This window comes from Oncorhynchus mykiss, chromosome 18 (genome assembly GCF_057628025.1).
Source record: "Oncorhynchus mykiss isolate SJ-2025 chromosome 18, ASM5762802v1, whole genome shotgun sequence".
Lineage (NCBI taxonomy): Eukaryota > Metazoa > Chordata > Actinopteri > Salmoniformes > Salmonidae > Oncorhynchus > Oncorhynchus mykiss.
The window spans coordinates 11,929,560-12,062,965 of NC_143039.1; the positions used below are offsets into that span (position 1 = coordinate 11,929,560).

At 44.4% G+C, this 133,406-nt stretch overlaps 5 protein-coding genes and 1 pseudogene across 9 annotated transcripts in view; 2 read left to right on the plus strand and 4 right to left on the minus strand.

Annotated features, from left to right (window-relative positions):
- The first annotated feature begins 46,661 nt into the window (after positions 1-46,661).
- On the plus strand, positions 46,662-104,433 carry nkpd1 (NTPase, KAP family P-loop domain containing 1). Of its 2 annotated transcripts, XM_090207031.1 has the most exons (14): positions 46,662-46,742; positions 89,772-89,806; positions 90,659-90,730; positions 94,360-94,488; positions 95,586-95,860; positions 96,716-96,880; positions 97,255-97,530; positions 98,000-98,215; positions 101,459-101,572; positions 101,700-102,122; positions 102,314-102,448; positions 102,536-102,637; positions 102,740-102,934; positions 103,297-104,433. In XM_090207031.1, exons 3-14 carry the CDS (start codon positions 90,718-90,720, stop codon positions 103,582-103,584), a joined length of 2,331 nt encoding a protein of 776 aa, XP_090063157.1. In that variant the 5' UTR covers positions 46,662-46,742; positions 89,772-89,806; positions 90,659-90,717; the 3' UTR covers positions 103,585-104,433. The 2 variants fall into 2 exon arrangements, with proteins under 2 accessions (XP_090063157.1, XP_090063156.1); XM_090207030.1 differs by lacking the exon at positions 46,662-46,742 and having other exon boundaries at positions 89,622-89,806.
- LOC110528793 (uncharacterized) lies at positions 47,889-120,056 on the minus strand. Of its 3 annotated transcripts, none has more exons than XM_090207086.1 (3): positions 119,973-120,056; positions 52,240-52,488; positions 47,889-50,173 (listed from the first exon to the last, which is right to left on the minus strand). In XM_090207086.1, exons 2-3 carry the CDS (start codon positions 52,340-52,342, stop codon positions 48,738-48,740), a joined length of 1,539 nt encoding a protein of 512 aa, XP_090063212.1. In that variant the 5' UTR covers positions 52,343-52,488; positions 119,973-120,056; the 3' UTR covers positions 47,889-48,737. The 3 variants fall into 3 exon arrangements, with proteins under 3 accessions (XP_090063212.1, XP_090063211.1, XP_090063213.1); XM_090207085.1 differs by lacking the exon at positions 119,973-120,056 and adding an exon at positions 70,769-70,870; XM_090207087.1 differs by lacking the exon at positions 119,973-120,056 and adding an exon at positions 57,355-57,437.
- On the minus strand, positions 61,081-67,280 carry LOC110528889 (uncharacterized). Its single transcript, XM_090209463.1, is given in 4 exon segments — positions 61,081-62,633; positions 64,732-64,885; positions 64,887-64,964; positions 67,275-67,280. Coding segments are annotated over 4 exon segments (1,422 nt in total). The 3' UTR covers positions 61,081-61,449.
- On the minus strand, positions 73,903-80,395 carry LOC149975376 (uncharacterized). Its single transcript, XM_090207120.1, has 3 exons — positions 80,266-80,395; positions 78,342-78,593; positions 73,903-77,528 (listed from the first exon to the last, which is right to left on the minus strand). The coding sequence occupies exons 1-3, from the start codon at positions 80,291-80,293 to the stop codon at positions 76,597-76,599; spliced, it is 1,212 nt and encodes a 403-aa protein (XP_090063246.1). The 5' UTR covers positions 80,294-80,395; the 3' UTR covers positions 73,903-76,596.
- On the minus strand, positions 111,328-120,073 carry LOC110528792 (uncharacterized). The gene is made up of 3 exons (XM_090207121.1): positions 119,973-120,073; positions 116,146-116,394; positions 111,328-113,881 (listed from the first exon to the last, which is right to left on the minus strand). Exons 2-3 carry the CDS (start codon positions 116,348-116,350, stop codon positions 112,887-112,889), a joined length of 1,200 nt encoding a protein of 399 aa, XP_090063247.1. The 5' UTR covers positions 116,351-116,394; positions 119,973-120,073; the 3' UTR covers positions 111,328-112,886.
- Positions 120,074-127,975: 7,902 nt separating this feature from the next.
- LOC149975377 (uncharacterized) overlaps positions 127,976-133,406 on the plus strand; it is a 10,704-nt pseudogene continuing 5,273 nt past the window's right edge. The window contains exons 1-2 of the transcript XR_016488248.1: positions 127,976-128,081; positions 129,053-129,285. The product of XR_016488248.1 is annotated as an uncharacterized LOC149975377 (transcript). The remainder of the gene's footprint in view (positions 128,082-129,052; positions 129,286-133,406) is intronic.

Consider the following 133,406-nt stretch of genomic DNA (forward strand, 5'->3'; position numbering starts at 1 on the left):
CACTCTGACTGTGATGTGTGGTTGTCCCACCCAGCTATCTGAATACGAATGCAGTCTCACTCTGACTGTGATGTGTGGTTGTCCCACCCAGCTATCTGAATACGAATGCAGTCTCACTCTGACTGTGATGTGTGGTTGTCCCACCCAGCTATCTGAATACGAATGCAGTCTCACTCTGACTGTGATGTGTGGTTGTCCCACCCAGCTATCTGAATACGAATGCAGTCTCACTCTGACTGTGATGTGTGGTTGTCCCACCCAGCTATCTGAATACGAATGCAGTCTCACTCTGACTGTGATGTGTGGTTGTCCCACCTAGCTATCTGAATACGAATGCAGTCTCACTCTGACTGTGACATGTGGTTGTCCCACCCAGCTATCTGAATACGAATGCAGTCTCACTCTGACTGTGACATGTGGTTGTCCCACCCAGCTATCTGAATACGAATGCAGTCTCACTCTGACTGTGATGTGTGGTTGTCCCACCCAGCTATCTGAATACGAATGCAGTCTCACTCTGACTGTGATGTGTGGTTGTCCCACCTAGCTATCTGAATACGAATGCAGTCTCACTCTGACTGTGACATGTGGTTGTCCCACCCAGCTATCTGAATACGAATGCAGTCTCACTCTGACTGTGACGTGTGGTTGTCCCACCCAGCTATCTGAATACGAATGCAGTCTCACTCTGACTGTGATGTGTGGTTGTCCCACCCAGCTATCTGAATACGAATGCAGTCTCACTCTGACTGTGATGTGTGGTTGTCCCACCCAGCTATCTGAATACGAATGCAGTCTCACTCTGACTGTGATGTGTGGTTGTCCCACCCAGCTATCTGAATACGAATGCAGTCTCACTCTGACTGTGATGTGTGGTTGTCCCACCCAGCTATCTGAATACGAATGCAGTCTCACTCTGACTGTGATGTGTGGTTGTCCCACCCAGCTATCTGAATACGAATGCAGTCTCACTCTGACTGTGATGTGTGGTTGTCCCACCCAGCTATCTGAATACGAATGCAGTCTCACTCTGACTGTGATATGTGGTTGTCCCACCCAGCTATCTGAATACGAATGCAGTCTCACTCTGACTGTGATGTGTGGTTGTCCCACCCAGCTATCTGAATACGAATGCAGTCTCACTCTGACTGTGATATGTGGTTGTCCCACCTAGCTATCTGAATACGAATGCAGTCTCACTCTGACTGTGATATGTGGTTGTCCCACCCAGCTATCTGAATACGAATGCAGTCTCACTCTGACTGTGATATGTGGTTGTCCCACCCAGCTATCTGAATACGAATGCAGTCTCACTCTGACTGTGATGTGTGGTTGTCCCACCCAGCTATCTGAATACGAATGCAGTCTCACTCTGACTGTGATGTGTGGTTGTCCCACCCAGCTATCTGAATACGAATGCAGTCTCACTCTGACTGTGATATGTGGTTGTCCCACCCAGCTATCTGAATACGAATGCAGTCTCACTCTGACTGTGATGTGTGGTTGTCCCACCCAGCTATCTGAATACGAATGCAGTCTCACTCTGACTGTGATGTGTGGTTGTCCCACCCAGCTATCTGAATACGAATGCAGTCTCACTCTGACTGTGATATGTGGTTGTCCCACCTAGCTATCTGAATACGAATGCAGTCTCACTCTGACTGTGATGTGTGGTTGTCCCACCTAGCTATCTGAATACGAATGCAGTCTCACTCTGACTGTGATGTGTGGTTGTCCCACCCAGCTATCTGAATACGAATGCAGTCTCACTCTGACTGTGATATGTGGTTGTCCCACCCAGCTATCTGAATACGAATGCAGTCTCACTCTGACTGTGACATGTGGTTGTCCCACCCAGCTATCTGAATACGAATGCAGTCTCACTCTGACTGTGACATGTGGTTGTCCCACCCAGCTATCTGAATACGAATGCAGTCTCACTCTGACTGTGATGTGTGGTTGTCCCACCCAGCTATCTGAATACGAATGCAGTCTCACTCTGACTGTGATGTGTGGTTGTCCCACCCAGCTATCTGAATACGAATGCAGTCTCACTCTGACTGTGATGTGTGGTTGTCCCACCCAGCTATCTGAATACGAATGCAGTCTCACTCTGACTGTGATGTGTGGTTGTCCCACCCAGCTATCTGAATACGAATGCAGTCTCACTCTGACTGTGATGTGTGGTTGTCCCACCCAGCTATCTGAATACGAATGCAGTCTCACTCTGACTGTGATATGTGGTTGTCCCACCCAGCTATCTGAATACGAATGCAGTCTCACTCTGACTGTGATGTGTGGTTGTCCCACCCAGCTATCTGAATACGAATGCAGTCTCACTCTGACTGTGATATGTGGTTGTCCCACCTAGCTAAATGAATACGAATGCAGTCTCACTCTGACTGTGATATGTGGTTGTCCCACCCAGCTATCTGAATACGAATGCAGTCTCACTCTGACTGTGATATGTGGTTGTCCCACCCAGCTATCTGAATACGAATGCAGTCTCACTCTGACTGTGATGTGTGGTTGTCCCACCCAGCTATCTGAATACGAATGCAGTCTCACTCTGACTGTGATGTGTGGTTGTCCCACCCAGCTATCTGAATACGAATGCAGTCTCACTCTGACTGTGATATGTGGTTGTCCCACCCAGCTATCTGAATACGAATGCAGTCTCACTCTGACTGTGATGTGTGGTTGTCCCACCCAGCTATCTGAATACGAATGCAGTCTCACTCTGACTGTGATGTGTGGTTGTCCCACCCAGCTATCTGAATACGAATGCAGTCTCACTCTGACTGTGATATGTGGTTGTCCCACCCAGCTATCTGAATACGAATGCAGTCTCACTCTGACTGTGATGTGTGGTTGTCCCACCCAGCTATCTGAATACGAATGCAGTCTCACTCTGACTGTGATATGTGGTTGTCCCACCTAGCTATCTGAATACGAATGCAGTCTCACTCTGACTGTGATGTGTGGTTGTCCCACCTAGCTATCTGAATACGAATGCAGTCTCACTCTGACTGTGATGTGTGGTTGTCCCACCCAGCTATCTGAATACGAATGCAGTCTCACTCTGACTGTGATATGTGGTTGTCCCACCCAGCTATCTGAATACGAATGCAGTCTCACTCTGACTGTGATGTGTGGTTGTCCCACCCAGCTATCTGAACACGAATGCAGTAACTGTGAATCTCTCTGGATAAGAGCATCTGCTAAATCATTACAATGTCAAATGTAAAAATGTCTGTAACAACAGACTTTAGTTCCTGTATATAGTTTTGGATCGGAGATGCTTAATGTGAGTCTGGAAGGAGAGTTTACAGTCTAACCAGACACCTAGGTATTTGTCCGCATGTTCTAAGTCAGAACAGTCCGGAGTAGTGATGCTGGATGGGCGGGTGGGTGCGGGCAGCGATCGGTTGAAGAGCATGCATTTAGTTTTACTTGCATTTAAGAGCAGTTGGAGGCTACGGAAGGAGAGTTGTATGGCATTGAAGGGCGTCTGGAGGGTTGTTAACACAGTGTCCAAAGAAGGGCCAGAAGTATACAGGATGGTGTCGTCTGCATAGAGGTGGATCAGAGAATCACCAGCAGCATGAGCGACATCATTGATGTATAGAGGCTGCCAGAGGTCCGGACAACAGGCCCTCCTCCGATTTGACACACTGAACTCTGTCTGAGAAGTAGTTGGTGAACCAGGCAAGGCCGTCATTTGAGAAACCAAAACTGTTGAATCTGCCGATAAGAATGTGGTGATTGACGGAGTGGAAAGCCTTGGCCAGGTCAATGAAGACGGCTGCAGGTATTGTCTGTTATCGATGGCGGTTATGATGTCATTTAGAACCTTGAGCGTGGCTGAGGTGCACCCGTGACCAGCTCTGAAACCAGATTGCATAGCGGAGAAGGTACGGTGAGATTCAAAATGGTCGGTAATCTGTTTGATAACTTGGCTTTCGAAGACCTTAGAAAGACAGGGTAGGATAGATATAGGTCTGTAGCAGTTTGGGTCTAGACTGTCATCCCCTTTGAAGAGGGGGATGACCGCGGCAGCTTTCCAATCTTTGGGAATCTCAGACGATACGAAAGAGAGGTTGAACAGACTAGTAAGGGGGTTGCAACAATTTCGGCTGATAATTTTAGAAAGAGAGGGTCCAGATTGTCTAGCCCGGCTGATTTGTAGGGGTCCAGATTTTGCAGCTCTTTCAGAACATCAGCTGACTGGATTTGGGTGAAGGAGAAATGGGAGGCTTGGGCCAGTTGCTGTGGGGGGTGCAGGGCTGTTGACAGGGGTAGGGGTAGCCAGGTGGAAAGCATGGCCAGCCATAGAAAAATGCTTATTGAAATTCTCAATTATAGTGGATTTATCGGTGGTGACAGTGTTTCCTAACCTCAGTGCAGTGGGCAGCTGGGAGGAGGTGCTCTTATTCTCCATGGACTTTACAGTGTCCCAGAACCTTTTGGAGTTTGTGCTACAGCATACCAATTTCTGTTTGAAAAAGCTTGCTTCTGCTTTCCTAACTGCCTGTGTATATTTGTTCCTAACTTCCCTGAAAAGTTGCATATCACGGGGGCTATTCGATGCTAATGCAGAACGCCACAGGATGTTTTTGTGTTGGTCAAGGGCAGTCAGGTCTAGAGTGAAGCAAGGGCTATATCTGTTCCTGGTTCTAAATCTTTTGAATGGGGCTTATTTAAGATGGTGAGGAAAGCACGGTTTATCTGGCCATATGAGGTAGACTAAACTGTAACAACAGTCTTTAGTTGCTGTCTATCTGGCCATATGAAGTAGACTAAACTGTAACAACAGTCTTTAGTTGCTGTCTATCTGGCCATGTGAAGTAGACTAAACTGTAACAACAGTCTTTAGTTGCTGTCTATCTGGCCATATGAAGTAGACTAAACTGTAACAACAGTCTTTAGTTGCTGTCTATCTGGCCATGTGAAGTAGACTAAACTGTAACAACAGTCTTTAGTTGCTGTCTATCTGGCCATATGTGGTAGACTAAACTGTAACAACAGTCTTTAGTTGCTGTCTATCTGGCCATGTGTGGTAGACTAAACTGTAACAACAGTCTTTAGTTGCTGTCTATCTGGCCATGTGTGGTAGACTAAACTGTAACAACAGTCTTTAGTTGCTGTCTATCTGGCCATATGAAGTAGACTAAACTGTAACAACAGTCTTTAGTTGCTGTCTATCTGGCCATATGAAGTAGACTAAACTGTAACAACAGTCTTTAGTTGCTGTCTATCTGGCCATATGAGGTAGACTAAACTGTAACAACAGTCTTTAGTTGCTGTCTATCTGGCCATATGAAGTAGACTAAACTGTAACAACAGTCTTTAGTTGCTGTCTATCTGGCCATATGAAGTAGACTAAACTGTAACAACAGTCTTTAGTTGCTGTCTATCTGGCCATATGAAGTAGACTAAACTGCCAGCGAAGGAGGGTATCAGTCAGTGTGTATTAGAAACATCTTCCTCATCGTCACGTCGGATTTCAATCTCCTTAGACTGAACCCTGCGAGTTAGATGTTACCCACAATTCCTCCTGGCGGGCGATGAAAATCCAAACGTGTGTGACACCACATTGACAAACTGTGACAGAGAGAATCACACAACATTGTGTGTTGTCTCCAGTCCTTCTCTTCTGTCATCTGACTATTAACCAGAAAGACCCAGGGTTATCTCAGTGTGTCGCAGCAATCAACTCCTCTCCTCCTTATCTCTTCCTCCTCTCCTCAGCCTCTCATCCTCCTCCTCTCCTCTTCCTCTCCTCTTCCTCTCCTCAGCCTCTCCTCTTCCTCCTCTCCTCTTCCTCTCCTCAGCCTCTCCTCTTCCTTCTCTCCTCTCCTCCGCCTCTCCTCCCCTTGCTCTCCTCAGCCTCTCATCCTCCTCCTCTCCTCTTCCTCTCCTCAGCCTCTCCTCTTCCTCCTCTCCTCCTCCTCTCCTCCTCCTCTCCTCAGCCTCTCCTCCTCCTCTCCTCCTTTCTTCCTCCTCACCCCTCCTCTCCTCACCCCTCCTCACCCCTCCTCTCCTCACCCCTCCTAACTCCTCCTCTCCTCACCCCTCCTCTCCTCACCCCTCCTCACTCCTCCTCTCCTCACCCCTCCTCACTCCTCCTCTCCTCACCCCGCCTCACTCCTCCTCTCCTCACCCCTCCTCACTCCTCCTCTCCTCACCCCTCCTCATTCCTCCTCTCCTCACTCCTCCTCTCCTCACCCCGCCTCACCCTGCCTCACTCCTCCTCTCCTCACCCCGCCTCACTCCTCCTCTCCTCACCCCGCCTCACCCCGCCTCACTCCTCCTCTCCTCACTCCTCCTCTCCTCACCCCACCCTCAGGTTTGAACACAAAGCTCTACTTTACCCCTCACAAAGGCAACACTTCAGAGAGCGGGGGAGGATGAGGGAGGATCAAATAAGATCGACAGCAGGGTGTCGGGGTGGTGAGGTACACTTTGTGACACTCCACGCTCCCTTTCTCCCTCTCTCCTCTCGGTATTCATTCTCTCTTTTTATGTCTCGGTTCCCCCCCAGCCACTGGCACGCAGCTCGCTGGAATTTTAATTTGGACAAATGAAGTGGAATTACAGCTCAAATAGAACAGCCCGCTCGGACCAAAGTCGAGATTTAAATCAGTATGATATCAGTGTCATCGGGTTGAACAAGATGAGTCATGTTGTACTAATGTAACCTACGGTATACTATACCACCATACCGATGCTGTTGGAAAGTATGTGCTGCTAATCTACAGTATTTCAACACCAGAGAATTGTGTTACCAGAGGCTGTGTCCCAAATGGAACCATACTATCTATGCAGTCCACTACCTGTTGGTAAAAAGTAGTGCACTATTTAGGGACTAGTGTTCTGTTTGGGACACACACAGAGATAGCGCGCTGACATGTTTTACAACAGGCTATCATTGGGCATAGTGATCCACACAGCCAGTTCTAGTCTATTAAAACTTTCTCTGAGCCGATGCTGATCAGGGGAGAGTTATTCAACTGATACCTGAAGCTGATCAGGGGAGAGTTATTAGACTGATACCTGAAGCTGATCAGGGGAGAGTTATTCAACTGATACCTGAAGCTGATCAGGGGAGAGTTTTTAGACTGATTCCTGAAGCTGATCATGGGAGAGTTATTCAACTGATACCTGAAGCTGATCAGGGGAGAGTTATTCAACTGATACCTGAAGCTGATCAGGGGAGAGTTATTAGACTGATACCTGAAGCTGATCAGGGGAGAGTTATTCAACTGATACCTGAAGCTGATCAGGGGAGAGTTTTTAGACTGATTCCTGAAGCTGATCATGGGAGAGTTATTCAACTGATACCTGAAGTTGATCAGGGGAGAGTTTTTAGACTGATTCCTGAAGCTGATCAGGGGAGAGTTATTAGACTGATACCTGAAGCTGATCAGGGGAGAGTTATTAGACTGATTCCTGAAGCTGATCAGGGGAGAGTTATTAGACTGATACCTGAAGCTGATCAGGGGAGAGTTATTAGACTGATTCCTGAAGCTGATCAGGGGAGAGTTATTAGACTGATTCCTGAAGCTGATCAGGGGAGAGTTATTAGACTGATACCTGAAGCTGATCAGGAGAGTTATTCAACTGATACCTGAAGCTAATCAGGGGAGAGTTATTAGACTGATACCTGAAGCTGATCAGGGGAGAGTTATTAGACTGATTCCTGAAGCTGATCAGGGGAGAGTTATTAGACTGATACCTGAAGCTGATCAGGGGAGAGTTATTAGACTGATACCTGAAGCTGATCAGGAGAGTTATTAAACTGATACCTGAAGCTGATCAGGGGAGAGTTATTAGACTGATACCTGAAGCTGATCAGGAGAGAGTTATTAAACTGACACCTGAAGCTGATCGGGGGAGAGTTATTAGACTGACACCTGAAGCTGATCAGGGGAGAGTTATTAGACTGATACCTGAAGCTGATCAGGGGAGAGTTATTAGACTGATACCTGAAGCTGATCAGGAGAGTTATTAAACTGATACCTGAAGCTGATCAGGGGAGAGTTATTAGACTGACACCTGAAGCTGATCAGGAGAGTTATTAAACTGATACCTGAAGCTGATCAGGAGAGTTATTAAACTGATACCTGAAGCTGATCAGGAGAGTTATTAAACTGATACCTGAAGCTGATCAGGGGAGAGTTATTAGACTGACACCTGAAGCTGATCAGGAGAGTTATTAAACTGATACCTGAAGCTGATCAGGGGAGAGTTATTAGACTGACACCTGAAGCTGATCAGGAGAGTTATTAAACTGATACCTGAAGCTGATCAGGAGAGTTATTAAACTGATACCTGAAGCTGATCAGGGGAGTTATTAGACTGATACCTGAAGTTGATCAGGGGAGAGTTATTAAACTGATACCTGAAGCTGATCAGGGGACAGTTATTAGACTGATACCTGAAGCTGATCAGGGGAGAGTTATTAGACTGATACCTGAAGCTGATCAGGGGAGGTATTAGACTCATACCTGAAGCTGATCAAGGGAGAGTTATTAAACTGATACCTGAAGCTGATCAGGGGAGAGTTATTAAACTGACACCTGAAGCTGATCAGGGGAGTTATTAAACTGACACCTGAAGCTGATCAGGGGAGAGTTATTAAACTGTGGTGAAATAGACAGTAGGGAGTGTGGTGGACCGCTCTTCATTAGGGGAGGTTGTTGGTAAACCACAAGGCCACAGACTGACGCATGGGTCTAACCTGCAACCACTCTAATGATGTGGTATCTCTGTTTACACACTGTGGCCTGCAGTGCACAGGCCCATGTCCTACTCTGAGTAATAGACCTCTGGCACTGGTCTATTGTGCCCTCCTAACACAGTCTACTGCCTGTTTCTGTAGACTGGACAACTACTGTCCTAACCTGTAGACTGGACTACTGTTGTCCTAACCTGTAGACTGGACTACTGCTGTCCTAACCTGTAGACTGAACTACTACTGTCCTAACCTGTAGACTGGACTACTGCTGTCCTAACCTGTAGACTGGACAACTACTGTCCTAACCTGTAGACTGGACTACTGTTGTCCTAACCTGTAGACTGGACTACTGCTGTCCTAACCTGTAGACTGGACTACTGTTGTCCTACCTTGTAGCTGTAGACTGGATTACTGCTGTCCTAACCTGTAGACTGGACTACTGCTGTCCTAACCTGTAGATGTAGACTGGACTACTGCTGTCCTAACCTGTAGACTGGACTACTGCTGTCCTAACCTGTAGACTGGACTACTGCTGTCCTAACCTGTAGATGTAGACTGGACTACTGCTGTCCTAACCTGTAGACTGGACTACTGCTGTCCTAACCTGTAGACTGGACAACTGCTGTCCTAACCTGTAGATTGGACTACTGCTGTCCTAACCTGTAGATGTAGACTGGACCACTGCTGTCCTAACCTGTAGATGTAGACTGGACCACTGCTGTCCTAACCTGTAGATGTAGACAGGACTACTGCTGTCCTAACCTGTAGACTGGACTACTGCTGTCCTAACCTGTAGATGTAGACTGGACCACTGCTGTCCTAACCTGTAGACTGGACAACTACTGTCCTAACATGTAGACTGGACAACTACTGTCCTAACATGTAGACTGGACTACTGCTGTCCTAACCTGTAGACTGGACTACTGCTGTCCTAACCTGTAGACTGGACTACTGCTGTCCTAACCCGTAGATGTAGACTGGACTACTGCTGTCCTAACCTGTAGATGTAGACTGGACTACTGCTGTCCTAACCTGTAGACTGGACCACTGCTGTCCTACCTTGTAGCTGTAGACTGGACTACTGCTGTCCTAACCTGAAGACTGGACAACTGCTGTCCTAACCTGTAGATGTAGACTGGACCACTGCTGTCCTAACCTGTAGACTGGACTACTGCTGTCCTAACCTGTAGATGTAGACTGGACCACTGCTGTCTTAACCTGTAGACTGGACTACTGCTGTCCTAACCTGTAGACTGGAAGACTGCTGTCCTAACCTGTAGACTGGACTACTACTGTCCTAACCTGCAGACTGGACCACTGCTGTCCTACCTTGTAGCTGTAGACTGGACTACTGCTGTCCTAACCTGTAGACTGGACTACTGCTGTCCTACCTTGTAGCTGTAGACTGGACTACTGCTGTCCTAACCTGTAGACTGGACTACTGCTGTCCTAACCTGTAGATGTAGACTGGACTACTGCTGTCCTATCCTGTAGACTGGACCACTGCTGTCCTATCCTGTAGACTGGACTACTGCTGTCCTAACCTGTAGACTGGACTACTACTGTCCTAACCTGTAGACTGGACCACTGCTGTCCTACCTTGTAGCTGTAGACTGGATTACTGCTGCCCTAACCTGTAGACTGGACTACTGCTGTCCTAACCTGTAGCTGTAGACTGGATTACTGCTGCCCTATCCTGTAGACTGGACTACTGCTGTCCTATCCTTTAGTCTGGACTACTGCTATCATAACCTGTAGACTGGATTACTGCTGTCCTAACCTGTAGACTGGATTACTGCTGTCCTAACCTGTAGACTGGATTACTGCTGTCCTAACCTGTAGACTGGACAACTGCTGTCCTAACCTGTAGACTGGACAACTGCTGTCCTAACCTGTAGACTGGACTACTGCTGTCCTAACCTGTAGACTGGACTACTGCTGTCCTAACCTATAGACTGGACAACTGCTGTCCTAACCTGTAGACTGGACCACTGCTGTCCTAACCTGTAGACTGGACCACTGCTGTCCTACCTTGTAGCTGTAGACTGGATTACTGCTGTCCTAACCTGTAGACTGGATTACTGCTGTCCTGACCTGTAGACTGAATTACTGCTGTCCTAACCTGTAGACTGGACTACTGCTGTCCTAACCTGTAGACTGGATTACTGCTGTCCTAACCTGTAGACTGGACTACTGCTGTCCTAACCTGTAGACTGGACTACTGCTGTCCTAACCTGTAGACTGGATTACTGCTGTCCTAACCTGTAGACTGGACTACTGCTGTCCTAACCTGTAGACTGGATTACTGCTGTCCTAACCTGTAGACTGGATTACTGCTGTCCTAACCTGTAGACTGGACTACTGCTGTCCTAACCTGTAGACTGGATTACTGCTGTCCCAACCTGTAGACTGGATTACTGCTGTCCTAACCTGTAGACTGGACCACTGCTGTCCTACCTTGTAGCTGTAGACTGGATTACTGCTGTCCTAACCTGTAGACTGGACCACTGCTGTCCTACCTTGTAGCTGTAGACTGGATTACTGCTGTCCTGACCTGTAGACTGGACTACTGCTATCCTACCTTGTAGCTGTGGACTGGGCAACTATTCTCTCACCATAGTCCAGTCAAAATAATCTCCTCTCTTACTTCCTCCCCTGCAGGTTTGTCCCGGGGGAAATTAATGTGCACCTCCCTTAAGTGACATGAGCCAATAGGGAATAGGGTGCCATTTGACCTGAGCCAATAGGGAATAGGGTGCCATTTGACCTGAGCCAATAGGGAATAGGGTGCCATTTGACCTGAGCCAATAGGGAATAGGGTGCCAATAGGGAATAGGGTGCCATTTGACCTGAGCCAATAGGGAATAGGGTGCCATTTGGGACTCAGATAAACTCTATTGTTTGGTAAAATGTTAGTTTTGGAGAAGGATCCAGCTTCAGCGACAGAATGATCACGTCAACGTTTCTCCACAACATTTGTCCGTCCCACTAGCAGCCTGTCTCACAGAATCCTACACAATTTCCTTTGATTTTTTTCGACGGCTGTGTGATTAAAGGCCTAATCAGTTGTGATTGATGACAATATCTCCTGGTGATTAAAAAGGCCGCCCCTGACAGGCGCTGGTGGTGTTTTAGGGAGCGCGAGGTAGACTCATGATGAACCCCGGTAATGGGTTTATTTTCAAAAAGCTACCCACCCTTCGTTGATTTACAGGTTGGAAAATAATTTAATATGCTTGTCAAGTAATGTTGTTGTAATAAGCCATCTAAAACAATTTATTGGATGTTCTCACACTATAATTCATGACAGCCACGCATGTTTTATGGCCAATCAATCAACAGGCTAGCTCCCTCCAACACCACTGGCCTAGGTACTGAGATGGAGCAGTAGCAGCTGTGGAGGAACAGGACCCACGACCACCACTACTACTGTGGAGGAACATGACCAACAACCACCACTACTACTGTGGAGGAACAGGACCAACAACCACCACTACTACTGTGGAGGAACAGGACCCACAACCACCACTACTACTGTGGAGGAACAGGACCAACAACCACCACTACTACTGTGGAGGAACAGGACCAACAACCACCACTACTACTGTGGAGGAACAGGACCCACAACCACCACTACTACTGTGGAGGAACATGACCAACAACCACCACTACTACTGTGGAGGAACATGACCAACAACCACCACTACTACTGTGGAGGAACAGGACCAACAACCACCACTACTACTGTGGAGGAACAGGACCCACAACCACCACTACTACTGTGGAGGAACAGGACCAACAACCACCACTACTACTGTGGAGGAACATGACCAACAACCACCACTACTACTGTGGAGGAACATGACCAACAACCACCACTACTACTGTGGAGGAACAGGACCCAGAACCACCACTACTACTGTGGAGGAACAGGACCCACAACCACCACTACTACTGTGGATGAACAGGACCCAGAACCACCACTATTACTGTGGAGGAACAGGACCCTCAACCACCACTACTACTGTGGAAGAACAGGACCAACAACCACCACTACTACTGTGGATGAACAAGACCCTCAACCACCACTACTACTGTGGAGGAACAGGACCCACAACCACCCATACTACTGTGGAGGAACAGGACCCACAACCACCACTACTACTGTGGAGGAACAGGACCCACAACCACCACTACTACTGTGGAAGAACAGGACCCTCAACCACCACTACTACTGTGGAGGAACAGTTTATGGAATAATGTCTGATTCCTCTCTCCTTGGTGTTAGTTAAATCACACTTCCTGGAGAGTGTGTGAGAGAGAGAGAGAGAGAGAGAGACAGAGTGTGTGTGTGTGTGTGTGTGTGTGTGTGTGTGTGTGTGTGTGTGTGTGTGTGTGTGTGTTTTTGTGTGTGTGTGTGTGTGTCTGAGCCTTCATGTATGTTCTATGTGAGGCGTCTGTACTGATGGGTTTTAATCCTCCACTTGGACACTATCCAGTCCAGCTGTCCACATCTCCCCTGAATTGTTCTGGAGGATTAGGTGTTTGTTTGTGTGTGTAGTGTTTATGTGTGTGTGTGTGTGTGTCCACCATCACAGGGACTCAGGCTCACACAGCTAATCCAGACAGTTATTTAATTAATGCTTGATAGTTCTCCTCTACACTGGTCTCTCCGCTTCTCTCTTCCTCTCCTCTTCTCTCCCTTCTCTTTTCCCCTCCTCTTCTCTCCTTCCTCTCTTCCCCTCCTCCCCTCTCATCCCATCTTCTATTTAGGTAGACTACTACAGAGTGAAATGGGGACCAAATATTAGCTTCTAAGAAAGAAAGAAAGAAAGAAAGAGACAGAAAGAGAGAGAGATAGAGAGAGAGAGAGAGAGACAGAGAGAGAGACAGAGAGAGAGAGAGAGATGAGAGAGAGATGAGAAAGAGAGAGATGACAGAGAGAGAGAGAGAGAGAGATAGAGAAAGAGAGAGATAGAGAAAGAGAGAGAGACAGAGAGAGAGAGAGAGAGAGACAGAGAGAGAGAGAGAGAGAGATGAGAGAGAGAGATGAGAAAGAGAGAGGTGAGAGAGAGAGAGAAAGAGAGAGATAGAGAGAGAGAGAGAGACAGAGAGAGAGATGAGAGATAGAGAGATGAGAGAGAGAGATGAGAAAGAGAGAGAGAGAGAGATGAGAGAGAGAGATGAGAACGAGAGAGAGAGAGAGAGAGAGATGAGAAAGAGAGAGAGAGATGAGAAAAAGAGAGAGAGAGAGAGAGATGAGAGAGAGAGAGAGATGAGAAAGAGAGAGAGAGAGAGATATGAGAAAGAGAGAGAGAGAGAAAGAGAGAGAGAGATGAGAGAGAGAGAGATGACAAAAAGAGAGAGAGAGAGAGATGAGAGAGAGAGATGAGAACGAGAGAGAGAGAGAGAGAGAGATGAGAAAGAGAGAGAGAGATGAGAAAAAGAGAGAGAGAGAGAGAGATGAGAGAGAGAGAGAGATGAGAAAGAGAGAGAGAGAGAGATATGAGAAAGAGAGAGAGAGAGAAAGAGAGAGAGAGATGAGAGAGAGAGAGATGACAAAAAGAGAGAGAGAGAGAGAGAGAGACAGAGAGAGAGAGACAGAGACAGAGACAGAGACAGAGAGAGAGATGAGAAATAGAGAGAGAGAGAGAGAGAGAGAGAGATGAGAAAGAGCTCCAGGTGATTAGCAGCGAGTCCCTTTGCCCGCCATGCTGTCATGACGTTATTAGACAAAATACAGTCGTCTTCTTAATTGGCACCCTTTTCCCTTCATAGTGCACTACTTTAGACCAGGGCCCATAGTGCACTATATAGGGAATAAGGTGCCATTTGGGACGCACTCACCGTGCCCTTTATTAAGTGGGGAGATGGCAGAAAGGCAGAGAGGCCAGAGAAGATAGAGAGCCCAAAGAGGCTAAAGAGGCAAGAGAGGCTAAAAACGCTACAAAGGCCAGAGAGGCTAGAGCTTAAAGAGGCTAGAGAGGCTAGAGTCTAGAGAGGATAGAGATTAAAGAGGCTAGAGTCTAGAGAGGATAGAGATTAAAGAGGCTAGAATCTAGAGAGGATAGAGATTAAAGAGGATAGAGAGACTAGAGAGCCCAGAGAGCCTAGAGAGGCCAGAGAGCCCAGAGAGGCTAGAGAGCCCAGAGAGGCTAGAGAGCCTAGAGAGCCCAGAAAGGCTAGAGAGCCCAGGGGCTAGAGAGCCCAGGGGCTAGAGAGCCCAGAGAGCCCAGAGAGGCTAGAGAGCCCAGAGAGGCTAGAGAGCCCAGAGAGGCTAGAGAGCCCAGAGAGCCCAGTGAGGCCAGAGAGCCCAGGGGCTAGAGAGCCCAGAGAGCCCAGAGAGGCTAGAGATCCCAGAGAGCCCAGAGACCCCAGAGACCCCAGAGAGCTTTGTTGCCATGGCGCCGACAGAGATGTCCGCCTCGCTTCGTGTTCCTAGGAAACTATGCAGTTTTTTGTTTTTTTACGTGTTATTTCTTACATTGGTACCCCAGGTCATCTTAGGTTTCATTACATACAGTTGAGAAGAACTACTGAATATAAGATCAGCGTCAACTCACCATCAGTACAACCAAGAATATGATTTTCGTGAAGTGGATCCTGTGTTCTGCCTTTCAACCAGGACAACGGAATGGATCCCAGCCGGCGACCCAAAAAAACGACTCCGTAAAAGAGGGAAACGAGGCGGTCTTCTGGTCAGACTCCGGAGGCGGGCACATCGTGCACCACTCCCTAGCATTCTTCTCGCCAATGTCCAGTCTCTTGACAACAAGGTTGATGAAATCCGAGCAAGGGTAGCATTCCAGAGGGACATCAGAGACTGTAACGTTCTTTGCTTCACGGAAACATGGCTCACTGGAGAGACGCTATCGGAGGCGGTGCAGCCAGCGGGTTTCTCTACGCATCGCGCCGACAGAAACAAACATCTTTCTGGTAAGAAGAGGGGCGGGGGCGTATGCCTTATGGCTAACGAGACGTGGTGTGATCACAGAAACATACAGGAACTCAAATCCTTCTGTTCACCTGATTTAGAATTCCTCACAATCAAATGTCGACCGCATTATCTACCAAGAGAATTCTCTTCGATTATAATCACAGCCGTATATATTCCCCCCAAAGCAGACACATCGATGGCTCTGAACAAACTTTATTTGACTCTTTGCAAACTGGAATCCATACATCCTGAGGCTGCATTCATTGTAGCTGGGGATTTTAACAAGGCTAATCTGAAAACAAGACTCCCTAAATTGTATCAGCATATCGATTGCGCAACCAGGGCTGGAAAAACCTTGGATCACTGTTATTCTAACTTCCGCGACGCATATAAGGCCCTGCCCCGCCCTCCTTTCGGAAAAGCTGACCACGACTCCATTTTGCTGATCCCTGCCTACAGACAGAAACTAAAACAAGAAGCTCCCACGCTGAGGTCTGTCCAACGCTGGTCCGACCAAGCTGATTCCACACTCCAAGACTGCTTCCATCACGTGGACTGGGATATGTTTCGTATTAAGTCAGATAACAACATTGACGAATATGCTGATTCGGTGTGCGAGTTCATTAGAACGTGCGTTGAAGATGTCGTTCCCATAGCAACGATTAAAACATTCCCTAACCAGAAACCGTGGATTGATGGCAGCATTCGCGTGAAACTGAAAGCGCGAACCACTACTTTTAATCAGGGCAAGGTGACTGGTAACATGACCGAATACAAACAGTGCAGCTATTCCCTCCGCAAGGCTATCAAACAAGCTAAGCGTCAGTATAGAGACAAAGTAGAATCTCAAATCAACGGCTCAGACACAAGAGGTATGTGGCAGGGTCTACAGTCAATCACGGACTACAAGAAGAAAACCAGCCCAGTCACGGACCAGGATGTCTTGCTCCCAGGCAGACTAAATCACTTTTTTGCCCACTTTGAGGACAATACAGAGCCACTGTCACGGCCTGCAACGAAAACATGCGGACTCTCCTTCACTGCAGCCGAGGTGAGTAAAACATTTAAACGTGTTAACCCTCGCAAGGCTGCAGGCCCAGACGGCATCCCCAGCCGCGCCCTCAGAGCATGCGCATGGACTTCCTGACGGGCCGCCCCCAGGTGGTGAGGGTAGGCAACAACATCTCCACCCCGCTGATCCTCAACACTGGGGCCCCACAAGGGTGCGTTCTGAGCCCTCTCCTGTACTCCCTGTTCACCCACGACTGCGTGGCCACGCACGCCTCCAACTCAATCATCAAGTTTGCGGACGACACAACAGTGGTAGGCTTGATTACCAACAACGACGAGACGGCCTACAGGGAGGAGGTGAGGGCCCTCGGAGTGTGGTGTCAGGAAAATAACCTCACACTCAACGTCAACAAAACTAAGGAGATGATTGTGGACTTCAGGAAACAGCAGAGGGAACACCCCCCTATCCACATCGATGGAACAGTAGTGGAGAGGGTAGCAAGTTTTAAGTTCCTCGGCATACACATCACAGACAAATTGAATTGGTCCACTCACACAGACAGCATCGTGAAGAAGGCGCAGCAGCGCCTCTTCAACCTCAGGAGGCTGAAGAAATTAGGCTTGTCACCAAAAGCACTCACAAACTTCTACAGATGCACAATCGAGAGCATCCTGGCGGGCTGTATCACCGCCTGGTACGGCAACTGCTCCGCCCACAACCGTAAGGCTCTCCAGAGGGTAGTGAGGTCTGCACAACGCATCACCGGGGGCAAACTACCTGCCCTCCAGGACACCTACAACACCCGATGTTACAGGAAGGCCATAAAGATCATCAAGGACAACAACCACCCGAGCCACTGCCTGTTCACCCCGCTATCATCCAGAAGGAGAGACTGAAAAACAGCTTCTATCTCAAGGCCATCAGACGGTTAAACAGCCACCACTAACATTGAGTGGCTGCTGCCAACACACTGACTCAACTCCAGCCACTTTAATAATGGGAATTGATGGGAAATGATGTAAAATATATCACTAGCCACTTTAAACAATGCTACCTAATGTAATGTTTACATACCCTACATTATTCATCTCATATGTATACGTATATACTGTACTCTATATCATCTACTGCATCTTTATGTAATACATGTATCACTAGCCACTTTAAACTATGCCACTTTGTTTACATACTCATCTCATATGTATATACTGTACTCGATACCATCTACTGTATCTTGCCTATGCTGCTCTGTACCATCACTCATTCATATGTCTTTATGTACATATTCTTTATCCCCTTACACTGTGTATAAGACAGTAGTTTTGGAATTGTTAGTTAGATTACTTGTTGGTTATTACTGCATTGTCGGAACTAGAAGCACAAGCATTTCGCTACACTCGCATTAACATCTGCTAACCATGTGTATGTGACAAATAAAATTTGATTTGATTTAGAGCCCAGAGAGGCTAGAGAGCACAGAGAGCCCAGAGGCTAGAGAGCCCAGAGAGGCTAGAGAGCACAGAGAGCCCAGAGGCTAGAGAGCCCAGAGAGCCCAGAGAGGCTTGAGAGCCCAGAGAGGCTAGAGAGCCCAGAGAGGCTAGAGAGCCCAGAGAGGCTAGAGAGCCTAGAGAGGCTAGAGAGCCCAGAGAGGCTAGAGAGGCTAGAGAGCCCAGAGAGCCCAGAGAGCCCAGAGAGGCTAGAGAGCCCAGAGAGGCTTGAGAGCCCAGAGAGGCTAGAGAGCCCAGAGAGGCTAGAGAGGCTAGAGAGCCCAGAGAGCCCAGAGAGCCCAGAGAGGCTAGAGAGCCCAGAGAGCCCAGAGAGGCTAGAGACCCCAGAGAGCCCAGAGGCTAGAGAGCCCAGAGAGCCCAGAGAGGCTTGAGAGCCCAGAGAGCCCAGAGAGGCTAGAGAGGCCAGAGAGGCTAGATAGCCCAGAGAGGCTAGAGAGCCCAGAGAGGCTCTCTGTCTCAGGTGATGCCCCTCCTCATCTCACACATGGAAATGCTTACTGACTGCTTGATCACTTATTCCTTCCTAACTTTGACAATTATTTGAACATCTGACTGTGACAGTACAGGTAGTTAAGATAATCACCTCCTGTGAACTGGGACAACACACCATTAATATCAGATGTCTTTCATAGCGCCAGCGACGGTCTCGTATGCCTCAGTAGCCATGCTCCTCTGAATGGCAGTGTGAAAGGACATGAGATGAGAGGAGGGTTGGAAGCTGGATAAAAGCCAGTGATTCTCTCCTGAATTACAGTCAATTCCATCCGGACTAGTCTAGGACCCATTATCCTCTGCTAGCTGCTCAGGATCAGTTCCAAATGACAGCCTGTTCCCTTCCTAGTACACTAGTATCCACAGGGGCTCTGGTTAGACGTAGTGCACTATAAAGGGAATAGGGTGCCATCTGGGCCGTAACATTGCTCAGACTGCTCCTCATACGTAGTAAACAGAGGACTAATACGATATTACACAGCGTGCATTTTTGAAAAGTGTCACATCTCCCCTTAACAACGTATCGATTCTGTCTCCACAATTTAGTGCCGCCTCTCTTCCCTCCCTTTCCCATCGGCCTCCAGCTCCGTCCCAGTGGATTAGCAATAACCCTGGCCTCACACACTCAAGCACACAGACACAGACACACACACACTCCACTCCATGACTAATAGTCTGACCACAGAGATAAATGACTTTTTAAGTAACAGAGAATTGCTCCGTTTTCAATTCACTGAACGAGTAGCTTCCCCTCTTTTCTCTCCATCAGTCTTTTCTCTCTTCTCCCCTTTCTCTCCCTTTCACCTTGTCTTTTTTCTTCCTCTCTCTCTCTCTCCTCTCTCTTCATCATGTCTCTCTTTCTCTCTCTCGCTCTCTTTCTTTCTCTCCCCCCTCTCCACTCTCTACTCTCCCCCACTCCTGTGCAACAAGTTGAGGTGTGCGGTTCCTAGCCATGTGACAAGGAGGAGAGGAGAGAGGAGGGATGACAAGGAAGAGAGGAGAGAGGAGGGATGACAAGGAGGAGAGGAGAGAGGGGAGGGGGTGACAAGGAGGAGAGGAGAGAGGGGAGGGGGTGACAAGGAGGAGAGGAGAGAGGAGGGATGACAAGGGGGAAAGGAGAGAGGAGGGATGACAAGGAGGAGAGGATAGAGGGATCTGTGGCTTCAACAATGGTGGAATTATGCAAATTAATCCAAACACAGCGACAATAGATTAGTATAAATCCTCTCACAGCTGACGGAAAGAGAGAGAGAGAGAGAGAGACAGAGAGAGACAGAGAGAGACAGAGAGAGAGAGAGACAGAGAGAGACAGAGAGAGAGAGAGAGAGAGAGAGAGACAGAGACAGAGAGAGAGAGACAGAGAGAGAGAGAGAGAGAGAGACAGAGACAGAGAGAGAGAGACAGAGACAGACAGAGAGAGAGAGAGAGACAGAGAGAGACAGAGAGAGAGAGAGAGAGAGAGAGAGACAGAGAGAGACAGAGAGAGAGAGAGAGACAGAGAGAGACAGAGAGAGAGAGAGAGAGAGAGAGAGAGAGAGACAGAGACAGAGAGAGAGAGACAGAGACAGACAGAGAGAGAGAGAGAGAGAGACAGAGAGAGACAGAGAGAGAGAGAGAGAGAGAGAGAGAGAGACAGAGAGAGACAGAGAGAGAGAGAGACAGACAGACAGACAGAGAGAGAGAGAGAGAGAGAAATATATAGAGAGAGAGATGCTTCAAAGAACTATGTATAAGAGTCACTTTAAATGAATCACTTTCACAAATCAGATCCTATTCAGACAGACGCTTCACATCCGCCTACTCTCTCCTCTCCACTGTATTCTCTGTTGTATCACTCATACACACACACAGCCACACACACAATGCTATGTTATTTAACGGTAAACCCGCTGAACATGTACGGTGCCATGAAGAAGTATTTGTCCCCTTTTCTGTTTGTCTCTACATTTGCATATTTTTGATATTGAATGTTATCAGATGAAGGGAACCGGAGTTTACAAATAACAACCAAAAACAATACATTCTTATTTTATTAATTAAATTAACAAAGTTATGCAACACCCAATTCCCCTGTGTAAAAAAAGTAGTTGCCCCCCTTACACTCAATAACTGGCTGTGCCACCATTAGCTGCAATGACTACAACCAAACACTTCCTGTAGCTGTTGATCAGTCTCTCACATGGCTGGGGAGGACTTCTGGCCCACACTTCCTGTAGCTGTTGATCAGTCTCTCACATGGCTGGGGAGGACTTCTGGCCCACACTTCCTGTAGCTGTTGATCAGTCTCTCACATGGCTGTGGAGGACTTCTGGCCCACTCTTCCTGTAGTTGTTGATCAGTCTCTCACATGGCTGTGGAGGACTTCTGGCCCACTCTTCCTGTAGTTGTTGATCAGTCTCTCACATGGCTGTGGAGGACTTCTGGCCCACTCTTCCTGTAGTTGTTGATCAGTCTCTCACATGGCTGTGGAGGACTTCTGGCCCACTCTTCCTGTAGTTGTTGATCAGTCTCTCACATGGCTTTGGAGGACTTCAGGCCCACACTTCCTGTAGTTGTTGATCAGTCTCTCACATGGCTGTGGAGGACTTCTGGCCCACTCTTCCTGTAGCTGTTGATCAGTCTCTCACATCGCTGTGGAGGACTTCTGGCCCACTCTTCCTGTAGCTGTTGATCAGTCTCTCACATCGCTGTGGAGGAATTATTCTCTTCCATGCAGAACTGCTTTAACTCAGAGGGGTTTTCAAGCATGAAATGTTCCTTATTAGTCCTGCCACAACATCTCAAATGGGATTAGGTCTGAACTTTGGCTAGGACATTCCAAAACTTCAAATTTGTTACTTTTTTATCAATTTTCATGCAGACTTGGTTGTGTGTTTTGGATCATTGTCTTGCTGCATGACCCAGCTGCACTTCAGATTCAGCTCCCAGACAGATGGCCTGACATTCTCCTGTATAATTCTCTGTAGCAGAACAGAATTCGTGGTTCTTTCCTTCTATTCAGGCAAGTCGTCAAGGTCCTGAGGCAGCAAAGCATCCACAAACCATCTCACTACCACCACCACCATGCTTGACCGTTGGTATACGGTTCTTACTGTAGAATGCGGTGTTAGGTTTTCACCAGACATAATGGAACCCGTCTCATCCAGAAAGTTGACTCAAGTTTTCCCAAAAAGCACATGAAAGCACATGGATGATCATCAAGACTCTTGGAAGGATGTTCTATGGACAGCTGAGTCAAAAGTATAACATTTTGGATGACACGGGTCCCATTATGTCTGGTGAAAACCAAACACTGCATTCCACAGTAACCTTATACCAACGGTCAAGCATGGCGGTGGTAGTGTGGTGGTTTGGGGATGCCATGCTGCCTCAGGACGTGGATGAAGCATGGCGGTGGAAGCGTGATGGTTGGGGATGCCATGCTGCCTCAGGACTTGGATGAAGCATGGCAGTGGTTGTGTGATGTTTTGGGGATGCCATGCTGCCTCGGGACCTGGATGAAGCATGGCGGTGGTAGTATGGTGGTTTGGGGATGCCATGCTGCCTTCGGACCTGGATGAAGCATGGCGGTGGTAGTATGGTGGTTTGGGGATGCCATGCTGCCTTCGGACCTGGATGAAGCATGGCGGTGGTAGTGTGATGTTTGGGGATGCCATGCTGCCTCAGGACCTGGATGAAGCATGGCGGTGGTTGTGTGATGTTTTGGGGATGCCATGCTGCCTCAGAACCTGGATGAAGCATGGTGGTGGTAGTGTGGTGGTTTGGGGATGCCATGCTGCCTCGGGACCTGGATGAAGCATGGCGGTGGTAGTGTGATGTTTGGGGATGCCATGCTGCCTCAGGACCTGCCTGAATAGGGTTAAAAATATGTTTTCTCTGGTTGTAGTCTGGATGTAGCTCTTCTTCTTCAAAGGAAATGGATCACCTGAGACCTTTGATAACAGGCATCCCAAATGGCACCCGGTTCCCTTTATAGTGCACTACTTTAGACCAGAGCCCTATGGCACCCTATTCTCTATTTGGTGCACTAGTTTTGATCAAAGCCATTTGGACATGAACCAGGTCTAGTATAATATGGTGCATTATGCTGGACCCGAGATGTCTCTGTTCATGATGTAAAAAAACAAATGAGATTAGTCCGTCCTCTGATTTAATAAAAGGGTTCCTGGTTGCTATCACACTGTGAGATGAGATGGTGTGATGTGACTGTAAAGTAGATGGTACAATTATATGGAAGGAGAGGGAGAAGAGAGAGAGAGAAGATAGAGGGAGAGAGAAAGAGAGGAAGAGAGAGAAAGAGAGGAAGAGTGATGGAGAATATGGAGAGAGAGAGACAGAGAGAGAGAGAGAGAGAGAGAGGGGTGGGGGGTGCTTTGTATGTACACCTGACCACCCTGCTTCTCCTCTCCCCTCGTCTCCTCTCCCCTCTCCCCTCTTCTCCTCTCCCCTCTTCTCCTCTCCCCTCTCCTCTCTTCTCCTCTCCCCTCTTCTCCCCTCTTCTCCTCTCCCCTCCTCTCCCCTCTTCTCCTCTCCCGGGGTGATAATGCTCAAATTGCAGCCCTGCCTAATAACAACCTTGAGGCTCTTGAAATGTAGTTATTTTATCGCTGTAAGAGGAAAGCTTTCATCATATTTACCCCCACCCTGTCACCCCCACCACCCCCGAGGTATCTGATATTGACAATAAAACAGGACAGGTGGGGGAAGGGTGAGATTTAGTGATCGCGCTCCAACTCAGGCTTTCATTAAGACCTTCACCACCAGAGCCTGAAAACCTTCAGGCTCTAACAGGACCAATCACAGACTAGGCTTTGTAATGTGGACCAATCACAGACTAGGCTCTTTAATGTGGACCAATCACAGACTAGGCTCTTTAATGTGGACCAATCACAGACTAGGCTCTTTAATGTGGACCAATCACAGACTAGGCTCTTTAATGTGGACCATATCACAGACTAGGCTCTTTAATGTGGACCATATCACAGACTAGGCTCTTTAATGTGGACAATATCACAGACTAGTCTCTTTAATGTGGACCAATCACAGACTAGGCTCTAACAGGACCATATCACAGACTAGGCTCTTTAATGTGGACGAATCACAGAGTGGCTCTTTAATTTGGACCAATCACAGAGTGGCAATTTAACTGCAGAGCTTTAGATGTGTTTACTCAGCTTCACTACGGGGTGGGGGTGGAGAGACATGACAATATGACATCACTCATACTATGGGGGGTGGAGAGACATGACAATATGACATCACTCATACTATGGGGGGTGGAGACACATGACAATATGACATCACTCATACTATGGGGGGTGGAGACACAGGCTCTAACAGGACCAATCACAGACTAGGCTTTGTAATGTGGACCAATCACAGACTAGGCTCTTTAATGTGGACCAATCACAGACTAGGCTCTTTAATGTGGACCATATCACAGACTAGGCTCTTTAATGTGGACCATATCACAGACTAGGCTCTTTAATGTGGACAATATCACAGACTAGTCTCTTTAATGTGGACCAATCACAGACTAGGCTCTAACAGGACCATATCACAGACTAGGCTCTTTAATGTGGACGAATCACAGAGTGGCTCTTTAATTTGGACCAATCACAGAGTGGCAATTTAACTGCAGAGCTTTAGATGTGTTAACTCAGCTTCACTACGGGGTGGGGGTGGAGAGACATGACAATATGACATCACTCATACTATGGGGGGTGGAGAGACATGACAATATGACATCACTCATACTATGGGGGGTGGAGACACATGACAATATGACATCACTCATACTATGGGGGGTGGAGACACATGACAATATGACATCACTCATACTATGGGGGGTGGAGACACATGACAATATGACATCACTCATACTATGGGGGGTGGAGACACATGACAATATGAAATCACTCATACTATGGGGGGGTGGAGACACATGACAATATGACATCACTCATACTATGGGGGGGTGGAGACACATGACAATATGACATCACTCATACTATGGGGGGTGGAGACACATGACAATATGACATCACTCATACTATGAGGGGTGGAGACACATGACAATATGACATCACTCATACTATGGGGGGTGGAGACACATGACAATATGACATCACTCATACTATGGGGGGGTGAAGAGAGACACATGACAACATGACATCACTCATACTATGGGGGGTGAAGACACATGACAATATGACATCACTCATACTATGAGGGGTGGAGACACATGACAATATGACATCACTCATACTATGGGGGGTGGAGACACATGACAATATGACATCACTCATACTATGGGGGGTGGAGACACATGACAACATGACATCACTCATACTATGGGGGGTGGAGACACATGACAAAATGACATCACTCATACTATGGGGGGGTGGAGACACATGACAATATGACGTCACTCATACTATGGGGGGTGGAGACACATGACAATATGACATCACTCATTCTATGGGGGGTGGAGACACATGACAACATGACATCACTCATACTATGGGGGGGTGAAGAGAGACACATGACAATATGACATCACTCATACTATGGGGGGTGGAGACACATGACAACATGACATCACTCATACTATGGGGGGGTGAAGAGAGACACATGACAATATGACATCACTCATACTATGGGGGGTGGAGACACATGACAATATGACATCACTCATACTATGGGGGGTGGAGACACATGACATCACTCATACTATGGGGGGTGGAGACACATGACAATATGACATCACTCATACTATGGGGGGTGGAGACACATGACAATATGACATCACTCATACTATGGGGGGTGGAGACACATGACAATATGACATCACTCATACTATGGGGGGTGGAGACACATGACAATATGACATCACTCATACTATGGGGGGGTGAAGAGAGACACATGACAATATGACATCACTCATACTATGGGGGGGTGAAGAGAGGCACATGACAATATGACATCACTCATACTATGGGGGGTGAAGAGAGACACATGACAATATGACATCACTCATACTATGGGGGTGAAGAGAGACACATTACAATATGACATCACTCATACTATGGGGGTGAAGAGAGACACATGACAATATGACATCACTCATACTATGGGGGGGTGAAGAGAGGCACATGACAATATGACATCACTCATACAATGGGGGGGTGAAGAGAGACACATGACAATATGACATCACTCATACTATGGGGGGGTGAAGAGAGGCACATGACAATATGACATCACTCATACTATGGGGGGGTGAAGAGAGACACATGACAATATGACATCACTCATACTATGGGGGGGTGAAGAGAGACACATGACAATATGACATCACTCATACTATGGGGGGGTGAAGAGAGGCACATGACAATATGACATCACTCATACTATGGGGGGGTGAAGAGAGACACATGACAATATGACATCACTCATACTATGGGGGGGTGAAGAGAGGCACATGACAATATGACATCACTAATACTATGGGGGGGGTAAAGAGAAACACATGACAATATGACATCACTCATACTATGGGGGGGTGAAGAGAGACACATGACAATATGACATCACTCATACTATGGGGGGGTGAAGAAAGGCACATGACAATATGACATCACTCATACTATGGGGGGGGTAAAGAGAAACACATGACAATATGACATCACTCATACTATGGGGGGTGAAGAGAGGCACATGACAATATGACATCACTCATACTATGGGGGTGAAGAGAGACACATTACGATATGACATCACTCATACTATGGGGGTGAAGAGAGACACATGACAATATGACATCACTCATACTATGGGGGGGTGAAGAGAGGCACATGACAATATGACATCACTCATACAATGGGGGGGTGAAGAGAGACACATGACAATATGACATCACTCATACTATGGGGGGGTGAAGAGAGGCACATGACAATATGACATCACTCATACTATGGGGGGGTGAAGAGAGACACATGACAATATGACATCACTCATACTATGGGGGGGTGAAGAGAGACACATGACAATATGACATCACTCATACTTTGGGGGGTGAAGAGAGACACATGACAATATGACATCACTCATACTATGGGGGGGTGAAGAGAGGCACATGACAATATGACATCACTCATACTATGGGGGGGTGAAGAGAGACACATGACAATATGACATCACTCATACTATGGGGGGGTGAAGAGAGGCACATGACAATATGACATCACTAATACTATGGGGGGGGTAAAGAGAAACACATGACAATATGACATCACTCATACTATGGGGGGGTGAAGAGAGACACATGACAATATGACATCACTCATACTATGGGGGGGTGAAGAGAGGCACATGACAATATGACATCACTCATACTATGGGGGGGTAAAGAGAAACACATGACAATATGACATCACTCATACTATGGGGGGTGAAGAGAGGCACATGACAATATGACATCACTCATACTATGGGGGGGTGAAGAGAGGCACATGACAATATGACATCACTCATACTATGGGGGGGTGAAGAGAGGCACATGACAATATGACATCACTCATACTATGGGGGGGTGAAGAGAGGCACATGACAATATGACATCACTTATACTATGGGGGGTGAAGAGAGACACATGACAATATGACATCACTCATACTATGGGGGGTGAAGAGAGACACATGACAATATGACATCACTCATACTATGGGGGGTGAAGAGAGACACATGACAATATGACATCACTCATACTATGGGGGGTGAAGAGAGACACATGACAATATGACATCACTCAAACTATGGGGGTGAAGAGAGACACATGACAATATGACATCACTCATACTCTGGGGGGTGAAGAGAGACACATGACAATATGACATCACTCATACTATGGGGGGGTGAAGAGAGACACATGACAACGTGACATCACTCATACTATGGGGGGTGGAGACACATGACAATATGACATCACTCATACTATGGTGGTGAAGAGAGACACATGACAATATGACATCACTCATACTATGGGGGTGAAGAGAGACACATGACAATATGACATCACTCATACTACGGGGGTGAAGAGAGACACATGACAATATGACATCACTCATACTATGGGGGTGAAGAGAGACACATGACAATATGACATCACTCATACTACGGGGGTGAAGAGAGGCACATGACAATATGACATCACTCATACTACGGGGGTGAAGAGAGACACATGACAATATGACATCACTCATACTACGGGGGTGAAGAGAGACACATGACAATATGACATCACTCATACTACGGGGGTGAAGAGAGGCACATGACAATATGACATCACTCATACTATGGGGGGGTGAAGAGAGACACATGACAATATGACATCACTCATACTATGGGGGGTGAAGAGAGAGACATGACAATATGACATCACTCATACTATGGGGGGGTGAAGAGAGACACATGACAATATGACATCACTCATACTATGGGGGGGGTGAAGAGAGACACATGACAATATGACATCACTCATACTATGGGGGTGAAGAGAGACACATGACAATATGACATCACTCATACTATGGGGGTGAAGAGAGACACATGACAATATGACATCACTCATACTATGGGGGGGGGGGGTGAAGAGAGACACATGACAATATGACATCACTCATACTATGGGGGTGAAGAGAGACACATGACAATATGACATCACTCATACTATGGGGGGGGGGAGGGGTGAAGAGAGACACATGACAATATGACATCACTCATACTATGGGGGTGAAGAGAGAGACATGACAATATGACATCACTCATACTATTGGGGGGGGTGAAGAGAGACACATGACAATATGACATCACTCATACTATGGGGGTGAAGAGAGACACATGACAATATGACATCACTCATACTATGGGGGTGAAGAGAGACACATGACAATATGACATCACTCATACTATGGGGGGGGGGGTGAAGAGAGACACATGACAATATGACATCACTCATACTATGGGGGTGAAGAGAGACACATGACAATATGACATCACTCATACTATGGGGGTGAAGAGAGACACATGACAATATGACATCACTCATACTATGGGGGGGGGGTGAAGAGAGACACATGACAATATGACATCACTCATACTATGGGGGTGAAGAGAGACACATGACAATATGACATCACTCATACTATGGGGGGGGGAGGGGTGAAGAGAGACACATGACAATATGACATCACTCATACTATGGGGGTGAAGAGAGAGACATGACAATATGACATCACTCATACTATGGGGGGGGGGTGAAGAGAGACACATGACAATATGACATCACTCATACTATGGGGGTGAAGAGAGACACATGACAATATGACATCACTCATACTATGGGGGTGAAGAGAGACACATGACAATATGACATCACTCATACTATGGGGGGGTGAAGAGAGACACATGACAATATGACATCACTCATACTATGGGGGGTGAAGAGAGACACATGACAATATGACATCACTCATACTATGGGGGGGTGAAGAGAGGCACATGACAATATGACATCACTCATACAATGGGGGGGTGAAGAGAGACACATGACAATATGACATCACTCATACTATGGGGGGGTGAAGAGAGGCACATGACAATATGAAATCACTCATACTATGGGGGGGTGAAGAGAGACACATGACAATATGACATCACTCATACTATGGGGGGGTGAAGAGAGACACATGACAATATGACATCACTCATACTATGGGGGGGTGAAGAGAGACACATGACAATATGACATCACTCATACTATGGGGGGTGAAGAGAGACACATGACAATATGACATCACTCATACTATGGGGGGGTGAAGAGAGGCACATGACAATATGACATCACTCATACTATGGGGGGGTGAAGAGAGACACATGACAATATGACATCACTCATACTATGGGGGGGTGAAGAGAGGCACATGACAATATGACATCACTAATACTATGGGGGGGGTAAAGAGAAACACATGACAATATGACATCACTCATACTATGGGGGGGTGAAGAGAGACACATGACAATATGACATCACTCATACTATGGGGGGGTGAAGAGAGGCACATGACAATATGACATCACTCATACTATGGGGGGGGGTAAAGAGAAACACATGACAATATGACATCACTCATACTATGGGGGGTGAAGAGAGGCACATGACAATATGACATCACTCATACTATGGGGGGGTGAAGAGAGGCACATGACAATATGACATCACTCATACTATGGGGGGGTGAAGAGAGGCACATGACAATATGACATCACTCATACTATGGGGGGGTGAAGAGAGGCACATGACAATATGACATCACTCATACTATGGGGGGTGAAGAGAGACACATGACAATATGACATCACTCATACTACGGGGGGTGAAGAGAGACACATGACAATATGACATCACTCATACTATGGGGGGTGAAGAGAGACACATGACAATATGACATCACTCATACTATGGGGGGTGAAGAGAGACACATGACAATATGACATCACTCAAACTATGGGGGGTGAAGAGAGACACATGACAATATGACATCACTCATACTCTGGGGGGTGAAGAGAGACACATGACAATATGACATCACTCATACTATGGGGGGGTGAAGAGAGACACATGACAACGTGACATCACTCATACTATGGGGGGTGGAGACACATGACAATATGACATCACTCATACTATGGTGGTGAAGAGAGACACATGACAATATGACATCACTCATACTATGGGGGTGAAGAGAGACACATGACAATATGACATCACTCATACTACGGGGGTGAAGAGAGACACATGACAATATGACATCACTCATACTATGGGGGTGAAGAGAGACACATGACAATATGACATCACTCATACTACGGGGGTGAAGAGAGGCACATGACAATATGACATCACTCATACTACGGGGGTGAAGAGAGACACATGACAATATGACATCACTCATACTACGGGGGTGAAGAGAGACACATGACAATATGACATCACTCATACAACGGGGGTGAAGAGAGACACATGACAATATGACATCACTCATACTATGGGGGTGAAGAGAGGCACATGACAATATGACATCACTCATACTATGGGGGGGTGAAGAGAGACACATGACAATATGACATCACTCATACTATGGGGGGTGAAGAGAGAGACATGACAATATGACATCACTCATACTATGGGGGGGTGAAGAGAGACACATGACAATATGACATCACTCATACTATGGGGGGGGGGGTGAAGAGAGACACATGACAATATGACATCACTCATACTATGGGGGTGAAGAGAGACACATGACAATATGACATCACTCATACTATGAGGGGGGGGGGGGGGGGTGAAGAGAGACACATGACAATATGACATCACTCATACTATGGGGGTGAAGAGAGACACATGACAATATGACATCACTCATACTATGGGGGGGGTGAAGAGAGACACATGACAATATGACATCACTCATACTATGGGGGTGAAGAGAGACACATGACAATATGACATCACTCATACTATGGGGGGGGGAGGGGTGAAGAGAGACACATGACAATATGACATCACTCATACTATGGGGGTGAAGAGAGAGACATGACAATATGACATCACTCATACTATGGGGGTGAAGAGAGACACATGACAATATGACATCACTCATACTATGGGGGGGGGGTGAAGAGAGACACATGACAATATGACATCACTCATACTATGGGGGGGTGAAGAGAGACACATGACAATATGACATCACTCATACTATGGGGGTGAAGAGAGACACATGACAATATGACATCACTCATACTATGGGGGGGGGGGTGAAGAGAGACACATGACAATATGACATCACTCATACTATGGGGGTGAAGAGAGACACATGACAATATGACATCACTCATACTATGGGGGGGGTGAAGAGAGACACATGACAATATGACATCACTCATACTATGAGGGGGTGAAGAGAGACACATGACAATATGACATCACTCAAACTATGGGGGGTGAAGAGAGCCATGACAATATGACATCACTCATACTATGGGGGGTGAAGAGAGACACATGACAACGTGACATCACTCATACTATGGGGGGGTGAAGAGAGACACATGACAATATGACATCACTCATACTATGGGGGGGTGAAGAGAGACACATGACAATATGACATCACTCATTCTATGGGGGTGAAGAGAGACACATTACAATATGACATCACTCATACTATGAGGGGGTGAAGAGAGACACATGACAATATGACATCACTCATACTATGGGGGGTGAAGAGAGACACATGACAATATGACATCACTCATACTATGGGGGTGAAGAGAGACACATTACAATATGACATCACTCATACTATGGGGGTGAAGAGAGACACATGACAATATGACATCACTCATACTATGAGGGGGTGAAGAGAGACACATGACATCACTCATACTATGGGGGGTGAAGAGAGACACATGACATCACTCATACTATGGGGGGTGAAGAGAGACACATGACAATATGACATCACTCATACTATGGGGGTGAAGAGAGACACATGACAATATGACATCACTTATAATATGAGGGGGTGAAGAGAGACACATGACATCACTCATACTATGGGGGTGAAGAGAGACACATGACAATATGACATCACTCATACTATGAGGGGGTGAAGAGAGACACATGACATCACTCATACTATGGGGGGTGAAGAGAGACACATCACATCACTCATACTATGGGGGGTGAAGAGAGACACATGACAATATGACATCACTCATACTATGAGGGGGTGAAGAGAGACACCTGACATCACTCATACTATGGGGGGTGAGAAGAGACACATGACAATATGACATCACTCATACAATGATGGGGTGAAGATAGACATGACAATATGACATCACTCATACTATGGGGGGGTGAAGAGAGACACATGACAACATGACATCACTCATACTATGAGGGGGTGAAGAGAGACACATGACAATATGACATCACTCATACTATGGGGGGGGGGGTGAAGAGAGACACATGACAACATGACATCACTCATACTATGGGGGGTGAAGAGAGACACATGACAATATGACATCACTCATACTATGGGGGGGTGAAGAGAGACACATGACAACATGACATCACTCATACTATGGGGGGTGAAGAGAGACACATGACAATATGACATCACTCATACTATGGGGGTGAAGAGAGACACATGACAATATGACATCACTCATACTATGGGGGTGAAGAGAGACACATGACAATATGACATCACTCATTCTATGGGGGTGAAGAGAGACACATGACAACATGACATCACTCATACTATGGGGGGTGAAAAGAGACACATGACAATATGACATCACTCATACTATGAGGGGGTGAATAGAGACACATGACAATATGACATCACTCATAATATGGGGGGTGAAGAGAGAGACACATGACATCACTCATACTATGGGGGGTAAAGAGAGAGACACATGACATCACTCAAACTATGGGGGGTGAAGAGAGACACATGACAATATGACATCACTCATAATATGGGGGGTGAAGAGAGAGACACATGACATCACTCATACTATGGGGGGTAAAGAGAGAGACACATGACATCACTCAAACTATGGGGGGGTGAAGAGAGACACATGACAATATGACATCACTCATACTGTGGGGGGTGAAGAGAGACACATGACAACGTGACATCCCTCATACTATGGGGGGTGAAGAGAGACACATGACAATATGACATCACTCATACTATGGGGGTGAAGAGAGACACATGACAATATGACATCACTCATACTATGGGGGGTGAAGAGAGAGACATGACAATATGACATCACTCATAATATGGGGGGTGAAGAGAGACACATGACATCACTCATACTATGGGGGGTAAAGAGAGAGACACATGACAACATGACATCACTCATACTATGGGGGTGAAGAGAGACACATGACAATATGACATCACTCATACTATGGGGGGGGGGTGAAGAGAGACACATGACAATATGACATCACTCATACTATGGGGGGTGAAGAGAGACACATGACAATATGACATCACTCATTCTATAGGGGGTGAAGAGAGACACATGACAATATGACATCACTCATACTATGGGGGTGAAGAGAGACACATGACAATATGACATCACTCATACTATGGGGGTGAAGAGAGACACATGACAATATGACATCACTCATACTATGAGGGGGTGAAGAGAGACACATGACATCACTCATACTATGGGGGGTGAAGAGAGACACATGACAATATGACATCACTCATACTATGAGGGGGTGAAGAGAGACACATGACAATATGACATCACTCATACTATGGGGGGGTGAAGAGAGACACATGACAACATGACATCACTCATACTATGGGGGGGGTGAAGAGAGACACATGACACAGCAATCATCTCTCCTCTGAACAACAGAACACAGTGTATAACCCACAGCTATTAGCCTCCTCTCTCAGCAATCATCTCTCCTCTGAACAACAGAACACACTGTATATCCCACAGCTATTAGCCTCCTCTCTCAGCAATCATCTCTCCTCTGAACAACAGAACACACTGTATATCCCACAGCTATTAGCCTCCTCTCTCAGCAATCATCTCTCCTCTGAACAACAGAACACACTGTATATCCCACAGCTATTAGCCTCCTCTCTCAGCAATCATCTCTCCTCTGAACAACAGAACACACTGTATATCCCACAGCTATTAGCCTCCTCTCTCAGCAATCATCTCTCCTCTGAACAACAGAACACACTGTATATCCCACAGCTATTAGCCTCCTCTCTCAGCAATCATCTCTCCTCTGAACAACAGAACACACTGTATATCCCACAGCTATTAGCCTCCTCTCTCAGCAATCATCTCTCCTCTGAACAACAGAACACACTGTATATCCCACAGCTATTAGCCTCCTCTCTCAGCAATCATCTCCCTCTGAGAACAACCAACACAGTGTATAACCCACAGCGATCAGCCTTCTCTCTCAGCAATCATCTCTCCTCTGAGAACAACCAACACAGTGTGTAACCCACAGCTATCAGCCTTCTCTCTCAGCAATCATCTCTCCTCTGAACAACAGAAGACTGGCTTTCATAGCTGGAGAAGGAGTCTAATGGGACACAGCTGTATCCTGACAAGGGGGCGGGGTCAGCTCCAATTAGCCATGGAGTCGACCAATCAGCAGCTCGGGGGATTTCAAGAAGCCATCCTGAAACACACACGTAACAAACCACAACACAGAAATTGGGGAGCGTAACAACGTGTAAAACAACACATTACACTGCACCTATCATACTACTATGACTGACCCTGTAAAACAACACCTATCATACTACTATGACCCTGTACAACAGCACCTATCATACTACTATGTCTGACCCTGTAAAACAACACCTATCATACTACTATGACTGACCCTGTAAAACAACACCTATCATACTACTATGACTGACCCTGTAAAACAACACCTATCATACTACTATGACTGACCCTGTACAACAACACCTATCATACTACTAAGACTGACCCTGTAAAACAACACCTATCATACTACTATGACTGACCCTGTAAAACAACACCTATCATACTACTATGACTGACCCTGTAAAACAACACCTATCATACTACTATGACTGACCCTGTAAAACAACACCTATCACACTACTATGACTGACCCTGTAAAACAACACCTATCATGCTACTATGACTGACCCTGTAAAACAACACCTATCATGCTACTATGGCTGACCCTGTAAAACAACACCTATCATACTACTAGGACTGACCCTGTAAAACAACACCTATCACACTACTATGACTGACCCTGTAAAACAACACCTATCATGCTACTATGGCTGACCCTGTAAAACAACACCTATCATACTACTAGGACTGACCCTGTAAAACAACACCTATCATGCTACTATGGCTGACCCTGTAAAACAACACCTATCATACTACTAGGACTGACCCTGTAAAACAACACCTATCACACTACTATGACTGACCCTGTAAAACAACACCTATCATGCTACTATGGCTGACCCTGTAAAACAACACCTATCATACTACTAGGACTGACCCTGTAAAACAACACCTATCATGCTACTATGGCTGACCCTGTAAAACAACACCTATCATACTACTAGGACTGACCCTGTAAAACAACACCTATCATACTACTATGACTGACCCTGTAAAACAACACCTATCATACTACTATGACTGACCCTGTAAAACAACACCTATCATACTACTATGACTGACCCTGTACAACAACACTTATCACACTACTAGGACTGACCCTGTAAAACAACACCTATCATACTACTATGACTGACCCTGTAAAACAACACCTATCATACTACTATGACTGACTCTGTAAAACAACACATATGTGTCAATCACAAACATACAGTGTCTATACTACATGCTACCATGACTAGGTTTGGCTTTCTCCCTGCTGTCTGTTTCTCCCTGCTGTCTCCCTGCTCTCTGTTGTCTCTCAGAACATCAGAGAAACTAGCTGTGGCCATGGTGACTGTGTGTTGCCAGCTCTGTTATATATGAATGACTCTAGCGCCACCTGGTGATATAAAATATTACATGAATGACTCTAGCGCCACCTGGTGATGTAATATTTTATATGAATGACTCTAGCGCCACCTGGTGATGTAATATTTTATATGAATGACTCTAGCACCACCTGGTGATGTAATATTTTATATGAATGACTCTAGCGCCACCTGGTGATGTAATATTTTATATGAATGACTCTAGCGCCACCTGGTGATGTAATATTTTATATAAATGACTCTAGCGCCACCTGGTGATGTAATATTTTATATAAATGACTCTAGCACCACCTGGTGATGTAATATTTTATATAAATGACTCTAGCACCACCTGGTGATGTAATATTTTATATGAATGACTCTAGCACCACCTGTTATTACATGCGCTATAGACTCAAAGGGGAAGCAAGCGATCATCTGGGCAGTGTCCCAATAGCACCCTATTCCTTATATAGTGCACAACTCTTGATCAGGGCCCATAGTCTGATAGACTTCACTATTTGTCTTAACCAGGGCCCATAGTCTGATAGACTTCACTATTTGTCTTAACCAGGGCCCATAGTCTGATATACTTCACGACTTGTTTTAACCAGGGCCCATAGTCTGATATACTTCACGACTTGACCAGGAGCCCTCCCCCTCCTAGGCCCCTGTTCTGTGGAGCCCTCCTCCTCCCCCTCCTCCTAGCCCCCTGTCCTATGTAGCCTTCCTCCTCCTGGCCCCCTGTTCTGTGAAGCCCCCCCCCCCCCCTCCTCCCCTCCTCCTAGCCCCCTGTTCTGTGGAGTCTTCCTCCTCCTCGTCCTAGCCCCCTGTTCTGTGGAGTCCTCCTCCTCCTCCTAGCCCCCTGTTCTGTGAAGCCCCCCTCCTCCTCTTCCTAGCCCCATGTTCTGTGGAATCCTCCTCCTCTTCCTAGCCCCCTGTTCTGTGGAGTCCTACTCCTCTTCCTAGCCCCCTGTTCTGTGGAGCCCTCCTCCTCTTCCTAGCCCCCTGTTCTGTGGAACCCTCCTCCTCTTCCTAGCCTCCTGTTCTGTTAAGCCCCCCCCCCCCCTCCCCTCCTAGGCCACTGTTCTGTGGAGTCCTCCTCCTCCTAGCCCTCTGTTGTAACTTTAATGTGTTACAGAGTTAATGTTTAAGTTTATTATATGAGCTGTATCTAAAGATATTTCTTTAGATTTATTTGCATATGTAATTGTATTGGGTTGTGTTGAATTACGCTTTTTGACTGCAAGTCCCAGAATGCCTTGCGAGAGGAATGAGTGATAACGCGCCAATTATGTGCAGGTGCTGGAGATTGTGGCTGACATTCCGATAGCATCTTACCTGCATTGCTCTGTACCAAAACAATTGTTGTTAAATGTAACGTAAACAAGTATTCTTACTAAAATAAGCTTTCGTATCAAACCCGACGTCCCGAGTCATTACTAAGAAGTTAGTTAATCTAAAAGTTGGTGCCGAAACCCGGGATATGAGCTGCGACGAAGAAGTGGCTGAAATGGCTGAGGAGGAACGTCGGCATGAAGCAGAAAGAATGAGACGAAAGCGGGGTACCATTCGAGGCGCAACAACGCGGATTTTGAATCAGATTGACGTGGAAATATCCCAGTCAAATCCGGATACCGATCACTTGAGTACATTGTTGGAATTGCTATCCGCTAAGGAGGACAGTTTGTTTGAGCTCGATCGTGGAATTGAACAGTTAACGCCATTGGACGGATTGGAGGCAGAGATTGCATGCACGGAGGATTACAATGAACGCATTATCATGCTGAAGAGCCGTGCACAAAGAGTGATAACGAAGAAACAGGACGTCAATCCACTACCAGCCCGGGTGAGTGAAGCTAACTCAAACATATCACAGAGACAATCAGTAAGGCTACCGAAGTTGATTATTGAGAAATTCTATGGAGATGTCAGTATGTGGCAGGAGTTTTGGAGCCAATATGAGACTGCTATTCACAACAATGATTCACTGTGTAAAAAAGAGAAGTTTACCTATCTGAAAACATATCTCACTGGACCAGCTGCAAAGGCAGTAGCAGGACTGATGTTAACAGACAGTAACTATGATAATGCAATCGCTCTACTCAAGAGCAGATTTGGAAGGAAAGATCTTGTGATTAGTGCTCATATGTCAAAGCTGCTGAATCTCACACCTGTGAAGAAATCCTCTGATCTAAATGCATTGAGGCAGCTATATGATGAATGTGAAATTCAGATTAGGAGCTTGGAATCACTGGGTGTAATGTCAGAAACCTATGGAAGCCTACTATTCCCAATCTTACTGCAGATGATTCCAGAGGACATAGCTCTTGACTATAGTCGTCAGAGGGGAGTAGATGATGAATGGAAAGTGTCTGAGATCATCAGTTTCCTACAGAAAGAGGTTCAGAGCAGGGAGAGAGCGCTACAAATGACAAGATCATACAACCAACAGAAAGAGAGCAAACCATGGAACAAGTCATGCTTCTCCAATGAAATGAAAACAAAAAGACCCAACATGCCCTCTGCTGCAGCACTGCATACAACCAGCCAGAAGGAACAACAAACGTGTCTATTTTGTGACAGTGCAGACCACAAATCAGAAAACTGCACTGACTACAATATTGCTACACGCAAAGAGAAACTAAAGAACATGGGAAGATGCTTTGTATGTTTAGGACAGAGACACATAGCAAAATTCTGTAAAGTCAAAGATGTGTCATGTGCAACATGTGGAAGCAGACATCACATTGCGGTTTGTACCAGTAAGAGGAGGGAGGTGCAACCCCCTACTGTTTCTGTAGATGCTGTTGTTTCCTCAGTTATTCCCCATTCAGTGAAGATGAAACCAGATGGACAGAACACTGTGTTGCTACAAACGGCAAAGGCATGGGTAGAAGGCCCATCGGGCAGGAAGATAGCTCGTTGCTTACTAGATGGAGGCAGTCAGAGAAGCTTCATACATTAAAACTTTGTGAAGGGCTTGAAGCTACCAGTAATCAGACAGGAGGCACTCACTCTTCACACGTTTGGCTCCTCTGCCCCAGCAACGTCCCAACGCAACACAGTGAAAGTCATCTTGGAGAATGTCTGGGACAAACAGCAGAGAATAGAGATAGAGGCAATTGAAACCCCACAAGTGTGCACAGCTGTGATGAAGGTTCCTGGTGAACGGATTCAGCATGAGCTCAGTAAAAGGGGACTGCAGCTCGCAGACTTTCCAGGAGATGACAATGATCCTGAACTCTCTGTCCTGATAGGAGCAGACTACTACTGGCAGATAGTATCAGGCAGAGTGGAGCGACTGACGGAGACGCTAGTTGCTTTAGAGAGCACCTTTGGATGGTCGGTGCAGGGACCCGTGTCCATGTCAAGTGTCGCCGAGGCAACTTGCATGTTCATCCCACTTGATGAAGACACACTAGTCTCCAAGCAACTGCATGCATTCTGGGAGCTTGAGTCTCTGGGTATTCTAAGCGAGAAAACACAGAACTCAGAGGAAACCGAGGCTCTACAAAGGTTTGAGGAAACAACCACCTTCAAAGATGGGCGATACCATGTGGAGTTGCCATGGAAACGAGAAATGCCAGAACCCCAAGACAACTATAGAATCGCCAAGAAACGGTTTGAATGTCTGAAGAAAAGGCTGAAGAAGGATGTGACGTTGTACAGCAGATACAATGAAGTAGTAGAAGACTACTTACAACAAGATATGGCAGAGGACGTGCCCAAGGACAACGCATCAAGTGCAGACAACGTAAAATACTACTTACCTCACCATGCAGTACTCCGAGAAGATAAGGTGACAACAAAACTGAGAGTGGTGTTTGATGCCTCGTCCCATGAAGATGGCTGTCCATCTCTCAATGACTGTCTACTCACAGGACCGAACCTGAATCCGGATCTGCTCAGCGTTCTGATAAAGTTCAGACTACATGAGATTGCATTCATGGCAGACATCAAGAAAGCTTTCCTGCAGATATCCCTAGCAGAGAGAGACAGAGACGCCGTGAGATTTCTATGGCTCACTGGCCCACCAAGGGGAGAAAATGAAGAGGAGCTGCGTGTGCTGAGGATGAAAAGAGTGGTATTTGGAGCTTCCCCAAGTCCATTTTTGCTGGCAGCTACAATCAGGAAGCACCTGAAACAATATGAAACAGAACAACCAGAAGTTGTAGAGATACTGAGAGAGTCACTCTACGTAGATGACTTCATTGCAAGTTCACGCAATGTTGAAGAGGCTTACCTTGTGACAACAACTGCAAAGCGAATGCTGTCGAATGCAGGCATGGACCTCTGCAAATGGATGACCAATTCTCCTGAATTGAAAACAAAATGGGAGGAGAGTACGACAACTGACCACCCGTTGACGTTAAACACAAGGAGTAGTGCTGAAGGTTTTAGGTTTAGTATGGAGATTAACAGATGACTTTGACCTCAGGCCGCTACTGAGCATTCTAAAGCAAAAGGAAAACACAAAGAGAAGTGTTCTGCAGTCGTCTGCACGTATCTTCGACCCTCTTGGTTTCTTAACTCCCTTCACCATCAGGATCGAGTGCATGTTCCAGGAAATGTGGGAGAGGGGACTCAGCTGGGACGAAGAATTACCACCTGATCTGACACGAGAATGGCAACAGTGGTGTTCAGAACTACCCCAGTTACACCAGCTCACCATACCAAGGTGGTACAGAACAGACATGCGGCCACAGAATAACCACACCCTGAAACTACACGTGTTCTGTGATGCAAGTGAAAGGGCTTACAGTGCAGTAGCTTACTTGCAAGGTGAGTCACAAGACAGGGAAACAACAAGTCTAGTCGCATCCAAGTCCAGGGTAGCCCCACTTAAGAAAATGACGCTGCCACGCCTGGAGCTCATGGGAGCTGTGATTGGAGCGAGACTAGCAAACAACTTGACCACACTGAAAATGGAAGAAAAACAGATTAACATGTGGACAGACTCGATGATCGTGCTGCATTGGATTTGCAGCTCAGCTCAGAAATGGAAACAGTTGGTTGCGAACAGAGTGACGGAGATCCAGTCCTTGACCAATCCAGAGTCATGGTCACATATTGAAGGGACAACTAATCCAGCTGACCTCCCTACAAGAGGACAAACTGTTAGAAACTTGACACAGAGCGAGCTATGGTGGAATGGACCCAGAATTCTGACATCACCCAATCAGTCCGAAGAGACTGATGATAACAAGGTTCCGGATGAGGTGAATATAGAACTCAAGTCCAGTTGCCAGGCTACTGTACAACTCGCAGCAAACAGCACAGACAGCACTGAACCTGTGTTGGAGCTTGAAAGGTACAGCAAACTGAAAAGAGTGTTCAGAGTCACCGCCTGGATAAAGAGATTCATAGCCAATGCTCGTACAACCATAAAGATGCCAGGTGAACTGACTGCTGACGAACTGTTCGATGCAGAAAAGTACTGGATTAAGGTAACACAACAACAGAGTTTCGGACAGGAGATCAAACTACTGCAGGCAGGAAAAAGCCTAAACAATGACTATAAAATCAGAGAACTGAAACCTTTCCTGGACGAACACGAACTACTCAGTGTAGGAGGAAGACTGCAACAGTCCAACTTCACATTCAGAGAGCAGCACCCATGGGTTCTGCCCAATAAGTACAGATACTCAGAAATGCTGATACAGTACCAACATGAGAAGGTGATGCATTCTGGAGCAAGTGACACTCAGCACCCAACGTTACACAAGCGGGAAATGACACGCAGATGGAAGTACAGGCAGAGACTTGTGACCAGTTTCTGGAACAGTTGGCGAAGGGACTACTTGCTGGATCTAAAGTCAGCACACCGCTGTGACACACCACAGCCCACCCCACTGAAAGCGGGTGACGTTGTACTCATTGGAGAAGATAACCTACCCAGACAAACCTGGAAACTAGGAAAGATTTGAGGAACTGTTTCCTGGCCGAGATGGCTTAGTTAGATCATGTTCAGTTCGTACTGCTTCAGGGACTTTGTTGAGGAGACCTATTCAGTTGATATACTGCCTAGAGATCTAGATGAACACAATTGTTCATCGGGGGGGAGGATGTTGTAACTTTAATGTGTTACAGAGTTAATGTTTAAGTTTATTATTTGAGCTGTATCTAAAGATATTTCTTTAGATTTATTTGCATATGTAATTGTATTGGGTTGTGTTGAATTACGCTTTTTGACTGCAAGTCCCAGAATGCCTTGCGAGAGGAATGAGTGATAACGCGCCAATTATGTGCAGGTGCTGGTGATTGTGGCTGACATTCCGATAGCATCTTACCTGCATTGCTCTGTACCAAAACAATTGTTGTTAAATGTAACGTAAACAAGTATTCTTACTAAAATAAGCTTTCGTATCAAACCCGACGTCCCGAGTCATTACTAAGAAGTTAGTTAATCTAAAACCCTCTGTTCTGTGGAGCCCTCCTCCTCCTAGCCCCCTATTCTGTGGAGTCCTCCTCCTAGCCCCCTGTTCTGTGGAGCCCTCCTCCTCCTAGCCCCCTGTTCTGTGGAGCCCCCCTCCTCCTAGCCCCTTGTTCTGTGGAGCCCTCCTCCTCCTAGCCCCCTGTTCTGTGGAGCCCTCCTCCTCCTAGCCCCCTGTTCTGTGGAGCCCTCCTCCTCCTAGCCCCCTGTTCTGTGGAGCCCTCCTCCTCTTCCTAGCCTCCTGTTCTGTGAAGCCCTCCCCGTCCTAGCCTCCTGTTCTGTGGAACCCTCCTCCTCTTCCTAGCCTCCTGTTCTGTGAAGCCCTCCCCCTCCTAGCCCCCTGTTCTGTGGAGTCCTCCTCCTCCTAGCCCCCTGTTCTGTGGAGTCCTCCTCCTAGCCCACTGTTCTGTGGAGTCCTCCTCCTAGCCCACTGTTCTGTGGAGCCCTCCTCCTCCTAGCCCACTGTTCTGTGGAGTCCTCCTCCTAGCCCACTGTTCTGTGGAGCCCTCCTCCTCCTAGCCCCCTGTTCTGTGGAGCCCTCCTCCTCCTAGCCCCCTGTTCTGTGGAGCCCTCCTCCTCCTAGCCCCCTGTTCTGTGGAGCCCTCCTCCTCCTAGCCCCCTGTTCTGTGGAGTCCTCCTCCTCCTAGCCCCCTGTTCTGTGGAGCCCTCCCCATCCTCTTCCTAGCCCCCTGTTCTATGGAGCCCTCCTCCTCCTAGCCCATAGATGGTGCTAAACCCATACAATTCTACAGAGCTGCTGAGACAACATGAAGGCCTACCACTATATCACATTTAGTTACTTTCTAGAGACATGGTTTCACGAGCCAACGCAAACTATGTTGTGTTTCGGAGGACGCATGTCTTTCGACCTTTGTCTCTCCCGAGCCCGTACGGGAGTTGTAACGATGGGACAAGATAGTAATTACTAACAATTGGATACTACGAAATTGGGGAGAAAAGGGAGGTAAAATGTATTTTTTGAAATAAAATAAAACTGCACGCAGACATAAAATGGTTATTCATCTGACTGTGGGCAAGTAGATAATGGGCTTAAACTGTCAAAATCAAACTATCTCTGCATAGCTAGCATTAGCTGATCAATGTAACCTGTTGGTGGCTAATTGACTGGCAAGTAACGTTAGCATGTTTTCTATGCTAACTTTAGCTAGCTATATAACTTATACAGTTGAAGTCGGAAGTTTACAAACATTTAGGTTGGAGTCATTAAAACTCGTTTTTCAACCACACTACACATTTCTTGCTAACAAACTATAGTTTTGGCAAGTCGGTTAGGACATCTACTTTGTGCATGACACAAGTAATTTTTCCAACAATTATTTACAGACAGATTATTTCACTTATAATTCACTGTATCACAATTCCAGTGGGTCAGAAGTTACATACACTAAGTTGACTGTGCCTTTAAACAGCTTGGACAATTCCAGAAAATGATGTCATGGCTTTAGAAGCTCCTGATAGGCTAATTGACATCATTTGAGTCAATTGGGGGTGTACCTGTGGATGTATTTCAAGGCCTACCTTTAAACTCAGTGCCTCTATGCTTGACATCACAGGAAAATCCAAAAAAATCAGCCAGGACTTCATAAAAAAATTGTAGACCTCCACAAGTCTGGTTCATCCTTGGGAGCAATTTCCAAATGCCTGAAGGTACCACGTTCATCTGTACAAACAATAGTACGCAAGTATAAACACCATGGGACCACGCAGCTGTCATACCGCTCAGGAAGGAGACGCGTTCTGTCTCCTAGAGAAGAACGTACTTTGGTGCAAAAAGTGCAAATCAATCCCAGAACAACAGCAAAGGACCTTGTGAAGATGCTGGAGGAAACAGGTACAAAAGTATCTAGATCCACAGTCAAACAAGTTCTATATCGACATATACCAGCAACAGTGTGTGAAAACCTTGTAAAGACTTACAGAAAACGTTTGGCCTCTGTCATTGCCAACAAAGGGTATATAACAAAGTATTGAGAAACTTTTGTTATTGACCAAATACTTATTTTCACCATAATTTGCAAATAAATTCATTAAAAATCCTACAATGTGATTTTCTGGATTTATTTTTCTAATTTTGTCTGTCATAGTTGAAGTGTACCTATGATGAAAATTACAGGCCTCTCTCATCTTTTTAAGTGGGAGAACTTGCACAATTGGTGGCTGACTAAATACTTTTTTGCCTCACTGTATATCCACAGTCAAATAAGTTCTATATCGACATAACCTGAAAGGCCGCTCAGCAAGGAAGAAGCCATTGCTCCAAAACCGCCATAAAAAAGCCAGACTAGGTTTGAAACTGCACATGGGGACAAAGATCGTACTTTTTGGAGAAATGTCCTCTGGTCTGATGAAACAAAAATAGAACTGTTTGGCCATAATGACCATCGTTATGTTTGGAGGGAAAAGGGGGAGGTCTGCAAGCCGAAGAACACCGTCCCAACCGTGAAGCATGGGGGTGGCAGCATCATATTGTGGTAGGGCTTTGCTGCAGGAGGGACTGGTGCACTTCACAAAATAGATGGCATCATGAGAATAGAAAATGATGTGGAGATATTGAAGCAACATCTCAAGACATCAGTCAGGAAGTTAAAGCTTGGTCGCAAATGGGTCTTCCAAATGGACAATGACCCCAAGCATACTTCCAGTAGTGGCAAAATGGCTTAAGGACAACAAAGTCAAGGTCATCACAAAGCCTCAATCCTATAGAAAATGTGTGGGCAGAACTGAAAAAGCGTGTGAGCAAGGAGGCCTACAAACCTGACTCAGTTACACCAGCTCTGTTGGGAGGAATGGGCCAAAATTCACCCAACTTATTTGTGGGAAGCTTGTGGAAGGCTACCCAAAACGTTTGACCCAAGTTAAACAGTTTAAAGGCAATGCTACCAAATACTAATTGAGTGTATGTAAACTGACCCACTGGGAATGTGATGAAAGAAATAAAACCTGAAATAAATCATTCTCTACTATTATTCTGACATTTCACATTCTTAAAATAAAGTGGTTATCCTAACTGACCTAAAACAGGGAATTTTTACTAGGATTAAATGTCAGGAATTGTGAAAAACTGAGTTTAAATGTATTTGGCTAAGGTGTATGTAAACTCCGACTTCAACTGTATATATCTGAAGTACAATATAAAATGCAACACGTAACAATTTCTAAGACTTTACTGAGTTACATTTCATACAAGGAAATCAGTCAATTTAAGCCCCAACCTGTGGATTTCACTGGGCAGGGATGCAGCCATGGGTGGGCCTTGGAGGGCATAGGCCCACCCACTTGGGAGCCAGGCCCATCCAATCAGAATGAGTTTTCCCCCACAAAAAGGCTTTATTACAGACAGAAATACTCGTCAGCCCCCCGATGATCTCGCAGGTGAAGAAGCCTGATGTGGAGGTCATGGGCTGGTGTGGTTACACATGGTTTGTAGTTATGAGGCTGGTTGGACAAACTGCCCCCCCAAAAAATGACATTGGAGGCAGCTGATGGTAGCTCTGATGGACATTCTTGCAGTCAGCATGTCAACTGCACGTTCCCGCAAACCTTGAGACATATGTGGCATTGTGTTGTGACAAATCTGCACATTTTAATAAAGTGGCGTTTTATTGTCCAAAGCACAAGGTGCACCTGTGTAATGATCATGCTGTTTAATCAGCTTCTTGATATGCCACACCTGTGGATGGATTATCATGGCAAAGGAGAAACGCTCATTAACAGGGACGTAAACACATTTGCCCACAACATTTGAGAGAAATAAGCTTTTTGTGTATTTGGAACATTTCTGGGATTTCTTTAAATTTCAGCTCCTGAAACATGGGACCAAAACTTTACATGTGGCGTTTTATATTTTTGTACAGTGTAGTGAGACAACCTGAACCTGTCAGTCAATAATGGGTTGCTACAATCAACATCCGCTACAACAGTTAATGACAACAGGTAAGTGACTTCCATCCCGAGTGGTGCAGCGGTCTAAGACACTGCATCTCAGTGCAAGAGGTGTCACTGCAGTACCTGGTTCGAATCCATGCTGCATCACATCCGGCTGTGATTGGGAGTCCCATAAGTCTCGACATGTCCTGGGGCAATGGAGAGCGGGAAATAGCTGTCTATCAAAATGTTTTTACAGGCACCTGAAAGCTGGCCAGGCAACAGGAGAGCGCCCCATCTGTCCACCACTAAACTTTGTAGCGGCTGCTAAAAAAAGGCAAGAGAAAAATATATTTTATTTTAAATGTATTCAGACATCTAATGTACAGGATTTCCCATGTTTTATTTCACCTTTAAGTGTTCGGTTTCCCGCACAAACGCCAGTATGCATTCTAAAAACGGTGGAAAAGGCAACAAATGACAAGAACACAACTGATGGCAGTTGCTAACTACTGTAGCTAACTAGCCTTCTGTAGCTAACTAGCCTTCTGTAGCTAACTAGCCTTCTGTAGCTAACTAGCCTTCTGTAGCTAACTAGCCTTCTGTAGCTAACTAGCCTTCTGTAGCTAACTAGCCTTCTGTAGCTAGCAAGCAATGCTAAAAGAGATTGCAAACGGGTTAGCATAACTAGCCAAACAAAAAAAAAAAAAATCCCCCTAAATATTAGCTAATTGACTAGTATTCATGAGGCCAGCAAACAAATTCCTCACATACTAGGAACGTATTTCCTCCAACGTTACACTGAAAAAGGAGCTTCTCGGTCACAAAACAAGTTTTCTGGAGACTTGTGGGAGTGCTGATGACGTCGCTCACTGTGTGCGCTTTTGGTAGCCGGATTGCACCCAGACTGAGGAGAAATCCACACACAATTGTCGTGACTTTACTTTCATTAATCTGATGACTGTTATGTATCTAAAATCAACTAACTCTGTTTGTTACCCGATTAAATTAATCATGTAACAATGAACTAATTAGGAATTTGGGGCACCATGAGAGCATCTCCCGAATTAAACTAAAAAAATATATATATATATCGCATCCATAAAACAGTCAACGTATTAATCATAACCTCGTCTCATATCATCATTCTGAACCGTCGTAACCTCCTGCATCTGCAAAAACCCCAGCCTTACTTATGATTCAGTAGTACACAAATTGATTTAAATATTTATTTACTAGCTAACTAAATGATAACACAGGATAAACACACACACTTAATACATGAGAAAAGGTCCCTAGCGGACTGACACAATATAGTGTTTTTTTTGTTTTTTTTTTACAAAGGTCCCTAGCGGACTGACACAATATAGTGTTTGTTTTTTTACAAAAGGAGAGAGAGAAAAATGACACTCATCATTGATACATTTTAGAAACATTTTAGAAACTATTCTCACAGTAATCATATACTTTGCAGACGAGAAGAAATCATGAATGTATTTACGTGTGAATGCCTTCGTTCGCTGGTTATCTGTCGGAACCAGACCTTCTTAGGAAGGGTGTGCGGCCTTTCCATTTGTAAGGTTCTGATTGTCCAAAAGGGTTTCCTCTAAAATGAGTTCCGGCACCTATTTCAGTCCAAGTCAAGCAATGAGATTAAAATCACCTATTTCAGTCCAAGTCAAGCAATGAGATTAAAATCACCTATTTCAGTCCAAGTCAAGCAATGAGATTAAAATCACCTATTTCAGTCCAAGTCAAGCAATGAGATTAAAATCACCTATTTCAGTCCAAGTCAAGCAATGAGATTAAAATCACCTATTTCAGTCCAAGTCAAGCAATGAGATTAAAATCACCTATTTCAGTCCAAGTCAAGCAATGAGATTAAAATCACCTATTTCAGTCCAAGTCAAGCAATGAGATTAAAATCACCTATTTCAGTCCAAGTCAAGCAATGAGATTAAAATCACCTATTTCAGTCCAAGTCAAGCAATGAGATTAAAATCACCTATTTCAGTCCAAGTAAAGCAATGAAATTAAAAATCACTCCATCACCTAATTTTAATCTTAGCTGGTCTGAGAGAACTGATGAGTCTTCTCTCCTTTATGTATACGTCGGTGTGTTTTTAAGTTGCTCTGTTGAGAGAAACTCTTCCCACAGACAGAGCAGTAGTAAGGCTTCTCTCCTGTGTGAATACGTTGATGTGTTTTTAAATGGTTCTGTTGAGAGAACCTCTTCCCACAGTCAGAGCAGATGTAAGGCTTTTCTCCAGTGTGTGTTCTCAGATGAATTTTTAGATCAAATGATGTTGTGAAGCATTTTCCACAGTCACAGCAGGAGTAAGGCTTCTCTCCTGTGTGTAGACGTTGGTGTTTCTTGAAGCTGCTCTGTTGAGAAAAACTATTCCCACAGTCAGAGCAGATGTAAGGCTTTTCTCCAGTGTGTGTTCTCTGGTGAACTTTTAGATCAGATGATGTTGTGAAGCATTTTCCACAGTCAGAGCAGGAGTAAGGCTTCTCTCCTGTGTGTAGACGTTGGTGTTTCTTGAAGCTGCTCTGTTGATAGAAACTCTTCCCACAGTCAGAGCAGACATAAGGCTTTTCTCCAGTGTGTGTTCTCTGATGAACTTTTAGATCATATGATGTTGTGAAGCATTTTCTACAGTCAGAGCAGGAGTGTGCCTTCTTTTCTATGTGAAGACGTTCATGTGATTTTAAATGGTTCCGTTGGGAGAAACTCTTCCCACAGTTGGAGCAGTGGTAAGGCTTCTTTCCTGTATGTATACGTTCATGCGATTTTAAGGTAGCCAATCGGGAGAAACTCTTCTCACAGTCAGAACAGGAGTACGGCTTCTCTCCGGTATGTATACGTTGGTGTGCTTTAAAGCTACCCTGGTGGGAGAAACTCTTCCTACAGTCAGAGCAGTAGTAAGGCTTAATTCCTGTATGTATACGTTTATGCAATTTTAGGGTACCCAATCGGGAGAAGTTCTTTCCACAGTCAGAGCAGGAGTACGGCTTCTCTCCTGTATGTATACGTTGGTGTGCTTTTAAGCTACCCTGGTGGGAGAAACTCTTCCCACAGTCAGAGCAGATGTAAGGCTTCTCTCCAGTGTGTGTTCTCATATGAACTGTTAGCTCAGATGAGGTTGTGAAGCATTTTCCACAGTCACAGCAGGAGTAAGGCTTCTCTCCTGTGTGTAGACGTTGGTGTTTTTTTAGGTTGGTCTGTTGAGAGAAACTCTTCCCACAGTACGAGCAGGAGTACGGTTTCTCTTCTGTGTGCACTCTCTGATGAACTGTCAGAGCCTTTGATGTTGTGAATCTCTCCCCAGAGTCAATACAGGAATACAGATTCTCTCCCGTGTGGATTTTTACGTGTATTTTTAGCTTTGATAAACCTGGGAACATCTCCTCACAATGTGGACAGTGGTGAGACCTCTCAGCTCTGTGATCTTCCGGCTGTTGCTCTCTGGATGTAGAGAACGTCTCAACATGGTCTCCTGTGTGAACGACATCAGAAGAACCAGTCAGTTGGTGTGATATACAGTACCAGTCCAAAGTTTGGACACACCTACTCCTTCAACTGGTTTTTCTTTAACTATTTACTACTTTGTAATACCAAAAGTGTGCAAAGTTGTCATCAAGGCAAAGGGTGGCTACTTTGAATACAAAATATATTTTGATTTTGTTTAACACTATTTTGGTTACTACATGATTCCATATGTGTTATTTCATAGTCTTGATGTCTTCACTATTATTCTACAATGTAGAAAATAGCAGAAATAAAGAAAAACACTTGAATGAGTAGGTGTTGTCAGGATTCACCTAGGGGGGTCATGATTTGGGGCTGTACAAATATTTGATGTATTAGAATAATTGATTATGCTTGTGTTATATTAATAGAAGGGGAGGGGTTAAAAGACCCCTCCCTCCTTACATTTATAGGGTTTTATACTACGGATTAACAATATATATTCATTGTAGAGGTTTAGTATTGTTCTAAAGTTGTATTTTAGTTCTCCCTCTCTTTCTGCCTCATTATAAAGAGGCCCCTCTTAGAAATGTGTGACTGGGCCTCCCGGGTGGCGCAGTGGTTAAGGGCGCTGTACTGCAGCGCCAGCTGTGCCATCAGAGTTCCTGGGTTCGCGCCCAGGCTCTGTCGTAACCGGCCGCGACCGGGAGGTCCGTGGGGCGACGCACAATTGGCCTAGCGTCGCCCGGGTTAGGGAGGGCTTGGTCCTTGTCCTTGTCTCATCGCGCACCAGCGACTCAGAAAAATAAATGTGTGACTTAGACAGACCTCTGCAGGGGAGTGAAGGAGATGAGACTAGGTAAACATCCCACAATAAATCCACTTTGGGGATGAGGGGACATTTACTGCTAAGTGTTTAGCTGACAGTTAATAAAGGACCTGTTTATACAGCTCTGTAGGCCTGGTTTTGGTCCCAGGAGTAGAGGATGATGATGTCGGCAGTGACATCATCAGGGAGCGACTCGGGGTGTAATAAAACAACTGGAGGCCTTTCGTTAGATGCAGAACTTACTCTGAAACATGCGTGCCATGTTCCTGGTTTGTCAACGTCTGGCTGCAAATTGCATTAATAAAAGGTTTTTGAATGATTTAATTAAAGATAAGATTGTCATAATGCTAATTTCACCAACGAACCAATGATTGACAAGGAAGGAAGTAAGGAACGAACCCTAACGGTGTGTCCGAACGTTCGACTGGTACTGTACTTATTTTATGGAGCTACATTTACATTGCCTGCTCTTTGGGGTTTTAGGCTTCTGTAAAGAACTGTGTGACAACTGCTGATGTACAAAGTGTATCATAAAATACATGTGGCATGTATAAGTGCTTCACAGAAACCCAGCCTAAAACCCCAAAGAGCAAGCAATGCAGATGTAGAAGCACAGTGGCCACGAAAAACTCCCCAGAAAGCAGGAACCAAGGAAGAAACAGAGAGGAACCAGGCTCTGAGGGGGGGACCAGTCCTCTTCTGGCTGTACTGGGTGACATATGTATTCATATCAGTAGGCTGTACAATACAGGGGAATAAAACTATTCTAAAAGTGGGTAAGAGTCTGGGTTGGGGTCAATTCCTTTTAAATAACAGTCCATTCAGAAAGTAAACCAAATTCCAATTCCACATTTTGTTAATTTAAAGGCATTGAAGAGAATTGGAATTTCAGTGTATTTCCCCAAATATCTGGAATTGACACCAACCCTGACAACAGTCTAAGGCAAAAAGGAGTGAAAATAATTGTCCATAATCATCCTCCACTCACTATCACAAGGGTTAGTAACTACACAGACTCATTTCATATCATCCTCCACTCAACATCACAAGGGTTAGTAACTACATAGACTCACTTCATAGAACTTTAAAACACTGGCAGTTTGTCTACTTCACTTCTTTAGTCTCCTCTCTGAACACTCCAGATAGACCAGTTGTTCAGGGATGTTTGATGTCAGAATTACAGAATTCAACCTATCAATAGACTGGTTCATAACTTATGGAGGTTTAATTTCTGAAGATAACTTATGGATAGAACCTGCTCTTACCATGACTAACAGTTGTCCCAATCTTCTCCTCCTCTTCTTCATCTTTAATGTTGACATTCAGCTCCAGTGTTTGACTGCAGTCTTCCAGCTTCACTGATGCCATCTCTGGATCCTGCAGTGCAAACTGGGCTCCACTGTCACAATCAGGACCCAGTGACTGTAGGTTTCTACTCGGTGTGGAAGGAGAGTGACAGGCTGGGTTTGTCCTCACTGTTGACGTTAACGGCCTCAGACTTAATCTGAGTCGGTCTGTAGTAATAAAGACAAGCGGAAAACAATCTTGACAGTTCTGGTGCTTTCTTTGTCCTCAAAAAATGTATTATCTTTTTTTGCTGTTCAATTCTCTCATTTCATTAGATCAGGTAGATAAACATTGACAACAAAACATTCATTCAAAACATTAGACAGAAAGTTCACCCTTTAAATGACCCAACGTAAGAGATAAATGTACAGAATGGTTACCTGGAGGAAAATGAGGGATATGCTTTTTCAATGTCAGTCAAGGGGAGGATTTAGTATTGTTTTAATCTCGTCCAGAAGAGGGTCCTGTCATTTGTAATTGGTGAAATTTCAATATTGCTCAGTGTTTAAGAATGAGTTGCTTATTAGGCTTTATAAACTGGGTGGTTGGAACCCTGAACGCTGATTGGCTGACAGCCGTGGTATATCACACCATATACCAGGGGGATGACAAAACATTCCCGTTTACTCTTCTAATTACGTTACGTACGTTATAATAGCAATAAGGCACCTCAAGGGTTTGTGGAATATGTCCAATATATCAGGGTTAAGGGCTGTATCCAGGCCCTCCACAACAACCCTTATCTGTGGTATATTGGACATATAACAAACCCCCTCTGACCTTAAATATATCAGGGTTAAGGGCTGTATCCAGGCCCTCCACAACAGCCCTTATCTGTGGTATATTGGACATATAACAAACCCCCTCTGACCTTAAATATATCAGGGTTAAGGGCTGTATCCAGGCCCTCCACAACAGCCCTTATCTGTGGTATATTGGACATATAACAAACCCCCTCTGACCTTAAATATATCAGGGTTAAGGGCTGTATCCAGGCCCTCCACAACAGCCCTTATCTGTGGTATATTGGCCATATAACAAACCCCCTCTGACCTTAAATATATCAGGGTTAAGGGCTGTATCCAGGCCCTCCACAACAGCCCTTAGTCGTGGTATATTGGACATATAACAAACCCCCTCTGACCTTATCAATTAAATAAATCAATGTGTGCCTGATGCCTCCCCTCATCTCTGATTCTCTGCTGGACAATATCAAGTGGGACTATAGGCTATTTAGTGTGATGTCAATCAAATGATCCATAGCCTATAGAATACCAAGTGCATGCTGGGAGGAAGCACAGAGCAAAGTTATACTTTATTTCTATGATAGTTGCTGAGATGGTGTAAATACAACTAGGCTGCATTACACACCACAAAAGGTTATTCCCAACCCTGAGCCTCGACTTGCTCTGCTTGTTGATTCAAAACGTTTTTTTATTTATTTTAATGCTACCTAACCAATGGCTGTGATGTGTCGGTCAATGGTGGCAGTTGAGGAAGAGAGTGAAAGGTTTCTTCACATTTTGTTGTTGTTGTTGATTAGACCAAGTTCCCCAAAAACATAAACCACAATCTTGCAGGCAGACTAGCCTATTCCTCAACCCACCCGGCACTCTTTAAATAACCTACCTCCATGTCAGTGAAGGGCTGTTGAGTTAAAACCCAGACTAGCCTATTCCTCAACCCACCATGCACTCTTTAAATAGCCTACCTCCATGTCAGTGAAGGGCTGTTGAGTTAAAACCCAGACTAGCCTATTCCTCAACCCACCATGCACTCTTTAAATAGCCTACCTCCATGTCAGTGAAGGGCTGTTGAGTTAAAACCCAGACTAGCCTATTCCTCAACCCACCATGCACTCTTTAAATAACCTACCTCCATGTCAGTGAAGGGCTGTTGAGTTAAAACCCAGACTCCACTTGAGGGGTTATGCCATAGGCCTCTTTTAGTGAGGAAGATGTCAAAAAGCACAGGCCTACCACTTGTTAGATTAACATGAAGAAAATAAAACTGATCCGATTATATAAAGAGATCTATAACAGTGTTTTTGGTCAGCGCTGCTTTACGCTAGAAACAAGCTGTAAAATAACCAGGGAAGAAGTGACTCAGATGTAAATCACGGTTTCATTTATTGGACATTCAGAGGCTGAGATATAACCTTCTATATCCTACGAGACAAAACTAAAATAAATATACTAATCTAATTCTGTCACTATCAATTTATTAAGCTAATTACTGGTCTGTACAATAGAAGATGTTAAAACCCAGACCGCTTTTAGGGAAATGCTTGTTGGGTTAAAGACACAGAATGAGAGTAGCCAGCAGTTAGAGATGTACATTTCTCTGCTAAAAGACTGGATGGTCAATCCGATATCTGACTGCAGATGCATCCTCAGCAGACATCCGGGCTTTTATACTTCTAGCGCTTAACGGAGCAGAGCTGTTGTCAAGGAAGTGAGTTTGTGTTTATACTGGACCTCCCGCCCCCACTTCCCGCCCACCAATCACGTCAATGCGGTGCTTATACGGAGCCCTTCACATTGTTACAAAACTTGAAGAGGCACACCGCGATGCGTTAGGAGCTTGATTTGAGCTCTGCCTCCGTGGGTTCAGAAATTGTGTCACACCCTCCCTAAGAAGGTTCCGGACACATTTTGGGATCAGACATGAATTGTATTTTACTCCGTCTGGAGTGGAAAGGTAGCTTGTCTTTTACTCCGTCTGGCGTGGAAAGGTAGCTTGTATTTTACTCTGTCTGGAGTGGAAAGGTAGCTTGTCTTTTACTCCGTCTGGCGTGGAAAGGTAGCTTGTATTTTACTCTGTCTGGAGTGGAAAGGTAGCTTGTCTTTTACTCCGTCTGGCGTGGAAAGGTAGCTTGTCTTTTACTCTGTCTGGAGTGGAAAGGTAGCTTGTCTTTTACTCCGTCTGGCGTGGAAAGGTAGCTTGTCTTTTACTCTGTCTGGAGTGGAAAGGTAGCTTGTCTTTTACTCCGTCTGGCGTGGAAAGGTAGCTTGTCTTTTACTCTGTCTGGAGTGGAAAGGTAGCTTGTCTTTTACTCCGTCTGGCATGGAAAGGTAGCTTGTCTTTTACTCTGTCTGGAGTGGAAAGGTAGCTTGTCTTTTACTCTGTCTGGCATGGAAAGGTAGCTTGTCTTTTACTCTGTCTGGAGTGGAAAGGTAGCTTGTCTTTTACTCCGTCTGGAGTGGAAAGGTAGCTTGTCTTTTACTCCGTCTGGAGTGGAAAGGTAGCTTGTCTTTTACTCTGTCTGGAGTGGAAAGGTAGCTTGTATTTTACTCTGTCTGGCGTGGAAAGGTAGCTTGTCTTTTACTCTGTCTGGCGTGGAAAGGTAGCTTGTATTTTACTCTGTCTGGCGTGGAAAGGTAGCTTGTCTTTTACTCTGTCTGGCGTGGAAAGGTAGCTTGTCTTTTACTCTGTCTGGCGTGGAAAGGTAGCTTGTCTTTTACTCCGTCTGGCGTGGAAAGGTAGCTTGTCTTTTACTCTGTCTGGAGTGGAAAGGTAGCTTGTCTTTTACTCCGTCTGGAGTGGAAAGGTAGCTTGTATTTTACTCTGTCTGGCGTGGAAAGGTAGCTTGTATTTTACTCTGTCTGGCGTGGAAAGGTAGCTTGTCTTTTACTCTGTCTGGAGTGGAAAGGTAGCTTGTCTTTTACTCTGTCTGGAGTGGAAAGGTAGCTTGTCTTTTACTCTGTCTGGCGTGGAAAGGTAGCTTTTCTTTTACTCTGTCTGGCGTGGAAAGGTAGCTTGTCTTTTACTCTGTCTGGCGTGGAAATGTTGAACTATTTAAAGTACCATGATCAGATGATCTCACATGTGATTATTTGTAAACAGGGACAGTTTCGTTGTAAACGAGACACAATGATTTGGCATAGGATAAATATGATAAGATGAACACACAGGCCTCTCTCTCTCTCTGTCCATTCTTAACCTGTGTGGTAATAAAGATTCTGCTAATAAGTAAAATAACGGAGACTTGCATGAAATGTTTATAAAAGGCAATGTTTTTCTCAGACCTGCAAATACAATGATAGATTCATGCAATGCTTTCACCATAAAATATATGTCAACCCCTACTCTTGTTCACGGTGGTCTGCGAACCCACGACCTTCTGTCCCGCAGCCCTGAACGCTATCAGAATTCCTGCGGACGAAGAAAGTTCATATCTAACGGCTCTGGTCTGTCCAAGAAGTGTTGGTAAACGGTAGACATGTTCTCTACTATCCACCTTGTTTTAATCATTATTTTGGCTATGGGGGATATTTTTTAATGTTTTTATTCAGCGTTCAGGGAGGGTTTATGTCAAATATATTTTGCTCACCAGACGGACATCCATTTTCCTTTCAGATATCCGTATTAAAAATAATGTTCACTACCTAAGTTCAGTTAATCTATAGTAGTCTTCCTAAATGCACAAATGACTGAGTAAACAAGTAATACAAGGTTGCAGTTTGAGGCAGATTCATATTTTCCACTATTTCACTCACGACCGATTGTATTTCCCATTCACACCATAGTAACAACTATAGATAAATATAGAAACTGAATGTGTCTGAATATTGTTACAGTGACATGTAGAAATCAGACGAACATGACATTCTGCTTGTAAACAGTAAAACAACCCTGAAACTGTCTCTCTGGTGCAGCCGCACAGCCTGCAAGTCTATTGACTCAGACCGAGAGGCGCCGCCATTTTACCAGCTCATAAACATATGGAAATAATCACAATAATAAACATGTCAAACGAACTCACAAATCTCAAATCAATTGATTCTTTATGAAATTAGATTAACGAAATAATGTACATCCATTCACTCTGACAAACCCAAAGTCTAAACTTAGCTAGCTAAATGTGACTTCTAAAATTATATTTAATCACGTTCTTCACTCACTCGGTGTAGCACAAAACTAAAACGTCATAAAACCTTTAACAAACGTGAAAATACCTTGACGGATTTGTTACCTCACATGTTACGACATGTTCTTTCGATATTAGAAAGTTTAAACGTGCTATTGCATACCTTTAGTTAATACTTCTGAAACGGACACAACCGCTACTGTCTTCAGAGAACAATTGTGGCCGAAGCCTGCCCGGAACTTCCTGTCCCCTGACTATCAAAACGCAACAGGACTACTTCTTCTTCTTCGGTGGGTTTAATGGTGGTTGACATTCAATATGTTGCATTAGTTTATTTAGTCAATCTTTTCTTAACTCGGGTGTTGCAAGAAGGCCAATAAGGGTATTATCTTTGAAAAACAGGGTCCTGAAAAACGGACGTTTCTTTTTTTTGTTGGTCAAGATATAACTGAGGGAGTCAAACAAACACTGTTTGGTTGTAATCAAGCTCTGACTTCACTACTTGTTTTGACCAGTGCCTATAGTCTGATAGACTTCGTACTTTGCGCTGATTATTTGAATTAAACACACCACTTATTTTGTTCATAAAGCTGTAGGAATTGAATTAAGTGTCTGGTTAAGATCATTTGAAATGCTCAGCCTCCGGCAGATAACTCCTCTACTTTACTGAGAGAGAGAGAGCACCTGATTGTTCAACTACTTGAATTTACATGGTTATTACGAGAGAGAGGGAGAGATCGGGAGGGAGGGAGAGAGGGACAGAGACAGAGAGAATCTGTTCTGTGGAGCCCTCCACCTATGGGCCCCCTGTTCTGTGGAGCTCTCCACCTCTGGGCCCCCTGTTCTGTGGAGCCCTCCACCTCTGGGCCCCCTGTTCTGTGGAGCCCTCCACCTCTGGGCCCCCTGTTCTGTGGAGCCCTCCACCTCTGGGCCCCCTGTTCTGTGGAGCCCTCCACCTCCAGAGCCCTCCACCTCTGGGCCCCCTGGGCCCCCTGTTCTGTGGAGCCCTCCACCTCCGGGCCCCCTGTTCTGTGGAGCCCTCCACCTCCGGGCCCCCTGTTCTGTGGAGCCCTCCACCTCCAGAGCCCTCCACCTCTGGGCCCCCTGGGCCCCCTGTTCTGTGGAGCCCTCCACCTCCGGGCCCCCTGTTCTGTGGAGCCCTCCACCTCTGGGCCCCCTGTTCTGTGGAGCCCTCCACCTCTGGGCCTCCTGTTCTGTGGAGCCCTCCACCTCTGGGCCCCCTGTTCTGTGGAGCCCTCCACCTCCGGGCCCCCTGTTCTGTGGAGCCCTCCACCTCCGGGCCCCCTGTTCTGTGGAGCCCTCCACCTCTGGGCCCCCTGTTCTGTGGAGCCCTCCACCTCTGGGCCCCCTGTTCTGTGGAGCCTTCCTCCTCCTCCTCCTCGTCCCCTGTTCTGTGGACTCTCCCCATTTGAAATCTGTAATTACAACTAATAAATTCATGCTCAGGATTCATTGAGGATGTCTATCATATACTGGGTAGATTAATTATGCTTCAAGGTTGGATCTGGATAGGAGAAGGAAAACAGAAAGTACCTGAAAATGATCACTGTGTTGAACTCAATGCACAACGTTTGACCTGGGCCCTATGCACTTTATAGGGAACCCTACAGCTACAGCCACACACGTCAGTACAGGCCTGAGTACAGTCTGAACAGCCCGTTGTCATAGCAGCCACGCCATCAGTAGGTCAAGAACTCACTGTTAAATCCATTATAAAAAATATAAAAAATGGAAAGAATATGGCACAAGGGCTACTTCTGACTAAAGAAGGCCGTCCACCAAAACTCAGTGACCGGGTAAGGAAGGTATTAGACCGAGAAGCAACCAAGAGGCCAATGGTAACTGTGAAAGAGCTGGAGAGATCCACAGCTGAGACGGGGGGGAAACCGGCCTTGGGACAACTACCACCTGTACATTCCACAAAGCTGGGCTTTATGGAAGCCCGGCGAGAGAAATAAGCCATTGCTGAAGAAAGGCGAGACCTGAATCCAATTGAGAATCTGTGGCCTTTGAAATTGCTGTTGACTAATGTTCCCCATCCAACTTGAAAGCGCTTAAGTAATTTTCCCAAGAAAAATTGGCAAAAATTGCAGGATTCAGATATGCAAAGTTCTTAAAGACTTACCCAGAAAGACTCACAGCTGTAATTACTGCCAACGGTGCTTCTACTAAGTATTGACTTGGGGGTGAATACTTATGCAACCAACAAGTTTAGTTGTTTTGTAACTTTTGTGTCACAATAGAAAAATACACTACATCTCATGGGCATTAATATGGAGTTGGTCATCCCCCCCCCCCCCCCTTTGCTGCTATAAGAGCCGCCACTCTTCTGGGAAGGCTTTCCACTAGATGTTGGGACATTGCTGCGGAGACTTGCTTCCATTCAGCCCAAAAAAAGCATTAGCGAGGTCGGGCAATTAGGCCTGGCTCGCAGTCTGCGTTCCAATTCGTCCCAGAGGTGTTTGATGGGGTTCAGGTCAGAGCTCTGTGCAGGCCAGTCAAGTTCTTCCCACACCGATCTAGACAAAACCATTTCAGTATGGACCTCGCTTTGTGCACGGGGGCATCGTCATGCTGAAACAGGAAAGGCCCTTGTCCAAACTGTTGCCACAAAGTTGGGAGCACAGAATTGTCTAGAATGCCATTGTAAACTGTAGTGTTCGATTTCCCTTCACGAGAACTGAGGGGTTTTGCCCGAACCATAAAAAACAGCCCCAGACCATTATTACCCCTCCACCAAACTTTACAGTTGGCACTATTCGGGCAGGTAGCGTTCTCCTAGCATCTGCCATAACCCAGATTCGTCCGTCGGACTGCCAGATGGTAAGGCGTGATTTATCATTCCAGAGAATGCATTTTCACTGCTCCAGAGTCCAATGGCGGCGAGCTTTACACCACTCCAGCCGACGCTTAGCATTGTGCATGGTGATCTTAGGCTTGTGTGTGACAGGTCATGGAAACCCATTTCATGAAGCTCCAGACGAACAGTTCTTGTGCTGACGTTGCTTCCAGAGGCAGTTTGGAACTTGGTAGTGAGTGTTGCAACTGAGGAAAAACGATTTTTATGCACTACCACTTTGCGGCTGAGACGTTGTTGCTCGTAGACGTTTCCACTTCACAAGAACAGCACTTACAGTTGACTGGGGCAGCCTTAGCACGGCAGAAATTTGACAAACTGACTCGTTGGAAAGGTGGCATCCTATGACGGTGCCACTTTGAAAGTCACTGAGCTCTTCAGTAAGGCCATTCTACCGCCAATGTTTGTCTGTGGAGATTGCATGGCGGTGTGCTCGATTCTATACACCTGTCAGCAACGGCTGTGGCTGAAATAGCCGAATCCACTAATTTGAAGGGGGTGTCCACATACTTTAGTATATATAGTGCAGTTTGCACCTTCTTAAGTATGTCAGGGCTGGACATGAGCTTTTCTTGCCACTTGTCCAAATTATTTTTTACTTGTCCAATAGTTAAAAATACTTCTCTGAAACTGAAAAATTATATAGTAGTAAAAAAAAAAAAAGAACTATTGACAGATGCAATTTGATAATTCTTGTCATTTTTATTTAACCAGGCAAGTCAGTTAAGAACAAATTCTTATTTTCAATGACGGCCTAGGAACAGTGGGTTAACTGCCTGTTCAGGGGCAGAATGACAGATTTGTACCTTGTCAGCTCGGGGATTTGAACTTGCGGTTACTAGTCCAACTCTCTAACCACTAGGCTACCCTGCCGCCCCATAATAACAGTGTAACAACCCCTGACTCTCCAACAACATGGAAACTATGGAAACTAACCATGGAAACTAACCATGGAAACTAACCATGGAAACTAACCATGGAAACTAGAACAAACTGAATCCGCAGACCATAAAGTGCATCACGGGAGTTTATTGACATTTTCCTTTGTGGGGCAGAACTGATGAATTACCGTATAATATGAATAGAATAACAACCTATGACAGACTGATTAAATCTGCTAGACGTGTGTTAACCTCACAATAGCAACATACATAGATAAAGAGATCATCTCTACAACGCAGTGATTAAAATGTCACAGAACACAATGAAGTTTAAGTCCACATGTCAGTGAATAACACATACCAATTTATATTTTATAAACAGACAATTTACTTATGAATGATGTATGTTGTGGAAGCTAAATACAAAACAGTACCAGCACCTATTTCAGTCCAAGTCAAGCAATGAGATGAAAATTGAGTGATGGGAGTGATTTTAATCTTAGCTGGTCTGAGAGAACTGATGAGTCTTCTCTCCTTTATGTATACGTTGGTGTGTTTTTAAGTTGCTCTGTTGAGAGAAACTCTTCCCACAGACAGAGCAGTAGTAAGGCTTCTCTCCTTTATGCATACGTTCATGTGTTTTTAAGTTGCTCTGTTGAGAGAAACTCTTCCCACAGACAGAGCAGTAGTAAGGCTTCTCTCCTGTGTGAATACGTTGATGTGTTTTTAAATGGTTCTGTTGAGAGAACCTCTTCCCACAGTCAGAGCATATGTAAGGCTTTTCTCCAGTGTGTGTTCTCAGATGAACTTTTAGATCAAATGATGTTGTGAAGCATTTTCCACAGTCACAGCAGGAGTAAGGCTTCTCTCCTGTGTGTATACATTGGTGTTTTTTTAAGCTACCCTGGTGGGAGAAACTCTTCCTACAGTCGGAGCAGTAGTAACGCTTCTTTCCTGTATGTATACGTTCATGTGATTTTAAAGTATCCAATCGAGAGAAACTCTTCCCACAGTCAGAGCAGTAGTAAGGCTTCTCTCCTGTGTGTATACGTTGGTGTGATTTTAAATGGTTCTGTTGAGAGAAACTCTTCCCACACTCAGAGCAGGAGAACGGCTTCTCTCCTGCATGTATACGTTGGTGTGCTTTAAAGTTACACAGGTGGGAGAAACTCTTCCTACAGTCAGAGCAGAAGTAAGGCTTCTCTCCTGTGTGTATACGTTGGTGTGATTTTAAATGGTTCTGTTGAGAGAAACTCTTCCCACAGTCAGAGCAGGAGAACGGCTTCTCTCCTGCATGTATACGTTGGTGTGATTTAAAGTTACACAGGTGAGAAAAACTCTTCCCACAGTCAGTGCAGATATAAGGCTTTTCTCCAGTGTGTGTTCTCTGATGAACTGTTAACTCAGATGATGTTGTGAAGCATTTTCCACAGTACGAGCAGGAGTAAGGCTTCTCTCCTGTGTGCACTCTCTGATGAAGTGTCAGAGCCCTTGATGTTGTGAATCTCTTCCTACAGTCAGTACAGGAATACAGATTGTCTCCTGTGTGTATTTTTAAGTGTACTTTTAGCTTTGATAGAATTGGAAAATTCTCCTCACAATGTGGGCAGTGGTGAGACCTCTTAGGTCTGTGATCTTCCTGCTGTGTCTCTCTGGATGTAGGGAATGTCTCAACACGGTCTCCTGTGTGAACAACATCAGAAGAACCAGTCAGTTGGTGTGATATACAGTACCAGTCAAATGTTTGGACACCTACTCCTTCCAGGGTTTTCATTTATGTTTTACAATTTTCTACATTGTAGAATAATAGTGAAGACATCAAAAATATATTTTAGATTTTTCAAAGTAGCCACCCTTTGCCTTGATGAAAGCTTTGCATTCTCTCAACCAGCTTCATGAGGAAGTCATCTGGAATGCATTTCAATTAACAGGTGTGCCTTGTTAAAAGTTACTTTGTGGAATTTCTTTCCTTCTTAATGCGTTTGAGCCAATCAGTTGTGTTGTGACAAGGTAGGGGTGGGATACAGAAGAGCCCTATTTGGTAAAATACCATCCATATTATGACAAAAACAGCTGAAATAAAGCAAAGAGAAACAACATTAGAGTCAAGTGCACCTCAGATCGCAGCCCAAAGAAATGGTTTGTCCTTTTGGTTCCAATTGCCGTGTCTTTCTGAGATGTGGCGTGGTGTGGGTGTACGGATGATCTCTGCTTGTGTGGTTCCCACCGTGAAGCAACGGAGGTGGTGTGGGGGTGCTTTGCTGGTGACACTGTCAGTGATTTATTTAGAATTCAAAGCCACACTTAACCAGCATGGCTACCGGTGTGCCCTAGTAAGAAGACCACTTTGTGCAGCTCACAGCACTGTCATCTCCAATGTACATAATATAAGTAAGTCTACCTGATAAAGCTTCTCAGTAAAGCATTAAAAACAATCAAGCAGCGCATAAAAGTGCTAAACATAGCCCATATTAATATATGTAGCCTAAAAAACAAGGTTCATGATATCAATAACTTGCTAGTTACAAATGACATTCATATTTTGACTCGCTCTGAAACTCTACTTAGATAATACCTTTGATGATACAGTGGTAGCAATACATGGTTATAACATCTGCAGAAAAGACAGAAATGCCAATGGCGGAGGTGTTGCTGTCTATATTCAGAACCACATTCCTGTAAAGATTAGAGACGATCTCATGTTAAATACTGTTGAAGTAATACGGCTACAGATTCATCTGCCTCACCTAAAGCCCATTCTAGTGGGAAGCTGCTATAGACCACCAAGTGCTAACCGTCATTATCTGGATAACGTGTGAAACATTGACTGGCTCTCATCAAGCTGCACACTCAAAAAAAAAAAAAAAAAAAAAAAAAAGCAGCCAACAAGTGCTCATCAAATGTGGGAACTCCTTCAAGACTGCTGGAAAAGCATTCCAGGTGAAGCTGGTTGAGAGAATTCCAAGAGTATGCAAAGTACTTTGAATAATATAAAATATATTTGTTTAACTCTTTTTTATTGGTTACTACATGATTCCATGTGTTATTTCATAGTTTGTTTTCATTGTTGTTCTACAATGTAGAAAGTAGTAAAAAAAATAAGAAAAACCCTTGAATGAGTAGGTTTGCTAGAATGCAGGAACAGAGGAACATAGGAAGAAACCTAGAAAGGAACCGAGGGGTGGCCAGTTCTCTTCTGGCTGTACCGGGTGACTTATGACTTCATATCAGTAGGTTGTACAATACAGGGGAATAAAACTATTCTAAAAGTGGGTAACAGTCTGGGTTGGGGTCAATTCCATTTAAATAACAGTCCATTCAGAAAGTAAACCAAATTCCACATGCTGCTAATTGAAAAGCATTGAAGAGAATTAGAATTTCAGTGTATTTTCTGAATGATCTGGAATTGACACCAACCCTGACAACAGTCTAAGGCTAAAGGGGTGAAAATAATTACCCAGAATCATCGTCCACTCACTATCACAAGGGTTAGTAACTACACAGACTAATTTCATAGAACTTTAAAACACTGGCAGTTTGTCTACTTCACTTCTTTAGTCTCCTCTCTCCTAGCTTTAGACCTCTATAACTTATGACCCAGTCTAACTTATGACCCAGTCTAACTTATGGCCCAGTCTAACTTGTGACCCAGTCTAACTTGTGACCCAGTCTAACTTGTGACCCAGTCTAACTTGTGACCCAGTCTAACTTATGGCCCAGTCTAACTTATGGCCCAGTGTAACTTATGGCCCAGTCTAACTTATGAGGAACCTGCTGTTACCATGACTAACAGATGTCCCAATCTTCTCCTCCTCTTCTTCATCTTTAATGTTGACATTCAGCTCCAGTGTTTGACTGCAGTCTTCCAGCTTCACTGATGCCATCTCTGGATCCTGCAGAGCAAACTGGGCTCCACTGTCACAATCAGGACCCAGTGACTGTGGGTTTGGACTCAGTGTGGAAGGAGAGAGGCAGGCTGGGTTTGTCCTCACTGTTGATGTTACCGGCCTCAGACTTAATTCAAGTCGTCCTGTAGATATAATGAGAAACAGAAAACAACCTTGACAGTTCTGGTGCTTACTTAATTCTCAAAATATATTATATTTTTTGTTGTTCAATTCTCTCATTTCAATAGATCAGGTAGCTAAGCATTGCCAACAAAACATTCATTCAAAACATTAGAAAAAATTCACCCTTTAAATTACACAAATTAGAGATGGATCTAAATGTACAGAATCTAAATGTACAGAATGGTTACCTGGAGGAAAATGAGGGAGGGTTATGCTGTTTCCATTTCAGTCAAGGAGAGGGTTGAGTATTGTTTTAAACTAGTCCAGAAGAGGGTCATGTCATTTGTAATTGATGACATGTCAATATTTCTCAGTGTTTTACCATGACTTGCTTATTAGGCTTTATAAACTGGGTGGTTTGAGCCCTGAACGCTGATTGGCTATATATCAATGTGTGCCTGATGCCGCCCCTCATCTCTGATTCTCTGCTGGGCAATATCAAGTGTGACTATAGGCCATTTAGTGTAATGTCAATCAAATTATCCATAGTCTATAGGCTAAAGCAGGGCTCTCCAACCCTGTTCCTGGAGAGATACCCTCCTGTAGGTTTTAACTCCAACCCGGTTCCTGGAGAGATACCCTCCTGTAGGTTTTAACTCCAACCCGGTTCCTGGAGAGCTACCCTCCTGAAGGTTTTAACTCCAAACCCATTGGTTCAGTTTATAAAATTAGGTGTGCTAGATTAGGGTTAGAGCGAAAGCCTACAGGACTGTAGCTCTCCAGGAACAGGGTTGGAGAGCCCTGGGCTATAGGATACGAAGTGCATGCTGGGAGAAGTGCAGAGCAAAGTTATAATATGGTTCTAGGATAGTTGCTGGGATGGTGTAAATACAACTAGGCTGCATTACACACTGCAAAGGTTATTCCAACCCTGAACAGCGGCCTGCTCTGTGCTTGTTGAGCCAAAACTTTTTTTGAAATGCCGTCTAACCAATGCTGTGCTGTGTCGGCCTATCCTAACCAATGGCTGTGCTGTGTCGGCTTAACCAATAGCTGTGCTGTGTCGGCCTATCCTAACCAATGGCTGTGCTGTGTCGGCCTATCCTAACCAATGGCTGTGCTGTGTCATCCTAACCAATGACTGTGCTGTGTAGGCCTATTCTAACCAATGGCTGTGCTGTGTCATCCTAACCAATGACTGTGCTGTGTAGGCCTATCCTAACCAATGGCTGTGCTGTGTAGTCCTATCCTAACCAATGGCTGTGCTGTGTCATCCTAACCAATGGCTGTGCTGTGTCGGCCTATCCTAACCAATGGCTGTGCTGTGTCGGCCTATCCTAACCAATGGCTGTGCTGTGTCGGCCTATCCTAACCAATGGCTGTGCTGTGTCGGCCTATCCTAACCAATGGCTGTGCTGTGTAGTCCTATCCTAACCAATGGCTGTGCTGTGTCATCCTAACCAATGGCTGTGCTGTGTAGGCCTATCCTAACCAATGGCTGTGCTGTGTCATCCTAACCAATGGCTGTGCTGTGAAGGCCTATCCTAACCAATGGCTGTGCTGTGTAGTCCTATCCTAACCAATGGCTGTGCTGTGTCATCCTAACCAATGGCTGTGCTGTGTAGGCCTATCCTAACCAATGGCTGTGCTGTGTAGGCCTATCCTAACCAATGGCTGTGCTGTGTCGGCCTATCCTAACCAATGGCTGTGCTGTGTCGGCCTATCCTAACCAATGGCTGTGCTGTGTCATCCTAACCAATGGCTGTGCTGTGTAGGCCTATCCTAACCAATGGCTGTGCTGTGTCGGCCTATCCTAACCAATGGCTGTGCTGTGTCGGCCTATCCTAACCAATGGCTGTGCTGTGTCGGCCTATCCTAACCAATGGCTGTGCTGTGTCGGCCTATCCTAACCAATGGCTGTGCTGTGTCGGCCTATCCTAACCAATGGCTGTGCTGTGTCGGCCTATCCTAACCAATGGCTGTGCTGTGTCGGCCTATCCTAACCAATGGCTGTGCTGTGTCGGCCTATCCTAACCAATGGCTGTGCTGTGTCGGCCTATCCTAACCAATGGCTGTGCTGTGTAGTCCTATCCTAACCAATGGCTGTGCTGTGAGGAAGAGAGCGAAAGGTTTCTTCAGATTTTTTTGTTGATTATTCCAAGTCCCAAAAAATACACACAATCTTGCGCATGGACTAGCGCACACTCACCATGCACTCTTTAAATATCCTACCTCCATGTCAGTGAAGGGCTGTTGAGTTAAAACCCAGACTAGCCTATTCCTCAACCCACCATGCACTCTTTAAATAACCTACCTCCATGTCAGTGAAGGGCTGTTGAGTTAAAACCCAGACTCCACTTGAGGGGTTATGCCATAGGCCTCTTTTAGTGAAGAAGATGTCAAAAAAGCACAGGCCTACCACTTGTTAGAATAACATGAAGAAAATAAAACTGATCCGATTATATAAAGGGATCTATAACAGTGTTTTTGGTCAGCGCTGCTTTACGCTAGAAACAAGCTGTAAAATAACCAGGAAAGAAGTTACGTTGTTTCCTTGACATTCAGAGGCTGTGCTACAACCTTCAATAGCCCAGGAGACAAACAAAAAAAGACTTGTAATCTAATTCTGTCACTACCAATTTATTAAGCTATTTACTTTCTGTACAATAGAAGATGTTTAAACTAGAGGTCGACTGATTCATCGGAATGGCCAACTAATTAGGGCCGATTTCAAGTTTTCATAACAATCGGAAATCGGTCTTTCTTTTTTTTTTACAACTTTATTTAACTTGGCAAGTCAGTTAAGAACACATTCTTATTTTCACTGACGGCATACCAGGGAACGGTGGGTTAACTGCCTCGTTCAGGGGCAGAACGACAGATTTTCACCTTGTCAGCTCGGGGGATTCAATCTTGCAACTAGTCCAACGCTCTAACCACCTGCCTCTCATTGCACTCCATTGCACTCCACGAGGAGACTGCCTGTTACGCGAATGCAGTAAGTCAAGGTAAGTTGCTAGCTAGCATTAAACTTATCTTATAAAAATCGATCAATCGTAATCACTAGTTAACGATATTACTAGTTTATCTAGCGTGTCCTGCGTTGCATATAATCGATGCGGTGCGTATCGTTGCTCCAATGTGTACCTAACCATAAACATCAATGCCTTTCTTAAAATCAATACACAGAAGTATATATTTTTAAACCTGCATTTTTGGCTAAAAGAAATCCAGGTTAGCAGGGAATATTAACCAGGTGAAATTGTGTCACTTCTCTTGCGTTCATTGCACGCAGAGTCAGGGTATATGCAACAGTTTGGGCTGCCTAATTTGCCAGAATTTTACATAATTATGATATAACATTGAAGGCTGTGCAAATGTAACAGGAATATTTAGACTAATGGATCTCACCCCTTAGATAAAATACGGAAAGATTCCGTATTTCACTGAAAGAATAAACATCTTGTTTTCGAGATGATATTTTCCAGATTCGACCATATTAATGACCTAAGGCTCGTATTTCTGTGTGTTATTATGTTATTACTAAGTCTATGATTTGATAGAGCAGTCTGACTGAGCGGTGGTAGGCAGCAGCAGGCTCGTAAGCATTCATTCAAATAGCACCTTCGTGCGTTTAGCCAGCAGCTCTTCGTTGTGCGTCAAGCATTGCATTGTTTATGACTTCAAGCCTATCAACTCCCGAGATTAGGCTGGTGTAACCGAAGTGAAATGGCTAGCTAGTTAGCGGGGTGCGCGCTAATAGCGTTTCAAACGTCAATCGCGCTGAGACTTGGAGTGGTTGTTCCCCTTGCTCTGCATGGGTAACGCTGCTTCAAGGGTGGCTGTTGTAGTTGTGCTCCTGGATCGAGCCCAGGGAGCAGCGAGGAGAGGGACGGAAGCTATACTGTTACACTGGTAATACTAAAGTGCCTATAAGAACATCCAATAGTCAAAGGTTAATGAAATACAAATGGTATAGAGACAAATAGTCCTATAATTCCTATAATAACTACAACCTAAAACATCTTACCTGGGAATATTGAAGACTCATGTTAAAAGGAACCACCAGCTTTCATATGTTCTCATGTTCTGAGCAAGGAACTGAAACGTTAGCTTTCTTACATGGCACATATTGCACTTTTACTTTCTTCTCCAACACTTTGTTTTTGCATTATTTAAACCAAATTGAACGTTTCATTATTTATTTGAGGCTAAATTGATTTTATTGATGTATTGAATTAAGTTAAAATAAGTGTTCATTCAGTATTGTTGTAATTGTCATTTGTACAAATAATGTTTTTTTTTTCATAAAAAAAAATCAGCCGATTAATCGGTATTGGATTTTTTTGGTATCAGACAGCTTTTAGGGAAATGCTTGTTGGGTTAAAGACACAGAATGAGAGTAGCCAGCAGTTAGAGATGTACATTTCTCTGCTAAAAGACTGGATGGTCAATCCGATATCTGACTGCAGATGCATCCTCAGCAGACATCCGGGTTTTTATACTTCTAGCGCTTAACCGGAGCAGAGCTGTTGTCAAGGAAGCAAGTTTGTGTTTATACTGGACCTCCCGCCCACCAATCACGTCAGATGGTCTCTGATTTAGTTATTTGCAAACCGGGACAATTTCGTTGCAAACAAGAAACACTGATTTGGCATTGGAGAAATATGGAGATGAACACATAGGCCTTTCTTCATTCTTAGCCTGTGTGGTATTTAAAAAATGTGGCTAATACGTAAAATTACGTAGACTTGTATGAAATGTTTATAAAATGCTTTCCCCCCCCCCTCCTCCCTCAGATCTGAAAATACGATGATAGATTCATGGAATGCTTTCACCATAAAATAGATGTCAACCCCTATTCTTGTTCACGGTGGTCTGCGAACCCACGACCTTCTGTCCCGCAGCCCTGAACGCTATCAGAATGTCCTTACAGGACGAAGAACAATTAATAAAGTTCATATCTAAAGGCTCTGGTCTGTCCAAGAAGTGTTGGTAAACATGTTCTCTGCTATCCATCTTGTTTTAATCATTATTTTGGGGTATAAAGAGAGCGTCTTTTTTATTTCAAGCGTTCATGGAGGGTTTATGTCTAATATATTTTGCTGACAGGACGGCCTCCATTTTCCTTTCAGATATTTTCTCCATGTAACCCTTATTAAACATGTTCACTCTACGTGCAGATAAGCTATAGCAGACTTCCTAAAATCCACGTTAATGCATAAATGACTAAATAAACAATTAATACAAGGTTGCAGTTTGAGGCATAACTATGTACTATTTTCCACTATTTCACTCACATAGTGACAACTATAGATAAATATAGAAACTGAATGTGTCTGAATATTGTTACAGTGACATGTAGAAATCAGACGAACATGACATTCTGCTTGTAAACAGTAAAACAACCCTGAAACTGTCTCTCTGGTGCAGCCGCACAGCCTGCAAGTCTATTGACTCAGACCGAGAGGCGCCGCCATTTTACCAGCTCATAAACATATGGAAATAATCACAATAATAAACATGTCAAACGAACTCACAAATCTCAAATCAATTGATTCTTTATGAAATTAGATTAACGAAATAATGTACATCCATTCACTCTGACAAACCCAAAGTCTAAACTTAGCTAGCTAAATGTGACTTCTAAAATTATATTTAATCACGTTCTTCACTCACTCGGTTCAGCACAAAACTAAAACGTCATAAAACCTTTAACAAACGCGATAATACCTTGACGGGTTTGCTACCTAACATGTTACGACATGTTCTTTCGATATTAGAGCGTTTAAACGTGCTATTGCATACCTTTAGTAATACTTCAGAAACGGACACAACCGCTACTGTCTTCAGAGCACAGTTCCACAGACTTCATTGTGTCCGGAGCCTGCCCGGAACTTCCTGTTTCCCGACTATTAATATATATATATACAGTTGAATTCGGAAGTTTACATACAGCTTAGCCAAATACATTTGAACTCAGTTTTTCACAATTCCTAACATGTAATTCTGGTAAAAATTCCCTGTCTTAGGTCAGTTAGGATCATCACTTTATTTTTAAGAATGTGAAATGTCAGAATAATAGCAGAGACAATGATTTACTTCAGCTTTTATTTCTTTCATCACATTCCCAGTGGGTCAGAAGTTTACATGCACTCAATTAGTATTTGGTAGCATTGCCTTTAAATTGTTTAACTTGGGTAAAACGTTTCAGGTGGCCTTCCACAAGCTTCCCACAATAAGTTGGGTGAATTTTGGCCCATTCCTCCTGACAGAGCTGGTGTAACTGAGTCAGGTTTGTAGGCCTCCTTGCTCGCACACACTTTTTCAGTTCTGCCCACAAATGTTCTATAGGATTGAGGTCAGGGCTTGAGGTCAGGGCTTTGTGATGGCCACTCCAATACCTTGACTTTGTTGTCCTTAAGCCATTTTGCCACAACTGGAAGTATGCTTGGGGTCCATTTGGAAGACCCATTTGCGACCAAGCTTTAACTTTAACTGATGTCTTGAGATGTTGCTTCAATATATACACATAAATTTCCTTCCTCATGATGCCATCTATTTTGTGAAGTGCACCAGTCCCTCCTGCAGCAAAGCACCCCAACAACATTATGCCGCCACCCCCGTGCTTCATGGTTGGGATGGTGTTCTTCAGCTTGCAACCCCTCCCCCCTTTTCCTCCAAACATAATAATGGCCATTATGGCCAAACAGTTCTATTTTGTTTCATCAGACCAGAGGACATATCTCCAAAAAGTACAATCTTTGTCCCCATTTGCAGTTGCAAACCGTAGTCTGGCTTTTTTATGTCAGTTTTGGAGCAGTGGCTTCTTCCTTGCTGAGCGACCTTTCAGTTTATGTTGATATAGGACTTGTTTAACTGTGGAAATAGATACTTTTGTACCTGTTTCCTCCAGCATCTTCACAAGGTCCTTTGCTGTTGTTCTGGGATTGATTTGCACTTTTCGCACAAAAGTACATTCATCTCTAGGAGACAGAACGCTGCGTGGTCCCAAGGTGTTTATACTTGCGTACTATTGCTTGTACAGATGAACGTGGTACCTTCAGGCGTTTGGAAATTGCTCCCAGAAATCTTGCTTCTTTGTAGGTGACCAAATACTTATTTTCCACCATAATTTGCAAATAAATTCATTAAAAATCCTACAATGTGATTTTTGGATTTTTTTTCTAATTTGGTCTGTCATAGTTGAAGTGTACCTATGATGAAAATTACAGGCCTCTCTCATCTTTTTAAGTGGGAGAACTTGCACAATTGGTGGCTGACTAAATACTTTTTTGCCCCACTGTATATATATACACACATAAACTCTGCGAAAAAAGAAAAAAAAGAAAAATCCTCTCACTGTCAACTGCATTTATTTTCAGCAAACTTAACATGTGTAAATATTTGTATGAACATGAGTTTCAACTGAGACATAAACTGAACAAGTTCCACAGGCATGTGACTAACAAAAATTGAATAATGTGTCCCTGTATAAAGGGGGGGGGGGGGGTCAAAATCAAAAGTAACAGTCAGTATCTGGTGTGGCCACCAGCTGCATTAAGTACTGCAGTGCATCTCCTCCTCATGGATTGCACCAGATTTGCCAGTTCTTGCTGTGAGATGTTACCCCACTCTTCCACCAAGGCACCTGCAAGTTCCCAGACATTTCTAGGGGGAATGGCCCTAGCTATCACCCTCCGATCCAACAAGTCCCAGACATGCTCAATGGGATTGAGATCCGGGCTCTTCCCTGGCCATGCAAGAACACTGACAATCCTCCACTTGCAAAAAAATTGTGCACAGAATGAACAGTATCGCTGGTGGCATTGTCATGCTGGATGGTCATGTCAGGATGAGCCTGCAGGAAGGGTACCACATGAGGGAGGAGGATGTCTTCCCTGTAACGCACAGCGTTGAGATTGCCTGCAATGACAACAAAATCAGTACGATGATGCTGACACACCGCCCTAGACCATGACGGACCCTTCACCTCCAAATCGATTCCACTCCAGACAGAGTACAGGCCTTGGTATAACGCTCATTCCTTTGACGATAAATGTGAATCCGTGGTGAGACAAAACCGCGACTCGTCAGTGAAGAGAACTTTTTTGCCAGTCCTGTCTGGTCCAGCAACGGTGAGTATGTGCCCATAGGCGACGTTGTTGCCGGTGATGTCTGGTGAGGACCTGCCTTACAACAGGCCTATAAGCCCTCAGTCCAGCCTCTCTCAGGTTATTATGGACAATCTGAGCACTGATGGAGGGATTGTGCCTTCCTGGTGTAACTTGGACAGTTGTTGTTGCCATCCTGTACCTGTCCCGCAGGTGTGATGTTTGGATGTACCGATCCTGTGCAGGTGTTGTTACACGTGGTCTGCCACTGCGAGGACGTTCCGCTGCCTGTCTTGTCTCCCTGTAGCGCTGTCTTAGGCATTTCACAGTACGGACATTGCAATTTATTGTCCTGGCCACATCTGCAGTCCTTGCAGCATGCCTAAGGCACATTCACGCAGATGAGCAGGGACCCTGGGCATCTTTCTTTTGGTGTTTTTCAGAGTCAGTAGAAAGGCCTCTTTAGTGTCCTAAGCTTTCATAACTGTGACGTTAATTGCTTAAGCTGTTCTTGTCTTAACGACCGTTCCACAGGTGCATGTTCATTAATTGTTTATGGTTCATTGACCAAGCATGGGAAACAGTGTTTAAACCCTTTACAATGAAGATCTGTGAAGTTATTTCGATTTTTACAAATTATATTTGAAAGACAGGGTCCTGAAAAAGGGACGTTTATTTTTTTGCTGGGTTAATATATATGGAAATCAGTCTATTTCAATGTAATTAATTAGGCCCTAATCTATGAATTTCACATGATTGGGCAGGGATGCAGCCTTGGAGGGCAAAGGCCCACCCACTTGGGAGCCAGACCCAGTCAATCAGAATAAGTTTTTCCCCACAAAATTGCTTTATTACAGGCAGAAATACTCCTCAGCAACCCCCTCAGACAATCCCATAGGTGAAGAAGCCGGATGTGGAGGTTGTGGGCTGGTATGGTTACATGTGGTCTGCGGTTGTGAGGCCGGTTGGACAAACTGCCAAATTCTCTGAAAATGAGACTGGAGGCGGCTTATGGTAGAGAAATTAACATTAAATTATCTGGAAACAGCTCTGGTGGACATTCTTGCAGTCAGCAAGCCAACCACAAACCTTGTGAGACATCTGTGGCATTGTGTTGTGACAAAACTGCACATTTTAATAAAGTAGCGTTTTATTGTCCAAAGCACAAGGTGCACCTGTGTAATGATCATGCTGTTTAATCAGCTTCTTGATATGCCACACCTGTGGATGGATTATCATGGCAAAGGAGAAATGCTCATTAACATGGACGTAAACAAATTTACGCACAACATTTGAGAGAAATAAGCTTTTTGTGTATTTGGAACATTTCTGGGATATTTTATTTCAGCTCATGAAACATGGGACCAACACTTTACATGTGGCGTTTTATATTTTTGTTCAGTGTAGTGAGACAACCTGAACCTGTCAGTCGATAATGGGTTACTAAAAAAAAAAATCAACATTCACTACCACAGTTTAAACTATTCAACAACTTACGTGCAAATGGGGAATCCTGTACATTAGTTCTCCCTCTGTATCATGTGAAAGGAAACTCCTATTTCCAGGTCTGAATACATTTTATTATCCTTTTCTCCTGATTCGCTACCTTGTTTAGCAGCTGGTTCAAAGTTTGGTAGTGGTGGTAGATGGATGAGGATCTTTCCAGGTGACTGGACAGTTTTTTCCCCCTCATCAAGCGACACACGATACGCCATAATGACAAAGCAAAAACAGTTTATTTTTATTTTTTGGGGGGGGGGGGTTTAAAAACTCAAATATTGCATTCACATAAGTATTCAGACCCTTTACTTAATACTTTGTTGAAGCATGTTTGGCAGTGATTACAGACTCGAGTCTTCTTGGGTATGATGCTACAAGCTTGGCAAACCTGTATTTGAGGAGTTTCTCCCATTCTTCTCTGCAGATCCTCTCAAACTCTGTCAGGTTGGATGGGGAGCGTCACTGCACAGCTAGTTTCAGGTCTCTCCAGAGATGTTCAATCGGGTTCAAGTCCAGGCTCTGGCTGGGCCACACAAGGACATTCAGAGACTTGTACCGAATTTACTCCTGCATTGTCTTGGCTGTGTGCTTAGGGTCGTTGTGGTCCTGAATGCTATGGAACAGGTTTTCATCAAGGATCTCTCTACAATTTGCTCCGTTCACCTTTCCTCAATCTTGACTAGTTTCCTAGTCCCTGCCGCTGAAAAACATCCCCACAGCATGATACTACCACCACCATGCTTTACCGTAGGCATGGTGACAGGTTTCCTCCAGACGTGACACCTGGTATTCAGGCCAAAGAGTTCAATCTTGGTTTCATCAGACCAGAGAATCTTGTTTCTCATGGTCAGAGAGTCCTTTAGGTGCCTTTTGGCAAACTCCAAGCAGGCTGTCATGTGCCTTTTACTGAAGAGTGGCTTCCGTCTGGCCACTCTACCATAAAGGCCGGAATGGTGGAGTGCTGCAGAGATGGTTGTCCTTCTGGAAGATTCTCCCATCTCCACAGAGGAACTCTGGAGCTCTGTCAGAGTGACCATCGATTGCTCAATTTGGACGGGCGGCCAACTCTAGGAAGTGTCTTGGTGGTTCCAAACTTCTTCCAATGAAGAATGATGGAGGCCACTGTGTTCTTGGTTACCTTCTTTGCTGCAGAAATGTTTTGGTACCCTTTCCCAGATACATGCCTCAACGTAATCTTGTTTCAGGATCTACTGACAATTCCTTTGACCTCATGGCTTGGTTTTTGCTCTGACTTGCACTGTCAACTGTGGGACCTTATATGGACAGGTGTGTGCCTTTCCAAATCATGTCCGATCAATTGATTTTACCACAGGTGGCCTCCAATCAAGTTGTAGAAACATTTCAATGATGATCAACGGAAAAGGGATGCACCTGAGCTCAACTTCAAGTCTCATAGAAAAGGGTCTGAATACTTATGTAAAGAAGGTTTCTGTTTTTTTATTTTTAATACATATGCAAGAAATTTCACTATCAATTTTAGAATAAGGATGTAAAAAAAAAATGCTAAAGTGAAGTGGTCTGAATACTTTACGCACAATATATATATTTTTTACCATCCAAAGTTTGGGGCCTAAAACATCCGGGGCTGAAGCCCCGAAAGCCCAGGACTAGTAACGCCACTGGATGTATTTATCCAAACACATTCATGATCAGTAACTAAAATAACTAATCTAGTTTTAAAGACAATTAATAAAACACATGTATTCATTTCATTAACTGGGTATCATTAAATAAAGTTGTAAAATAATCGCCCCAACCTAGTGGTGAAAAGTGATCATCTCTATCTGATACATGTTGTGAGTTCCGGCGCTTGACTTGGGCAGGAACTTAACGGAGTGGAGTACCAGGCCCTCAAATGTTCTACTGCTTGAGCTCCTGTTCCTGTTATAGATGAGCTCAAAAGTATTGTGGAGGTCCTGAAGCTAAATATAAAGTGCCGGCACTTATTTCGGTCCAAGTCAAGCAATCAGATAAAAATCACTCCATCACTCAATTTTAATCTCAGCTGATCTGAGAGAACTGACGAGGCTTCTCTCCTTTATGTATACGTTGGTGTGTTTTTAATTGGTTCTGTAGAGAGAAACTCTTCCCACAGACAGAGCAGATGTAAGGCTTCTCTCCTTTGTGTTTACGTTGGTGTGTTTTTAAGTTGCTCTCTTGAGAGAAACTCTTCCCACAGTCAGAGCAATAGTAAGGCTTCTCTCCTGTGTGTATACGTCGGTGTGTTTTTAAGTTGCTCTGTTGAGAGAAACTCTTCCCACAGTCAGAGCAAGAGTATGGCTTCTCTCCTGTATGTATACGTTGGTGTGCTTTAAAGCTACCCTGGTGAGAAAAACTCTTCCTACAGTCAGAACAGGAGTAAGGCTTCTTTCCTGTATGGGTGCGTCCATGTGATTTTAAGGTATACAATCGGGAGAAACTCTTCCCACAGTCAGAGCAGGAGTATGGCTTCTCTCCTGAATGTATACGTTGGTGTGCTTTAAAGTTACACAGGTGGGAGAAACTCTTTCCACAGTCAGAACAGACATAAGGCTTTTCTCCAGTGTGTGTTCTCTGATGAACTGTTAACTCAGACGATGTTGTGAAGCATTTTCCACAGTCACAGCAGGAGTAAGGCTTCTCTCCTGTGTGTAGACGTTGGTGTTTTTTGAAGTTGCTCTGTTGAGAGTAACTCTGCCCACAGTACGAGCAGTAGTAAGGCTTCTCTCCAGTGTGCACTCTCTGATGAAGTGTCAGAGCCCTTGATGTTGTGAATCTCTTCCCACAGTCAGTACAGGAATACAGATTCTCTCCTGTGTGTATTTTTAGGTGTGTTTTTAGCTTTGATATAATTGGGAAAATCTCCTCACAATGTGGGCAGTGGTGAGACCTCTTAGCTCTGTGATCTTCCTGCTGTTGCTCTCTGGCTGTAGAGAATGTCTCAACATGGTCTCCTGTGTGAACAACATCAGAAGAACCAGTCAGTTGGTTTGATTTTCATGTCAAATGTATTTTATGAAGCTACATCTGCATTGCTTGCTCTTTGGGGTTTTAGGCTGGGTTTCTGTAAAGCACTGTGTGACAACTGCTGATGTAAAAAGTGTATCATAAAATACATTTGACATGTATAAGTGCTTTACAGAAACCCAGCCTCAATCCCCAAAGAGCAAGCAACGCAGATGTAGAAGCACAGTGGTTAGGAAACACTCCTAGAAGGCAGGAAGCTAGGAAGGAACCAGACTCTGAGGGGTGGCCAGTTCTCTTCTGTCTGTACAGGGTGACATACGTATTCATATCAGTAGGCTGTACAATACAGGGGAATAAAACTATTCTAAAAGTGGGTAACAGTCTGGGTTGGGGTCAATTCCTTTTAAATAACAGTCAATTCAGAAAGTAAACCAATTTCCAATTCCACATTTTCCTAAATGAAAATCATTGAAGAGAACTGGAATTTCAGTGTATTTCCCTAAATATCTGGAATTGGCCCGAACAGTCGAAGGCAAAAGGAGTGAAAATAATTATCCATAATCATCGTCCACTCACTATCACAAGGGTTAGTAACTACATAGACTCATTTCATAGAACTTTAAAACACTGGCAGTTTGTCTACTTCACTTCTTTAGTCTCCTCTCTGATCACTCCAGATAGACCAGTTGTTCAGGGATGTTTGATGTCAGAATTACAGAAGTCAACCTATCAATAGACTGGTCATAAGTTAAGGTCTAATTTATGAAGATAACTTATAGATAGATAGAACCTGCTGTTACCATGACTAACAGTTGTCCTAATCTTCTCCTCCTCCTCTTCTTCATCTTTAATGTTGACATTCAGCTCCAGTGTTTGACTGCAGTCTTCCAGCTTCACTGATGCCATCTCTGGATCCTGCAGAGCAAACTGGGCTCCACTGTCACAATCAGGACCCAGTGACTGTAGGTTCCTACTTAGTGTGGAAGGAGAGAGACAGGATTGGTTTGTCCTCACTGTTGACGTTAACGGCCTCAGACTTAATCTGAGTCGGTCTGTAGTAATAAAGACAAACGGACACAAAAGTTATTGTCTTGACAGTTCTGGCGCTTTCTATATTCTCTAAAAATGTATTTTTTCTTGTTCAATCATCTCATTTCAACAGATCAGGTAGTTAAACATTGAGAACAAAACATTAATTCATATTAGACAGAAAGTTCACACTTTAAATGACCCAACGTAAGAGATAAATGTACAGAATCTAAATGTACAGAATGGTTACCTGAAGGAAAATGAAGGTTATGCTTTATCAATCTCAGTCAAGGGGAGGGTTTAGTATTGTTTTAATCTCGTCCAGAAGGGGGTCATGTCATTTGTAATTGATGGATAGTTTGTGCCCTTAACACTGATTGGCTGACAGCCATGGCATATTAGACCATATACCACAGGTATGACAAAACATTCCTTTTTACTGTTCTAATTACATTGGTAACCCGTTTATAATAGCAATAATTCTGTATCCAGGCCCTCCACAACAGCCCTTATCTGTGGTATATTGGCCATATAACAAACCCCCTCTGACCTTAAATATATCAGGGTTAAGGGCTGTATCCAGGCCCTCCACAACAGCCCTTAGCCGTGGTATATTGGCCATATAACAAACCCCCTCTGGCCTTATATGCCTCCCCTCATCTCTGATTCTCTGCTGGACAATATCAAGTGGGACTATAGGCTATTTAATGTGATGCCAATCAAATGATCCACAGCCTATAGAATACCAAGTGCATGCTGGGAGGAAGCACAGAGCAAAGTTATACTGTATTTCTATGACAGTTGCTGGGATGGTGTAAATACTGGGAAAGGTTATTCCAACCCACACGTGTTAATCCCAAACGTGTTTAATGCTGTATAACCAATGGCTGTGCTGTGATTTTATTGTTGATTAGGCCTAGTCCCCCAAAAATATACTATTCCTCCACACACCAGGCCTCTTTTATTGAAGACAATGTCCAAAAGCAAGCATTCAGGGGGGTTAAGTTCAATATATATTTTGTTGACGGGATGGCCATCCATTTTGCTTTCAGAGGTCCTTATTGTAAATAATGTTCACTCCCTAAGTGCAGTTAATATATAGTAGACTACCTAAATTTACATAAATAAACGTTTAATAAAAGGTTGCAGTTTGTTTGAAGCAGAACTATGCACTATGTTCTACTTATTTCACCCACAAAAAAACGATTGTATTTCCCATTCACACCATAGTAACTACTATCGATAAATATAGAAACAACTGAATGTGTCTGAATATTGTTACAGTGACATGTAGAAATCAGACGAACATGACATTCTGCTTGTAAACAGTAAAACAACCCTGAAACTGTCTCTCTGGTGCAGCCGCACAGCCTGCAAGTCTATTGACTCAGACCGAGAGGCGCCGCCATTTTACCAGCTCATAAACATATGGAAATAATCACAATAATAAACATGTCAAACGAACTCACAAATCTCAAATCAATTGATTCTTTATGAAATTACTTTGACGAAATAAGGTAAATTAATAAACTCTGAAAAACCCAAAGTCTGTCAGCTAGCTAACTATATGACTAACATTATATTTTTTAGCACGTTCTTCACAAACCTTTATTAACAAACGCGATAATAACTTGACGGATTTGCGACCTGACATGTTCTTTCGATATTATAAAGTTTAAACGTGCAATGACATACCTGTTAGTAATACATTTGAAACGGACATAAAAGCTATCGTCTTCAGAGAACAGTTCTGACGCTTTCATTATGGCTGACGCCTGCCCGGAACTTCCTGTTCGCAGACTCCCGCAGCGCAACAGGACTTGTCCTTGTTTGGTCGGGTTTAATGGCGGTTGGTCAATATGTTGCAGTACCACCCCAACTGGACTTTAAGTATAAACCACGTTTCCCCAACTGGCGGCTCACGGGTGGTTTTATTTGGCCCCCCAAGTTTTAATGAGCAAAACAAATAACCATAATAGACTGTAAAAACACCAGGAAATCAGCTCCAAGTGATTTTAAATACAAATATTATAATTTGTATTCATTTATTTTTATTTAACCTTTATTTAACTAGGCAAGTCAGTTAATAAGAACGAATTCTTATTTACACTGACTGCCTACGGGGGAACAGTGGGTTAACTGCCTTGTTCAGGGGCAGAGAGAGAGAGATGTTGACCTTGTCAGCTCGGGATTCGATCCAGCAACCTTTCGGTTACTGGCCCAAGTGGTGGAAAAAGTACCCAATTGTCAATCTTGAGTAAAAGTAAAGATACCTTAATTAATAGAACATTTCTCCAAGGGGAAGTCACACAGTAAAATACTGCTTGAGTTAAAGTCTAAAAGTGTTTGATTTTAAATATACTTAAGTATCAAAAGTAAATGTATTTGATAAAATATACTTAAGTATAAATCATTTCAAATTCCATATGTTAAACAAACCAGACGGCACCATTTCCTTGTTTTTTTTACATTTACGGATAACCAGGGGTACACTCCAACACTCAGACATGATTTACAAACGAAACATTTGTGTTTAGTGAGCCCGCCAGATCAGAGGCAATAGGGATGACCAGGGATGTTCTCTGTTTAGTGAGCCCGCCAGATCAGAGACAATAGGGATGACCAGGGATGTTCTCTGTTTAGTGGGCCCGCCAGATCAGAGACAATAGGGATGACCAGGGATGTTCTCTGTTTAGTGGGCCCGCCAGATCAGAGACAATAGGGATGACCAGGGATGTTCTCTGTTTAGTGGGCCCGCCAGATCAGAGACAATAGGGATGACCAGGGATGTTCTCTGTTTAGTGGGCCCGCCAGATCAGAGACAATAGGGATGACCAGGGATGTTCTCTGTTTAGTGGGCCCGCCAGATCAGAGGCAATAGGGATGACCAGGGATGTTCTCTGTTTAGTGAGCCCGCCAGATCAGAGACAATAGGGATGACCAGGGATGTTCTCTGTTTAGTGGGCCCGCCAGATCAGAGACAATAGGGATGACCAGGGATGTTCTCTGTTTAGTGAGCCCGCCAGATCAAAGACAATAGGGATGACCAGGGATGTTCTCTGTTTAGTGAGCCCGCCAGATCAGAGACAATAGGGATGACCAGGGATGTTCTCTGTTTAGTGAGCCCGCCAGATCAGAGACAATAGGGATGACCAGGGATGTTCTCTGTTTAGTGAGCCCGCCAGATCAGAGACAATAGGGATGACCAGGGATGTTCTCTGTTTAGTGAGCCCGCCAGATCAGAGGCAATAGGGATGACCAGAGATGTTCTCTGTTTAGTGAGCCCGCCAGATCAGAGGCAATAGGGATGACCAGGGATTTTCTCATGATAAGTGTAGAATTGGACCATTTTTTTCTGTCCTGCTATATGCATTCTAAATGTACAAAGTATAAATATTTATTTAATGTAGTGTATAATATTTATATTTGTGTATGTGACGGTTGTTAAAGTACTATGTGAATTTCACCAGCCTCACATATTAACATGTCGTGTTGATCTGTTATTATGCATGCCTGCATCCTGGGAGAAGGGGAGCGTGTACTTACGTTTTGCCCGGCGTGCTCGTGCTCAAATCATTTTTGATGCACTGAGAGAGGTAGGCACGCCTTTTCTGTCGTCTTCAGAAACGTTCGATTCTTTTAAGCACAAAGTCATACACACAGTGTTTTGTTCATGAATAATGATGTATATTTAGAGGTTACTCATAAGTGGATGGTATTGTTAAGATGCACTTGTAATTGTAATTTTTAGGATGATGTCAATATTCTGAATTCAACATGTGGTTAATAGCAGGCTATTTTATTGTATGTGTGAACGATGGCTAGCTCCTCGAATGATCCCAGACCCTCTCCTATTGTGCATCTGTTGTAGAAAGAGGTGACGATTCACAGAACATAATGTGGCTCTACAAATGTTTTATTTATTTTTGGATGCAGATGCAGGATGCAGAGAGTCAGTTCTGATTAATTAAAACTACCTGATCTCCAAAGCCCACGTCTATAGTCTCAATCAACCACACACAACGCAGAGCTACAGCGGTGCAGCACAGCGCCGGTTACATGTATACATATATACAGTACCAGTCAAAAGTTTGGACACACCTACTCATTCAAAAAATATGTATTTTTATTTTTTTTAACTATTTAGTACTTTGTAGAATAATAGTGAAGACATCATAACTATGAAATAACACATGCGGTAACCAAAATGGTGTTAAACAAATCAAAATAGATTTTAGATTCTTCAAAGTAGCCGCCTTCTACCTTGAGGACAGCTTTGCTCACTCTTGGCATTCTCTCAACCAGCTTCATGAGGACTGCTTTTACAACAGACTTGAATGAGTTCCCACATATGCTGAGCACTTGTTGGGTGCTTTTCCTTCACTCTGTAGTCCAATTTATCCCAAACCATCTCAATTGGGTTGAGGTCGGGTGATTGTGGAGGGCCAGGTCATCTGATGCAGCACTCCACCATTCTCCTTCTCGGTCAAATATCCCTTCTTGGTCAAATGTCCCTTGCTGTGGTAGCCATGCTGGTTAAGTGTGCTTTGAATTCTAAATAAATCCCAGACAGTGTCACCAGCACACCACCTCCTCCATGCTTCACGATGGGAACCACGGAGATGATCCATTCACCTACTCTGCGTCTCACAAAGAGGCAGCGGCTGGAAGCAAAAATCTGAAATTTGGACTCATCAGACCAAAGGACAGATTTCCACCGGTATAATGTCCATTGCTCGTGTTTCTTGGCCCAATCAAGTCTCTTCTTATTATTGGTGTCCTTTAGTAGTGGTTTCTTTGCAGCAATTTGACCATGAAGGCCTGATTCACGCAGTCTCCTCTGAACAGTTGATGTTGGAGATGTGTCTGTTACTTGAACTCTGTGAAACATTTATTTGGCCTGCAATCTGAGCTGCAGTTACCTCTAAGGAATTTATCCTCTAGAGCAGAGGTCACTATGGGTCTTCCTTTTCTGTGGCTGTCCTCATGAGAGCCAGTTTCATCATAGCAGAGGTAACTCTGGGTCTTCCTTTCCTGTGGCTGTCCTCATGAGAGCCAGTTTCATCATAGCAGAGGTAACTCTGGGTCTTCCTTTCCTGTGGCTGTCCTCATGAGAGCCCGTTTCATCATAGCAGAGGTAACTCTGGGTCTTCCTTTCCTGTGGCTGTCCTCATGAGAGCCAGTTTCATCATAGCAGAGGTAACTCTGGGTCTTCCTTTCCTGTGGCTGTCCTCATGAGAGCCCGTTTCATCATAGCAGAGGTAACTCTGGGTCTTCCTTTCCTGTGGCTGTCCTCATGAGAGCCCGTTTCATCATAGCAGAGGTAACTCTGGGTCTTCCTTTCCTGTGGCTGTCCTCATGAGAGCCAGTTTCATCATAGCAGAGGTAACTCTGGGTCTTCCTTTCCTGTGGCTGTCCTCATGAGAGCCAGTTTCATCATAGCAGAGGTAACTCTGGGTCTTCCTTTCCTGTGGCTGTCCTCATGAGAGCCAGTTTCATCATAGCAGAGGTAACTCTGGGTCTTCCTTTCCTGTGGCTGTCCTCATGAGAGCCAGTTTCATCATAGCAGAGGTAACTCTGGGTCTTCCTTTCCTGTGGCTGTCCTCATGAGAGCCAGTTTCATCATAGCAGAGGTAACTCTGGGTCTTCCTTTCCTGTGGCGGTCCTCATGAGAGTCAGTTTCATCATAGCAGAGGTAACTCTGGGTCTTCCTTTCCTGTGGCGGTCCTCATGAGAGCCCGTTTCATCATAGCAGAGGTAACTCTGGGTCTTCCTTTCCTGTGGCGGTCCTCATGAGAGCCAGTTTCATCATAGCAGAGGTAACTCTGGGTCTTCCTTTCCTGTGGCTGTCCTCATGAGAGCCAGTTTCATCATAGCAGAGGTAACTCTGGGTCTTCCTTTCCTGTGGCGGTCCTCATGAGAGCCAGTTTCATCATAGCAGAGGTAACTCTGGGTCTTCCTTTCCTGTGGCTGTCCTCATGAGAGCCAGTTTCATCATAGCAGAGGTAACTCTGGGTCTTCCTTTCCTGTGGCGGTCCTCATGAGAGCCAGTTTCATCATAGCGCTTGATGGTTTTTGCGACTGCACTTCTTGAAATATTCCGAATTGACTGATCTTCATGTCTTAAAGTAATACTGTCATTTCTCTTTGCTTATTTGAGCTGTTCTTGTCATAATATGGACTTGGTATTTTACCAAATAGGGCTATCTTCTGTATCCCACCCCCTACCTTGTCACAACACAACTGATTGACTCAAATGCATTAAGAAGGAAAGACATTCCACAAATGAACTTTTAACAAGGCACACTTGTTAATTGAAATGCATTCCAGGTGACTTCCTCATGAAGCTGGTTGAGAGAATTCCAAGAGTGTGCAAAGCTGTCATCAAGGCAAAGGGTGGCTACTTTAAAGAATCTAAAATATATTTGTTTAACACTTTTTTGGTTACTACATGATTCCATATGTGTTATTTCAGCGTTTTGATGCCTTCACTATTATCCTACAATGTAAAAAATAGTTAAAAAATAAATAAAACCCTTGAAGGAGTAAGTGTTCTGAAACGTTTGACTGGTACTGTATATCCACAGTGTTCTGTCATCAGTCTTGCTCTGTGGAGGAACTTGTGGCTTCAAGCAACCCTACAGCTACAGCCAGTACATGTCAGTACAGGCCCGAGTACAGTCTGAACAGCCCGTTGTCATAGCAGCCACACCATCAGTAGATCAAGTATTCAGGAACTTTAAACTGCAGCCCCTCCCCCTCCCTGCCGCTTAGCCCCGCCCTCTTCTATCAGTTCACAGATCTGAAAGGACAGGATAGGTGGAAACAACAATCAATAGGCTGTGTGGTGTGTGGAACCTCCGCCATGTTGCTTTCACCCAGGTCTTTCATGTATTCCTTTCAGTTACCCCTGAGGAGGTGGGATCTAGGGAGGGGGAGGGAGCTGAGGTCTGAAATGGAATCTAGAATCAGGTAATGATAGATGTATCCAAGGCAACGGTTCTTAAAGTTCTACTGTTACCTCACTTCCTGGTGAGAGTGTCATTAAACCATAACTAAAGAGACTTATATCCAGGCTAACATTCCACATTCCTAGCCACGCCTTGTCATTCCTAGCCACGCCTTGTCATTCCTAGCCACGCCTTGTCATTCCTAGCCACGCCTTGTCATTCCTAGCCACGCCTTGTCATTCCTAGTCACGCCTTGTCATTCCTAGCCACGCCTTGTCATTCCTAGCCACGCCTTGTCATTCCTAGCCACGCCTTGTCATTCCTAGCCACTCCTTGTCATTCCTAGCCACTCCTTGTCATTCCTAGCCACGCCTTGTCATTTACTAAAAAGACTAGCCTTTCATCACTCTTTAAATATGAAGCTCAAGGAGATCAGAGAATTTGACCCTGATTAAATAACCCTCACCGCTATCATCCAATCACAATGTTTATGCAAATTAGACTGACAGGAAAACGTTCCTTAATTCTTCATTCGAACATTGGGCATTCTGACGTAATACATTTCATTATAAATATCAACGTTGGGCACAGCCAATGGGAGCACATCAGAGAAGCTCTCGCCATTCATTGTGAACATTGTATATATCCAGCAAGCAAGGTGCTTCTTTCCTCAAATATTGTTCAAAGTAAGAGACCAAACTATATCGCTACTTCTGGGACACATTGGGCTAGGCTATAATATAATATAATATAGAGAATTGCTCAAGAAGGGAATAGTGAAGACAGAGTTGTGTAAGTTGGCCTCCCGAGTGGCGCAGTGGTCTGCACTGTGCCATTAGAGATTCTGGGTTCGAATCCAGCTGGCCACGACCGGAAGACCCAAGGTGCTTCTTTCCTCAAATATATACGTCCCAGCGTTGTCCGGGTTAGGGGAGGGATGTCCTTATCCCATTGCGCACCAGCGACTCCTGTGGCGGGCCGGGTGCAGTGCATGCTGACACAGTCAGTGTTTCCTCCGACACATTGGTGCCAAGAAGCAGTGTGGATTGGTCGGGTCGTGTTTCGGAGGATGCACGGCTCTCGACCTTCGCCTCTCCCGAGGGAGAAAATTTCATTTGTGGCCTTATGCCACAAATTCTATCGGAATTATTTAGCAACTGCAGTAGTACTGAATAAAGTGTATATCCTTAATTACTCAGAATTGCAAAAGACACAATTTTCCAGTAAATTTAATCACTTATAACCATTAAAAAAAACAATGAAACGGACATTAACCAAAAACACCATACATTTTAGTTAATTTAAACTGTTTTTTTGTCTGACTCACGTTTCGTTCCTGTGAACTGAAGTTGAAAACCGGCAAATGCGTCGGTTTAATTACATTTAAAAAAAATAAAAATAAAAGTATAGTGCCTATTCAATGAAACCCTGGCTGTTGACGTAGGAAACAGATGGCAAAGCAGGGAATCCCCATTCCCCGCTGAGCTCATTTCTGGAAATGGGCAAGTTCACCTTTCTCATCCATAAACACATACAGTATCAAGTGCAACTACACTGTCCTCTGCAGCTCACAGCAGCAGGATGGGGAGGAGTCTGTTCATCAGGAGGGATGGCTACCGTGGAGGCTCAAAACAATGATTGGGATCACATTTCCTCCATTTAAATATTAGACCTATGGGGACACCTCTACGTTTGGCTGCCAGGGTGATCGTTGTAGCCTTTTATTGTCTGGACATGATGTTGAGATATCTTCACGCCAGGCTTCCTTCATAGACTCCACTGAGTGGAAGAAATACACTTAAGAATTACAGGGGGCTGTTTAGAAAGAAAAGAAAACGTTAAGATTGAAAGGCCAGTCTCTTTGGCAATGACAAGGAGTGGATTGTTAGCTAAAGAGACTCGTAGTCAAGCTAATTGAGCCCTACAGACAGACGGAATAGAGAGAGAAGCCCCTACAGACAGACCGAATAGAGAGAGAGACCCCTACAGACAGACCGAATAGAGAGAGAGAGCCCTACAGACAGACGGAATAGAGAGAGAGACCCCTACAGACAGACCGAATAGAGAGAGAGACCCCTACAGACAGACCGAATAGAGAGAGAGAGCCCTACAGACAGACCGAATAGAGAGAGAGACCCCTACAGACAGACCGAATAGAGAGAGAGACCCCTACAGACAGACCGAATAGAGAGAGAGAGCCCTACAGACAGACGGAATAGAGAGAGAGACCCCTACAGACAGACCGAATAGAGAGAGAGAGAGAGAGAGAGAGAGAGAGAGCCCTACAGACAGACGGAATAGAGAGAGAGAGCCCGACAGACAGACCAAATAGAGAGAGAGAGAGCCCTACAGACAGACGGAATAGAGAGAGAGAGCCCTACAGACAGACGGAATAGAGAGAGAGAGCCCTACAGACAGACCAAATAGAGAGAGAGAGAGCCCTACAGACAGACGGAATAGAGAGAGAGAGAGAGAGAGAGAGAGTCCTACAGACAGACGGAATAGAGAGAGAGAGAGAGCCTTACAGACAGACGGAATGGAGAGAGAGAGAGCCCTACAGACAGACCGAATAGAGTGAGAGACCCCTACAGACAGACCGAATAGAGAGAGAGAGAGCCCTACAGACAGACGGAATAGAGAGAGAGAGCCCTACAGACAGACCGAATAGAGAGAGAGAGAGCCCTACAGACAGACCGAATAGAGAGAGAGAGACCCCTACAGACAGACCAAATAGAGAGAGAGAGCCCTACAGACAGACCGAATAGAGAGAGAGAGCCCTACAGACAGACGGAATAGAGAGAGAGAGAGAGAGAGAGAGCCCTACAGACAGACGGAATAGAGAGAGAGAGCCCTACAGACAGACCAAATAGAGAGAGAGACCCCTACAGACAGACGGAATAGAGAGAGAGAGAGAGCCCTACAGACAGACGGAATAGAGAGAGAGCCTTACAGACAGACGTAATGGAGAGAGAGAGAGCCCTACAGACAGACCGAATAGAGTGAGAGACCCCTACAGACAGACCGAATAGAGAGAGAGAGAGCCCTACAGACAGACGGAATAGAGAGAGAGAGCCCTACAGACAGACCGAATAGAGAGAGAGAGAGCCCTACAGACAGACCGAATAGAGAGAGAGACCCCTACAGACAGACCAAATAGAGAGAGAGAGCCCTACAGACAGACCGAATAGAGAGAGAGAGCCCTACAGACAGACGGAATAGAGAGAGAGAGAGAGAGAGAGAGAGAGAGAGCCCTACAGACAGACGGAATAGAGAGAGAGCCCTACAGACAGACCGAATAGAGTGAGAGACCCCTACAGACAGACCGAATAGAGAGAGAGAGAGCCCTACAGACAGACGGAATAGAGAGAGAGAGCCCTACAGACAGACCGAATAGAGAGAGAGAGAGCCCTACAGACAGACCGAATAGAGAGAGAGACCCCTACAGACAGACCAAATAGAGAGAGAGAGCCCTACAGACAGACCGAATAGAGAGAGAGAGCCCTACAGACAGACGGAATAGAGAGAGAGAGAGAGAGAGAGAGCCCTACAGACAGACGGAATAGAGAGAGAGCCCTACAGACAGACCGAATAGAGAGAGAGAGAGAGAGAGAGAGAGCCCTACAGACAGACCGAATAGAGAGAGAGAGCCCTACAGACAGACCGAATAGAGAGAGAGACCCCTACAGACAGACCAAATAGAGAGAGGGAGAGACCTACAGACAGACTGACTAGAGAGAGAGAGCCCTACAGACAGACCAAATAGAGAGAGAGAGAGCCCTACAGACAGACGGAATAGAGAGAGAGCCCTACAGACAGATCAAATAGAGAGAGGGAGAGACCTACAGACAGACCGACTAGAGAGAGAGAGAGCCCTACAGACAGACCAAATAGAGATAGCCCTACAGACAGACCGAATAGAGAGAGAGAGCCCTACAGACAGACCGAATAGAGAGAGAGAGCCCTACAGACAGACCAAATAGAGAGAGCCCTACAGACAGATCAAATAGAGAGAGAGAGCGTGCCCTATAGACAGAAGGAGAAATTATCTAGTAAATAATTAGCTTTTAGCTGATATCTGCATTGTAAAGCTGTACAGCGGGCAGGAAGTTAGCCAGGCAGGCCCTGGGCTAGGGGTGTAAAGTTCACCACACCTTAGCCATTGTAGAGGTGGGTAGCAGCATTCTCTCTGTGGATCTCTCTCTCAGTCACAACAAGACAACATCTATTGATCCTGTTCCTGATCTGTGTTAGGAGGAGGAGTGGGTTCTGAGACTTCCAACTGAAAGGTAAGACCTCTGTTTCATCTGATGGGTTTTGATTGGATACAGGGCATTGTAGTGTACCTCAGATAGCTGAATTCTAAGTGGTTGCTCATGGTCAGTAAGCACTATGCTATCTTATAAAGAACACACCCACCTTATCCTGGACACACCCACCTTATCTTGGACACACCCACCTTATCCTGGACACACCCACCTTATCCTGGATACACCCACTTTATCCTGGCAAGTCCGACTAACTGCATGTACACTACACATAGCCTATTGGATGGATAGTAACTCAGTAACTCACTGGATGTATAGTAACTCAGTAACTCACTGGATGTATAGTAACTCAGTAACTCACTGGATGTATAGTAACTCAGTAACTCACTGGATGTATAGTAACTCAGTAACTCACTGGATGTATAGGAACTCACTGGATGTATAGTAAGTCTAAATAGCACCAGAATGACAGACACTGTATACATTGAGGTGTATTTTGTCACCAAGTCATTTTATTTCTATATTATCTACTGCTGCACTTTCTCTATAACCCTGCTGTTATATTAGTATTCAATTCCCCAACCCTCTCTCTCTCTCTCTCTCTCCCTCTTTTTCCCTCCTCCTTCTCATTCACCCTCTCTCTCTCTCTCTCTCTCTCTCCCTCTTTTTCCCTCCTCCTTCTCATTCACCCTCTCTCTCTCTCTCTCTCTCCCTCTTTTTCCCTCCTCCTTCTCATTCACCCTCTCTCTCTCTCTCTCTCTCTCTCTCTCTCTCTCTCTTTTTCCCTCCTCCTTCTCATTCACCCTCTCTCTCTCTCTCTCCCTCCCTCTCTTTCACCTGAGGATTTGTAAGTGTTATTCTTGTCATTCACAGATCACAAACAGCCATACATTACCATTATTCTCTGGGTGCCGTTGGCAACAACCAATACAATGATAACAAAAGGTGAGCTCTCTCTTGAGAGAGATCATTGAGATTCCAGATTCCATCTCCTCCTCCAAATTGTTAGTTTCTAGGGTCCCTCACTCTCAACCCATCTCTGAGTTACCCTAGACCAATTATGGCTGTGTGAACAGAATAGAACAGAACAGCACCTGAGTGTTTACATAATGATGTACTGGGCCTGTTCTGTAGCAGCTGGAATACACAAACACAGGACAGTGTCCCAAATGGCACCCTATTCCCTATGTAGTGCACCTCTTTGGACCAGGACCCTATTCCCTATGTAGTGCACTACTTTGGACCAGGGCCCTATTCCCCCATAGGGTTCTGGTCAAAAGTAGTGCACTACATAGGGAATAGGGCCCAGGTCCAAAGTAGTGCACTACATAGGGAATAGGGAGCCATTTCAGATGCAGTCATACTGTAGGTTTTAAAAATAGGAAGTTGTATGCAACTGGTATTCATTAGGACATTTGATAACGTTTATTATCCCATTGGAGGAAATTCATGTGGTCACATGCTTTAGTAATACATATTTACAGTGGAGGTCACTCCCATCATTCAGAAAACACTGTCAATCATTAAATAAATATATTTTGGTATATATTTCATTAGTCCATTGTTGATATTGTTGATTGTTGATTCTTTGGACACTGTGTTAACAACCCTCCAGGCAAGCTTCAATGCCATACAACTCTCCTTCCGTGGCCTCCAATTGCTCTTAAATACAAGTAAAACTAAATGCATGCTCTTCAACCGATCGCTACCTGCACCTGCCCGCCTGTCCAACATCACTACTCTGGACGGCTCTGACTTAGAATACGTGGACAACTACAAATACTTAGGTGTCTGGTTAGACTGTAAACTCTCCTTCCAGACCCACATCAAACATCTCCAATCTAGAATTGGCTTCCTGTTTCGCAACAAAGCATCCTTCACTCACGCTGCCAAACACCCTTGTAAAACTGACCATCCTACCAATCCTCGACTTCGGCGATGTCATTTACAAAATAGCCTCAAATATCCTACTCAACAAATTGGATGCAGTCTATCACAGTGCAATCCGTTTTGTCACCAAAGCCCCATACACTACCCACCATTGCGACCTGTACGCTCTCGTTGGCTGGCCCTCGCTTCATACTCGTCGCCAAACCCACTGGCTCCATGTCATCTACAAGACCCTGCTAGGTAAAGTCCCCCCTTATCTCAGCTCGCTGGTCACCATAGCATCTCCCACCTGTAGCACACGCTCCAGCAGGTATATCTCTCTAGTCACCCCCAAAACCAATTATTTCTTTGGCCGCCTCTCTTTCCAGTTCTCTGCTGCCAATGACTGGAACGAACTACAAAAATCTCTGAAACTGGAAACACTTATCTCCCTCACTAGCTTTAAGCACCAACTGTCAGAGCAGCTCACAGATTACTGCACCTGTACATAGCCCACCTATAATTTAGCCCAAACAACTACCTCTTTCCCAACTGTATTTAATTAATTAATTTATTTTGCTCCTTTGCACCCCATTATTTTTATTTCTACTTTGCACATTCTTCCATTGCAAAACGACCATTCCAGTGTTTTACTTGCTATATTGTATTTACTTTGCCACCATGGCCTTTTTTGCCTTTACCTGCCTTCTCACCTCATTTGCTCACATCGTATATAGACTTGTTTATACTGTATTATTGACTGTATGTTTGTTTTACTCCATGTGTAACTCTGTGTCGTTGTATCTGTCGAACTGCTTTGCTTTATCTTGGCCAGGTCGCAATTGTAAATGAGAACTTGTTCTCAACTTGCCTACCTGGTTAAATAAAGGTGTTCTCAACTTGCCTACCTGGTTAAATAAAGGTGTTCTCAACTAGCCTACCTGGTTAAATAAAAGGTAAAATAAATAAATATATAAAATATAGTCCCCAAAATGTTTTGCAGGTCAGATATTGAATTTTCAAAATTAACAGTGGGGCAAAAAAGTATTTAGTCAGCCACCACCAGAAAATCACATTATAGGATTTTTAATGAATTTATTTGCAAATTATGGTGGAAAATAAGTATTTGGTCAATAACAAAAGTTTATCTCAATACTTTGTTATATACCCTTTGTTGGCAATGACAGAGGTCAAACGTTTTCTGTAAGTCTTCACAAGGTTTTCACACACTGTTGCTGGTATTTTGGCCCATTCCTCCATGCAGTTCTCCTCTAGAGCAGTGATGTTTTGGGGCTGTTGCTGGGCAACACAGACTTTCAACTCCTTCCAAAGATTTTCTATGGGGTTGAGATCTGGAGACTGGCTAGGCCACTCCAGGACCTTGAAATGCTTCTTACGAAGCCACTCCTTCGTTGCCCGGGCGGTGTGTTTGGGATCATTGTCATGCTGAAAGACCCAGCCACGTTTCATCTTCAATGCCCTTGCTGTTGGAAGGAGGTTTTCACTCGAAATCTCACTAAACATGGCCCCATTCATTCTTTCCTTTACACGGATCAGTAGTCCTGGTCACTTTGCAGAAAAACAGCCCCAAAGCATGATGTTTCCACCCCCATGCTTCACAGTAGGTATGGTGTTCTTTGGATGCAACTCAGCATTCTGTGTCCTCTAAACACGACGAGTTGAGTTTTTACCAAAAAGTTATATTTTGGTTTCATCTGACCATATGACATTCTCCCAATCTTCATCTGGATCATCCAAATGCTCTCTAGCAAACTTCAGACGGGCCTGGACATGTACTGGCTTAAGCAGGGGGACACGTCTGGCACTGCAGGATTTGAGTCCCTGGCGGCATAGTGTGTTACTGATGGTAGGCTTTGTTACTTTGGTCCCAGCTCTCTGCAGGTCATTCACTAGGTCCCCCCGTGTGGTTCTGGGATTTTTGCTCACCGTTCTTGTGATCATTTTGACCCCACGGGGTGAGATCTTGTGTGGAGCCCCAGATCGAGGGAGATTATCAGTGGTCTTGTATGTCTTCCATTTCCTAATAATTGCTCCCACAGTTGATTTCTTCAAACCAAGCTGCTTACCTATTGCAGATTCAGTCTTCCCACCCTGGTGCAGGTCTACAATTTTGTTTCTGGTGTCCTTTGACAGCTCTTTGGTCTTGGCCATAGTGGAGTTTGGAGTGTGACTGTTTGAGGTTGTGGACAGGTGTCTTTTATACTGATAACAAGTTCAAACAGGTGCCATTAATACAGGCAATGAGTGGAGGACAGATGAGCCTCTTAAAGAAGAAGTTACAGGTCTGTGAGAGCCAGAAATCTTGCTTGTTTGTAGGTGACCAAATACTTATTTTCCACCATAATTTGCAAATAAATTCATTAAAAATCCTACAAAAAAAAAATCTGGATTTTTTTTTCTCATTTTGTCTGTCATAGTTAAAGTGTACCTATGATGAGGCCTCTCATCAGGCCTCAAGGCCTCTCTCATCTTTTTAAGTGGGAGAACTTGCACAATTGGTGAAATTTTTGCCCCACTGTATAACTTTCAAAATACAGAAATACAGCCGGTATTTTGGTCCCTTTATTTTTATCTTGAAGATGTTTTGTTTGTAGTTTCCCACTACATTTTAACTACTTAACCGAACCTATCAAAATGCCTAGAAAAAACGTCCTGTGTTACATTTATCTCTTTTGATTCTATAGATTTGCCGTCGGATCACATCTATGCGTACGCTCTGTCCAAGACTCTGATTAAAGTGTCCTCTCCTGCTACAGTGGGCCTCTACTCATCATGTCAGAACCGCATCAACATGATCCTCAGATATATAGAGGGTAGGTAGACACCACATGATCCTGTCTTATAGAGGGTAGGTAGACACCACATGATCCTGTCTCATAGAGGGTAGGTAGACACCACATGATCCTGTCTTATAGAGGGTAGGTAGACACCACATGATCCTGTCTCATAGAGGGTAGGTAGACACCACATGATCCTGTCTCATAGAGGGTAGGTAGACACCACATGATCCTGTCTCATAGAGGGTAGACACAACATGATCCTGTCTCATAGAGGGTAGACACCACATGATCCTGTCTCATAGAGGGTAGACACCACATGATCCTGTCTCATAGAGGGTAGGTAGACACCACATGATCCTGTCTTATAGAGGGTGGGTAGACACCACATGATCCTGTCTTATAGAGGGTAGGTAGACACCACATGATCCTGTCTTATAGAGGGTGGGTAGACACCACATGATCCTGTCTTATAGAGGGTAGGTAGACACCACGTGATCCTGTCTCATAGAGGGTAGGTAGACACCACATGATCCTGTCTCATAGAGGGTAGGTAGACACCACATGATCCTGTCTCATAGAGGGTAGACACAACATGATCCTGTCTCATAGAGGGTAGACTCAACATGATCCTGTCTCATAGAGGGTAGATACAACATGATCCTGTCTCATAGAGGGTAGACACCACATGATCCTGTCTCATAGAGGGTAGATACAACATGATCCTGTCTCATAGAGGGTAGACACAACATGATCCTGTCATATAGAGGATAGATACAACATGATCCTGTCATATAGAGGATAGATATAACATGATCCTGTCATATAGAGGGTAGGTAGACACAACATGATCCTGTCATATAGAGGGTAGACACCACATGATCCTGTCTCATAGAGGGTAGTTACACACAACATGATCCTGTCATATAGAGGGTAGATACAACATGATCCTGTCATATAGAGGATAGATACAACATGATCCTGTCATATAGAGTGTTGACGATATTCATCTACGCAGGATGCTCAGCGTTAGAAAGTAGCCCTAACACCCAGAGCTAGAATGAATATATCTCACTGTTCTCTTTCTCTTTCTCTCTCTCTGTCTCTCTCTTGCTCGCTCGCTCCTTGACTAGTCCACATGGAGCAGGAGGCAGAGAGGAGGGAGCAGAGTTACCAGGGCAGGTCCAAGCCTCGTTCCGTCAAAGCCTCCATCACTGGTCTCCTAGCTCTGATCTGCAGGCTGCTGTTCTACCGACCCGTCTGGACCGAGGAGAACCAGCGGCGGAAGAATGTCCGGTTCATCTATGTTCGGTTCTCCGCATGGCACTTCGCCGGGAGTGACCTCCTCTGGGCGGGGCTGGTGATGAGACTGTGCCTGGCACTGCAGGAGAGCTTCGGGAAACTTCAGGTGGGTTACCTAGAGGTTAGAGGTTAACTTCAGGTAGGTAGCCTAGAGGTTAAAGGTTAACTTCAGGTAGGTAGCCTAGAGTTTAGAGGTTAACTTCAGGTAGGTAGCCTAGAGGCTAGAGGTTAACTTCCGGTAGGTAGCCTAGAGGCTAGAGGTTAACTTCAGGTAGGTAGTCTAGAGGTTAGAGGTTAACTTCAGGTAGGTAACCTAGAGGTTAGAGGTTAACTTCATGTAAGTAACCTAGAGGTTAGAGGTTGACTTCAGGTAGGTAACCTAGAGGTTGACTTCAGGTAGGTAACTTAGAGGTTAACTTCAGGTCGGTGACCTAGAGGTTAGAGATTGACTTCAGGTAGGTGACCTAGAGGTTGACTTCAGGTAGGTGACCTAGAGGTTAGAGGTTAACTTCAAGTAGGTGACATAGAGGTTAGAGGTTAACTTCAGGTAGGTGACCTACAGGTTGACTTCAGGTAGGTAACCTAGAGGTTGACTTCAGGTAGGTAACCCAGTGGTTAGTGGTTGACTTCAGGTAGGTAACCTAGAGGTTGACTTCAGGTAGGTAACCTAGAGGCTAGAGGTTGACTTCAGGTAGGTGACCTAGAGGTTAGAGGTATACTTCAGGTAGGTGACCTAGAGGTTAGAGGTTCACTTCAGGTAAGTAACCTAGAGGTTGACTTCCGGTAGGTAACCTAGAGGTTAGCGGTCTCCCTCATAAAATAGGTCCTTTGATCTCAACAGGACTTCCTGTATAAATAATGGTTAAATCCAATAAGAGGTGAGAGCTTCGTCAGTTCCAAACCCAGTTCTGACTGGAAACATCAAGATAACGGACAACAAAGTCTTCTTGTTGTTCTTCAGCTGGGTCTGTACCGCGTGGCGCAGCACAACGAGGAGGATGAGGTGAGGAAGAAGGTGATTGAAAACACATCGTCAGACTGGAGATCTAAGAAGTTCTGCTGTTTCCCTCTCTGGTCCCTGGTCCTGGCCGTGCTGCTGGCTGCTCTCACAGTCCTCGTCTTTCTGGTGAGAATCAGAAGGTCGTTAGAGGCTGCTTCCCAAATGACACTCTTTTGCCTTCAATGTGCACTACCTTGGAGTAAAAGTAGTGCATGTAGGGAACGGGGTTCCAACCTGGGATAGAACCATAGTAACAAGTCCATTCATGTTCTAGTATCCCATAATATGTTTAGCATAAACAAGGAAGAATTGTAAACAAAGGGACCAGTGAAGCAAGGTGATACAATATGACTACGAGTGAGGGAATCTTTGGCAGCATGAAAAATTTCACCAATCAGCATTAAGATGGAAAAAATAACACATTCATTGTGAATTTCAGCAAACAAGTCAGTGAACACGGAGTAGGACGTTGTCCTGACGTTGTGTTCCTGCACCTATAGGTGAAGTATGGCTTCCCGGAGGTTCCAGACGCACCTGAACTGGACGGACTGGGATCCGGAAACGGAACGGGAGAAGGAGAAGAAGGTCCGAGTGAAGCCCAAAGAGGGACCGGGGTGTTGGAGGGCCTGGCGTTCGCTGTCTTCGGGCTTCCTGCAGCAGCAGCTATACGATTCATCTTCCAGATGGGAAAGAACCTGATCTTCAACCAGGACCTGCACGTCCGTAAGGCGCTGGACAACGAGAGGGTCAGCGGCCAACTGGGGTTCATGAACGAGGTGAGGGAGGATATAATGGCACCCTATTCCCTACAGAGTGCACTACTTTAGATCAGAGCCCTATGGCACCCTGTTCCCTACAGAGTGCACTACTTTAGACCAGGGCCCTATGGCACCCTATTCCCTACAGAGGGCACTACTTTAGACCAGGGCCCTATGGCACCCTATTCCCTACAGAGTGCACTACTTTAGACCAGGGCCCTATGGCACCCTATTCCCTACAGAGTGCACTACTTTAGACCAGGGCCCTATGGCACCCTATTCCCTACATAGTACACTATTTTAGATCAATTCACCAACTTTTGACCAATGAATCAGCTCCCTAACCTGCTTTCTCCAACTTTTTATCTTTCTTTCTCTCTCACTCTCTCTATCACCTCTCTCTCACTCTCTCTATCACCTCTCTCTCTCTGTTTCTCTGCCTCTGTTTGTCTCTCTCTATTTCTCTCTCTCTCCCTTCCTCTCCCAGGTGAGGAAGGAGATGTGGCTGCTGTCCAGCTTCATCCTGTTCATGGAGGTGTTTGAGCAGAGGAGGATCCGCGTGGTTCTGGAGATCACTAACCTGGATCGATGTGCTCCTAAGAAGATCGTTGGTGTCCTGGATGCTATCAGTATACTGCTCTCTGATGAGGAGTCCCCCTTTATCTCTCTGCTGGCAGTCAACCCTGAGGTCCTGGTTCAACAGGTACATATTGTGTTATCAGTCAACCCCGAGGTCCTGGTTCAACAGGTACATATTGTGTTATCAGTCAACCCTGAGGTCCTGGTTCAACAGGTACATATTGTATTATCAGTCAACCCTGAGGTCCTGGTTCAACAGGTACATATTGTGTTATCAGTCAACCCTGAGGTCCCGGTTCAACAGGTACATATTGTATGATCAGTCAACCCTGAGGTCCTGGTTCAACAGGTACATATTGTGTTATCAGTCAACCCTGAGGTCCTGGTTCAACAGGTACATATTGTGTTATCAGTCAACCCTGAGGTCCTGGTTCAACAGGTACATATTGTGTTATCAGTCAACCCTGAGGTCCTGGTTCAACAGGTACATATTGTGTTATCAGTCAACCCTGAGGTCCTGGTTCAACAGGTACATATTGTGTTATCAGTCAACCCTGAGGTCCTGGTTCAACAGGTACATATTGTTACATCAGTCAACCCTGAGGTCCTGGTTCAACAGGTACATATTGTGTTATCAGTCAACCCTGAGGTCCTGGTTCAACAGGTACATATTGTGTTATCAGTCAACCCTGAGGTCCCGGTTCAACAGGTACATATTATATTATCAGTCAACCCTGAGGTCCTGGTTCAACAGGTACATATTGTGTTATCAGTCAACCCTGAGGTCCTGGTTCAACAGGTACATATTGTATTATCAGTCAACCCTGAGTCAACCCTGAGGTCCTCAGTCAACCCTGAGGTCCTGGTTCAACAGGTACATATTGTGTTATCAGTCAACCCTGAGGTCCTGGTTCAACAGGTACATATTATATTATCAGTCAACCCTGAGGTCCTGGTTCAACAGGTACATATTGTGTTATCAGTCAACCCTGAGGTCCTGGTTAAACAGGTACATATTGTTACATCAGTCAACCCTGAGGTCCTGGTTCAAAAGGTACATATTGTTACATCAGTCAACCCTGAGGTCCAGGTTCAACAGGTACATATTATATTATCAGTCAACCCTGATGTCCTGGTTCAACAGGTACATATTATATTATCAGTCAACCCTGAGGTCCTGGTTCAACAGGTACATATTGTATTATCAGTCAACCCTGAGGTCCTGGTTCAACAGGTACATATTATATTATCAGTCAACCCTGAGGTCCTGGTTCAACAGGTACATATTGTATTATCAGTCAACCCTGAGGTCCCGGTTCAACAGGTACATATTATATTATCAGTCAACCCTGAGGTCCTGGTTCAACAGGTACATATTATATTATCAGTCAACCCTGAGGTCCTGGTTCAACAGGTACATATTGTATTATCAGTCAACCCTGAGGTCCTGGTTCAACAGGTACATATTATATTATCAGTCAACCCTGAGGTCCTGGTTCAACAGGTACATATTGTATTATCAGTCAACCCTGAGGTCCCGGTTCAACAACTAAGAGTCGTCAGATTAATTTCTATACATACGAACAACAACTTACAGACAGACGCATACAAACAATGGTCAGACCTGCCCCCATCCCTGACCACACCCCCATCACTGACCACACCCACATCCCTGACCACACCCCCATCCTTGACCACACCCCCATCCCGGACCACACCCCCATCCCTGACCACACCCCCATCCCTGACCACACCCCCATCCCTAGTGCCTGCATCATTGTTTGCCACTTGGCCTTAAATTGTGCCAATTTGTTTTCTCGTCACCCATGCTATTTCAATAATAAATCATTAGATGTTTTCATTGTGTTAATGATGGCGGATCATTTCATTTCCACGTTCTTTTGAGTCGTTTTTTTTCAAGATGAGAAGAGAATGGTCCAGCCCGTTGGGTATCTCCCTACATGCCATGTCTTGAAATATGCAGACAGATTTCTACAGTTTTAATCAACAACAGCGGTCACAGAATTAAGCCCTGTGGAAGACGCTTTTTAAATTCCAGAGTTGAGTTCAGTACTAAACAGAAATATGTATATACAGTATAATAGTAGTAATAATAATAATAATAATAATAATAATAATCATAATAATAATCATAATACAATCTGGGTAACTGTTGGGACCCTCATGATAAGAATAAGTCACACACAGTAAAGTATATCCCCTATAGCAGTGGTTCCCAACTCCAGTCCTCCAGTACCCCAACAGTGGTACCCAACTCCAGTCCTCCAGTGGTTCACAACTCCAGTCCTCCAGTGGTTCCCAACTCCAGTCCTCCAGTACCCCAAAAGTGGTTCCCAACTCCAGTCCTCCAGTACCCCAACAGTGGTTCCCAACTCCAGTCCTCCAGTACCCCAACAGTGGTTCCCAACTCCTGTCCTCCAGTACCCCAACAGTGGTTCCCAACTCCAGTCCTCCAGTACCCCAACAGTGGTTCCCAACTCCAGTCCTCCAGTGGTTCCCAACTCCTGTCCTCCAGTACCCCAATAGTGGTTCCCAATTCCAGTAATCCAGTACCCCAACAGTGGTTCCCAACTCCAGTCTTCCAGTACCCCAAAAGGGGTTCCCAACTCCAGTCCTCCAGTGGTTCCAACTCCAGTCTTTCAGTACCCAGTGGTTCCAGTACTCCAGTGGTTCCCTCCAGTCCTCCACTACCCCCAACAGTGGTTGGGAACCACTGTTGGGGGTAGTGGAGGACTGGAGTTGGGAACCACTGTTGGGGTACTGGAAGACTGGAGTTGGGAACCACTGTTGGGGTACTGGATTACTGGAGTTGGGAACCACTGTTGGGGTACTGGAGGACTGCAGTTGGGAACCACTGTTGCGGTACTAGATTACTGGAGTTGGGAACCACTGTTGGGGTACTGGAGGACTGGAGTTGGAAACCACTGTTGGGGTACTAGATTACTGGAGTTGGGAACCACTGTTGGGGTACTGGAGGACTGGAGTTGGGAACCACTGTTTGGGGTACTAGATTACTGGAGTTGGGAACCACTGTTGCGGGTACTGGAGGACTGGAGGGAACCACTGCTGGGGTACTGGAGGACTGGAGGGAACCACTGTTGGGGTACTGGAGGACTGGAGGACTGGAGGGAACCACTGCTATAAGTCAAGTGTATATCTTCCAGAGCTGCATACAAGAGGGGAAAATAGAGGTATGGTCTTGAGAAAAGCCTCAGCACTGAAATGTTGACTATTTAAATGATTTACAGTGGAAGAAGGTGAATCAATATAATGAATATTATTGGAAAAAATATTACAGTGGAAAAATGTGAATAGGGCAATAATGCAGTTTGTTTCTCTCCAACAGGTGAACTATGCAGACGGGTGCTTCAGTAAAGAAGACAGAGCCTATGCCTTCCTGAACCGCATCGTGACCCTGGCCTTCACCATACCGCCGCTCTGCCACACCTCCAAGCACAAGGTGTTCTACATTAAATGGATACATTGTATCAAATAACTCAGCGTTTGCTGCCATTCATAATCTGTGTGATGCTTCCAAAATGTGTAAAAAAAAAATATATATTCTCTCTCTTCGTCTCTCTCCCAAGGTGTTCTACAATATCGTTAGCGGCCAATCAGAGATCACGGAAGAAGCCAAGGGTCATGGGTCAAAGGGGATCGAGCTGAGAGTGCTTGACCTGGGCAGCCCGAAGTCATCCCTCTCCTGGATCGAGAGCACCCCCCAAACAAAGGAGACGGCAAGTATTCTGACGGAGACCAGTACTCCTTTGATAGACAACGACCACATCAAGGAGGCGCACGTGGCGTTTGCGCTGAGTGAGGACGAGGTGGACAAGGCGATAGAATCAGCGCTGGAGAGCATCCTGTCCAGTAACAGAGGGAACCTCCACCACTACATCTCTGATGACACCATGTCCATGAGACGGGTCATCAACTCCATCAGGGTCACCGTGGTGCTCATGGAGGCTCTGAAGACTGAGCTGCCTCCGCCAGAGAACATCGCTGCCTGGGTACTGTAACACTCCTCTTTATGTTGTGGAGAGGGAGGGAGGGAGGGAGGGAGGGAGGGAGTCATACAAATGATAAGATTAGAAAAACGTAAGTCGGTTGGGGCGTCTGATATGTTTGTTGGCCTTTACTGAAAGCATTGTGGGGATAGAAAACATGGACTGGACTAACAGTAATGTTCACCACATTACAGGTCGTTCTTGCCAACCATTGGCCCTGTCGTCTCAGCTGGATCCTACAGTGTCTGGAGGACGAGCAGCAGAGAGCAGAGATCGATGACGCCGTCGGGACGGCGACAGTCGTCGACGAGTCCAAGGCTTTGTGGGAGGTCTGCTAAATGGCATATATTATTATAATTAAATTTTACATTATTATTTTATATATTATTAATACATTATTATATACATTATAATAGGTGTTCAGCGACTCGAGGATGGAGCTTCACATGATGAGGGAGGAGATCGAAGACCTGCTGGAGCAGGACGGAGATCCAGAGATGTTTGAGATGTTCCTCAAGGTGTGTGTTCCGTTTACGCTCCTTCGAGACAGATTTGAACCAGCGACCTGTGTTTGTGTGTGCATCTCTCCAACACTTCATCTTCATCTTCCAATCCTCCAGGTGCATTTCCAGTTCAGGGTGAGGGACGTGGAGAGGTTCAAGCTGACCACGGTTAACCTGGATCATTCTATCAGGAGGGAGCTGGCCCGGATCAGAGGGACCACCGGACTGAAGAATTCCGGATGGGGGAGGAACCTGGCTCCTCTCAACATCAGGACTGTTATCAACATGACCTCTGAGGACGTCTGCAAAGCGGTAGGGGGTTGGTTGTGTCCCACATGGCACCCTATTCCCTATATAGTGCACTCCATTAGACCAGGGTCCATAGCCACCTGGAGACCTCAGATAAATACAATAAAGATGTTTTTTAAATTTTATTTAACTAGGCAAGTCTGTTAAGAACAAATTCTTATTTACAATGACTGTCTAGGAGCAGTGGGTTAACTGCCTTGTTCAGGGGCAGAACGACAGATTTTTACCTTGTCAGCTCAGGGATTTGATCTAGCAACCTTTTGGTTACTGGCCCAACGCTCCAACTGCTAGGCTACCTGCCTCCCCAAACATGTTAAACTGAAATGTTCTTTCTATGTTCTGCATCTTTCCAAATTCCCCAAAAGCTGGCGAGGATGAACCTCCCTAAGAAGTACGCAGACATCGTCCGTAGCAATGACCTCACCGGCCAGGCGCTGGTCTTCGGTGATCCCGACGATCTCAAACAGCTGCTCCAGATGACCTTCGGGGAGTGGACGACCTTCAGACTCCACTTCCTGGGTATCGGTGGGAGGCCCCAAGGTGGAGCCAAGGCCACGTCCCTAAACCCCAAACAACTGACCAATCAGCAGTCCAAACAACCTCATTTCGGTCCCCACAGCCACGGGTCAACATTAAATCTGTCTTTTTCTTGATGCCGTGGCGAGATAGAGATGCATGATAAACGGAATGGTCTGTGTATTGATGTGTAGTACCCATGAGAACCTACTACTCCATCTATTATGTAATGACAGTGAACTGCATTCCTCTGCCAGCTCCTGTAGCGCTTTCAGTTGCTCAAACCAGGGTAAAGTTCAAAGGAATGGTAACTGGTTAATAGTTACTTAGATTACATTTTCTATTACATTTAGTTACATTTAACTGGTTAATAGTTACTTAGATTACATTTAGTTACATTTAACTGGTTAATAGTTAGATTACATTTTAGATTACATTTTTTTCCACCACTAGGTGGCGCTGCCATTGGATACATGTCAAAGGGACTTACTGTCAACCAACAAAATAAAATAACATACAGAACAATTTCAAAAAGGAAAAAGTACAACAAAAAGGGTCTCTAGTTGAATACTACTCGTATTACAGAGGGGTAAAAGCTTCGTACGACACCAAGTTGAACTTTCTAGCACCTACAGATGAAATATGGTCTCAAGAGGAGGAGCCTGGGTAAGGCTGAAATGTCCTAAATATACAGACTTCTTTCAATTATTTATCAATTATGCTTTTTAGATACAAATGTCAATAATATGTCAACAATCCTACCAGTGGAGGCTGCTGAGGGGAGGACGGTTCATCATAATGTCTGGAACGGAGCGAATGGAACGGCATCAAACACCTGGAAACCATGGAAACCATGTGTTTGATGTATTTGATACCATTCCGTGGATTCCGCTCCAGTCAATACCACGAGCCTGTCCTCCCCAATTAAAGTGCCACCAACCTCCTGTGAAATCCATCCCCCATTAAATGTAGTGAAAATCCCCAAAGTCATGGTGTTTAATTTTTGTCCTGGTTTCATTGGTAAGAGAATGCCCCTCTCCCTACAGGTGTGATTACTACCTCTGAGGGTTTAGAGCTTGAGGTAGTCAGTCACCTTATACAAGTACTTGGGAGTGTGGCTAGACGGTACACTGTCGTTCTCTCAGCACATATCAAAGCTGCAGGCTAAAGTTAAATCTAGACCTGGTTTCCTCTATCGTCATCGCTCCTCTTTCACCACAGCTGCCAAACTAACCCTGATTCAAATGACCATCCTGCCCATGCTAGATTATGGAGACGTAATTTATAGATTGGCCATCAGATTTGCCACCAATGTTCCTCATCCTCCACATACAACACCCGTTCTGCCACATTCTGTTAAAGGTCCCCAAAGCACACACATCCCTTAGTCGCTCCTCTTTTCAGTTCGCTGCAACTAGCGACTGGAACGAGCTGCAACAAACACTCAAACTGGACAGTTTTATCTCCATCTCTTCATTCAAAGACTCCATCATGGACACTCTTACTGACAGTTGTGGCTGCTTTGTGTGATGTATTGTTGTCTCTACCTTCTTGCCCTTTGTGCTGTTGTCTGTGCTCAACAATGTTTGTCCCTGTTTTGTGCTGCTGCCATGTTGTGCTGCTACCATGTGTTGCTACAATGTTGTGCTTCTACCATGCTGTGCTGCTACCATGTTGTGTTGTTGCCATGCTATGTTGTTGTCTCAGGTCTCTTTATGTAGTGTTGTGTTGTCTCTCTTGTCCTGAGTGTGTTTTGTTCTATATTTTTACCCCAGCCCCCGTCCCAGCAGCAGGCCTTTTTGCCTTTTGGGAGGCCGTCATTGTAAATAACAATTTGTTCTTAACTGACTTGCCTTGTTAAATAAAGGAACAAATACATAAATAATTACATGTGGAATCACTCAAAGGCATTATGAACTTTACCCTGGTTTCATGTGGAATCATTCCAAGGCATTATGAACTTTACCCTGGTTTAAGGTGGAATCACTTCAAGGCCATTATGAACTTTACCCTGGTTTAAGGTGGAATCACTCCAAGGCATTATGAACTTTACCCTGGTTTCATGTGGAATCATTCCAAGGCATTATGAACTTTACCCTGGTTTAAGGTGGAATCACTTCAAGGCCATTATGAACTTTACCCTGGTTTCATGTGGAATCATTCCAAGGCCATTATGAACTTTACCCTGGTTTCATGTGGAATCATTCCAAGGCATTAAAATCAAATCAAATGTTATTTGTCACATACACATGGTTAGCAGATGTTAATGAGAGTGTAGCGAAATGCTTGTGCTTCTAGTTCCGACTAATGCAGTAATAACCAAAGAGTAATCTAACAATTCCAAAACTACTACCTTATACACACAAGTGTAAAGGAATGAATAAGAATATGTACATAAAGATATATGAATGAGTGATGGTACAGAACGGCATAGGCAAAGAGGCAGTGGATGGTATAGAGTACAGTATATATACATATGAGATGAGTAATGTAGGGTATGTAAACATAAAAATGGCATTAGACCAGTATGAACTTTACCCTGGTTTCATGTGGAATCACTCCAACAGCATTATGAACTTTGCCCTGGTTTAAGGTGGAATCACTCCAACAGCATTATGAACTTTACCCTGGTTTAAGGTGGAATCACTCCAACAGCATTATGAACTTTACCCTGGTTTAAGGTGGAATCACTCCAACAGCATTATGAACTTTGCCCTGGTTTAAGGTGGAATCACTCCAACAGCATTATGAACTTTGCCCTGGTTTAAGGTGGAATCACTCCAACAGCATTATGAACTTTGCCCTGGTTTAAGGTGGAATCACTCCAACAGCATTATGAACTTTACCCTGGTTTCATGTGGAATCACTCCAACTATACCACAATGCAGCATGTTTTAGTGAGACAGCCAATGCTAATTATCTTGCTCTGAGTTCCAAATAGCTCCCTATTCCCTAAATAATTTTATTTTGATTTAACACTTGTTTGGTTACTACATGACTCCATATGTGTTATTTCATAGTCTTGATGTCTTCACTATTATTCTACAATGTAGAAAATAGTAAAAATAAAGAAAAACCCCTTGAATGAGTAGGTGTGTCCAAACTGTTGGCTGGTACTGTATGTATTGTTGATCTCTAACACAGGGGTCATGGAAAAGGTCTGTTGAAATGAATACTGTAGTGGTGTGAGAAAGGTAACACAAGCTTCCTCTCTGGTTCCATTCCCCCAATAGTAACTGGGTCATTATTGGATGGTGAATGTCATGCTGTCCCTGGACTGTAGCACCATATTAAAAACATGACAAATACATTTATTGAACTGTTATTTAATAAGAAACCTATGTAAATCCTTTATACAGATAAACATATATTTGTACTGATTGTAGACAATACTGGTGCCTAGATAAATGGGCCTCTTCCAATGGTGATGTGTAGAGATCTAGTGACATGTTTTGATTAGATAAATAAACATTATTTTGAATGCCATGAATTAAAACAAAAACATTGTATTTTCTGTATAGATAAACCCCCCACCAAAAAAAAGGTGCATTTTTTATTAGCAGATCAATTAAGTTCATTGAAGTTATCCAAAAACATGAATCGTCAATGGCTAACATAATAAATCTAGTTTTAAAACACATGAAGTCGTTTCAGAGCCTGTGTTAGTAGTAAAACAAATGATCCACCCAGGACCAAGTTTATAAAACCCTGATTGAGCAGACACTCCCATCGAGAGCTACCCACAGCTTGTGGATTCATCTTAAGATGGCCAGGCGAGACAACAACACATCAGTTGTATCCCAACCATGTTATACAATACAATACAAAATACCATATATAGTGCATTAGTAAAGTATTCAGACTCCTTGACGTTTTCCACATTTTGTTACGTTCCCCCCCCCCCCTCACCAATCTCCAAAACAATACCCCATAATGACATCACAATACCCCATAATGACATCACAATACCCCATAATGACATCACAATACCCCATAATGACATCACAATACCCCATAATGACAAGACAAAAACATCACATTTACATAAGTATTCAGACCCTTTACTCTGTACTTTTTTGGAGCACCTTTGGCAGTGATTACAGCCTCGTGTCTTCTTGGGTTTGACGCTACAAGCTTGGCACATCTGTATTTGAGGAGTTTCTCCCATTCTTCTCTGCAGATGCGCTCAAGTTTTGTCAGGTTGGATGGGGAGCATCGCTGCAAAGCTTTTTTTCAGGTCTCTCCAGAGATGCTCAATCGGGTCCGGGCTTTGGCTGGACCACTCAAGGACATTCAGAGACTTGTCCCGAAGCCACTACTGCATTGTCTTGGCTGTGTGTTTAGGGTCGTTGTCATGTTGGAAGTTGAACCTTCGCCCCAGTCTGAGGTCCTGAGCGCTCTGGAGCAGGTTTTTATCAAGTATCTCAATGTTCTTTGCTACCCATTCATCTTTCCCTAGATCCTGAGATCCTGATTTCCCAGTCCCTGCCACTGAAAAACATCCCCACAGCATGCTGCTGCCACCACCATGCTTCACCGTAGGGATGATTCCAGGTTTGCTGCAGACGTGACACTTGGCATTCAGGCCAAAGAGCTCAATCTTGGTTTCATCAGACCAGATAATTGTGTTTCTAAATGGTCTGAGAGTCCTTCAGGTGCCTTTTGGCAAACTTCAAGCAGGCTGTCATGTGCCTTTTACTGAGGAGTGGATTCCTTCGGCCACTCTACCATAAAGGCCTGAATGGTGGAGTTCTGTAAATAACTCTGGAGAACTTATTTGTATTGCTTTTAATCTTTTTAATGAATTTATCTTAACACTTTGTTCTAGCTAGCTATTTGTGTAGGTAGCTATCAAGTCAACACAATTTAATAATAATAAATTGGAAAAATGTTGTTTTTGCTTTGTCATTATGGGGTATTGTGATGTCATAATGAGGTATTGTGATGTCATTATGGGGTATTGTGATGTCATTATGGGGTATTGTGTGTAGACTGATGAGTAAAAAAACAAACAATTGAATCCATTTTAGAACAAGTCTGTAATGTAACAGGAAGTGGAGGCAGGAAGGGGTCTGAATACTTCCCAATATGCACTTTGTTTATTTATCAACGTTCCTAATATGAAGTACATTGCTTGGCTTTACAACAGGAGTAGCCTACACGGCTGGCATGAAAATGAACTGCGGGAAAAACAGGACATATCATTCAAACGTTATTTAGTATATGTAAAAGACAAGATTGACTTCAGAAAATGTCTATTGGTTTGACAATATTGTCACTTGTGAACAATGTGTTATCACTTGTGAATGGTGCCCAGAGTATACAGTCTAAAGCCAGAATCAGCGCATGCTTTTTTTTCTCCAAATGATGGTCGCACGCATCATGTAGCATAGCTCATAGCCCTATATGTTTTAATAAGGTTTATATCACACGCATCATGTAGCATAGCTCATAGCCCTCCCTATATGTTTTAATAAGGTTTATATCACACGCATCATGTAGCATAGCTCATAGCCCTATATGTTTTAATAAGGTTTATATCATAACTAAAAATGTCCTAATAACACCAAACGTAGCCTATAGACTAGGACCCCTGGAACACGTTTAGAGAGCACAGAGCCTATAGACTAGGACCCCTGGAACACGGTTAGAGAGCACAGAGCCTAGTGAAAACGTGTTCTTATAAGCCCAGTCATTGAGCCTAGTGAAAACGTGTTCTTATAAGCCAAGTCATTGAGCCTACAGAGCCTAGTGAAAACATGTTCTTATAAGCCCAGTCATTGAGCCTACAGAGCCTAGTGAAAACATGTTCTTTAAAGCCAAGTCATTGAGCCTACAGAGCCTAGTGAAAACGTGTTCTTATAAGCCCAGTCATTGAGCCTACAGAGCCTAGTGAAAACATGTTCTTTAAAGCCAAGTCATTGAGCCTACAGAGCCTAGTGAAAACATGTTCTTATAAGCCCAGTCATTGAGCCTACAGAGCCTAGTGAAAACATGTTCTTTAAAGCCCAGTCATTGAGCCTACAGAGCCTAGTGAAAACCTGTTCTTATAAGCACAGTCATTGAGCCTACAGAGCCTAGTGAAAACATGTTCTTATAAGCCCAGTCATTGAGCCTACAGAGCCTAGTGAAAACATGTTCTTATAAGCACAGTCATTGAGCCTACAGAGCCTAGTGAAAACATGTTCTTATAAGCCCAGTCATTGAGCCTACAGAGCCTAGTGAAAACGTGTTCTTATAAGCCCAGTCATTGAGCCTACAGAGCCTAGTGAAAACATGTTCTTTAAAGCCAAGTCATTGAGCCTACAGAGCCTAGTGAAAACATGTTCTTTAAAGCCAAGTCATTGAGCCTACAGAGCCTAGTGAAAACGTGTTCTTTAAAAGCCAAGTCATTGAGCCTACAGAGCCTAGTGAAAACGTGTTCTTTAAAGCCAAGTCATTGAGCCTAGTGAAAACATGTTCTTTAAAGCCAAGTCATTGAGCCTAGTGAAAACATGTTCTTTAAAGCCAAGTCATTGAGCCTACAGAGCCTAGTGAAAACATGTTCTTATAAGCCCAGTCATTGAGCCTACAGAGCCTAGTGAAAACATGTTCTTATAAGCCCAGTCATTGAGCCTACAGAGCCTAGTGAAAACATGTTCTTATAAGCCCAGTCATTGAGCCTACAGAGCCTAGTGAAAACATGTTCTTATAAGCCCAGTCATTGAGCCTACAGAGCCTAGTGAAAACATGTTCTTTAAAGCCAAGTCATTGAGCCTACAGAGCCTAGTGAAAACATGTTCTTTAAAGCCCAGTCATTGAGTTGACTGGCCACTATATTAAAGAGGATCCCAGCTGTCTCTAAGACATGAATCCTATTTCCTAACCGGTGTAGCCTATCAGACATACATAGGTGACTTCCAACTTTGAGGAAGCCGATTTTCACCATAAAAATGCACCTTCGTATTAAAGCATTCTATGCATTATTACGTTTGTAGACTTATGTAAAGGTACGGCCTGGGCTATAACAGGTACGGCCTGGGTTACTTCAGATACGGCCCGGGTTATGACCGGTACGGCCCGGGCTATAAGAGGTATAGCGAAGTGGTAGGCCACACAAGCTCACAGAACAGGACCACCGAGTGCTGAAGCGTGCAACACTCACCGCCGACTTCCAAACTGTCTCTGGATGCAACTTCAACACAAGAACTGTTCGTCGGGAGCTTCATGAAATGGGTTTCCATGGCCGAGCAGCCGCACACAAGCCAAAGATCACCATGCGCAGTGCTAAGCGTGAGCTGGTGTGGTGTAAAGCTCGCCGCCATTGGACACCGTGTTCTCTGGAGTGATGAATCAGGCCTAACCATCTGGCAGTCCGACGGACAAATCAGGGTTTGGTAGATGCCAGGAGAACGCTACCTGCCCGAATGCATAGGGCCAACTGACAAGTGTGGTGGAGGAGGAATAATGTTCTGGGGCTGTTATAGCAGCAAAGGGGGGGGGGGGTGACCAACTCCCTATGAATGTCCATGGTTTTGGAATGAGATGCTCAATGAGCACATGTCCACATACTTTTGATCATGTAGTGTACATTTTCCCGACGATTGTATTTTGAAAATATTGTGAAATGTCTGGCTTGGCCTCTCTACTTACCAGACAGTCTCAACTCATCGATAATCTGCCCAAATTGAGCACTTTCCTGCCTTTCCTTCCGACTGTAGACAATGCAATTTAAATACAATGCAATTTATATACAATTTCTTTATATTTTAAAGAAGGTTAATGATCCTCTGAGGACAAATCATACTTCAGTAGCCTATTTGGAAGGATTGTCTTCCTTTCTACATAGACAGGAGTAGGCTAATTAGGCTGTACAATTTTGTCAATTTATTTCAATTAACTTTTAGCTTCCTCTAACCTTATGGACGCGTCGTAACCTTCATTCGCTAATCGACTGGATGCTACGGATGACGGTTTTAATTGAAAAATAATTCTACACGTTATATATTAACAGGCTGTATGTAAAGACGAGATGAAATGATGAACAGTCTTGACGGTTGAGAACGCGATCAAGTGCTTGTCAGATTGTGAATGAGAGACTGATGAAGTGTGTGCAGCCTGCGTAAAGAAACAGAGCAGAGAAGCAGGCCTTTTCATTCATTATAGAGTTGCACCATGCAGCCTTAGAATGTATTCAAAATCTAAAACATACGTTCAGATCCCAACTAAAGTTGCAAAAATAAATCTAAAGTAAGCATATAGGAGGACCTGTTAACACAGAATAGTGCACACTTCCTCTGAAATTCTTTGGGGAATATTATATTTTTTTTCAGCTATGCTCAATTGTGTGCTAAATGAACTAGTGTTGCCCACAGCCATTTGGCCAAGCCAGATCAGGACCTAACATACTGTAAGGACAACTCAGAATATGCTATTCTGTTCTTCTGAAATAGGCTACATTTTCTTCATATCATGTTTCTTTTAGACCTGTATAAAATAAATAATGGATTTATTGTGAAGGTGTAGACTATATTACATGGATTTATTGTGAAGGTGTAGACTATATTACATGGATTTATTGTGAAGGTGTAGACTATATTACATGGATTTATTGTGAAGGTGTAGGCTATATTACATGGATTTATTGTGAAGGTGTAGGCTATATTACATGGATTTATTGTGAAGGTGTAGACTATATTACATGGATTTATTGTGAAGGTGTAGGCTATATTACATGGATTTATTGTGAAGGTGTAGGCTATATTACATGGATTTATTGTGAAGGTGTAGGCTATATTACATGGATTTATTGTGAAGGTGTAGACTATATTACATGGATTTATTGTGATGGTGTAGACTATATTACATGGATTTATTGTGAAGGTGTAGGCTATATTACATGGATTTATTGTGAAGGTGTAGGCTACATTACATGGATTTATTGTGAAGGTGTAGGCTATATTACATGGATTTATTGTGAAGGTGTAGGCTATATTACATGGATTTATTGTGAAGGTGTAGGCTATATTACATGGATTTATTGTGAAGGTGTAGGCTATATTACATGGATTTATTGTGAAGGTGTAGGCTATATTACATGGATTTATTGTGAAGGTGTAGGCTATATTACATGGATTTATTGTGAAGGTGTAGGCTATATTACATGGATTTATTGTGAAGGTGTAGACTATATTACATGGATTTATTATACTTTTTACAATGCAGATGTTTCAAAAGGTCCACATCAGTGGCTTGTAGGCTATGCGTGGAAGCCAAGACATGCTAAACATGTTTAGGTTAATTACCATGAGACCGGTAATTATTTATATGACAATCACCGGCTGACACAACGTCATGGCCGCCACAGCTCTAGTAATAAGGCTTCTCTCCTGTGTGTATACTTTTATGGGGTTTTAAGTTGCCCAGTCGAGAGAAACTCGCCCCACAGTCAAGAGCATGTTTAAGGCTTCTCTCTCGTATGTATACGTTCATGTGTTTTTAAGTGTCCCAATCGAGAGAAACTCACACCACAGTGAGAGCAGGTGTAAGGCTTCTCTCCTGTGTGTGTTCTCTGGTGAACTTTTAGCCCAGTTGATGTTTTAAAACATTTTCTACAGTCAGAGCAGTAATAAGGCTTCTCTCCTGTATGTATACGTTCATGTGTTTTTAAGTTGCCCAGTTGCGAGAAACTCGCCCCGCAGTCAAAGCAGGAGTAGGGCTTCTCTCCTGTGTGTGTTCTCTGATGAACTTTTAGCTCAGTTGATGTTGTGAAGAATTTCACACAGTCAGAGCAGTAGTAAGGCTTCTCTCCTGTATGTATACTTTCATGAGTTTTTAAGTGGCCCAGTCGAGAGAAACTCACCCCACAGTCAGAGCAGGAGTAAGGCTTCTCTCCTGTGTGTGTTCTCTGATGAACTTTTAGCTCAGTTGATGTTGTGAAGCATTTGCCACAATGAGAGCAGGAGTAAAGCTTCTCTCCTGTATGTATACGTTCATGTGTTTTTAAGGTATCCAATCGGGAGAAATTCTTCCCACAGTCAGAACAGAAGTAAGGCTTCTCGCCTGTGTGAATACGTTGGTGTTTTTTTAAAGTCCCCAGTTGAGCGAAACTCTCCCCACAGTCAGAGCAGGAGTAAGGCTTCTCTCCTTTATGTATACTTTGGTGTCTTTTTAAATGGCTCAGTCGAGAGAAACTCTTCCCACAGTCAGAGCAGGAGTAAGGCTTCTCTCCAGAGTGCACACTCTGGTGAACTGTCAGAGAATGTGATGTTGTGAATCTCTTCCCATAGTCAGAGGGGGAATACGGATTCTCTCCTGTGTGTATTTGTAGGTGTATTTTTAGTCCTGATAGAAATGGGAAAACCTCCTCACAATGTGGGCAGTGGTGAGACCTCTTAGCTCTCTGATCTTCCTGCTGTTGCTCTATGGATGTAGAGAATGTCTCAACATGGTCCCCTGTGTGAACAACAACAGAAGAACCAGTCAGTTGGTGTGATAAACACATGACATCATATCCTCTTCTGCCTGTACCGGGCGATTACCAGTCAAAAGCTTTACAACACAGGGGCCTCTTTATCATGAGGCAGAAAGAGAGAGAGAGAGAGATAACTAAAATATAACTGTAGAACAATACTAAACCTCTACAATGAATATATATTGTTAATCCGTAGTATAAAACCCTGTAAATGTAAGGAGGGAGGGGCCTTTTAACCCCTCCCCTTCTATTAATAATAATTTTGCATTTTTGATTTGTTAAAAAAGTTTGAAATATCCAATAAATGTCGTTCCACTTCATGATTGTGTCCCACTTGTTGTTGATTCTTCACAAAAAAATACAGTTTTATATCTTTATGTTTGAAGCCTGAAATGTGGCAAAAGGTTGCAAAGTTCAAGGGGGCCGAATACTTTCGCAAGGCACTGTATGTAAACTACACAGACTCATTTCATATCATCCTCCTCTCACTATAACAAGGGTTAGTAAACTACACAGACTCATTTCATAGAACTTTAAAACACTGGCAGTTTGTCTACTTCACTTCTTTAGTCTCCTCTCTGATCACTCCAGATAGCCCAGTGAATAAAACAAATGCTGGCAATACTGGTGTCAAACCATGCAAGTCTCAGTAGCATGAAACAACATCTACCTTCTCATTGAATCAGTTCATCATGAAACAGTTCTACTGCAACTTTTCATACACAGTGGGAAGTTGGAACGATCAACACAAACTTAGATAAAAACCTGCTCTTATAGCAGGGGTCACGTTAACGCAGAATTCTGCAATTGTCACACAGGAAAAAATAAATAAAAACACTGAACAAATGTATTTTCTGTGTTTTGTAAAGGCAGATCTAAAGATGCTTATTGTAATTTCTGCTCAGCATCAGATATGACATCATGTTCTACAGTTACACCATTCTGACTGATGGGGAGCTGCTGTTCTCCATCATTCTATCAGCAGACAGCTCTCTGACTGATGTGGAGCTACTGTTCTCCATCATTCTATCAGCAGACAGCACTCTGACTGATGTGGAGCTACTGTTCTCCATCATTCTATCAGCAGACAGCCCTCTGACTGATGTGGAGCTACTGTTCTCCATCATTCTATCAGCAGACAGCGCTCTGACTGATGTGGAGCTACTGTTCTCCATCATTCTATCAGCAGACACCACTCTGATGTGGAGCTACTGTTCTCCATCATTCTATCAGCAGGCAGCACTCTGACTGATGTGGAACTACTGTTCTCCATCATTCTATCAGCAGACACCGCTCTGACTGATGTGGAGCTACTGTTCTCCATCATTCTATCAGCAGACAGCACTCTTACTGATGTGGAGCTACTGTTCTCCATCATTCTATCAGCAGACAGCACTCTGACTGATGTGGAGCTACTGTTCTCCATCATTCTATCAGCAGACAGCACTCTGACTGATGTGGAGCTACTGTTCTCCATCATTCTATCAGCAGACACCGCTCTGACTGATGTGGAGCTACTGTTCTCCATCATTCTATCAGCAGACAGCACTCTGACTGATGTGGAGCTACTGTTCTCCATCATTCTATCAGCAGACAGCGCTCTGACTGATGTGGAGCTACTGTTCTCCATCATTCTATCAGCAGACACCGCTCTGACTGATGTGGAGCTACTGTTCTCCATCATTCTATCAGCAGATAGCACTCTGATGTGGAGCTACTGTTCTCCATCATTCTATCAGCAGACAGCACTCTGACTGATGTGGAGCTACTGTTCTCCATCATTCTATCAGCAGACACCGCTCTGACTGATGTGGAGCTACTGTTCTCCATCATTCTATCAGCAGACAGCACGCTGACTGATGTGGAGCTACTCTGGTACTTATCTTGGTGTAGTCAGACTACTTTTCTCCAGTAAAATGCCAGATTCACTTCAAGCGACACATTAGATCAGGAAATGTAGCTGGCTACATTCTTTCTATGATAAACATTAGAAATATGATGACCATGCATCGTTTTAGCAACGACAAAAAATAATATACCTTGCTGTTTCATTGTAAGCTCATTTACTTGTGCGGCTGCTAGTGTTGCAGTTCTGTTGTCATCGGATGAAAATGAAGCTATTTTCTGCCTAATGTGTTTTCTGTTGAAGGAAATCAAACTATAGTTGCACACCCCTGATCGTTCTATTGAACGAAGAAACACTTTGCTTTCAATATAAAATGCTGTAGATAGAACCAGCTCTTACCATGATTAACATATTTCCCAATCTCCTCCTCTTCTTCTTCATCTTTAATGTTGACATTCAGCTCCAGTGTTTGACTGCAGTCTTCCAGCTTCACTGATGCCATCTCTGGATCCTGCAGTGCAAACTGGGCTCCACTGTCACAATCAGGACCCAGTGACTGTGGGTTTGGACTCAGTGTGGAAGGAGAGAGGCAGGCTGGGTTCATCCTCACTGTTGATGTTAACGGCCTCAGACTTGATCGGAGTCGTCCTGTAGTAATAAAGACAAACGGACACAAAAGTTATTTTCTTGACAGTTCTGGCACTTTATTCTCTAAAAATATATGATATTTGTTCTCGTTCAAATCATCTCATTTCAATAGATCAGGTAGCTAAGTTTCGACAACAAAACATTCACTGATTCCCATTAGACAACTGCACACTAGCTGCACATAACCTATTTAACCTAACCCACATAACCTAACCCACATAACCTATTTAACCTACCCTATTTAACCTAACCCACATAACCTATAATACATTTCTGAAATTCAATTAAATGCATAAAAGGACAACAACAAAAAATCATCAACAACTTAAAATCAATACACAAGTATATATTTTTAAACCTGCGTATTTAGTTAATATTGCCTGCTAACATGAACTATGGAAATTGTGTCACTTCTCTATTTAGACTATTTCTTCCTAACAAAGACAGTCAACTTCACCAAACTGGGGATGATTTAACAAAAGCACATTTGCGGAAAAAAAAGCACAATCGTTGCACGACTGTACCGAACCATAAACATCAATGTCTTTCTTAAAATCAATACAGAAGTATATATTTTTAAACCTGCATATTTAGCTAAAAGAAAATCATGTTAGCAGGCAATATTAACCAGGTGAAATTGTGTCACTTCTCTTGCGTTCATTGCACGCAGAGTCAGGGTACATGCAACAGTTGGGGCCGCCTGGCTCATTGCAAACTTATTTGCCAGAATTTTAGGTAATTCTGACATAACATTGAAGGTTGTGCAATGTAACAGGAATATTTAGACTTACGGATGCCACCCGTTAGATAAAATACGGAACGGTTCTGTATTTCGGGAAAGTTTTGTTTTCGGGAATGATAGTTTCCAGATTTGACCATATTAATGACCTAAGGCTCATATTTCTGTGTGTTATTATGTTATAACTAAGTCTGTGATTTGATAGAGCAGTCTGACTGAGCGCTGGTAGGCAGCAGCAGGCTCGTAAGCATTCATTCAAACAGCACTTTACTGCGTTTGCCAGCAGCTCTTCGTAATGCTTCAAGTAATTGCGCAGTTTATGACTTCAAACCTATCAACTCCTGAGATTAGGCTGGCAATACTAAAGTACCTATAAGAACATCCAATAGTCAAAGGAATATGAAATACAAATGGTATAGAGACAAATAGTCCTATAATAACTACAACCTAAAACTTCTTACCTGGGAATATTGAAGACTCATGTTAAAAGGAACCACCAGCTTTCATATGTTCTCATGTTCTGAGCAAGGAACTGAAACGTTTTGAAACGCTTTCTTACATGGCACATATTGCACTTTTACTTTCTTCTCCAACACTTTGTTTTTGCATTATTTAAACCAAATTGAACATGTTTCATTATTTATTTGAGGCTAAATTGATTTTATTGATGTATTATATTAAGTTAAAATAAAAGTGTTCATTCAGTATTGTTGTAATTGTCATTATTACAAATATATATATATATATATATATATATATATATATATATATATATATATATATATATATATATATATATATATATATATACACATATATATACACACATACATTTAAATACATACATATATATATATATATATACATACATTTAAATATATAAATATATATATTTTTAAACAGCAGATTAATCGGTATCTGCTTTTTTTGGTCCTCCAATAACCAGTATCGGCATTGAAAAATCATAATCGGTCGACCTCTAGTGTGTGTGTGTGTGTATATATATATATACACACACACACATACATACACACAACCACTGGTGGAACAATGTCTGTCTGTTCAGCTGTTCGATCCTTTGGGTGAATTCACTTAGTTTGAGTTTCACTAATCGTCCGTGAGTTGTACTCGGTTCATGTTAGAACCTAACACCTGTCACACAACACATTGATCTCCCGTCACTGAAGGAGACATCCCGTACCTAGAATAAATATATTTACCAGCCCTCTGGTTGACCTATTTCCCAGAAACCTTTTTCCAACAGCGAAGGCAAGTCTGCTCCCGGCCTCGCCACAGCAGTCGCTAGTGCCCGATGGGACAAGGACATCCCTGCTGGTCAAACCCTCCCCTAAACCGGATGACGCTGGGCCAATTGTGCGCCTCCCCACGAGTCTCCCGGTTGCGGCCGGCTGCGACTGAGCCTGGACTCAAACCCAGAATCTCTAGTGGCACAGTTAGCACTGCCTTAGACCACTGCACCACTCGGGAGGCCCTAAGAGTCTCAGTCTTAAATCGCCTGTAGGTTTTTTGCTCCAACCCTGTTCCTGGAGAGCTACCCTCCTGTAGGTTTTCACTACAACCCTGTTCCTGGAGAGCTACCCTCCTGTAGGTTTTCACTCCAACCCTGTTCCTGGAGAGCTACCCTCCTGTAGGTTTTCACTCCAACCCTGTTCCTGGAGAGCTACCCTCCTGTAGGTTTTCACTCCAACCCTGTTCCTGGAGCGCTACCCTCCTGTAGGTTTTTGTTTTCGCTACAGGATAGTAGCCTTGCAGGAACAGGGTTGGAGACAAAACCTACAGGATAGTAGCCTTGCAGGAACAGGGTTGGAGTTAAAACCTACAGGACAGTAGCCTTGCAGGAACAGGGTTGGAGACAAAACCTACAGGACAGTAGCCTTGCAGGAACAGGGTTGGAGACAAAACCTACAGGACAGTAGCCTTGCAGGAACAGGGTTGGAGACAAAACCTACAGGACAGTAGCCTTGCAGGAACAGGGTTGGAGTTAAAACCTACAGGATAGTAGCCTTGCAGGAACAGGGTTGGAGTTAAAACCTACAGGACAGTAGCCTTGCAGGAACAGGGTTGGAGTTAAAACCTACAGGACAGTAGCCTTGCAGGAACAGGGTTGGAGTTAAAACCTACAGGACAGTAGCCTTGCAGGAACAGGGTTGGAGAACCCACATTCTCACGTCAAGTTCAGTTTTTCTAAGTGCCAACATTTGAGTGAAAACTGGCTCACGCGTGTTTAGTGGTATATTTTGTATGTATGCAGTTTATCAAGGAGAACCCGGGACTTCGGGGTCATGGCTAGAAGGGATCCAGCTTTTGTCAAATTACCGTCAAAAGGTTGATTTTCTTTGCATTTTCGACAACCCTAACATTTTAGCTAACCCAAACCGAATTATCCTAACCTGCTATGTTAATTATCCTAAACTGCTACTAAAAGTCAAATATGAAGTGAATTCGACAAAAGCTGGATCCCTTCTAGACTACACATTACCGTCTCCCAGAGCGAAGAGGCAGCCTGCACTTTAGTCTGTTGACCGAGTATGCGACGCCATTTTACCAGCTTGTGAACAACATTTTACAGAAAACCAATAACGTATAAAAACGAACTCAGGAATCACAAATCAATTGCATCTTTATGAAAATTACATTTTCGAACTGTATATTAATTAAATCAAACCCAAAGTCTAACGTTAGATGTGTTTTTAGCACGTTTTTCACGCATTCGGCTTGACACAAAAATAACACGTCATAACACCTTGACAGGTTTGTTACCTAACATATTATGACACGTTCTTTCGATATTATAAAGTGTAAACGTGCTATTACATACCTGTAGTAATGCATTTGAAACGGACACAAAGGTGGGCATATTGACAGCACAACAGTGAGTCGTCGTTCTTCTTCTTCTTCTTCAGTGGGGTTTAACCGCGGTTGGCATACAATATGTTGCATTACCACCCCCAACTGGACTATCGTATAAATCCATTATACTTTGTGTGGCAAAACGGGACAACGGGACAATCTACTCCTGCATCATACTACTGTCACCCTATCTACTCCTGCTCCATGCTACTGTGACCCTATCTACTCCTGCATCATACTACTGTGACCCTATCTACTCCTGCATCATACTACTGTGACCCTATCTACTCCTGCTCCATGCTACTGTGACCCTATCTACTCCTACATCATACTACTGTGACCCTATCTACTCCTACATCATACTACTGTGACCCTATCTACTCCTGCTCCATGGTACTGTGACCCTATCTACTCCTGCTCCATACTACTGTGACCCTATCTACTCCTGCGTCATACTACTGTGACCCTATCTACTCCTACATCATACTGCTGTGACCCTATCTACTCCTGCTCCATGCTACTGTGACCCTATCTACTCCTGCTCCATGCTACTGTGACCCTATCTACTCCTGCACCATGCTACTGTGACCCTATCTACTCCTGCTCCATGCTACTGTGACCCTATCTGTACCATGCTTGTTACGTTCCCCAGTTTCTGTGTTGTGGGTTTGTGTGTATTTCAGGAAATGGCTTCCTGAAGTCCAAAGCAGCTGATTGGTCGGCCCCATTGCAGAGTGGCACTCTAACCCCGCCCTCTCGTTAGGGGATACAGCTGTTGGCAATTACCGACTCCTTCATAGCTTTAAAAGCATGTGTTCCTTTGTTAGGAAGAGAGAGCGTCTTGGTATGTCCTGTATAATATGTTGTCAGTGGTTTTGTAGCCGGTCCTGCTGAGGTCTGTGTAAGCCATAGGACTTAGTTTTTTTTTATGGGGGGGGGTGATTGAAATTGTTCACTTTAAGTTTGTATTATTCTGTTTTATTTGTTCCTGGGGGGAAAAGGGAAGGCTCCTTGGGAAGGCTCCTTGGGAGTGCTTAGGCAAGAGGCCTGCTGGCATACATATCCCTAGTATTTACTATGTCTATGCACACTAGGTAAGACCTGGGCGGACCACCCCCTGTGTTTTGGTTAGCGCGCCAGGTGGTGCTAAGATGGGTAGGTAAGGGTAGGAGAGGGGGCTCTTTAACTTCTACTTTCTTTGCTTTGGTTCCATCTAGCCCCTTTTGCTCAAATGACCCGTGTCAAGGAAATAAATTCCCAGTAAATGGTCATATTCTCTGCCTCTGTCATCCTTACCTGCACCTACAATCACATACCTCTTTCACTCCGTGGGGAGGTGAGTGTAGCAGGGTGTTGCGTTCCCTCCAAGAGGGACATTGCTACTGTGACCCTATCTGCTCCTGCTTCATGCCGATGACCTGGGAGAACAGGACACACCCCCCCCTGTAACTCCTCTGATCTCCAGTCTCGTACGTTGAAGTACTTCTCTACTGCTGCCACATCTATTGTCTGTGATTTACACTCCATTTCTGCTGTACAGTTGATAACCATTTGCTGTGAACACTAAGCCAACCTTACTGAAACGTATCACTCATTGACCTACAGTATCCCTCTGTACTGGTACAGATCTACTACTCACAGGGCTCCTCTCAGTATCCCTCTGTACTGGTACAGATCAACTACTCACAGGGCTCCTCTCAGTATCCCTCTGTACTGGTACAGATCTACTACTCACAGGGCTCCTCTCAGTATCCCTCTGTACTGGTACAGATCTACTACTCACAGGGCTCCTCTCAGTATCCCTCTGTACTGGTACAGATCTACTCACAGGGCTCCTCTCAGAATCCCTCTGTACTGGTACAGATCTACTACTCACAGGGCTCCTCTCAGTATCCCTCTGTACTGGTACAGATCTACTACTCACAGGGCTCCTCTCAGTATCCCTCTGTACTGGTACAGATCTACTACTCACAGGGCTCCTCTCAGTATCCCTCTGTACTGGTACAGATCTACTACTCACAGGGCTCCTCTCAGTATCCCTCTGTACTGGTACAGATCTACTACTCACAGGGCTCCTCTCAGTATCCCTCTGTACTGGTACAGATCTACTACTCACAGGGCTCCTCTCAGTATCCCTCTGTACTGGTACAGATCTACTACTCACAGGGCTCCTCTCAGTATCCCTCTGTACTGGTACAGATCTACTACTCACAGGGCTCCTCTCAGTATCCCTCTGTACTGGTACAGATCTACTACTCACAGGGCTCCTCTCAGTATCCCTCTGTACTGGTACAGATCTACTACTCACAGGGCTCCTCTCAGTATCCCTCTGTACTGGTACAGATCTACTACTCACAGGGCTCCTCTCAGTATCCCTCTGTACTGGTACAGATCTACTACTCACAGGGCTCCTCTCAGTATCCCTCTGTACTGGTACAGATCTACTACTCACAGGGCTCCTCTCAGTATCCCTCTGTACTGGTACAGATCTACTACTCACAGGGCTCCTCTCAGTATCCCTCTGTACTGGTACAGATCTACTACTCACAGGGCTCCTCTCAGTATCCCTCTGTACTGGTACAGATCTACTACTCACAGGGCTCCTCTCAGTATCCCTCTGTACTGGTACAGATCTACTACTCACAGGGCTCCTCTCAGTATCCCTCTGTACTGGTACAGATCTACTACTCACAGGGCTCCTCTCAGTATCCCTCTGTACTGGTACAGATCTACTACTCACAGGGCTCCTCTCAGTATCCCTCTGTACTGGTACAGATCTACTACTCACAGGGCTCCTCTCAGAATCCCTCTGTACTGGTACAGATCTACTACTCACAGGGCTCCTCTCAGTATCCCTCTGTACTGGTACAGATCTACTACTCACAGGGCTCCTCTCAGTATCCCTCTGTACTGGTACAGATCTACTACTCACAGGGCTCCTCTCAGAATCCCTCTGTACTGGTACAGATCTACTACTCACAGGGCTCCTCTCAGTATCCCTCTGTACTGGTACAGATCTACTACTCACAGGGCTCCTCTCAGTATCCCTCTGTACTGGTACAGATCTACTACTCACAGGGCTCCTCTCAGTATCCCTCTGTACTGGTACAGATCTACTACTCACAGGGCTCCTCTCAGTATCCCTCTGTACTGGTACAGATCTACTACTCACAGGGCACCTCTCAGTATCCCTCTGTACTGGTACAGATCTACTACTCACAGGGCTCCTCTCAGAATCCCTCTGTACTGGTACAGATCTACTACTCACAGGGCTCCTCTCAGTATCCCTCTGTACTGGTACAGATCTACTACTCACAGGGCTCCTCTCAGAATCCCTCTGTACTGGTACAGATCTACTACTCACAGGGCTCCTCTCAGTATCCCTCTGTACTGGTACAGATCTACTACTCACAGGGCTCCTCTCAGTATCCCTCTGTACTGGTACAGATCTACTACTCACAGGGCTCCTCTCAGAATCCCTCACCCTTGATACATCCTCTACTTTCTTCACTGCCTCGGCATATGACACCTAATGCACTACTCTGTCTCTGGACTAATGCACTACTCTGTCTCTGGACTAATGCACTACTCTGTCTCTGGACTAATGCACTACTCTGTCTCTGGACTAATGCACTACTCTGTCTCTGGACTAATGCACTACTCTGTCTCTGGACTAATGCACTACTCTGTCTCTGGACTAATGCACTACTCTGTCTCTGGACTAATGCACTACTCTGTCTCTGGACTAATGCACTACTCTGTCTCTGGACTAATGCACTACTCTGTCTCTGGACTAATGCACTACTCTGTCTCTGGACTAATGCACTACTCTGTCTCTGGACTAATGCACTACTCTGTCTCTGGACTAATGCACTACTCTGTCTCTGGACTAATGCACTACTCTGTCTCTGGACTAATGCACTACTCTGTCTCTGGACTAATGCACTACTCTGTCTCTGGACTAATGCACTACTCTGTCTCTGGACTAATGCACTAACTTCATCTCTGGTATAATGAGATTCACACAAACTGTAATGTCCAATTCACATCACATCCCACACTCTGACCACCTCGACCTACTTCTCTTGTACCGGACACTTCTGATCCCCCGCAACATGATCATCCCCTACAGTTGGCACACCACTTTATACACCTGAAACTACACAATCCTCCGTCCCATGCCCTCCTGTCCACTTCCCATCATGGACTGTCAATGGAGACGAAACATTTATTTTATTTTTTTTGTAAGGCGCCAAACTGCCGACGTGTTCAGGTCATGTGACTCTCGCACATAATGTAGACGTAGTGTTTAAGTCGTCACATGTTAGTTTAGATAAACATTCCTGTCCTCTTCACACCCTTATCTATGGCTGTGTTACAAACACGTAAAACACAGCCTCCATTTACCCTCGCCTTATGCCCTTGGGGGAATCCCCACGGCCATCTTTGGGGGAATCCCCACGGCCATCTTTGGGGGAATCCCCACGGCCATCTTTGGGGGAATCCCCACGGCCATCTTTGGGGGAATCCCCACGGCCATCTTTGCCGTCAGTCGAAACCCATTAGCCAATCAAGAGAAGTTGTCAATGTAAGCCCCCTCAGCCCTCGTTTCTGAACGAGTGTGTTCACACCGGGGCCTGTTCACACCAGGGCCTGTTCACTCCGGGGGGCCTGAAACGACCCATTATTCAATTCACGATGATTGTACATCCGCTAAGAAAAGTCTCCTAAAACTTAAAACCAACATCAATTTGGAGAAAACTAACGGAAATACAGTGCATTCGGAAAGTATTCAGACCCCTTGACTTTTCCACGTTCTGATTAAATTAAATAGATGAGCGAAAAAAATAAATCTACACACAATACCCCATAATGACAAAGCAGCAAAAACAGGTTTTTAGATTTTTCTTTTCAAATGTATAAAAAAAAACACATATCACATTTCCAGAATTCAGACCTTTTACTCAGTACTTGTATGAAGCACCTCTGGCAGCGATTACAGCCTGGAGTCTTCTTGGGTATGACGCTACAAGCTTGGCACACCTGAATTTGGGGAGTTTCTCACATTCTTCTTTGCAGATCCTCTCAAGCTCTGTCAGGCTGGATGAGGAGCATCGCTGCACAGTTATTTTCAGGTATCCCCAGAGATGTTCGACCGGGTTCAAGTTCGGGCTCTGGCTAGATAATAGTCACTTTAATAACTCTACCTACATGTACATATTACCTTAATTACCTCGACTAACCGGTGCCCCCGCACATTGACTTTGTACCAGTACCCTCTTTATATAGCCTCACAATTGTTATTTTACTGCTGCTCTTTAATTATTTCTTACTTTTATTTCTTTAGGTATTTTTCTTAACTGCATTGTTGGTTAAGAGCTTGTAAGTAAGCATTTGATTTGACTTGATCAAGGACATTCAGAGACTTGTACCGAAGCCACTCCTACGATATCTTTGCTGTGTGCTTAGGGTCGTTGTCCTGTTGGAAGTATAACCTTCACCCTAGTCTGAGGTCCTGAGTGCTCTGGAGCAGGTTTTCATCAAGGATCTCTCTGTACTTTGCTCTGTTCATCTTTCCCTCGGTCCTGACTAGTCTCCTTGTCCCTGCTGCTAAAAGACATCCCCAAAGCATGATGCTGCTACCACCATGCTTCACTGTAGGGATGGTGCCAGGTTCCCTCCAGACATGATGCTGCCACCTCCATGCTTCACCGTAGGGATGGTGCCAGGTTTCCTCCAGACATGATGCTGCCACCTCCATGCTTCACCGTAGGGATGGTGTCAGGTTTCCTCCAGACATGGAGGAATGCTTGGCATTCAGGCCAAAGAGTTCAATCTCGGTTTCATCAGACCAGAGAATCTTGTTGTCTCATGGTCTGAGAGTCCTTTAGCTGCCTTTTGGCAAACTCAAAGCGGGCTGTCATATGCCTTTTACTGATAGGTGGCTTCCGTCTGGCCACTCTACCATAAAGGCCTGATTGGTGGAGTGCTGCAGAGATGGTTGTCCTTCTGGAAGGTTCTCTCATCTCCACAGAGGAACTCTGGCGCTCTGTCAGTGACCATCAGGTTCTTGGCCACCTCCCTGACCAAGGCCCTTCTCCCCCGATTGCTCAGTTTGGCTGGAAGGCCAGCTCTAGGAAGAGTCTTGGTGGTTCCAAACTTCTTCCATTGAAGAATAATGGAGTCCACTGTGTTCTTGGGGACCTTCAATGCTGCAGAAATGTTTTGGTACCCATCCCCAGATCTGTGCCTTGAATCAATCCTGTCTCGGAGCTCTACAGTAAAATTCCTTCGACCTCATGGCTTGGTTTTTGCTCTAACATGCACTGTCAACTGTTGAACCTTTATATAGACTGGTGTGAGCCTTTTCAAATCATGTCCAATCCATTTAATTTACCATAAGTGGACTCCAATTAAGTTGTAGAAACAACTCAAGGATGATCAATGGAAACAGGATGCACCTGAGCTCAATTTCGAATCTCATAGCAAATGGTCTGAATACTTATGTAAATAAGGTATTTCTGTTTTTTATATTTATTTTTTTATATTTACATATTTACATACATTTGCAAACATTTTCTAAAAACCTGTTTTCGCTTTGACATTATGGGCTATTCTGTGTAGATTGATAAGGATTTGTTTGTTGTATTTAATCTATTTAAAAATAAGGCTGTAACGTGTGGAAAAAGTAAAGGGGTCTGAATACTTTCCGAATGCACTTTAAGTTGGGACTTGCGCTACTAACGCACACGACGGCACAAACACGTTTCGTGAAAGTAATGATGTTTTTGTTTGGTTCTTACGGACAAGAGAACGTTTTTATTTGTCAAACGGCAGTCGAGCATCGATCACAATGTCACCAGAATAAGACCCTCGATATTTATTGGAAAGGAGTACCAAGATAACCTTGCACTTTCACCAAGCTGTGAAGTTAATCTGTAATAAACTGCGTGGTTTTCGGAGCGGTAGTGGGAGGACCACACACCGTATCATCGCGTGACTCCCAAGTTTGCTTCCATATGATGGTTATTATAGCAATACTTGTACATGAATCCTTTTACATCGCCATTTCTCACATAATACATTTAATCGACTACCTAACTATACGTCTAGAAAGTATAGTACCGGTCAACTTGGAATCATTATGTTGTCATAATCTATTAATCATTATGTTGTCATTATGTGGTATGATCAATGAATCATTATGTCTAACATAGGTTGTAATATACTTCCTTGGTGATTTGACCCACGCACCGCTCGCTACTGCTACTCATGTGATGCTGGGATACATAATATACCCAGTAAGAGTTGTGTATAAGCCGGTTCCGTGATGACATAGAGAAAAGCATGGTCATTTATGGCCAAGTGTGTGTAATTGAAGAATCTGATGATGTGCTGTGTAGCAATTGAGGTAGAATTCAAGTTGACGAATTCCCAGAGTGCCCTGCTAGGGTGAAGGAGTTTGAAGATCTGTGCTGTACAGCAGGTCTCCTACAGGACGGGAAGTAGTTGAAGGAGCGACGGGAGCTGTGGAAGCTATGGCAGTGGATGCCCCGCAGCCTGTAGAGATTCAGAATGTCGTTCACCAGTTGAGGGATACTGATACACTGATTTGTGACGAAGGTGGATTTTGTGGCATTTATTACGCAGGTGATTAATTGTCCTGCCCAAACGAACAAGACGTTTAAGAAACTGGATATAATTGTATGTGCGGCTGAAAGGTTTTTGTAAATAACTGCCGAAGCATTGCCGGGAATGAAGAAATTCCCCACTCTCGGGCCCCTGAGACTGTGTAGGGGTGTGATTTGGACTGTGACAGAAGGAGTGAGAGGGTTTTTTGATTGATCCATTTTCGTATTTTGTCTGATGTCGTTTTACCCGCTTTTCTGGAATGGACATGACTTTTCCCCCCGCAGTTCACTAACTGTACAGTAGGTGGACACATACACATTACATTTGTGTGAACGAAACAGGAACTTCCGGGCAAGCGCACGCCATTCTTCAGAATAAAGAAAGCGCCAGAACTCTTGATGTTAATATGATAACTTTTGTCTCCGTTTTAAATGTATGGCTACAGGTACGTAATAGCGTGTTCAAACGTTGGAAAGAACATGTCATCAAATTCTAGCTAACAAATCGGTATCATCACGTTTGGTAAAGGTTTTAATTGTATGTGTTGTTTTTCTGTCAAACCGAGTGAGTGAAGAACGTGATTAAACTATTTTACAAGTCACATAAGTTAGCTAGATACTTTGGGTTTGTCTGAGTGAATGTACGATATCTCGTCAAGATAACTAAATAAACCACATTTCTTTGAGATTTCTGAGTTCGTTTGACGTGTTATTGGTTTTGTATCGGCGTCAACGGACTTCAGTGCAAGCAGTGCGGGTGCATGAGAGAGGGAGACAATTTCACTGTTGCACTACTGTGTGTGTGTGTGTGGGAGGGAGTGTCAGTGTAGAATATGCGAGTGTCCATATAGCCAGTGCAAACATAAGTAATTAACGGGGTCAATACAAGTTGTCTGGGTGGCCATTTGATTAACTGTTCAGCAGTCTGATGTCTTGGGAGTTGAAGCTGTTCAGGAGCCTTTTGGTCCCAGACTTGACTTGGCGCTCGCTGAATGTATCAGTTGTCTACATGTGTACTAATATTCAGACACATTCAGTTGTATTTATCTTTAGCTATAAATGTTACTATGGTGTGAACGGGAAATAATAATTTGTTTCTGAGTGAAATAATACAGTGAAGACCAGGTTATTCAGGAAAATAGTACATAGTGCTGCCTAAAACGTACTGCAACCTTGTACTAAATGGTTTTTGAGTCATTTATTTTAATTCAGGAAATCTATAGGTTAAGTGTACTAACGTTGTGTAATTTAAAGTGTGCACTTTGTCTAATGGGAAATTATTTAATGTTCTGTCAATGCTTAGCTACCTGATCTATTGAAATGACATAATTAATAGAGAATAAAGAAAGCGCCAGAACTGTGAAGACAATAACTTTTGTATGTTTCTCTTTATTACTACAGGCTGACTCCGATCAAGTCTGAGGCCGGTAACATCAACAGTGAGGACAAACCCAACCTGCCTCTCTCCTTCCACACTGAGTCCAAACCTACAGTCACTGGGTCCTGATTGTGACAGTGGAGCCCAGTTTGCTCTGCAGGATCCAGAGATGGCATCAGTGAAGCTGGAAGACTGCAGTCAAACACTGGAGCTGAATGTCAACATTAAAGATGAAGAAGAGGAGGAGAAGATTAGGACAACTGTTAGTCATGGTAAGAGCTGGTTCTATCTTTCTAAATCAGAGGTCAACCGATTATGATTTTTCAACGCTGATACCGATTATTGGACAACCAAAAAAGCCGATACCGATTAATCGGCCAATTTTATTTATTTATTTGTAATAATGAGATAATGCAGAGCAAGGGGAACAACTACTCCAAGTCTCAGGGCGAGCTGCTGGCAAAACGCACGACAGTGCTGTTTTAATGAATGCGTACGAGCCTGCTGCTGCCTACCATCGCTCAGTCAGACTGCTCTATCAAACATCAAATCATAGACTTAATTATAACATAATTACACACAGAAATATGAGCCTTTGGTCATTAATATGGTCGAATCTGGAAAATATAATTTCGAAAACAAAACGTTTATTATTTTCAGTGAAATACGGAACCGTTCCGTATTTTATCTAACAGGTGGCATCCATCAGTCTAAATATTGCTGCTACATTGTACAACCTTCAATGTTATGTCATAATTATGTATATTCTGGCAAAATAATTACGGTCTTTGGTAGGAATAAATAATCTTCACACAGTTCGCAACGAGCCGGGCGGCCCAAACTGCTGCATATGCCCTGACTGCACGGAACGCAAGAGAAGTGACACAATTTCCATAGTTATAATAAATTCATGTTAGCAGGCAATATTAACTAAATATGCAGGTTTAAAAATATATACTTGTGTATTGATTTTAAAGAAATGCATTGATATTCATGGGTAGGTTTGGTGCAACGACAGTGCTAAATCATCACCCGTTTGGCGAAGTAGGCTGTGATTCGATGAGAAATTAATGGGCACCGCATCGATTATATGCAACGCAGGACACACTAGATAAACTAGTAATATCATCAACCATGTGTACTTAACTAGTGATTATGTGAAGATTTGATTGTTTTTTATAAGTTTAATGCTAGCTAGCATCTTACCTTGGCTTCTTGCTGCCCTCGCGTAACAGGTAGTCAGCCTGCAGGCTCCTCGTGGAGTGCAATATAAGGCAGGTGGTTAGTGCGTTGGACTAGAAACCGGAAGGTTGCAAAAACAAATCCCGGTGTTGACAAGGTAAACATCTGTTGTTCTGCCCCTGAACAGGTAGTTAACCCACTGTTCCTAGACCATCATTGAAAATAAGAACGTGTTCTTAACTGACTTGCCTGGTTGACATCGGCTCTGGATTTTTAACAGTATAACTTTAGTCCGTCCCCTCGCCCCGACCCGGGCGCGAGCCAGGGACCCTTCTGCACACGTCAACAGTTACCCTCGAAGCATCGTTACCCATCGCTCCACAAAAGCCGTGTCGTGGAGGATCGTTACAAAATATAACACTTACAAGAACTTGTGAATTCAATATAGGCTTTTAATACAAACATATCAGGCTAGATGGTCTGCGGAACACACCCTTTTCCAGAGCACTGGCTCTGTCTTTATACACACACAGTATATGAGTCCATTCCATATGTTAATGGAGTTACTTCCCTCAGCTCATCGGCCACCATTATCTTTCAGTCCAGGCTTCCTCCATGTTCATGCCTAATAACGCCACCTCCTCTTCGTGCTCGCCTGTATCCGCTCTTGATTAGATTACAATGGTGGCAGGACCTTCTCGTGTCCTAAAATTAATATGTCTATCTTACCCTAAGCACTTATGGCCTTTAACCTAAGCACTTATGTTTGTTCCTCTCTATCTAATCTTTATAATGATGTCCTGCTCCTTCCATAATAGATAATGTATTTAAGGGTCACCTCCTCCTCTTTGCCCTAAGCCCTTATGCACAGTAAAGCACGTATGGCTTCGGCCATTACACTTATGTCTGTTTAATCTTTGGTTTCCTGTCCGCTTTCTGTTTGTGGTCTAATGTACACCTATCTTTGCTCAATAGTGTCATATCTGTCTCTATATGTAACAATAACTACAACAGCCACAGCCCTTGCAGAGCGAGGGGAACCACTACTTCAAGGTCTCAGAGCAAGGGGAACCACTACTTCAAGGTCTCAGAGCAAGGGGAACCACTACTTCAAGGTCTCAGAGCAAGGGGAACCACTACTTCAAGGTCTCAGAGCAAGGGGAACCACTACTTCAAGGTCTCAGGGCAAGGGGAACCACTACTTCAAGGTCTCAGAGCAAGGGGAACCACTACTTCAAGGTCTCAGGGTAAGGGGAACCACTACTTCAAGGTCTCAGAGCAAGGGGAACCACTACTTCAAGGTCTCAGTGCAAGGGGAACCACTACTTCAAGGTCTCAGGGTAAGGGGAACCACTACTTCAAGGTCTCAGAGCGAGGGGAACCACTACTTCAAGGTCTCAGAGCAAGGGGAACCACTACTTCAAGGTCTCAGAGCAAGGGGAACCACTACTTCAAGGTCTCAGGGTAAGGGGAACCACTACTTCAAGGTCTCAGAGCGAGGGGAACCACTACCTCAAGGTCTCAGGGTAAGGGGAACCACTACTTCAAGGTCTCAGTGCAAGGGGAACCACTACTTCAAGGTCTCAGGGTAAGGGGAACCACTACTTCAAGGTCTCAGGGTAAGGGGAACCACTACTTCAAGGTCTCAGGGTAAGGGGAACCACTACTTCAAGGTCTCAGAGCAAGGGGAACCACTACTTCAAGGTCTCAGGGTAAGGGGAACCACTACTTCAAGGTCTCAGGGTAAGGGGAACCACTACTTCAAGGTCTCAGAGCAAGGGGAACCACTACTTCAAGGTCTCAGGGTAAGGGGAACCACTACTTCAAGGTCTCAGAGCAAGGGGAACCACTACTTCAAGGTCTCAGTGCAAGGGGAACCACTACTTCAAGGTCTCAGGGTAAGGGGAACCACTACTTCAAGGTCTCAGAGCGAGGGGAACCACTACTTCAAGGTCTCAGAGCAAGGGGAACCACTACTTCAAGGTCTCAGAGCAAGGGGAACCACTACTTCAAGGTCTCAGGGTAAGGGGAACCACTACTTCAAGGTCTCAGAGCGAGGGGAACCACTACCTCAAGGTCTCAGGGTAAGGGGAACCACTACTTCAAGGTCTCAGAGCAAGGGGAACCACTACTTCAAGGTCTCAGGGCGAGGGGAACCACTACTTCAAGGTCTCAGAGCAAGGGGAACCACTACTTCAAGGTCTCAGGGTAAGGGGAACCACTACTTCAAGGTCTCAGAGCAAGGGGAACCACTACTTCAAGGTCTCAGAGCGAGGGGAACCACTACTTCAAGGTCTCAGAGCAAGGGGAACCACTACTTCAAGGTCTCAGGGCGAGGGGAACCACTACTTCAAGGTCTCAGAGCGAGGGGAACCACTACTTCAAGGTCTCAGGGCGAGGGGAACCACTACTTCAAGGTCTCAGAGCAAGGGGAACCACTACTTCAAGGTCTCAGAGCAAGGGGAACCACTACTTCAAGGTCTCAGGGCGAGGGGAACCACTACTTCAAGGTCTCAGAGCAAGGGGAACCACTACTTCAAGGTCTCAGGGTAAGGGGAACCACTACTTCAAGGTCTCAGTGACGTCACCGATTGAAACGCTATTCGTGCGCACCACCTCTAAAGCGCTAGCCGTTTCACATCGGCTACCCCCCTTTTGAACTCCTCCTTTTCCGCAGCAACCAGATGACATCTGGACGGCTCTGACTTAGAATACGTGGACAACTACAAATACCTAGGTGTCTGGTTAGACTGTAAACTCTCCTTCCAGACCCACATCAAACATCTCCAATCCAAAGTTAAATCTAGAATTGGCTTCCTGTTTCGCAACAAAGCATCCTTCACTCATGCTGCCAAACATACCCTCGTAAAACTGACTATCCTACTGATCCTTGACTTCGGCGATGTCATTTACAAAATAGCCTCCAACACTCTACTCAACAAATTGGATGCAGTCTATCACAGTGCAATCTGTTTTGTCACCAAAGCCCCATATACTACCCACCATTGCGACCTGTACGCTTTCGTTGGCTGGCCCTCGCTTCATACTCGTCGCCAAACCCACTGGCTCCATGTCATCTACAAGACCCTGCTAGGTATCTCAGCTCGCCGGTCACCATAGCAGCACCCACCTGTAGCACACGCTCCAGCAGGTATATCTCTCTGGTCACCCACAAAACCAATTCTTTCTTTGGCCGCCTCTCCTTCCAGTT

What these genes read in the sequence shown, in the direction of transcription:
- nkpd1 (XM_090207031.1), top strand. An exon ending in GATCCTCAGATATATAGAGG is followed by an intron (nt 94,489 to 95,585) that starts GTAGGTAGACAC and finishes CTCCTTGACTAG; the next exon opens with TCCACATGGAGCAGGAGGCA. An exon ending in CAGAGAACATCGCTGCCTGG is followed by an intron (nt 102,123 to 102,313) that starts GTACTGTAACAC and finishes ACCACATTACAG; the next exon opens with GTCGTTCTTGCCAACCATTG.
- LOC149975376 (XM_090207120.1), bottom strand. Translation starts at nt 80,293, where the DNA reads ATGTCCGTTTCAAATGTATTACTAACAG. An exon ending in TTCAAATGTATTACTAACAG is followed by an intron (nt 78,594 to 80,265) that starts GTATGTCATTGC and finishes TTATTACTACAG; the next exon opens with ACCGACTCAGATTAAGTCTG. An exon ending in TAGGACAACTGTTAGTCATG is followed by an intron (nt 77,529 to 78,341) that starts GTAACAGCAGGT and finishes TTGTTCACACAG; the next exon opens with GAGACCATGTTGAGACATTC.
- LOC110528793 (XM_090207086.1), bottom strand. Translation starts at nt 52,342, where the DNA reads ATGGCATCAGTGAAGCTGGAAGACTGCAGTCAAACACTGGAGCTGAAT. An exon ending in TGGGACAACTGTTAGTCATG is followed by an intron (nt 50,174 to 52,239) that starts GTAAGAGCAGGT and finishes TCGTTCACACAG; the next exon opens with GAGACCATGTTGAGACGTTC.
- LOC110528792 (XM_090207121.1), bottom strand. Translation starts at nt 116,350, where the DNA reads ATGAACCCAGCCTGCCTCTCTCCTTCCACACTGAGTCCAAACCCACAG. An exon ending in TGGGAAATATGTTAATCATG is followed by an intron (nt 113,882 to 116,145) that starts GTAAGAGCTGGT and finishes TTGTTCACACAG; the next exon opens with GGGACCATGTTGAGACATTC.